Consider the following 144,179-nt stretch of genomic DNA (forward strand, 5'->3'; position numbering starts at 1 on the left):
AAAGATGTGTTGGAGACAGGTCTCTGTAAAGACAAGGTGGAGACAGGTCTCTGTAAAGACATGATGGAGACAGGTCTCTGTAAAGTCGTGGTGGAGACAGGTCTCTGTAAAGACCTGGTGGAGACAGGTCTCTGTAAAGACCTGGTGGAGACAGGTCTCTGTAAAGACCTGGTGGAGACAGGTCTCTGTAAAGATAAGGGGGAAACAGGTCTCTGTAAAGATGAGGTGGAGACAGGTCTCTGTAAAGATGAGGTGGAGACAGGTCTCTGTAAAGATGAGGTGGAGACAGGTCTCTGTAAAGATGAGGTGGAGACAGGTCTCTGTAAAGACAGTGGAGACAGGTCTCTGTAAAGATGAGGTGGAGACAGGTCTCTGTAAAGACGAGGTGGGGACATGTCTCTGTAAAGACGTGGTGGAGACAGGTCTCTGTAAAGACATAGTGGAGACAGGTCTCTGTAAAGATGTGGTGGAGACAGGTGTCTGTAAAGACGAGGTGGGGACAGGTCTCTGTAAAGACGTGGTGGAGACAGGTCTCTGTAAAGACATAGTGGAGACAGGTCTCTGTAAAGATGAGGTGGAGACAGGTCTCTGTAAAGATGAAGTGGAGACAGGTCTCTGTAAAGATGAGGTGGAGACAGGTCTCTGTAAAGATGAGGTATATGATGTGCTGCCAGAACAAAAACAAAAATACGAACTCAAACTCAACACAACGATGGCTGCTGCATCCTGGGCTGAACCCTGCTGTGGTTTCAGCTGTTTTTTCTAATCAGCTGATGTAAACACATTGATGACTAAGTTACTGTCATGGATTTCTTGCATTTATCTGCACAGGGAGCCTAAAATGTTCTGGAAAAACACACTGAGTGAATACAGATGCTCGTCTCTGTCACAGATGGGCCTCTACTCAATTAGTTCTGCTACGAACCAGGAAACTGGAGGAAAAAGCCGGTCGGTTTGTTCCTGCTCTGCCTGTTTCACGAGCAGAGTCAATCAGTAAACAGCCTCAGGTGGTCACATTCTTTCTGCGGCATGAGACAGCATGATTAATGATGTAAGACACGAAGCTGCCATCTCTTCTGTCTGTGCAGGTCAACTCTGGATGATCTGGCCTCCAAAACAAGGATATCTTTTCTGTGTTTGGCCCGAAAAGTTAATTGTTTGCCTTCCCGTTGTCCTGCTGGTTGCTCAATCCAGATTTGGACTTTGTATTTGAGTAAATCGACAACATCTGAGTGAGTGAGCCGCGGCAGATTTGCTCTAATAACACATCAAAATCATGCTTTAAGGTCATGTTATTTTGTCCCGAAATGTCTGTGCGCTCTGTCTTTTAATCCCTGAACACAACGCTGCAGATGGATCAATTCATAAGCAGCATAATGCAGCTTTGAGGTCTCAGGGTGTTTCTCCCTCGGTCGCCAGCTCTGTGTTTAGATTCAGGCAGCGATCACAGGAAGGGGAGAGGTGAAAGGTGGCGGGGGGATTAAGAGGTGATTCTCTGGGCAGCTTTTTGAGAGCGTTAGACTCCTACACAATCTTTACCGACTCAACCCGGCCATGCGTAACACTGACTGACACACTGTGTTGTAATTAAAGCTCACAGCAGACTGAAATACACACAGCCTTTATTTACTGAACCTTTACAGAACCACAGCGGTGGTTTTCTATGTTAAAGAGCTTACTGCAAATAACGTGTGCTTTACATCACGGCTGAACGCTGAGGAAATGTTTGTTTTTGCTCTTTGAGATGTCAGGATGTGTTTTGTTTGTTTCAGGCTGAAAATCATCTGGCAGCACTTTTTCACAACTTCACCGTTCATCTGACATCTGAAGTGCTTCACAGACTAAGATCTCTACGTATAAAACATACGAGGTATAGCTAAAACAATTACATGAACAACCAATTAGTCATTTGATAGAAAATGTATTCATTTTTATCATCTTTCAAGTCATTTTTAATGTAAAAACACAGTGGCGGACTCAGGATGTTTGCAGCAGCTTTATGTGGTGGTGGTGTTTTATCTACCGTAGGAGCCAGCAGCCACCTAAATATGCCTGACTTTTTTCATCAAGATCCACAAATCATTCCCTGAGAAATCAACAAAAATGTAAAAAAATTGAGTACTTCATTAAGTTAAAGAAAGCGAGACAAAATTCCCGGATCAGTCCCTTTATCAGGATCTGACCAAACGTTAATAGGATCCATTCTGGGCCGAGACTCATCGTCCATCCACGTTTTGTGGAAATCTGTTCAGTAGTTTTTATGTAATCCTGCTGACAAACCAACAAACAAACGGTAATAAAATAAAATAAAATGAGCGCCACCTCAACCAACTACTAAGGTTAAAAATCGTGCTTTTACTTCACAAAATGTGATAATCGTTGCCATATTTAGGCTGAACCTGATCCGTGCTGGCTGCCCTCTCACACCTTATGTGCAGCCCTGTTCAGTTGATTAAACCCGAATGAAAAAACAAAATTATGAACTTTATATTCCATCTCTGCCACTAAATCCTACACACCGGACCTTTAAACCTTTACCAGGAATGTAAATCAGGTCATCATCTCCTCCCTCCATGCTGATGGAAAGTCAGGTGAAGCTTCGTCGTCCACAAAACATTTCTGGAGCTTCTTGCAGCTCGTCCGGCACAATCCAAACCCTGAGATGCTCCAGAAATGTTTTGTGGACGACAAAGCTTCACCTGACTTTATATCAGCATGGAGAAAGGAGATAATGACTTATTTTGCATGAACAGTTCCTTTAAAGATAAACACTATCAAGTTGCATCCTGGGAAATGTAGGATCCAGACTAAAAGTCAGCATATCTCCACCTCTGCTACCATCCGTCTCTCATGAAATACTAAATTGCCTCTTTAACTTTTCTTTCTTCAAACCACAACCAGCTCTATAATGGATTTAATCACCACTGCGGTCAAAAGGTGTCGAACTACAGTGAAGTATATTTTCCTTAACAACAAACTCATCAACAGCAGCGTCAGGAATGAATCAGCCAATCAGATCTGAGGTTTGGTGCCTGAAACTGAAGCCAGACGAGGTCACGCCGCGAAGAGCAGCAGCACACAGGCCCCGCTAGTTAATCCTTAACAAACATTTGGCATCGTGCTGTCTAACTATAACGTCTACAGACCGAGGTGGACCGATGTAAAGTTTATAGGGATTCATTTTAGTTTATAGACGTCCTTTAGAGGCCGACCTCGATGTAGAAACGCTGCAAGTCTTTCACACGTGCACGAAATAGCAAGAAATGTCACATGGTGTATTTTAGGACTCGGGTCCCTCGAGAGGACCGATGAGGTTTTGATGCTTCAGCTTCTCGGATCTCACTCTCTCTGACACACACACACACACACACACACACACACACACAGCAGCTATAGGCTTATCATGAGGCAGAAAACGCTGAGAAATTTCCTCAGTGTAAAATTACAGTCGGTGGAAATGCCGCAGCCGGGCCGTGGGGCAGACAGTGGTGCTTTTGTTGTCCCCACCCTGAATGACAGGCAGGACCACAAAGACATGCAGGACGCCAACCAACCATATAGACCGAAGACACAGAGGGACACGTGATGGCAACAAGTACTGCACATGTACTGAAGTACACGTTTGAGGTACTTTATGATAATCATCATAATCAAACGGGACATTCATGTTAATTAGACTTTAGTGAACAGTAGTATTTGTACGGTCAGCAGTGTTGAGGTTACTTGTTACAGAATAATCCGCTAGAGTAGTCAGATTACTACTTTGTTTTGACGAGTAACATCACGTGTTAGTTCTGCAACTCAAGTCATCCGTTATTTAGTTATTTAGTAATCGCTGTCTTTTCCTTTTGTCGCCACATAAATCAAATAAAATCCCTGAAGCGTCGTCTCTGTTTCTGTTCCCGTCGGCTGCTGAAGGTTTACCCACAGTTTAGTCAGTGCGCACGCGTAGCGAGCTAATTCAACGCAGCGAGACGGCAGAGAGGACGGCGTTAACTGTGTGGAAATATTCCCATTATTTTGAATTTTGGGGCAAAAAGGACGAGAACAACATCACAGTGAAAGGCAAGTTGTGTCGTTTGTGCTCGTTTTATTGTTGTCATTAAAACAGCTGTGGCTAACGCTGTCTGCCCAGTTCACTGTCATATTGTTAGAAGAATAAAGATGTAAATGTTATATTGCATCTGTCAAACTTATTATCAGGCTGCACTGTTACCGACTCTGGGCCATAAAGAAGGCTACAAAATGACGGTAGAGTCATCTGGACAATATAACCGACATAACGAGTCGCAAAGAGGTTTTCTAACACATTACTTTTCTCACTAGATAACACAGTAACATACGTTTTTAATGGCAGTAATCTTGTACCGTAATGAGTTACTTTTAAAAGTAACGTTACCCAACACCGCCAGTCAGTTAAAGGTCTGAATACTCAAGTTACAAACGAGTTTTCCAGGTATTTCCAGGATTTCCAGTCTAAAGTAGAGGCAGTCACGATGACAAAGAGTTTGAGATCCAGTTTTTGGGGATTTTCATGTCTTGACATCAACAGAAGAATGAAAGGAAGAGACTGTCACCACCAGAGAGATGACAGCATTGTCCTTTCTTCAAAAACTTAGAAGATGTTTACATTTTTGTGACATGCTCCGTCTTTGTGGCCACGAAAATAATGAGTGTAAGAGCCTCTCAGGTCAGGATCAAACTGGAGACCACAGTTCGAATGTTTATACGTAAACGTCAGTGTTGGTTTCTTGACTAGAACCCTTTCATATCTCACGTAGGCCGACTTCAATCGGACCGCTGTGGAGGCTCCATCAAAGAGAAACTCAGGGTGGTCGCCCAGGTTCAACTTTTGCTGCAGCACAATGCAGCAGACACATTCCTGAGCACTGACGTGAACAGAGCATCTCTGCTGTTCACCTCAGACTCATCCAGACTAAAGATAAAATATTTCATTCAAACGAGCCCGATCGTATTTCACCACCGCACCGTTAATCTAAACTGACAGAACTGAAACTTAATGGTAAATGTATTAAGAGGATTTGTCCCAGCTGTTCCCGAACGCACCACAAAGATAGTTGATGGTTGCGTCTCATTCCCAGGACGTCAAACAGCCACATGTTGGGTTGGTAAAGCGTCCGAGCAGCAACAAAGAGAGAAAATAAGAAACTCTCTGCAGATACTAACACGCCTTTTCTCCCCATTCAGCCTCCCTCTCTGTCTTCTTACGTCTTTGTCTCGTCTCGCTGCGTCTGCCGTGCGTGATGCGCTCTGACAGGTCGACATCGGTCTTGTGATGTTGGGAAATAAAAATAATCCATAATTCAGCTCAAATGCATCAAACTAAAGTAACGAGCCTGTTTTGAAGATGCAGGGAGGAGAAAGTTCAGATGTTTGTGGGAAAGTCAGAAGCTGAATGTTTTCCACGTCACCTGTCAGTGGTTTTAATGTTGAGGCTGATCGGTGTGAAAGCCGCGGCCAGAAAGACGGTTTGACTTGTGTTTCATAGAGTCAGTGTTGTAGTCAAGACCGCCTGAACCGAGGCCGATGACTTGCAGATTACAGAAACATTCGCCTTTTAGCATCATGTGTTTGCATGTCTGCCTGCTCCTATTGTCGTGTGTTTGATACTGATGATCTCCATCGCAGACGTCACTTTGTTTCCCACCCCTCCATCTGCTGCAGACCTGGAATATAATCCAGATTAATACACACGAATCCCCCCGACTCTCTCTCTCTCACACACACACACACACACACACACACACACACACACACAGAGGCACTCATTATATTGCAAAAACACACAAAAGGGACAAACAATCACATTTGAGTGAGCACACAGAGTCCTACTGTATTTCAAATGCACACACACACACACACACACACACACTCGTGCTGCCACACAATGGTGTAATCTGGGTCAGCGTTGGCGATTTTGGGATTGACACTACAGTTGTCTGGGTGACCCAGTGCCCATCATCAAACCGCTGCGTACGCATCATCAGCGTGGGACGAGGTCTGATTTTCTCTTTTGGACGATGTGTGAGTGAGTGGATTAAATCATCAGGGATCAGAGACGAGATGAGGTGTGCGTGTGTGTGTGTGCGTGTGTGTGTGTGCCTTTGTGTTTGTGTGTGTGTGTGTGTGTGTGTGTGTGTGTGTGTGTGCCTTTGTGTGTGTGTGTGTGTGTGTGTGTGTGTGTGTGTGTGCCTTTGTGTGTGTGTGTGTGTGTGTGTGAGGGCTTGTTGCTGTCTTTGTGAGGCCCAATTTCAGTTTTGTGCCTCGTGAGGACATTCAGTACGTCAAAGGACTTTTTAAAAGTCGACATAAGAAATGTACATTCTCACATGAGTATTACATACATTCATACCATTGACATAAATTTTGGACAGAGCCACTGTGATGTCACACATAGGTTTCTGAAGAGCTCATCTGCCGGCCCGGTTCTACTCGGTTTGACTCAGCGCTTGAAGGCGTGTTTTAACACAATGACGCCCTTTTCCTATCTCCGCAGTACAGTACGCTAACAAAGTGGCTCCGCTAATTCAGTTACAAACACGTTTCATTTCCTATGACTTCTTCACAATAAAAGCCCCCCCGTTATTTAGTCATTTAAAAGCTTTTATTATGAAGCAGCACCACAGGAAACGTTGTGTTTTCAGCAGCAGTAACTCAACACGACTCCTGAAACAGCTGAAAGTGAACACGTGAAACAGTAAAACACAGCAGGTGTTTGAAAGAACAAACAGGACGAGAGACCAAAGAGATTCAGTGTGAAGCTACAGAAGTACTGAGAGCTGAACACACTGACATTTAAAAACGTCTTTCTCTCAGGTCATGAGGGGAAACAGCTACCGCAAACTATAACTCATCTGTGCCTTCTTGTAGTACAAAACATTAAGATATTTCCTTGTAAAAAGTGTCAGTTTGTTGTGGCATTGCTGTAAAAACCTGCGACTGATTTGGAGAAAGAAGAAAGCGGAGAAGGTCACCAGACTCCCTTAAGAAAACGCTCAATTTTGACACTTGTTGCGTTAGAAGGAACTGTATAAACTTTGCAAAACACTGTCTACAACAGATCCATAACTATTAGGGCCTTCTTGTTCATTCGGCAAACGTTATACATGAAGATATTTATTTATTTTATCCGTTCGTTCTAATGATGCAGGTGTAGGCCTACAGTATGTTTGAAATTAGAGCAGGGAAGTGACATCGACGGGCTTGAAGCTGTCCACCGATGATCGGATCACTCAGGACGGAGGGTAAAACCAAACCTGAACAACGTCTCTCTCTCACCTGTTGTATTCACGATTATCCTCTTTATGTATTTCCACTCTAACGCTGGTTGGGACTAGTTATTTTAGAGACCTCCACATGGCTCAGATTATAACTCGAACCCTGCTCGAGACTTTCGGGCGACTTTCACTTTTAATGAAGTCATATTTTAACGTGATGCATTTACTTTTACTCAAGTATGACTTGTATGTAACATCAGCTGTGACGCAGGTCAGGGGCTCAGGAATGTGTTTTGGCAACAAGGGTCCTCACAAATATAGAAAGATAGACATGTGTGTGTGTGTGTGTGTGTGTGTGTGTGTGTGTGTGTGTCTGACCTCCAAAGCCTGGTCTCAGAGCGAAGTCGTGCTCCTCGATCCTCAGCAGCTGTTCACTCTTGATTAGCAGTGTTTTGGTGCTGTCCTGCCTCTTCAGTTTGTAGTCGATGCGTCTGCAGACACACACACACACACACACACACACACACACACACAGAAACAGACACACACACACACACAGAAACAGACACACACACAGAAACAGACAGTGTGTTGAGTGATTAGTTGGTTAATCACGGCTGTAATTGCAGGTTTTGATTAGACAAAACACACTTTGTGGTTTCCTCTCTCCCTGCCTCCCTCCCTCCCTGCCTGCCTGCAGCTGCCGCTCGCTCTCATTCTGCCAAAAAACCATAACCTTAATCAAAGACGTGGCACCAACAAACAAACACACGTGCATGCGTACACACGTGTGCACATGTTCTCTATCTAATGCACAAAGCGTTTGATCGTTTTCCAAAACAATCCTCAGTGATAAAACCGTCAAGTAACAACGACGTACACTACATTTCCCATGAGTCCTTTCCTCCTCAACCTTCATGTGAAAGTCAGAGAGGAAAGAAACATGACTTCTGAAATTTGTCAGCTGTCTTTCTGTATCATCAGTGGCAGAACGTAACGAGTTGTACTTAAAGGAACAGTTCGCCAAATAAAATGTAAACTCAGTCATCATCTCCTCACCAACATGCTGATATAAAGTCAGGTGAGGTCTCGTAGTCCACAAAACATTTCTGGAGCTTCACAGCAAAACAGCGTTGCAGCAAACCACTGAAGGAGCTGGAGACTGGACTTAAATACAAGAAAAAGGCTTCAAACATCTCGTCCAGCGAGATCCAAGTCTCCAGAAACCCTGAGATCTGATTTGAAAAGACGTTATGCAGATGCTTTTTCTAGCTGTAAACTTCCCCGTAGCTGCTGAGCTAAATGTGGGTGTTCAAGCTCGGCATGTCAAGGGTGTAAATCAAATTGTTTTTGAAATCAAGTCTCCAGCTGCTTCAGGTGTTTAGCAGAATGCTGCAACTCTGTTTTGCTGTGAAGCTCCAGAAATGTTTTGTGGACGACGACACTTCACCCGCTGCCGCGCATCAAGACGGAGGATAACAGCATTCAGAGAAGAGCTCTTCAGGGAAAACTGAGTCGGAGATACGCCTCCACCCTCCGCATGCCCATGTGTGGTGTGTTGTTGGGGGTTTAATCACTTCAAGTAACTAAAAGCGACGTCACGTTGTCAAAAAATGGAAACTTCGTACTTCATTGTGAGCAGCGTTTGAGGTGTCGTCGAGTGAGTCAACAAAGTAAACACGTTGTGCAGTTAAACAAACTGTAAACTACTATATAGGTCTGACATTCACCCAGGGAAACCCCAACGAGACGACGTTCAGGACGCAGGAGGTGTAATTACAGCCCGAGCACGGCGCCTCTCGGATGCAATACACGCTGCTGCGGTGTGCGTGTGTGTTGTGTGTGTGCGTGTGTGGTTAAAGGAGGTAAACAAACACAAACACACACACCCACACACGTGCGGTGAACAGGTGAGCACACAGAAAAGAGATAAAAGCTGTTTGAGATTTTCTCTGATGTTTGAAAAGCCTCTTTGAAAGTCACACACCTTGACACGAACACACACACACACACACACACACACACACACACACACACACACTATGTGGTCTCCTATTATTGTGAGGTCAAACACTGTGTTTGAGCCAAATCCTATTTCCATAATCCCTTAAATTAACCTTGAAACAAACACTAAAATCCCCTAAATCAAACAAATTTCACACGAATCTCAGCCCCGATCTTAATGCAATTAAATAAACTCGGCACTAAACTCAACCGCACATCCAACTTTAATACTTCACCTGCCTGAGAGTTCAGCCAAAATCAATCTGACTGAAATTACAGGAAAAAAAACAGGTGCTGCACATCAAGGTGCTGACTGAACAGCCTGGTTAGTGCCGACCCAGTCGCCAGAATAAATCTCAGCTGAGCACGTTTCTGCAAAAACCAACGTTTCTTTATGTCGCATCGTTTGTTCAGGTTGAATTTCCTCTCTCTTCATATACTCTGGTTGGGTTTAAACCCGTCACATTACCAGACAATCTGAGCCGAACTTCAGCACCGTCCCACATCCCTGATCGGATTTCTCCTCCGATTGTCGGGGCAGGCAAATCAGGATTAAACTGACCCAAAATGACTGTAGTCTGAGTCCGGCTCGACACAGATTTGAACAAGTTTTGGCTCTGATTGTGAGAGAAATCAGTCCGTGATTGTTTACTTTGTCTTGTGAAATAAAATTATTTTTGGTGACTCGCAGAGTGAAGAGTTCAGTGTTTCCCTCTGAGATGTGGTGAAGTAGAAGTAAACAGTGGTATTAAATGCTCTTAGTACAGTCCACTGACTCATTTCTACATTACTTTACTTTAATCTCAGTGTTGTTTCTGCTCTGTACTTCCCACAGATCACCTGTCAGTCAGAGAATAAGCCGTCGTGCTCAGCGGATGACGGTTATATTGTTTTCTCACTCGCATCAGTCGTCAGCTGTAACACACATGTGGCTTTTATGATTTCTCTGGACTGAAGCCAGAGTTCACGTCCTAATAAACAGGCTGTTCATGCTTTTATGGCAGGAGCCTGCGTGTGTGTGTGTGCGTGTGTGTGTGTGCAGTATGTAATAAAATACAGGTTAGAGCTGTTAATATTAGTACAACACCCTCATCCGAAGTCGACAACTGCAAGTTTCGGTTTAAACTCACGTAATCAAATACAAATATTTTGTTCTTCCCTCCTTCAGCTGTTCTACTTCAACAAAGTAGGAGGTAACGGAGTACAAATACTTTGTTACAGTACTTCAGTAGATGTTTCAGGTGTCTGTACTGTACCTGAGTCTCTCTGAGACTTTCCCTCTCTACATCTGAACACAAACATCTGAACTTTCTCCTCCTCACATTTTCAAAACAGCCTCATTACTTTAGTTTGATGCATTTGAGCTGAATTATGGATTATTTTCATTTCCCAACATCACAAGACTGATTTCAGACGCAGCGAGACGAAACAAAGACGTAAGAAGACGTGAACAGACAGAGAGGGAGGCTGGAATGGGGAGAAAAGGCGTGTTAGTGTCTCGTATCTGCAGAGATTTTCTTATTTTCTCTCTTTGTTGCTGCTCGGGACGCTTTACCAACCCAACATGTGGCTGTTTGACGTCCTGGGAATGAGACTCAACAATCAACTATCTTTGTGGTGCGTTCAGGAACAGCTGGGACAAATCCTACTGACTCTACCTTTAACTTTAATAGTCTTTGAATTATATTAATATGACGTGAGCTTCAGTTAGCTTCAGTTTACTGGAGTAAAGAAGCTGTACTTCTACTGGAGGAGAGACTGTGTGGACTGTTGCCTCCTCTGTTATCGAGGCTTTAGTGATGTTTTTATGAGTGGGTATTAGTACTTTTAACCATTTACATTTTCACTGATATCTATAACTTCAGTAGATCAGTCCAACTTTGGACATTTGCAAATTAAAAAGGAAAGAAGTTAATATTTACATTCAGCGAGAACGTAAACGGTTAAAAAACAACTTCCATTTACTGCAGAGGTCATGAACTAGTTGGAAATGAAGATGCAACAACTCACTTCAGTTTAGTGGCCTGTTGAGGGGAAGTTGGACTGAAACTAGTTGGAAATTAAAATGACATGACTGGCAGATGTGAGGCAGAAACCAGCTGGAAGTTTCCATTAAGTGTTTCCAACAGGAGCTCCAGGAAATCTGGACGTCAGACAAATAAAAAAAACCTGTTCGAGGAACCAAAAGCTGGATTATTACCAACTTGCAGTGGTCAGAAAAAAAAAGCACAGTAAAAAATGAATAAAAATACGTTTAAGGGAGGGATACTGTGATGATGTCACTTTCAAAAATAAAATTACAGCTAGAAGTACTTTCTGTGAAACAAGGAAGTGAAAGAGATTAAACCATGGGAACCTCCTCACTGCTTCCTGACAAGCATCACAGTATATTATCAACTGTAAAGACTGGACGAAGTATTCAAAGCCTCACTAAATGAAAAGTAAGCAAGTGATATCAGCAAAATGTACTTCAAGGGGTTTAAAGGAAAACATCAGGTAAAATGTGTCACTTGTTTTTCTCTTTAATAGCGACGAACCAGCACTTTGACATTAAACTGGAGAGTTTTATCCAGGTAGAGAAAATGTGCGGGACTTAAATTATTATATACATTTTACTTTAACAGCTGAAAGAAATGGTTTAAAGGGGAGTTAATGGTCTGTAAAAGGCCACTGTGGTTCATTTTCATGAAGTAAAACATTTTAAAAACATCCCACTCTCTGTGTATAACAATACATTTATTAGCTTTTGCTCCACGCTGATTTAATGTGGCTAATGCTAGCTAACATTAATGTTGCTAACGCTAGCTAACATTAATGTTGCTAACGCTAGCTTACATTAACAAACTGAGCATCATGCTGTGATGAAGACGACTTGAAACTAGAGGTATGAGACTATAAACTCATTGTGTTAACTGAGGTCGTAAATCAAGTTCTCATAAGCTTACATACAATCAGACTTCTTTTTGAAACCAGTGGAGTCGCCTCCTGCTGGTCATTAGAGAGAATGCTTTTTTTAAAGGCACTTCTGTATTGGCGTCACTTTTCAAACCCAGAAGCTTCGCTCACATTTGATACAGTTAAGTGATAATATGTCTGTAGTGTTTGCAGCCTGTTGTTCTGCCCCCCAGTGGACAAAAAAATGAAGGTTTAAGAAGCAGAAATCTTCTTCTCTGGTTCGACAGAGATGCTTCTCGTCATCCGCACCGCTCGCTCAATGCTTTTCATTCATTCATCTTGTGTGTCTCACCCTCCAAACTTGAACTTGCTGTTCTCCCCGAGGAACACCTCCTTGTGCTTCCTGCGTCCAGAGTTGCGGCCGCCGGTCGCCATTGCGACGAGGCTGGCCACGGCCAGGGCCATGCAAGTCAGCACGTCCACCCTCATGTTTCACAGGTTTCCCCGCCACAACTGACACAGCGCCAGCATCCCAGCAGCCGCAGCGACCCAGCAGCTCCACGTCTCTGCAGCTGAGCGTCCTGACCACCCGGCAGACTAAAGCTGGTGGTTTTGGTCAAACATCCCACGGGCGACTGGAAGTTTCCTCAACCAGAGAGCTCCAGAGCGCAGACAAATACAGAAGGGATGTGTTCCTGCATCAGTCTCTGCAGCTCCTCAGCCTCCAGCTGATCATCCCGGCTGATCTCCAGGGAATCTCCCGCCGCGCCGTCCAGCTTCATCCGCTCCCCGTCGCAGTCCCTCTCCGTCTGTTTTATCTGCGGTTTTGTGGATCTTTCTATCTCTGATTAAAATCGATATGAATCTATTCCTCGTGGCGATAGAGGAATGACACTAATTCCACCCTAATCCTCTTATCTACAGCCACAGCAATCTTTCACTAACCTACAAACAGACACACACACACACACACACACACACAAACCCATCAGTAATCAGGATTTTCTCAGTGGGACAATGAAAAAACAGGCACCTGGTGTGATTATATGAGGTGAGCGCACACCTCCACCTCGTGTGTGTGTGTGTGTGTGTAGAGAGAGAGAGGCTTTTGTGCGAGAAAATAAATCACGGGTTTGGAAGCAGCTTAAACAACAAAAGGTCGTCAATATCGGCCGAGGTTTAATCTGGACTGGAGTGGAGCGAGCTGGGTCCAATCCAGCCCTCCTCAGTTTACACCTCTGGAAGACATCATCCACCCGATGTGCATCTTTTGTTCACGAGGTCACCTGGTTGCCTTTTCACGAGTAGTTGATAGTAATTGTTCTTTTTGAACGTGGTCGCAGAACCACAAAAAAAGAGACGAAACACACAGTGAACAAAGTTAAACATCGATTTTATTTGCTCACATTTTCTCTCGAGATATCGCGATGATAGCGTCATCGTGAATTAGCTTGTGCGCGATAATCGTTCGATGAAAAATCTGATATTGTTACTGGAAAGAATTGCTGTCTTTTCCTTTTGTCGCCAGAAAAATCAAATAAAATCCCTGAAGCATCGTCTCTGTTCCTACAGTTGTGTCAGTGCGCACACGTAGCGAGCTAATTCGACGTAGCGAGACGGCAGAGAGGACGGCGTTAACTTGGTGGAAATATTCCCTTTACTTTGAATTTTTGGGCGAAAAGGGCGAGAACAACATCACGATGAAATGCAAGTTGTGTCTGGAGGATAAGTGCTTGTCAGCTGAGCTCTGCTTCATATTTGACGAAGCGTCTGAAGCACCACAACACAACACGGCCGAGGTGGAGGAAGATACCGGTGGTGCCACAGCTCCGAAACAGGAACGTCTGGCTATTAGTTCTGCTACTCAGAAGGAAATCAGTGTAAATCTGTGTTTTTATGGTTTCTACGTAAGCTTACGGGTCCATTAGTTGCATTTTTAAACATCATACACTCGGATATAAGAGCCTGTGTTGTATCGTTTGTTTTGTGTGTTACTTTTATTGTCAAAAGACCGACACTGATGGTGACAGCTGTAACTGGAGGTCAGCAAGAAGACGACTCAGCTGCTGTGAAGGGGCTCTTCAGAAAGATATTTTGTTTTTTGTTTCACTTTACTAAACTATATGGTTTTTTGGGGGGAATATCCTGAATGTATCCAGATTGATTTCAGGAAGTCTGGACAGCAGATTTCTACAGATGCCTCTCAGTCCGGATGCTCTGGTCGCTCATATCGGACTTTATATCGGAGATTCGATCGTTTCCAAGTCAAAATAAGGTTTTAAAATAACCACTTCTGCTTGGTTTTCTATGTAGGTCAAGATCAAAACTGACTGTGAGTTGGTTATTTGATTGTTAGGAATGCAGCTGCTGATTACTCGATGAACTGTTTCAGTCTTATCTTCATAATGGTGCCGCGATAATAAGAAGCAAAGGTTAAAGACAGAGCAGCTCCTGTCCCGCCCTCGTCACCATCGTGACCTGTTAAGTCACTATCACTCGCTGAATGAGGTAACACAAAGATTACTGAGGCTGTGGTTCAATGAGGAGAGCGCTCGCATCTGCTGTAATACCAAAGACGTACACTGGGTGTCGGTGGCGACTTTCCAGGAAACAACAGTCGTGTTTGTCCGGGTCTCTGCTGACGTCGGGAGGTAACAGTTAACGTTACTGTTGACGGTCATGAAGAGGACAAACAAAGAAAAGGCCGATAACAGCGGACGATGAAATGGAGGTCACACATTTCACTGGATCTCCGGGAAGCGGCGAGGTTCAAAAATACACCTGCAATCGCCGCTTCTGGAAATCTTCGAGATCGCCAGGAAATACTGATGTCACAGTGTAACGACTGTAGAAATAAATGTCACCTTCACTGAGCTGTTCAGTCGGCAACCAGGCTGGATGATCTCCCACAAACAAGACGGACAGATCACGATTTAAAGGAAGTCGTCCGCCGTAGAGAGTCGAAGTCTCGGGACCAATAATGTTTTGATCCCGTTTGAGTTGTGTCATGAGTCACACACATGTTTTCACTCAAATCAAAAGATAAACTTCCAAGTCAATAAAGTCTCAGTTTGTTGTGATTAAAGTAAAACCTCATGTAGTTTTGTGTCGTCTCGCTCAACACACGTCACCAACACCAGCATGGAGCCGACTGGGCTCAGAAAAAGGTCGTAAATAAGATGAACGTCACAATAAATCTGCTCATATCGACAACTGCAGTTCTGTGAGAGGAGAGCTGGTTCTGGTTCAGTTCTGTGAGCTGCTGATACACAGGAGCAGACACGTTTTCACAGTCTGATGACACAGTTCAAACAGGATCAATACATAATCTGTCTCTCTACCATACAAAGGTTTTTATGACTTTTTTGACTTTGACTCTCTGTTGTGCAACCAAAACAGGAAGAGGTGTTGTTCTCCCCGGTCGCTCTCTCCGGTTGACGCTGGAACAACTGGAACAACTTTGAAAAGAAAAAAAGAGCCCGCTGATGGAGGAGGTGAAGAGGAAGAGCGATGGAAACTGAGGTAAAACGGGCGACGTTCGCTCGATGGAGACGCTCATGTGTTGAGTCGTTCCTTCTACAAAACCTGCCGACTTATTAACACAAGCAGCTGTTTTACTCTGACTTTTCTCAGAGGACTCAGATCAGGGTTTCTAGATCTAATTGTAACTCTTATGGTTGCTTTATTTTGCTTTGCAGCCAGTGGCCACACAGTAACACCAGAGGGAAACGCTCGGAGGAGGGAAAGTTGAAAAGTTTCTGTGGGTTCAGCTTCCAGGTACGATTGTAAATGCTTCCCTGGAAGGAAGAACTACGTACTTCCCCCGTTCAGCATCGGCGTTTCACTTTTCTTTTCCACTGCACCGACGAATTAAAGACGACTGAAAAGCCAAACCGTCTCCTGATGCCGAACGATAAGACGTTCGATGTGCTGCCTCGCTCCGTGCGGCCGTTTTTCTTCTGCTACGTGTGAGGACAAGCTGCTTTCTTAACAATGTTTGCTGTCAGCAGGTGCGAAGCCGCCTCACATGTGCCACATAGCTCACGGTACACAGCACGCACTAAAACAGCTCTGCTCTTTGAAAGCAAATCCCACTGACATTTGACGGCATTGACTCCTATGGAGGGTCCTCTGTGTGTGTGTGTGTGTTTGTGACTTTGCCAATCACAACCAAACTCCACCCATCCAGAGGGTGTGTGTGTGTGAGTGTGGAGCGACCTTACCCTCCCTGCAGTACCTTGTAAGTGAGTGTGTGTGAGTGTGTGTGAGTGTGTGTGAGTGTGTGTGTGTGGTGCCTATTCTCTAAATAACCTGTTGATCCAGTCGGGCTGACACTCGGTCTCAGGAGGCAGCAGGCTCGGCTCCTCACTCCTTCCTCCTTCTTCTGGATTTCATCTGAACCGGAGCTGCAGCTGAGTCACTGTGAGTGGTTTTTTTCTCGGCTTTCCCTCTGATTTCCCGGCACGTCTCTGACGGACACATGGCTCCGACTCCAGCGCTGTGACTGTAACAGCTCTGTGTGATATCACAGGGCTATAAAATGTTGACTTATTCAGGATTGTCAAAGGAGGTTTTACTGTTGATGTCCGGGAGCTTCTGTGAGTACAAACTTTTTTTTTGTAGGATTTCTGCAGGATACTGAAACTTTTACCATCAGTTTTGTGAAGTTATTTTAGTTGCGTGAGCAGTTTAATGTCTAGAAGATTATTTTCTTTCCCTCCCTCAGTGTTGTGATGAGGTCGTCTAAAAGTAAACATTTCATTCATTAAAGCAATCAGCTGGTTACACACACACACACACACACACACACTTAAAAACCGCTGCGGTTTGTGATGAAAGCCACTTGACTGCTGCTGTTTGAGATAAGCTCAGAGTGCACCTGAGGTCAGAGAGTAAATGCTACAGTCGTAAAGAAAATGAGCTTTGTCTTGTTCTCTGCTTCCTCACACAATACTTTGTTTAGTACGAAATCAAGAAATGTATTTTTTTTATAAATATGAACGAATGCATAAAGACTGATGTGGCTTCATTTTAGTCCAGGTGAAGAAAAAAAGACCTTTAATCCGGATAAACTGCCACTAAAATAAACTGTAAATATAATGTTGCAACTTAAATGACACAAACATAAATACTAAAACAGATTAAGGATGATTTGAACGTAGAAGTAGAAGTTCAGATACTTAAAAGTAATAAAGTACCGGCTCTGATGTGTACTCAGAGTATTACCTCAGGGAGCAATTAAGGAATGAAACTGGGAAATTAGTAACTTGTTTCTTGATTATGAAGTTGTTGGTAATTAGCAATTTGTGGTGGCTAAATATAAAAAAGTTGAGATGAAAGAAAACTGCTGTGTAGTTGGACTGATCTGCTGAAACGTGTACTTCAGCTTCCTGTCCTGCAGAAGTTGGACAGAAACGAGTTGGAAATTAAATCTCTCGTAAAACATCACTGAAGCCTCGATATCAGAAGAGGCAACAGTCCACACATTGTGTCCTCCAGTCGAAGGTCAGATACTTGTGTAAAAACAGACTCTGGTAAAAGTAGAAGTACAGCTTCTTTACTCCAGTAAAAGTAATCGAGTACAGGCTCTGACATGTACTCAGAGTATCAGAGTAAAAAGTCTCCCTCTGAAGGACATTTGTGGTCAAAGCTAACTGAAGCTCACGTCATATTAATATAATTCAAAGACTATTAAAGTTAAAGGTAGAGTCAGTAGGATTTGTCCCAGCTGTTCCTGAACGCACCACAAAGATAGTTGATAGTTGAGTCTCATTCCCAGGACGTCAAACAGCCACATGTTGGGTTGGTAAAGCGTCCGAGCAGCAACAAAGAGAGAAGATAAGAAAATCTCTGCAGATACGAGACACTAACACGCCTTTTCTCCCCATTCAGCCTCCCTCTCTGTCTGTTCACGTCTTCTTACGTCTTTGTTTCGTCAGTTTAAGGTGACGAGTGGTTGTTAGTGTCTTAAATAAATGTGTTCTCAAAACAGAATAAGGAGTTAAAAAGTGAGCGTAGTGACTTGTTTTATTTAAATGCTCTGAGTTTAAGATAATCTGGAACTGATGGGGTCAAACTGTAAATACTGAGGTCTTAATAACTTGTTTTAATTATACAATATGCCATTGAAATGATAAAGAAATTAGCTTTATTTTGTTTCTGCTTCCTCCTTTTTTCTGAGACTGTGTAATGCTGCACTACACTTTTTTTGTTTCTTAGCATAAAAATGCATAAAGACTGAATTTAAGTTGAAAAAAAGGCCTTTAATCAGGATAAACTGGCACACAAATAAACCGTTTATTACATTTAATATAATGTGATTATATTTGTAATCTGACATGTTTCTTGTAGCTGTGTACAGTTGCTCCTGAGAGTGATTGTTAGTGTCTTCGATAAACGTGTAATCAAGATGTTAAAGAGTTTGTTTCAGACGGTTCAGAAAAGGGTTTTAAAAAGAAAGGGAACGACTGGTGATAACAAAATAACATTTATACAATTAGTGAACATCACATCTGTCACATCTCATGTCTTTAGTAAGTAATTATTTAAAAGTGCTGCAGTGAAACAACTTGACAATGATCAGAGACTCGAGTTGAGATGCAGAGGAGGGACGTTCAAAGACTTTCTCCTCCTCACATTTTCAAAACAGGCTCGTTCCTTTAGTTTCAATGCATTTGAGGAGAATTATTAATTCATTAATCTGTTGATAAAAGTGTTGTTCCCCCAGAAAAACATGTCCACCACCGGCCGTATGCACTGTTTTACCGATTTTTGCGGTGCATTCGATATCGTAGATAACGTGATGAAGAGCTAAGCGACGAAACGCTGTCATCATTAAACTTAATTGTGGACAGTGTGCGGGAGTCTTTTTCCTTCACTTTTTGTTTCAAAGACAACTTCTGACCAAGATATAAAAGTTGTCTGTCGCTCTCTAAGAAAAACTTGTTGCAAGACACAAACAAAGACGCGCTGATTCAACCGTCGCTGCACGTCTGCTGTTACCAAGAGGAACTATTTGGAAGAAATCCAAGCGCTTCACTTCTTCTCCCGCCATCGGCAGTAAAAGTGACATAATGTGCTTCTTCTGCACTGCATAACTCTCAAAGAGGGGATTGTCTCCAGCTTTAATGCAGGAAGGATCGAATGTAAACACTCGAACACTCTGACAATGCGACGCTCATCCATTAAACTCACTTTCTTCCCCCTCTGCATGCTTCAGGCGTGCTCCAGTAAAAGCAGATTTCCTTAACCTCTAACACTGACTGATTTATGAGCAGCAGCATACCTCACTTCCTCATTTCCTCCTGCTCTTTGATGTACGGTACCAAGTCACCTGTGTTTGTTTTGGAGAGTTAGGATAGCGTGGCGATAACGTGAGAGGCTGTTATCGTGCACCAACAACAGACACATCCTCTTCACTTATCACACCACTGAAGAGATAAAGAGGACGATAAGCTGATGAAATGACAGAGAGGAATGACGGAGAAGAAGAAGAAAAAGGCTTCTAGTTATTTAGAGTTTGCGGTGGATGAAAGGGAGCGAGGCTCCAACTGTAAATCTCACTTTTATTTTTGTTTTCTGGCTCATCAGACGGGAGGTTTGAGCCTGAAGACGGCCAAATCCTCAGCGGATCAAACCTGAGTCCTCCCCAGAAGGCAGCACATGTTCTGTCACGTTTCACACTGTACATCCTCCTGTGTCCATTTCATGAGGAATGTGCCTCTAATTATGCTTTTTTCTCTCCCATTTTCCCTGTGTGCCTGATGCCAAACCACCCAGAGAGATCCAAGAGAAAACCTGAAACCAGAAAGAGGAAAAAGTGGCCAAAAAAGTGAAAGAAGCATGGACTGAAGACGTGTCTACGTGTGTTCCCGTGTGTCCGGTCTGAGTCGTACGTGCTCGCAGCTGAAAGGAAATCATGTCAGCGATATACACCTGGGCCTGTTTGCTCCTCTGGATCGGCTTCGCCACGCAGGACAAAACCCCAGGTGAGACACAAACGCCTCTTTGTCCTGCAGCAAAAACCGATCTGCAACATTCACAGGGATTAAAAGACTGACGGGTTTCTTTACAGAACCTGATCCACAGAAAACACATCAATCTTGTGCTTTTTAAAGTTGCAAGATTTTTCTTTTTGCAACAGTGAACTGTCCCAAATTAGTCAGAGGGCTTATTCAAACTTTTCCTGTGAATTCTGACGTCAGGTATGAGCTCAGGATGGAAACATTCTCCGACCACAGCGAGTGAAGAAGCTGTGACACAGCTGAACTCGAAAGCAAACGTCTGTCTGGTTTTAATTTAGCAGCTCTGACCATCATTCCTGAGCGTCAAGGTAACATTTAACTCTCTGGGATCTGGGACAGACAGAACATTTTATACGGCACACTCCACGGCAACCCAGCCAAAATCCAGAACTTTTCCCAGTTCATGTCGTGGGTTCTCTCAAAGAAAATCATATAAATATATACATATATTTATATAAAGTCAAAGATTAGAAGTTGCAACGTGAATTTATTTGAGAGAGTCCGTGACATGAACTGGGAGGCCGTCGGTGAGTTGATACGGACCGACCCGTCTGCTAAACATGTCCATTCAGCCGCCCATCCTCCTCTGAGAGGTTCCTTCAGGACAACTGTTGGAAGACATATCGAGCCAAAACGAGAATCCGATCCTTTGTGCCAAAAAGCTGTCGGATTATCTTTTTTAATTTGAGCTTTTGTTTGCCGTTACTTCTCGAACACATCCACGAGCTTGAGTTACTGGTTTGACTACAGATGAGTGGCTGCAGGGTCGTCTCAGCCCCCCTCTTCAGTCTGAACATGTTATGACGGCCGCTGCCGGCTCACGCTCGCAGCTGTTCCTCTGATTCTCGCTCTTCCTGTGAATCAAAGCTCTACCAGCAGCAGAGTCGTGACTCAGACCTCTGACTCACACCTGCCCTCGACCGGTTTACCTGCCTGGCTGACGGCTGACATCGCCTCCCGTCACACAGCTGTGTGACATTTCGTGCCCTTGATGAAAGTCTCATGTTTTAATCTGCTGAGCAAACACGGTTTCTTCAAGGTGGCCGACGAAGAGTGAAACATTAACCTGATTTAAAAAATAAACAATCTTAAAGGAACAGTTCACCCGATGATAAAAATTTCAGTCATCATCTCCTCCCCCTGTGCTGATAGAAAGCATCAAGGTTGTAAACAACGTCTTTTCAAATCTCTCTCGAGGTTTCCAGTTACCTTTACTACTACTTCAGTTGTTTAGCCGAACGCTGCAACGCTGTTTTACCTTGAAGCTCCAGAAATGTTTTGTGGACTACGAAACTTCACTTGACTTTATATCATCATGGAGCAAGGAGATAATGACTGGATTCATATTTTTGGGTGAACTGTTCCTTTAACATACGGCCATGAATTAATGACAAAACAGGTCATTTCAGTTTATATTTATGTTTTGCATTTATTAGTGCTCCTTCAGGCTCCACTGACAGAAATGTGTATTCACCAGTGAGATTATTTCTGCCTCAAACAGCTCAACAATCAGAGGTGCCTCTGCTCTCCAGTCGGCTGTGAATCAACGCTGAACTGCTGAAATACAAAACTAAATGTAGCCGAGCCGTGGTTCACCTCACTCCTATCTGATTTCAATCACACGGCCTTGGCTGCTTCTCACGATGTCACAGTGAGACGTGTGAAGACTAGAAAGTTTATGTTGATGTTTTTCCAACTTGTATTTCCCAAGAAGAAGCTTTCGCTTCCTCTTTTGCAGAATAGCTGTGAGTAAATGTCACCGCAATCTATTAATCACTGCTGAGATTAATAGCCCACCTCCACCCTGGATGTGTGGCAATAAAGGAAAGTTGAGGGTGAATAATTCTCAGACGTCAGATGAAAAACCACATTCCTGTGTCAGATTAAAGACATAATATGTAACATTAAAAATGTCTAAAAACGACCAGACCTTTGTTCTCTGTGTCGCTGAGTTGTTTACTTACATTATCCTAAATGTTTCCAACAATGTTCAAACCAGACAGTAGTACAAGACTAAACGTGAATTAAACTTGAGCCTGAGTCAGCAAACGTTTCCACCTTTGGTTTGTTCGACCAGGTGAGAACGGTGTCGTTGAAACATTGATAACAGAGGTTTCATCCTTGCAGACTGTAATCTGAACCAGCTGAAAGAAAACAACCAAACAACACAATCAGCAGAACGATGCTGATATCTGATAGTTTCCTGTACTCAGAAATCTGTAAATAACAAAAGAAAGTTTGATGCTCACTGAATAATTTCCGTGTACAGCACAGCGTGAACCTAACCACAGGGCTGGATTACCAACTGCCCCAACAACTCCCTACACGTTGACTTTTTTGGCTGTCGCAGTCCCTCGTGGTTGAACTGCTGCTGCTCTTCTTACACTCGTCCTATCGAGCCGCTCTTCCCTGCCGGGGTGTCTCTGGGCTGGAGAGAGCAGACAGGCTGGGTGTTTGAAGGGTTGGCTGCCGGTGTGTGTGGAGGGGCAGTCCGCCATGCGTACACCCAGCCTGTCCGCTCTGCCCAGCCCAGAGACACAGCTGTGAGCTCGCTCAGCCAGCTGAAAAGGACGGTGTGTTTTTCGGGGCAAAGCACAACTGGCAGTCTGCTGTATCACCACCACCGCTTGCTGTTTGTTGTACAAACCAGCCACCACAAAAACACAGACACGACCAGAAAATATTTGATTAGCACAATAATGTTAATTATGATAATGTTAGGTGTTTCCTTACATGTGCGAGAGACTTGAAGTAATTGGATACAGTTAGCGATGACAACTATGCACTGAGCAAAAAGCACACAGCCCCTGAGACAAAGAACAGAGTCGCAACAGCCTCATTCAGTGGCTAATGTTAGCACAAAGCACACAGCCCCTGAGACAAAGAACAGAGCTGTAACAGCCTCATTCAGTGGCTAATGTTAGCACAAAGCACACAGCCCCCGAGACAAAGAACGGAGCTGTAACAGCCTCATTCAGTGGCTAACGTTAGCACAAAGCACACAGCCCCTGAGACAAAGAACAGAGCTGTAACAGCCTCATTCAGTGGCTAACGTTAGCACAAAGCACACAGCCCCCGAGACAAAGAACAGAGTCGCAACAGCCTCATTCAGAGGCTAATGTTAGCACAAAGCACACAGCTACAGCAGTGAGCAGTATCTGCCGGGCCTGGTAGCCTTTTTGGACTGAGGTATGTTGATTATTCGTGTGTCTATTCAACAAAAAAAGCTAAGAGCGCTTGTTGAACGTAGCAAACTTGCCGCCAAAACATCTCTCAGCTGGCCAGTGGTGTAGTCAGGCAGTGTAGTTCATGTGTTTTGGAGGCTGGACACTTTCAAAATGTATCTTGCTCTTGCTGCTTTCTCCAGTCTTACCAGTTCGAATGTAATGTTTCAGATGTGGCTGTGACATGCTTCGTCACCGAGGAGTGCGTTCTCCCCTGCAGCTTCAAGCCGGACAGCAAGGAGACCGTCGAGTGGTTCAGACAGGATGAGCTGGTGTACAAGTTCAAGCAGGACACCAACGACGACCACGACGACAGCGATGATGATGATGATGATGATGATGATGATGACAGCAGCGAAGAGCACTTTGAGCACGGGAAGCTCGCTGGCCGCGCCTCCATTTTCCCACACCTGATATCCCACGGCAACGCCACGCTGATCCTCCGGAGTTGTGGGTTGAAGGACAGAGGGACGTATCGGTGCCATGTGAAAACCTCGACGGGTGAACACAATGCAAAGGTCATCGTGAAGGTGGAAGGTGAGTTTAGGATGTGGTCGCACCTCGCAGAATCTGATGACTGTTCAGAACCGGTTTGTTGAGGCGGGTGAGAACGCCATCATGAAAAAATGGTGTTAAGCCTGCCTTCAACTGGCGTCATCAACATGTTGGAGCAGAGTTTTATAGATGCATCAGAAAGAGAAAATGTGTTATGCTTGTGTCATAGTTACTGAGAAGGGTTTAACTTAACTTTTACAGAGCGAGACAAGTTGTTTATTAACTGTCTGCAACCGGCACTTTGACGTTGTCTCAGTTTCTCGTCACGGTATTAAAGTTATAATCCTTGAGATTTCAGATGCGGTTTAATTTGGCAACACCCATGTTTACCTGTCTTGTCAACAGGTGCAGTTTAATACGACAGCAAACAGTCAGTGAGCAGCAGCTTTGTTAGAAACACAATGTCGTCACTCAACAATAGTATAACGTACCAGAAAGACCAGGTAGGGAGGGCGTTGGTTTACGAGAATGCTGCAGCGCTGTTCTGCTGTGAAGCTCCAGAAATGTTTTGTGGACTACGAAACTTCACCTGACTTTAAATCAGCATGGAGGGAGGAGATGATGACTGAAATTACATATTTTCCTTAACCTAACCAAGTATTTTTGGTGCCCTTATTTTGAAAGTGTATCCAGACGTTGCATATTTATCATTGATAACTTCACAAGGCCAAACATGGTGGACTGACGGGTCTCTTACAAGGTTTGGTTTAATACAAAACATTTTTTAAATGATCTGAGTGACAAGAACATCATTTATAGCAAACGTACCACGTTTTAGCATTATCACTGTGAGCATGTTAGCATTTAGCTCAGTCTGACAGAGGCACCAGCAGGGCTGCAGTCTTGTTTTATAAGTCCCTGCTTTTATTCTGACTGCCAGGTGCATAATTACTTCAAAATTACTTCAAGCCTTTCTGCACACGGATTTCCAGGCCAATACTTTTTCTCCCCTGGGAGACTCTGTAGTGAGAGCGGCATTAAGGTTATTTTAGATTAGTCAAGAAAAGTGACGTATTTCAGAAAGTTTGTGGCAGTGTTTTGTTGTGTTAACAGTGCTTGAATGTTATCTGCATTAGAATGATATCACCCACTGTCGGGCTATATTGGGCCCTGGCATTTAGAGTCTATCATCGGGGCTGCTGGGAAACATTTAAACATGCTGTGTGTGTCTTTTTGTGTGTGTGTGTGTGTGTGTGTGTAGCACCCATCCGAGGCCTGTCTCTGGAGCTGTCGAGGCTGAGCGGCTACGAGGAGATGAAGTGCATCGTCCGCAATGTCTTCCCGGCTCCTCGTGTAACCTGGGCGACTGAACCGCCCACTTTCGAGGACCTACGACCGGTCACGCGCATGCTGCCCGACAAACAGGGGCTGTACACGGCCGACAGCCGCCTCAAGAGGCTGAACGGACAACCTGACCTCATCTACATCTGCAAAGTCACGACCTCCTACGGTGGTCCGGCCTGGACTGCCTCACTCAGGGAAAGAGGTACACGCAGTTTTTATCCAACAAATATGAGGCCTCTATCAAGAATATTAAGTGTGATTTTAACTAGGGTATCTTTACCTCTGATTTTTGTGCCTCTCAACCCAAACCTTTGCTGTTGCTCTCTGGTAGAAATAAAAGGAATTCAAGGAAGAGATCTGACCATCCCCTGTAATGCTCCTCCTTACCTGAACAACCCCTTCCTCCACTGGAGCTTCTCCAACGGCAAGGACCCCTCCCACATCCTCACCTACGACAGCCAGTCGGGGAAAAGCGTCTGCACGCCACCTTGGGAAAACCACGTGGAGCTGGACGGCTTCAGGGTCCCGTTTGGAGACGGCTCTCTGAGACTGATGGATCCCAAGGACCAGGAGCACACGGGCAGCTACACCTGTGTGTTCTCCATGCCGTACAACACTTACACCGAGCGCACTGGTGTCAGCATCGATCCTCTCGGTGAGGTCACAAACACAACATCATGAACCAAAGAGGCCTGTGTGCAAACTGGTTCACTGCAATAACAGGTCCAAAGCCCCATGTGCAGACTAAAACCAACCTAGTATGCAACAAACCAGCCATTACAAGCTGTAACCTGCACATTTCCGGAGCCCAATGAAAAACAGGCTCAATAGGTATCGCGCAAACATAGAAAACCTTGACATGAACACAGTATAAATATCGACCGATGAAATAAAATGCAGTTAAAAAATTGTCCCAAACGTCCAAGAAACCCAAAGGATGATTTGAAATATGCATTCATTTAGATATTTGTCGCAGAACAAGAATCAAATTAAAACTATTGTTAATAATTTACTGTTTACTGTAAATTATTAACAATATATATATTTTACTGTTGTTTACTTTGTTGCATACTAGATGACGTCACCTTGTTCTCTGCGTCTGGACAAAATATTAATGGATGTTCACGACGGGGGGAAAATAAGCAGCTGGTGAGGTTGAGAATACACAAAGAATCAAAATAATAACGAAATTCAGCAAATAGCAAAAGGCACAAACATCTGGGACGATGAGGTTGAAGCTGTACTTGCATAATTAAACAAACGGTTCACATTTTATTTGCTGTTTCATGTATTAACCGGTGTGATTTTGTATTAATGTGTGTATTTTTTATTTTTTACCTGTGTGCAGGTCAGCGAAGTACAGCAGAGGCGCCGTCTTATTGGTGGATTGTCGGCCTGGTGATTGCGGTGCTGGTTTTGGCTCTGGCGGGAATGCTAGCCTACCTGAAGGTGAAAGGTAAAGATGGACTCGCGATTACCATGAATAATTTTCACTTTTAAAGGAATAGGTCAACATTTTTGTTTGGATTTTGCTAGAAGATCTTCCAAAATCAAGAATTTTTCAAAATGTTTGTTTAATTTAGCACCGTGTAAGGCAGCTGTTCAGTTGGCCACGCACCAATAAATAATCATACACAGCATTCAGTGATAGTCTTTGCAAATTAAATAAAAAATGTTGCACTTTCTAAAGTAGGTAAAAGGCAGAAATAAACTGTGCACTACCAACAAAGTCCTGAAAATGTAGATGAAATTAGGAAGAGCAACTGGTTGTGCTGCACTTTTTCAGATATTTGTCTGAGAGAAGGTTAAAATAAATAAATATATATTGTCAGCAAAATGTACTTGAAGTAGCAAAAGTAAGAAGCATTTTCATATTGTCGCTACAGCAAAGAAAAAAAAAGAACAACAAAAACAGCCCACATAATCCTTTACAAGCACAGAATCTCATGTATCAATTTAAAAACACAACAGACCAAACTTTATATTCAATAGTAAGAAACAAGCAAATTAAATCTCCTGTCCCTACGACCACAGCTGAGGCAGAGAGGCGGTAACGAGAGATTCTCTGCTTGAATAAGGATGTGGCTCCCTCTGCTGGGATGGACCGGTTACCTTGTTTTTCCTTTTTCGATTGTCCATTAAAAATAAAGATTCAGCTCCTAGTATTTCAGTCTAAACATGAGCTGAGTGCATTGTTCCCTACTTTTAATGTTGAAGCTTTACGGGTTGCACAACATGCCACGTTCTCAGAGTCATACTTGAGTAAAGAATAACTATAATAACACAGAAACTGCCAGTCGTGTTTGTTAATGGTCAACGTAGGTCATACAAGCGGCGTCAGCGTTAAAGGACGGTTTGTTTATTCAGTTTATTCAGTCTCTTCACTTTCTTCATTAATCACATCTCTTTCTGGTCTTTTTAAAATGTCTTCCCTAAAAACTCCACAGTGTATCTTTAAATTGAGCCTGGTTCATAATCACTTCACTAAGTTCTTTACGTTTAAGTAAATTCGCCTTTCAACTTGTGAAATAAACTGAAACTAGCGGATAGAAAACCTCCGAGTCTACAGCCGGCATTGATATACAATCTAATATGAAAACAAGTGACATTCGTTTTCAATTAATATCCAAATACTGCATCCGTATGAAGCTCCATCCTCATTATTACACACACAGAAGTGCTATTTATTAAGTTACACATGAAAATAAATACTCCAGAAGAACTGGAATATAAACCAGGTGATGACTGTGACAACAAGCAAAACATGGACAACGGACGTAGGCGTGAAAAAACGTGTGATTGGACCTCAATTTTCTGCTCTATATGCAAATAAACACGCCAGTTTATACACTAAAAAGAAATGAATTGATGTAAAACATATGCCGAATTTACAAGAAGGTCCAAATAATGAAGAATTTGTCATAGCGAGCGTTTCACAAAGTCCTTAAAGTTTCTTCTGACTCAACAACAATCAAAAGTGAGCAGTTTTAAAAGGGAGTCTGGGGAATTTCTTCTCCGTCTTTATCTCCTTGCTTTTGTTGACCGTAGTTGCTGGTGGCTGCTCTGACCTTCAACAATGATAACACATTTATTTGTATAGTACTTACTAGTAATAAACTTATCACAATGGATGATTAAAACCATAAAAACACAGAGATAGTTCATTCAATCAGACTTAAGTGCAACGTCAAGACTTTAATGCTGATTTCTTGGGTCCGTTCTCACACGTTACGTCTCTGTCATCTCTCACTCAGGAGGCGCTTCGAAGCCCAGAAACGACCCTGAAGAGGTGACAGAGCTGCATTTAGTCAAAGGTCAGTCATTAAAATCTTTAGATAATATCACTTCCTGCACCACCGGGTCCAGACACTAGATGGAGCGATAGATTACGTCTTTGCTCTGATTCTGCTGTAACTCAGTTCACCTTAATTGATATAAGCGAGGTGGATGAATACAAAAGAAGCAGCACCAAATGACTGTAAAGTTGATTTAACACCCATCTTAAATAGAAACTGAACATTAAACCTTTACGAAGACAGGATTTACTGCGGGTTCTTGTATTAGTTCTGGTGTCAGAACCTCGTTAACGGACCCTGACATGACTCTGAGGGGTTGTGAGATGATAAACAGAAGATAAAAGCAGAAAAAAAACATGTTTCCGTTGCAGGAAATTTGTACTGTTTTATTTTATGTCCCATTATTGAGCATTTATAAGCAGCACGCAAACATTCAACCAATACTTTATTACTCATGATTATATTCTTGTAAGCAGATATAAGGACATTTTAAGTGTTTAATATACAATTATAACTGTATAACTAAATAAGTACTTGACTATATTGTCATTTAATATCTGTTTATTCAGCAGCCGCCACTTATAAGTGCCCACCGGAGGAGTTATAGTTAAAGGAACATTTCACAGTAATCCAGTAATATATAGTTTATTATTAATTAAAACTTGGAAAATTATGCAGGTTTGTGTAGTTTTGTGTGTTTTGCTCTTTGAATAGGCTGTTAAGCACTCGTTTTTGACTCTTTTATCTGCACAAAGTTAGTGTAAATAAGGAAATAAAGAACTAAAATGAGATTAATGCTCATGCAGAAAATACACACCAAACACTAAAACCCAAATCATGACCATTTTTGCATTAAGGAACTTAGGTGATACAATTTAGCTTCTGACAGCTTGTGGAAAAGAAATCCACTTATAAACTTTCAGAAGAGCCCAAAATCATGTCTGTAGTCCAAACAACAGCTTTGAATTTACTTCATGGTCTTTGTTTCTTCATCTTCTTATCCAGAGTGTCTTTTTCTCATTCTTACAGACTCGACAGCCGACAGTAACCTGAATGAGAGCAGACCTCTGACTGTGGGCAGCACCAACGGACAGTCGGGCCTCCAGACTGGAACCCAGTTGACCTGAGAACAAACCGAAACCACAACCTGGAAACACTTAAAACTAACTAGATACTAACAAATCAAGCACGCACACAGCTACACACTGACACAGAACGAACAGCTGCTTAGAAACACAACGTTTCTTACAAGCTTTTTAAACACATAATTATTTTTTGGGCACATCGGGGTGTTTTTCCAACAAGGGACTCTTCTCGTAGGTCCCTGTGAACTTTGAATGACACCCTGATAAACTGTTTTCACTGTTCATGCTCGAGTGTAGAAAACAAACAACAAAATGCTTCCAGCGTCCTCATGACCCTGACAGTGAAGCTGTAAATCTGCCGTTCGGGAACTGTTTTCTCGTGACGATCCCTGAAGACGGCTCACGCTGATTCAAAAAAAAAAAAAAGGATTTTCCATCACAGGAACTTTTCTTCTGAACTCAGCAACTTTACCTGGAACACAGATGTGAGTTCGGTTCCTCCACCGTAGTTCTTGGCCCCAGAAAGTCCCTGCTCGTCCTGGGGAAACGTTTGCAGACGTCTTAGCAGTTTGAAACCTTTTGTCTGCTTTAAGGCCTCGTCACAGCAAAATGAATCTGTGCGTCTTTATGAAATATTTGGTTCTCGCTCTGTGAAATCGTGACGATGCAAACAGGGCCAGCAGGTGAACTAGCCAGACGGCCACAATAGCTCGTACAAAGTGCCTCGATGTCCTTTCTACTGTTGCGTTTACCCTCCCAGGACATTGTGTCCACTATCATGCACCATTCTGTTCAATAAGGAGTGAATGAAGGGGGAAAGTGAAGCTCTCAGGCCCGTTAGCCACCTAGTTACCTCGTTAGCTTAGCTCAGTCAGTAGTCTAATGAGACAATTTGTTGAGACGAGAGCTGCGCTTCCATTATTGCTGTCATTCTTCGTCTACGATCACATTTGAATATCATTCCTTATTATCTTTATTATTTAAATTATATTTGAATTTTTGATCCTCAAATTTAGGCTGTTATAAATATTTTATTTTGTATTATTTTTACGTTAGCAAGCGATCCTATGTCTAAATATAATAGCCGTCTTTACGTAAACCTGACGTCGAGGCTAAAACGCATTTAAATTGTGGCTGTCTGTTTTAGTAGACGTTTATTTAAAGATGGTTAAACTTTCACTTTTAGACGGATCTCACCAGGATTTGAAGTACTGGGTTTCAACTGAAAATTTGACATTGTCGAGGAAATAAAAGGTGTTATTGTAGCAAAAAAATAAATAAAAGCAATGATGCATTTCAAGAAGGGGAGGCAGCGTTCAAACTGCCAACCTTTTGTCCAGCACAGTTTATCATACTTAACATCGTGTAAAGCATCTTTTAATCGCATCATCTTGTTGCACCCTCTTCTTCTGCATGATGGTTTTTCCCAATTTGAGAATTGTTGTCACCCAGTGCTTATATCAAACATGCAGACTCTTGATAATCACATAATAAATGGAAACAGGCATTAATTCACAGTGTTTTTATATATAACTCTTCTCTCACGATGTTGCATAACGATGTTATGAAACGACACATATTTGTGCGTCAAAGCTCGCAAATTTAATCAACAAAAATGTGTGCACATTTACTATCATGGTCATTTTTTATTGCTGGTTTGACGAGGTGTCTATTTAGACACTAGGCAAGCTTGTGGTGCCACAAGGACAAGGAGCAAACATTGTTTGTGATGTTTGTTTTTTTAAAGTTTTATGTGGTCGAGTCTCGTCTGTTTCACTCTGGTGGAGATGAAACAGGAGTACGTGAAATGGACTTCTAGTTTCTGATTTAGTTCCTGAGGTTCAGCATTTTTTAGCACTATTCAGCGTGAAAAAGGCATTGAACTTCAAGGATCATTTGAAAAGTTACATGAGGCTGAGGAGCAAAACGCTGCATCACAAACTTGTGAACTTCAATATGCAAAAAAGAGCCTTGATTTGAATGATACGATATTTGAGGATGTCTTTTCTCCTGAGGCTTCCGTCTGTCATCCCTGGCTCTAGGAGGGAATCAGCACTTGCACGGGCTGGATTTTTAAATTCAAAGCTTGAGTTCATGTTCTGCTACCTGCACCTGAGTCCTGCTGAAAAGGACAATCCAAGAGGTCAAGCACCTTCTGGAAACTGTTTCCTGGATTATAAAGATGAATGTGACTGTGAATCACTGATGTGACTGAACAATACAGACTTTCGTATTGACGTGGAGAGATTAATGTTTAACTTTCTGTCATAAATACATTATCTGCGGCAGAATCAAAGGGTTTCTGATTCTCTCTGCACTGCCACATTTTGCTGTAAACATGCGTCACGTTTCCTGAATTATACTTGACCTCTTTCACTAATGTGTCATAATTAATGTAATGTTATTAAAAAGACTAATCAATGAAGGTTTGTGTCTGCTTTTTATATGAGATGTGACAAAACAATATAACTCAAGGTCCATTAGCCCACAAAGACAAGGTGGAGACAGGTCTCTGTAAAGATGAGATGGAGACAGGTCTCTGTAAAGATGTGGTGGAGACAGGTCTCTGTAAAGACGTGGTGGAGTCAGGTCTCTGTAAAGATGAGATGGAGACAGGTCTCTGTAAAGATGTGGTGGAGACAGGTCTCTGTAAAGATGTGGTGGAGACAGGTTTCTGTAAAGATGAGATGGAGACAGGTCTCTGTAAAGATGTGGTGGAGACAGGTCTCTGTAAAGATGTCGTGGAGACAGGTCTCTGTAAAGATGTGGTGGAGACAGGTCTCTGTAAAGATGAGATGGAGACAGGTCTCTGTAAAGATGTGGTGGAGACAGGTCTCCGTAAAGACGTGGTGGAGTCAGGTCTCTGTAAAGATGAGATGGAGACAGGTCTCTGTAAAGATGTGATGGAGACAGGTCTCTGTAAATGTGTGGTGGAGACAGGTCTCTGTAAAGATGAGATGGAGACAGGTCTCTGTAAAGATGTGGTGGAGTCAGGTTTCTGTAAAGATGAGATGGAGACAGGTCTCTGTAAAGATGAGGTGGAGACAGGTCTCTGTAAAGATGTGATGGAGACAGGTCTCTGTAAATGTGTGGTGGAGACAGGTCTCTGTAAAGATGAGATGGAGACAGGTCTCTGTAAAGATGTGGTGGAGTCAGGTCTCTGTAAAGATGAGATGGAGACAGGTGAGGTGGAGACAGGTCTCTGTAAAGACGTGGTGGAGTCAGGTCTCTGTAAAGATGAGATGGAGACAGGTCTCTGTAAAGATGTGGTGGAGACAGGTCTCTGTAAAGACGTGGTGGAGTCAGGTCTCTGTAAAGATGAGATGGAGACAGGTCTCTGTAAAGATGTGGTGGAGACAGGTCTCTGTAAAGACGTGGTGGAGTCAGGTCTCTGTAAAGATGAGATGGAGACAGGTCTCTGTAAAGATGTGGTGGAGACAGGTCTCTGTAAAGATGTGGTGGAGACAGGTCTCTGTAAAGATGTGGTGGAGACAGGTCTCTGTAAAGACGTGGTGGAGACAGGTCTCTGTAAAGATGAGATGGAGACAGGTCTCTGTAAAGATGTGGTGGAGACAGGTCTCCGTAAAGACGTGGTGGAGTCAGGTCTCTGTAAAGATGAGATGGAGACAGGTCTCTGTAAAGATGTGATGGAGACAGGTCTCTGTAAATGTGTGGTGGAGACAGGTCTCTGTAAAGATGAGATGGAGACAGGTCTCTGTAAAGATGTGGTGGAGTCAGGTCTCTGTAAAGATGAGATGGAGACAGGTCTCTGTAAAGATGAGGTGGAGACAGGTCTCTGTAAAGATGTGATGGAGACAGGTCTCTGTAAATGTGTGGTGGAGACAGGTCTCTGTAAAGATGAGATGGAGACAGGTCTCTGTAAAGATGTGGTGGAGTCAGGTCTCTGTAAAGATGAGATGGAGACAGGTCTCTGTAAAGACGTGGTGGAGTCAGGTCTCTGTAAAGATGAGATGGAGACAGGTCTCTGTAAAGATGTGGTGGAGACAGGTCTCTGTAAAGACGTGGTGGAGTCAGGTCTCTGTAAAGATGAGATGGAGACAGGTCTCTGTAAAGATGTGGTGGAGACAGGTCTCTGTAAAGATGTGGTGGAGACAGGTTTCTGTAAAGATGAGATGGAGACAGGTCTCTGTAAAGATGTGGTGGAGACAGGTCTCTGTAAAGATGTGGTGGAGACAGGTCTCTGTAAAGATGAGATGGAGACAGGTCTCTGTAAAGATGTTGTGGAGACAGGTCTCCGTAAAGACGTGGTGGAGTCAGGTCTCTGTAAAGATGAAATGGAGACAGGTCTCTGTAAAGATGTGATGGAGACAGGTCTCTGTAAATGTGTGGTGGAGACAGGTCTCTGTAAAGATGAGATGGAGTCAGGTCTCTGTAAAGATGAGATGGAGACAGGTCTCTGTAAAGATGAGGTGGAGACAGGTCTCTGTAAAGATGTGATGGAGACAGGTCTCTGTAAATGTGTGGTGGAGACAGGTCTCTGTAAAGATGAGATGGAGACAGGTCTCTGTAAAGATGTGGTGGAGTCAGGTCTCTGTAAAGATGAGATGGAGACAGGTCTCTGTAAAGATGAGGTGGAGACAGGTCTCTGTAAAGATGTGGTGGAGTCAGGTCTCTGTAAAGATGTGGTGGAGTCAGGTCTCTGTAAATGTGTGGTGGAGACAGGTCTCTGTAAAGATGTGGTGGAGACAGGTCTGTAAAGATGAGATGGAGACAGGTCTCTGTAAAGATATGGTGGAGTCAGGTCTCTGTAAAGATGAGATGGAGACAGGTCTCTGTAAAGATATGGTGGAGTCAGGTCTCTGTAAAGGTGAGATGGAGACAGGTCCCTGTAAAGATGAGGTGGAGACAGGCCTCGGTAAAGATGAGATGGAGACAGGTCTCTGTAAAGATGAGATGGAGACAGGTCCCTGTAAAGATGTGGTGGAGACAGGTCTCTGTAAAGATGTGGTGGAGTCAGGTCTCTGTAAAGATGTGGTGGAGACAGGTCTGTAAAGATGAGATGGAGACAGGTCTCTGTAAAGATATGGTGGAGTCAGGTCTCTGTAAAGGTGAGATGGAGACAGGTCCCTGTAAAGATGAGGTGGAGACAGGCCTCGGTAAAGATGAGATGGAGACAGGTCTCTGTAAAGATGAGATGGAGACAGGTCCCTGTAAAGATGTGGTGGAGACAGGTCTCTGTAAAGATGTGGTGGAGTCAGGTCTCTGTAAAGATGTGGTGGAGACAGGTCTGTAAAGATGAAATGGAGACAGGTCTCTGTAAAGATAAGGTGGAGACAGGTCTCTGTAAATGTGTGGTGGAGACAGGTCTCTGTAAAGATGTGGTGGAGTCAGGTCTCTGTAAAGATGTGGTGGAGACAGGTCTGTAAAGATGAGATGGAGACAGGTCTGTAAAGATGAGATGGAGACAGGTCTCTGTAAAGATAAGGTGGAGACAGGTCTCTGTAAAGATGTGTTGGAGACAGGTCTCTGTAAGATAAACAGCGTTGTCCAATGTTCTCCAAACACGGTGGATTTTAGTTGAGATCCGTGACTTTTCCTCTCCCCTTGACCCCGCCTCAGTGAACCGCACCGTAGAGACTTCATTCTGAAGATGTAACGGATGTTACATATTTATTTTACCTACGTGACTTTTCAAAGGTTTGGCGTGATACTGGGTTGACTCACAATGGTTGAAGGCGTTTTTGTATTTCACTTTTCTTTGTAATCTCTTCTTGAGTCATCTTTTAAAAAGACCACTCCTAACAGGTAAGGTTAACTTTGTCAGTTTTGTTAGATCATTAACTGATAAGATTAGCTGTTAGTTTGGTCAGTTACTTCCTGTTAGCAGGAAGCCTGATAGAGATTAATTAAAAGATCTGAATACTCCAATCAGCAGACTCCACCCTCACTTTATATGTTACAACGCTGCTCATTACAACTTGACCTTTGTCAACACACACACACACACACACACAGAGAGAGAGAGAGAGAGCGCTGACGCCGAGGCTAAAATAGCTCATACTCTTACTGGATGAGTGCTTATGAAACTTTAAACCAGTCGGACCAGCTGGGCGGCCTCGACCTTGAGGTGAAACTCCCGCTGTAAACTGTGAAGTGATTGTGTTTGTGTCCAGTGAACTACAGAAGGACGGAGGACATTTAAGAAGAGGATGTCTGTGGTCAGGTGTCCTGTGTACCTGGTGGTCCTCACCTTTCTGTGGACTTCTAACAGAGGAGGTGAGTGAGGCGTTCACAGCCCATCTGATCTTCTTCCAGTCTAAACTTAGATCACAGATGTGTTTAAACTTAGTACAGGAGTCATTTTCTTTCACCAGGAAATATAATGAATTCAGATATACCTATAATAAAAACTGTTGAATCAATCCACCTAAAAACACAAAGAAACTACACATTCTCTCTCTAGTTTTGGTGTTCGTGTCACAGTTTTAGATGTTTTTTAATGTCTTATTAAACTGAAGCTGCCATCTCATTATAATAGGAGAGAACTCAGTTTCATGTGTTGTAGATAAGCTGTAAAATGACCTTCACCTGAACTATACTGGGTGACGGAGTGAATCTAACATGTCAGCACTTAACACTGAAACTATGTACACAGCCAGAAAAAGTAGAGATAAGTGAGAACATAGGTCAGTGTGAGTTAAACATTTAACTGTTGAGTAAAAGTAAAAACACAACAAGCTAATTCATTGATTTAGGTTTTTTTTAAAATATTGATTATTACCAGAGTCATGCTGTGGACTTTAGTCAAGTGACAAAGTTCAGAGTGATTATGTTTATCTAACAAGAAAAAAAACCCACACCTCCATTTTATCTGCAAGAAAAATGATTTTGACAATCAAAATATAAGGAAGTGAAGCAATAAAATAAACCAATTGCTAAGAAGTGTAGAAAGAAGATCAGGGAAAGATTTACCTGAATCTTGTGCAACCTGTTTGGCTTCATTCCTACACACACAAAGAATGTATCATGAATGTTTCCTGTAACTCACCTCATGATCAACTAAAGATGTTTCACTTTATCATCCAGAGAACATTCCACATTTTCCTGACTTTAAAATATTTTGTTTTCTATATTTTCTACTCTTAAAGCCACACAGATAAATATTTTTATTCCAACTCAACGGCCAGAATAAATGTTAGCCACGTTTCTGCAAAACTACAGATAAGTTAAAACTGGACGTTTTCTTTATGTTGCAACTTCACTTTTGTTCAGGTTGGATTTTCCATTCCTCTCTCGTCACTTGTGTGCTCTGCTTAGGTTTAGGCAAAAAAAACAAAACAAACACTAGTGGGGCACTACAGGGGGAAGCCACACAAAACCACCCGGGGACTTGCAACCAAGAAATATTTAAACCTCAGACTGGACACACAGGCTCGTTCTTGAATAGGCAGAGACGTTAGTTATAAATGAAAGGTTTTATTTTGAACAATAATCAAAATAATCAATGTAAACAGGCAGGGGTTGGAACTGCTGAGAGGGAGAGAAAGGGTTACTGAGCAAATGAAAAAAATCAGTAAGGTGAATATAAATAACTTTATTACAATTATCCTTTAAAAAGGCCTCAATATGAAATATTAAATAGAAAATCAGTGTAATTTTATTAAAAGTCGGTCCAACCATGACTATGAAAAAGGAAAACTGAGCTGAGGCCACATGTGGAGGGCAGACTACACAGCGGCAGTGTCCAGGGGTGGTACCACTCCTCACCTTCAGTGCAGCACAGCGAACCTCACAGCAAAATGGTGCAGTCGATAGTGTGAACCGTGTTTCCTCGCATGCAAAAAGTGAAGGGACCTCACCACGGGCGCCTCCCAACAATAAAGCACTCTGCTTAGGAAAATAACTAAACAAATCAGAAAAACAAGTCATCAAATAAACAAGGTAACAAAATAACAAAGTAAAGTGAGGTAACCAGTTGGTCTTAACAAATTCAACCTTAAATCTAACTCAGGAAAACAAATAATAGTTCAAACAAACTACAACGCTAATGAAACACTAAACTAAAGGCAAAACTGCAGGAAAACATCTGTGTTGTTGTGCAGGTGAACCACCCTGTGCACCAGACATAAACACACAAAGCACTCTGGTGAGGGACAAACAGGGATTCGTCACATGGACACCAAACACTGCCCGCCACAGCAGAGGCAGAACAATGGCACACAGGTGCCTCATCGCTTGGCCCTGATTAGGGAATATGTTGTGGGAGGAGTTGATTCAAGGCTGCATTCACCAACACTACGCCTTGATCTGTACTAGGGGAGTATACCCCACCAGGTATACTAGGAAAAGAGGTCATACTTACCATTACAAGCCAATTATTACTATTATAATCATTATTATGCCCCGACGAGCCCACATTACCCATCAATGTAGTTTCGACCTCTGTTGTTATAGTGACGACACACAGTTGTTCGTATCAGTAGCAAGCAAAGGCTTCTCCGTCTCTACTGACCCTGTCGTGATGTCTGGAGGACATTTAGCTCTCCATGATTATAAGTGATTAATGTGATTTGAATTTGATCAAAAAAGTTAATAACCATCAGCTTTTAAAGAGGCTCACTTCTCCTTGAACTGAACCCTGATGGATGTTTCTTCACCTGGTGTTTTTCAGATGCAGAAATCTGCGTCTTTAACAACAGCTGCATCTTACCGTGCAGCTTTCAGCCGGGTGACGAAGTCGTCATCCACTGGATTCAGGTGAATGGAAAAGAAAACACCGTCCACTCCTACTACCACGGCCAGGACCAGCTCGCCTACCAAGACCAGCGCTTCAAAGCCAGGACGTCACTGTTCCGGGACCAGATCTCCAAAGGGAACGCCTCGCTCCGGCTGACAGGAGTGCAGTTTCAGGACGAGGGCAGATACAAGTGTTATACAAGCACCATCACTGGCAACCACGAGTTATTTATCTACCTAAATGTGGAAGGTAGGAAATTCATAGTACAGAGAACACAAACATTTACGAGCTAAAAATAGGGACGCAACATCCCAAAATGGTGCGAGGCTTCAGTGTAATGCTGTGTTCATGGCTCGGCCCGACGCGGCATGATTAAAGCCGGCTGCCTTCAGTGCAGGTCAGGTTTCTTTTGCTTTGGCATCATTTTTTCATCCTGCCAACTTACTCAGTGTCATTTGAATGCATACTTAAGTGCGTTAGACTGCAAGTGTGCATACTGTGACACCATCGGCACTCCTCAGAGTAGTCAGCAGCTTTTTCCAGACTGTCGGTGTGGGTCAAACTCTCTGTTTGGCTGTTTAGCAAAGCAAATGCATGCATGAGAAGGGAAGCAGAAAGAGAGAAGTCACTGTAGTCACTTTTCACCTCTTTGCCAGTGTCATTTGTAACTTTTTATCAGACGTATTCTTGATTAGAAGAGACTGTATTGGCAAGAGTGTTGCGAACAATGCTGCTTTGTAATAACAGCGCATGTGTGAGCTAGCTGGCTGTCGGCTGCAGCTTTAACGTGTGTTTAAGTGCAGCTTTTTTTTTTTTAGGTGAGGCAGTCGAGCTGCACAAACACATTTTACAGTTTTTAAATTGGCCTTAAAAGAGTGAATGGAGGATTTTTGCTGTCGAATTGCTGCAAATGTGCATTTCCTCCAAGTGCTTTTGTTTTCTCACGTTGCAGTGTGTTGAGCTTTCTCAGCTGCAGTATTCAGACACCTGGGCTGATACCATTTCATTCCCAGGGAGAGGAGACTGAAACACGATTCAGTCAGGGCTGTGTGAAAGAGGTCATCGCGTTGATAAGAGCCCCGGCACAATAAACCTAATCACAGACTTATTGTGCTGATTGCAAGAAGGAGAAGGTCTCTCTGGAGAAGCACTTGTGATTGTGGAGAGTTTGAAGAGAAATGCATGATTTTCTTCATTTGTAGTGACTCTGGACACTTTATACCCGTCTGTCTAACACACTGGTTGTTTAAAAACATGTTTTTCCCCCTGTTGTTTGGATAATGTTGAAACACACATTGAATCTTATGGAAAAAAAAATGCTACAAAGCCATGATAAATGTTACATTTCTGCTTTGTTTGGAAGAACATGCTCGAGCCGGAGCAGTTCTAGCCACCACCTACAGAAACTCTCATTCTGAGCCCAGTGGTTCCTTTAATGACCTCATATAAAGAATGGAAAACTAATAAAAAGTAATAAAAACTGTGATCATTTGATTTGTCATCCTCTGAGACCAAAGTCTGTAGGCTGAAGTGCAAGTGCTGCATTACTGCACCTTCTTTCAGTCACTATAGTTACTCTGAACCCTTCGTCGAGGTATTAGCACATCTTAACATCTGGGATGGCAGCTCATGAAATCTCATCTTCAAGGTTCTGGGGCGCTTCATGTCTTTGGATAAACGACATTAGGTGCAGAGAACATGAAGGAAGGAACAAGTAAAACCCAAGAAAACACAGCATGAATAACACGGGCTGAAGCTGTCATCATCAGGTCACCGCTTTCAAAATGTGTTGAAATGTGTGAATCTTGTCTTTTGCAGCTCCGGTCCGTAAAGTCCACATTCAGCAGGCAGGAAACAGCATCACCTGCAGCTCAGAGGGGATCTACCCTGAGCCTAAGCTCACCTGGTCCACCAACCCTCCAACAAACTTCACCTTCAAGGAACGAACCAAAGTCCAGCAGACTGAACAGCGGCTCTACAGCATCAGTAGTTCTCTGATCCGTTCAGACGGCGTCACTGATCTGACCTACAGCTGCACCGTCAGCACCGGCAGAAACAGCAGGACCACTTTGTTCAAAGAAAGTAAGAGTTTCCTGCAGTCACTGTGGAACTGTCCTCAAAATGAGCTCAGACATCAGATATTCAGTGGATTGTTTCATTTGTTTCTGTGTTTCTGTGTCATTTCAGCTTCTATCAGCGGTTCAGGCGGTAAAACAACAATCCCCTGCGGTGATCCAAAATCTGCCCACACAGGCCTCATCTGGAGGTTCAACCACAGTCAGATCGTCCTGAGCCAGACCAGGGCCGACGTCTCCTACACGGCCTCAGCGCAGTGGAGGGAGCACGTGAAGGATGTATCTGCGTCAGGCAGCCTCACGCTGAAGGACTTATCTTCAGATCAGGAGGGAACGTACACCTGTGAACTCAGTGACGACGACGAGACATACATCACCAACACCTTCCTGAAGATGGTGAAAAGTCAAGGTGAGGTGGCATCAAGTGCAAAGTAATAAGTAGTAACATCAGGTTTAATACTTGTGCATGTTTACACACACATAAAGGTTCACGCTACATCTTGATGCTACAGGTGCTGAGACTGAACTTATGAAATCTGATTGGTATAAAGATTAAAAAACTAAATCTCTTTCTGTTTCAGGCACCTCTCATGTTATAGGTGGAGTAATTGGAGCTTTAGTTGTTTTAATTTTAGGGGTCTTGGTCGTACTCTTCATAAAATATAAAGAAAGGATTTGTCAAAAGTTTAAAAAGGTAAATATAATAATAATAGTATCAATAATTTAGCATGATCTTATATTTTGCCTGTGTTGTGTTGTGAACTAACTGTAATGTCTTTTTGACTCAGACACAAACAACAAATAATGACAAACAAACAACAAGTGGTGAAGAAGAAGAAGTATTACCTTTAAAGTAAGTATTCTGTATATTAAAGTTGAAGAATCCTGCATTTTATATCTTTAAACCTTTTTCCTTCGTTGAAAGTTGAAAAATAAGCCTGATTAATTCTATTCTATTGCTGTGATATTTACATTTATTGTCCTCTGCAACAGTTGAATGAAGAGGAGTTTTGAACGTTACATGTTTCAGGACTAAATTCTGTTAAATTTTGTTTGCAGGAATCTTAATAATGAAGAAAAACACTGAAGGGAAACCAAAGAAAGGCTGTGACGGCACTACATGCACATATCTTCCATGAAGACATTAATGTCAACTGGACAGGAAGTGGAAATAAACTTGAGACGTACTCCGGCGTCTCAGGACATTTTGTTATTACTGTTTCAGTGGAGCCGTGTTGAAACAAGACCTTCAGATCTGTGTTTTGGAGGCAAACATCTTCATCCAGACTGAAAAATGAGGACGAGGACACTGCACAGTTTCTGCTATGGTGCTTTTTATATATATTTTTAATCTTGTATGAGGGAGACTTTGGCCTGTGAAGTACAGTCTGCTGTTCCTCCTCTGCCTCATGTCGTCCACACTTGAACAAAATAGCAAAGAAATTAAAGGTGCAATATGTAGGATTGGCCACCGGTTTCATTCATGTATCACCCATATCTCCACAACACAACACATAGACATCTTAACACCAAACCTGTTATTCCTTTACATTTTGTTGATGATAAATTCATGTTTTCAACCAAAATTCTTGCACATTGCACCTTTAAATCTATGAAAATAAAGACACCGGACATTGAGGATGAGTTCAGGTGTCAGGTGGAAATTTGGTCCCAAGGGGAGGTTTTTTTTTCTAACACTACTGATGAGCTGCTGGTGTGACGATGGTTTAATACACTGTGTTTCTTTTAAGACTCTCTCATGAGGCTTTGTCTGTTGTTGTTATGGCACGTATTTTATATATTTTATGTACAGTCGGCCTCTGAATGTGCAGACAGCTCCACGTAATGACTTTATAAATTGTATAGATGTTTTCTGAACATATCACTGCCATTTGGTTGTAAAGCTTTATTTTTTCATATGTTTTTGTTGTTGTCCTGTTTGAAAATAAACTGAAAAAAGCATTTGAGTTCAGCTGAGTCCCGCTCTGCAAACACTGCACAAGCTTGTGGTGTTAACATGACACAGCACTGGATCAGACAGATGGTTTCACTGACCTCTTCTGGAGGAGTTTCATGGCTGCAGCCTCTTCCAGCAGAGATTTCACCTCCACATGACTGCAGCGAGGTGAAGTTCAGCCACCGGAGGTCAGAACAGACTCACACGTCTGACACACACAGTCAATTCACAAAACACACTGATGCTTCAATTAATGCACACATTCTCTGTATAATTGAGATATAATATAGTAATACAATAATAATAATAAAAACATTTTACAAATCAACAGTAAAGATGGACTCATGCTATTCTTTGTGGATTTTCTGTTAAAGTTCATCATATAAAACATTTACATATTTAAAAGCATATGACATAATTCGGACACAAAAAAGGGAACTGTATTCGAGTAAAGTTACAGAAATACAAGATGTAATTAGATTACAGATGCATTCAGTAACAAAGGGGATCACTAACAAGATTACAATTTCAAAATAAAGAATGATATACTGTCTGTAACTGTGTATTCTGTAAGAATATACACTCGTTATTAACATTAAATAAAAGTCATCTTATTGATATTTCTTTTCTCTCGTCTTTATTAGCATAAGTAAAGGAAAGTAATCAAGTTACATGACTTTAATCTTGTGATACCTGGATGACGTCCCTGAGTACATTTTGAACAGGTAATTAGTGACACTGTTGGAGAACATGTTTAAAGGAACATCTCAGCCCTGCTGACATTTATTATTGGACTCCATGTTTTGTTTTGTGTTTGTTCAAAAGGTCCCTGAGACAGAACCAACGATGTCATCAGTCAGCTGGAGTTAAAACAGGAGCTGCAGTTTTACACATTAACTGTGTCGTATAAAATTACCTCATTGTGAGAGAGCAACTCCTCAACTTTTACATGGTCCATTTCACACAATTACCTGTAAAACATCACGGGAGGATTTGTTGGAAAATAGTAAAAAATTCTGAGAAAAAAGTGAATATTCTGAAAAAATTCATTAATTAATTGATTAATTACATTGATCAACACAAGTGGAACCATCAAAATATTGTTTAATAAATGTTTTGCTCATTACAAAAGAATAAACATTTAACTTTAAATACAATATTCATTTAATTCCATGTATTTTTCAGGGATTATTAGAATAAAAGTAACAGTAATCTCACACAAGCAGAAGAGATGCATTGTAACAGAGTTAGTAGTTTTTTTCCATCTGCAGCCCAAACAAACATTAATTACTAATATTTTGAACGTGTTACATTTGGAGAAATTGATCCCATTTCATAACAATTGTTAGTGTTGTAACATTCAGTTCAACAGCAGTGCCTCTACAAACAATGCAATCTGTCCCAGAATATAGAGATTCATATGCAATAAAAAATCTAAACACACAGAATAAAGAACATGTACAGAAATAATCTTGCACTGATGAATATGACACTGCAGACTTCTGCATTCTGACATCAACCTCCATTTTACAGCATAATATGAAAATGAACAGGCGTTCTCCATCATTCAACAACCAGTCAGTGTATAAACAGACTGACTGAATCAGAAGAAGAAAGACAGAACGTGATGCAGACTCACGTCCAGGTTCCAGGTGGAGGAGGTGTCTGAGTGTGGAGCAGAAGGAGTGGAGGAGCGTCAGTGTGTCTGCAGAGACTGTGTAGAAGGACAGAGCAGCAGCAGAGCAGTCCAGATACACTGATGATACTCTGTCACATCCAGAGGAACACAGGGACGATGCTGGACTGGACATTGTGTGTGACAGTGGAGCTGATCTCAGAGCAGTTCACACTGCAGCACTGACAGTCATCTCCACTTGTTGTGATTGGTCCGTCAGTCACTGCTGGATGAAGCTCTCCTCTCCACTCCACCTCCCAGTAACACGGCCCAGTCAGAGCCTCTCCACCCACCAGCTGATGGTGCTGCTTCAACCTCTCTGGATCATCAGGACACAGCTGATCCTCTCAACACCTCCACCTTCCTCATCACTCTGACAGAGATCACCACCTGATGAGAGAAGCAGAGAGACAGTAAAGTGATAAATAAGTGTTGACAGAGACTCCCTCCATCAGCTGTCAGTCAGTGATATAAAGACCAGCAGGACTTCAGTCCTGTTCAGACCACAAGTGGAGCGGCTGTGTAGCGTAGCCAGCTTCCTTTCAGCTCATGTTAACGTGTTGGAGTGAAGCTCACAGACCTGCAGACACTTTGGACATCAAGTCTGTTTACTCTGCAGCTTTCACTGAAGGACACAGTGGAAATAAACTGCTGACAGTCCCTGAACGCATCATGACTGCAGGAACACAGATATTCACTGCTCTCTTTAATGATGGACGGCTGTTTGGGTTCAAAGCTGTTAGAAACCAGCATCTATATTTATTATGTTCAACATCAGCTGTGGTTTGTGGACTTCAGCAGAGGTTCTGGTCCGTATACAGACCACATGGTTACTAAATGTAATGATGGTTCTCTGAAATAAGAGCCAGTGATGTGCAGGCTTCAGTCAGACTGATCTGAGAGCTGTGACAAAGATGAACTGATCAGTTGTTCAGTGTTGAAATGAGAGAACAAACACTTTGAGATCAGATTTGATGCTCCGACAGTTTGATGAATGAGGACACTGTCTCTATACATCCTGTGATGCTGTCAGCTGTGATCCAGCTTTATTTCCTGTAGACATGAACACAACAACAACAGTCGTCTTCACATCAACTCAAACACACGATCACAACAAGCTTCTGGCTCGTCTGATTGGCTGACTGCTCTCTCTCTGTCTTTCTGTCCAATCATGAAGCCTGTCACCGTTCTCCTCTCACAGCTTCACTGAGGAAAGCAGGAAATACTGGATCTTTACTTTGATACTGTGTTTAGTACAATACTGCTGAAACCAGCATGAACTGACTCCAACCCTCTACTGACCTCAGAGTCTCCAGTCTACAGTGTGGACTCTCCTTCAGATCACACAGCAGCTTCACGTCTGAATCCTGCAGGTTGTTTCCTCTCAGCTCCAGCTCTCTCAGATGGGAGGGGTTGGACTTCAGAGCTGAGGCCAGAGAAGCACAGCTGATCTCTGACAAACTGCACCAATTCAATCTGAATAAAGAATAAATGATGTAAGTTTAGAAGACAATGTTCCTGCTTGAAATCATTCAGTGATTAATAATCTGTTCAAAAAGAAAAAGAGAAAATGGAAACTGCAAACATCTGAACCCAACAGGACGCAGGTTAAAACCTCTAAAATACAAAAGGTGACAAAGAGCTCTCATTAATATTAATGACAACGTGCTGCTACTTCAATAAAGACGTCGTGACTTCACCTCTTAAACTCTGCAGCTCCACCAGTGGCTCCATCTATACAAACTCATGTTGTGAAGCCAAACAAATAAAAACTCACAAAAACTGATTTTAGATTCAATCAAAGTATCTTCAGTTTGAACTAGTGTGAGCATCATATAGTTTCATAAAACTGATGGAAAAAGAAAATACTGAATATTTGTTGTTGTCTGATTGTTGAAACAGAGATAACTTATTTATTAATTGTGTTTATGTATTTTATTATCACTTTCTTAAAAAACATGATGTGGAATATAAGATGACAATCAAGAGTTGAAGAGGATCACAGTGAATTATCCAGTGTAGATTTTTCTCTTTATATGAAGGTTTTAAATGTGCAGCTCAACACTGCTCTGCCACAGTCAATGGATTAAACCACTGTAAAAGAAATAGACTTTATCATTGAGATAGTCAGTGTGGATCAGTGTAATAAAAACTTAACATTCAACTCAACATCACAAAGTTTCCAAAACTGCAAACATGTCAGGATGAATTCTGGGGAAGAGTCAACAAAAGACATCTACTGTGTTTTTTATTATTTGAATTTTTTTTAGGAAAAGTGGAGTCAGAAGATCAAATCATCTCCAGTTTAAACTATTCAGTCAGTATAAGCATCATACAGCTTCATAAATCTTTCATTATCATTGATTTAAAAAACATGACATCCAGAGTAGATTTTTCTTGTTATATGAAGGTTTTAAATGTGCAGCTCAACATTAAGATACTCAGTGAGGATCAGTATAATATCAGCCTCATGTCTGCAGTTTAGTGTCACCACAACTTTCACATCATCTTAATCTGAGCACAGAAGTTAAAAATGTTGTCTGACCTCAGAGTCTCCAGTCGACAGTGTGGACTCTGCAGAAAATCACACAGCAGCTTCACGTCTGAATACTGCAGCTTGTTGTCACTCAGGTTCAGCTCTCTCAGATGGGAGGGGTTGGACTTCAGAGCTGAGGCCACAGAAGCACAGCTGATCTCTGACAAACTGCAGTGACTCAATCTGAATAAAGAATAAATGATGTAAGTTTAGAAGACAATGTTCCTGCTTGAAATCATTCAGTGATTAATAATCTGTTCAAAAAGAAAATGTGAAAATGGAAACTCCAAACATCTGAACCCAACAGGACGCAGGTTAAAACCTCTAAAATACAAAAGGTGACAAAGAGCTCTCATTAATATTAATGACAACGTGCTGCTACTTCAATAAAGACGTCGTGACTTCACCTCTTAAACTCTGCAGCTCCACCAGTGGCTCCATCTATACAAACTCATGTTGTGAAGCCAAACAAAGAAAAACTCACAAAAACTGATTTTAGATTCAATTCAAGATCACAAAGTTTCCAAAGATGCAAACATGTCAGGATGATTTTTTGGGAAACAGAAGTTATTTTTATTCTGGCTGTAGGGGAGTGATATAAGTTCTTTAAAAACAGAATTACTGAGCTGTTAAAGCCAAATCTTTGCAGTGTTAAATATAAATATTCCCAGCCAACAGAGTCAAATGTCTGTTCGGCGTCGAGGCTGAGAACAATAGATTTATCTTTAGTTTTGCTCATATGATCCATTAAGTGTAAAACTCGTCTTACATTATCTTGTGTCTGTCTGTTCCTGAGGAACCCTGTTTGGTCGTCATCTATTATGTCAGGAAGTTTGTTGTCAAGTCTTTTTGCAATTATTGAGGTGTATAGTCTGTAGTCTAAATGTTGTATTGATGTGGGTCTGTACCAACTACACTCTATCTTTACCCATCTTTGGGATTATGGAAATTATTGCTTGTCTCCAGGATGTTGGTGTTTCTCCACCTTTAAGTGTAAAATTGAAGCATTTCAATAATACTGGTGTTAGTATCTCTCTGAATGTGTTGTACCATTCAGCTGGGTATCCATCCGCGCCTGGCATTTTATTTGTTTTGAGTCTCGATATGGCATTATCTAATTCTTGTTTGGTTATCTCACCTGTCATTACTTTATTCTGTTCGGTTTCGGTCCAATGAGCTCAAAAGATGTGTAATGCTTGCAGAATCTACACTATCCGGTTGTGTGTACGAGCCCTTATAGTCATTTTCAAAGCAGTGTTGTATTTCTTTTAGCTTGTTACACATTTTGGCAGATTGTGTATCTTTGATTTTATGAATGGACTTTTCATCCTGTTGCCTTCTTCTCCTCCAAGCTAATAGTGTTTTAGCTCTTGGCCCATTGTCATAATACCTTTGTTTGGTGGACCTAGTTTTCATCTCCTCTTGAATGTCATATATTCTGTTCAAGTTGTGTCTGGTCACTTTTATCTGCTCTAATAATCGGGGGTCGTTACGTTCCATGTGTTTAATTTCTTGGTCTTTGAGTTCTTGTAGTAAGAAAAAAATGCTTAATTAACTAATCGATCACTTAATTCATCAATGATTTAACAGACCCACTGACTCCAGTCTCCCGCGGGGTGTCTCATCTGTGCTAGCCCGGTGTGTCCGACAGGTGTTGAGCCCTCGGTGGTTTGTTCGTCAGGTGTTAAAATCCCCTTCCTCCACATGTCCTCCGACGCCTCTTTTGCGTTGTTGTATGTTGTGAGTCCTTCTTCAGAAAAGACTCAGAGTTTGTCGGCGCCGGTGTCTGGAACCTGAGTCCCTTTTCCTTTAGCACCTTCCTCAGCGGCGCATATTCCTTTCTTTTCTTCATAATTTCTACCGGCTAATCGTGGTTGAAATAAACTCTGTTTCCGTTGAGGTGTTTCTCTTTCTTTCTCCATGCGGTGTTCAGCACCAGTTCCTTGGTTCTGCAGGCGAGGAAGCACAGCATCATGGATCTCGGGGCGGCTTTGGTCCGAGTGATCTGCGACAGCGTTGTATTTTAAAGTCGATGTCAGGGAGCGATAACTCGGACTTGATCAACTTCTCCACAAACTCACATGCGTTGTCCCCCTCCTCCCCCTCGGGGATCCCAAAGATGGAGGTTATTTCTGCGGGAGCTGCTTCTCAGTCTGTCAGTTTGGACCGGACGCGCTCTTGTCAGTGGCGTATCCAGGACATTTTTACTGGGGTGGCCAAGATGGGACACAAAGCTAGTGTGGGGTGGCCGTGGCATAGCCAAGTTTAATACCACGTACGCAGCTGATCGCGGTTCGAATCCTGGCTGGACGTCCTTTGCTGCGTGTCACATCCCCTCTCTCTCCCATGATTTCCTGTCTCGTAACTGTCTCGTAAATAAAGGCGTCTATGCTGGTAAAAAAATATTTTTTTAAAAAAGTCATTTTTTTATTCAATTTCCACCCATCACAGTCCTCAGGAGCCTCTGGTTATTTAACATGTCTGTTTTTAATCAGTAATTATGTTCAGGATAGGGTTCAGATTTTCTAAGAGCCATTTCCTTGGAGTGGATTAAAGTCCTCATCTCTTCACAAGTTAGATTAGGGAGCACAATTCAACTGCTCTTAACTCATCCTGTAGAATAACATGAATCAGTCATCAGCTCATCATCTGTGTCACCTGGACTGTTACCTGTGTTTGCTTTACTAATTGAGGTGCCATCTTGTGGTCACATAAAAACACAGCAATCCAGGCAACAGAACAAACCAAAAACTTCAAATCAAAGCTTAATACTTAAAGACAGGCCTTATTAAAAAGTTTATCTGTGAGCAAAAGATAAACTAAGCTTGTAAGGAAAAAACAGAAATATGTGTTGTTCTTTACATGCTGAGTTTATGTTATTATTTAGCTTAGATATCATTTGTTGGAGATACTGGAATTAGATTTTTTTGGTTTGTTCTTTGCCAGGTGTGTTTTTATTTAACCACAAGATGGCGCCTGAATTAGTAAAGCAAAGAAATGTAATTCAATCACTGTCACTTAATCAATCAATCAATCAATCAGTCAGTCAATCAATCAGTCAGTCAATTCACTTTGAAGTAATAGCTATAACTAGAAAACATCAAGCAGGATCTTTGTCAAATCGGGTGAGAATCAGTGTGTAAAATACAGGATGTTCGTGGGGCTCTGGAGGCCCTTAAATAACAGCTCTGACTCCATTAACATGTCAAAATAAAGGAGGTGTCAACAATGTGCCTCATTATGTCTATTTATAGTATCTACAAAGGTTTATTTTTACATAACTACCAACATCTTCCATCACTTTTAATAACACAATGAACTCATTTTGCATCTCAAGCATTTGTGGCATTTGAATGCAGTTTGCTCTGCCTCTGCCTGTTTAACGTCTCAAACATGTGAACTGTGAAGATGAGCTAACTGACACAAACAAAAAGTCCTTTATCTCTAGGGGTGGTGGAAAAAATCGATAATCGATTAATCGCGATTATGAAATGACCAATTATGAATCGATTATGAATTTTCCAAAAATCGATTATTAATATTTTTCAAAATGTAATACTGTTACAACGGCGAGTCCTCCTGTCACTGGCTGTCATACAGGATTTAACCACAAGGTGGAGCTGTTAACTGTTTGTCATAACAAGATGCTGTGTAACTGAGCCAGCGAGGAAGTGTGTCGGCGCTAACGCTAACCAGGTGCTAACCGAGGTGAGCGAGGTGCGGGTGCGACGGCTGAAAAATGGAGGGAGAAAAAACAACAACCGGCGACCAACTAATCCACCCAGCTCCACCTGGGTTTAAAGCAAGCGTGTGGATACATTTTGGTTTTCATGGGAAGTCTTCAAAAGATATCGACAGAATGTATGTTGTCTGCAAGCTTTGCCACACTAAGCTAAAGTACTGCGGCAATACTAGCAACATGAGGGCTCATGTGTCGCGCTTTCATCCAGGGGAGGCAGCCAGGGCTGAGAACGAGCGCCCGAAGCCCGTCATCCCACCAAACCAGCGCACTCTCCACGAGCTGGCTAAGCTTGCGCCCGGCTCGGAGCGAGCAAAGAAAATCACCAAGTGTATATCTTACTTCATAGCGAAGGATATGAGACCATACAGCGTGGTGGAAAATACGGGCTTCCGCTATTTGGTCCATAGTCTGGAGCCAAGATATGTTATTCCATCCCGGAGCTTTTTCACACTTAAATCGATCCCAAATCTTTACAAGGAGATCAAGTTTTCCGTGCAAGAGTCCATCAATTCTGCTGACAGAGTGGCGATAACGTGTGACGCCTGGACATCCAGAGCTACGGTGTAGATCAGTATTTGATCACTCAAGTTGAAGTTACACAGTGTGTTGTGTTTTTATAACTGTGTACAGTATAGCTACAAGGCTACAGTAAAATGTGCAAGCAGGTTGTTCCAGAGCAATAAATATTGATCAGTGTTATTTGATCACTGAAGGTACACAGTGTTGTGTTCTGTTTTTATAACTGTAATAAATTGAAGATCAATAATCATTAATCGAAAATCATATTAATAATCGATAATCAGTCGGTAATCGAATCGATAATCGCTAATAATCGATAATCGGTCTGTAATCGAATCGAGACTTCAATAATCGAAATCGAATCGAATCGGGAAATTGGGCCAATGAACCACCCCTATTTATCTCCCAGACAAAAGTCTTTAAACAGCCCTTAAATCACAGAGCAAATAAATAAATCACAGCTTGTTCTTGTGTTATAGCTACTTAAATCTAGACTGTCACACTATATTTCACACACTGGTTGGTCAAAAATATAACATCAGCTCTACTGAACACACACATCTGCAAAAACACCCTCAGTCTTCAGTCCAGAAAACAGCGTTTCATATTTCATGGCGGTGTCCACATAACAATAAAAAAAAACAAACGCTGACATTAAATGCTTAACTTGGTTTCTTGTTTTATGAAGGTTTTAAATGTGCAGCTCAACATTAAGATACTCAGTGTGGATCAGTATAATATCAGCCTCATGTCTGCAGTTTAGTGTCACCACAACTTTCACATCATCTTAATCTGAGCACAGAAGTAAAAAATGTTGTCTGACCTCAGAGTCTCCAGTCGACAGTGTGGACTCTGCAGAAAATCACACAGCAGCTTCACGTCTGAATCCTGCAGGTTGTTTTCACTCAGGTTCAGCTCTCTCAGATGGGAGGGGTTGGACTTCAGAGCTGAGGCCACAGAAGCACAGCTGATCTCTGACAACCTGCAGCTGATCAATCTGAATAAAGAATAAATGATGTAAGTTTAGAAGACAATGTTCCTGCTTGAAATCATTCAGTGATTAATAATCTGTTCAAAAAGAAAATGAGAAAATGGAAACTCCAAACATCTGAACCCAACAGGACGCAGGTTAAAACCTCTAAAATACAAAAGGTGACAAAGAGCTCTCATTAATATTAATGACAACGTGCTGCTACTTCAATAAAGACGTCGTGACTTCACCTCTTAAACTCTGCAGCTCCACCAGTGGCTCCATCTATACAAACTCATGTTGTGAAGCCAAACAAAGAAAAACTCACAAAAACTGATTTTAGATTCAATCAAATCATCTTCAGTTTAAACTATTCAGTCAGTAAAAGCATCATGTAGCTTCATAAATCTCTGATCCCTCTCAGATGGGAGGGGTTGGACTGCAGAGCTGAGGCCACAGAAGCTCAGCTGATCTCTGACAAACTGCAGAGACTCAATCTGAATAAAGAATAAATGATGTAATAAAGATCTGTTTATATTCCATCAATGTTCAGTTGTTTAATGTGCAGTTAAACATTACTGTGTCCTCATCAATTAGCTGTATCCTAAAATGATTGAGTGACTTTGTTATTGTGTTATTGTGGATCATCATGTTGTAATGTCAGCCTTCTACAGACGTCATCTAAATGTCACCACATTCATGTCAACACATGTTATCAACATGCTGCTGAACTCTGCACCCTCTTTAACACCGGTCCCAACACTACAGTATCCACAACAACATGAATCCAATTAGAGTCCAGACTGAATTCTGCTGACAGACTAAAAAAAGAGCTGTTGTGAGTTGTGTTCAGACAAACACAGAAAACAAGAAGAGTAAAGGATATTTAAAAGTCCTGTTGTGGATTTAAATTAGGGAGATAAACACTGCACAAGAGAAAATACATGAACTGACCTCAAGATCTCCAGTCTACAGTTTGGACTCTTCAGTCCTTCACACAGCAGCTTCACTCCTGAATCCTTCAGACTGTTCTCACTCAGGTGCAGCTCTCTCAGATGGGAGGGGTTGGACTTCAGAGCTGAGGCCACGACTTCACAGTCAGTCTCTGAGAGGTCACAACTAGAGAGTCTGTGATGACAGAGAAAATAAAACTGAAGGTCAAATAAAATGTGACACTTTATCTAAAAAACAGACATCAACACATTTGGCTGTAGCTCAGCTGGTCAGTTGTTCAGCCTGAGCTGGTCAGTCATTGATCACAAGGTTTGTGGTTTGAAACTTGAGCTCCTCCTGTCCACATGTCAAAGTGTCCTTGAGCAAACTAATGATCCCTCAATGGCAGCTTTAGACCAAAGTGTCTCCCAAACAAGGTGATGTGATCTGTGTCTGTTAAACTTTATTTGAACATGATGTCCACTGAGTGCTACAATCACTGGAGGTTGTAACAGCACTTGTATGTATTGACCTCAGTCATGTGCTTGTATGTAGTCTATGCATCTTTTAATATCACTCTGCTTTTCATCAAAGATTGTTTTATTATAATTTCATAGTGAATAGTTTTACTCTAGTGGAGTTCAGCTGTTTAACGACATCATTTCTTCTTGTAGTCTGGTGATGATAAAACCTCTGCACTGAACTGAACCTGCTGAGTTCTCCTTCACTGGCAGGATGAACCCTGATGTTGTCCCAGGAGCTGAATGTGTGATCGCTCTGGAGTAAACCAGTTTACAGACCAGTCCATTCAAATACTACCAGAGAGAGAGACAGAGAGAGCGTCCTCGGTGTTGATGAATCAAACTCATTTATAATACAGAAACAGGTGAGAAAAGAAATTGATTATAAGGAAGGAAACAATGTAAAGTTGCTGCTTTTATTCAATGAGAATGGAGAGGGAGATTGTTTTGCTTTTCAAGAGGGAACATGTCCTCGATTGACATCCTCTCAAACCAAGCAATAATAATAGACATGTTAGACACTGTGAGAATGGACAGATCAGTCCTTCATCCTTCCGGCTATAACACCCTGGTCTCTTCACCACTCCTGTGGCAGATTGTTGCGTCACGTTGGGTGATTATACCTGTGCTCTTGCTAAACCTCAGAACATTATCTCAGTGTCATCTAGTGTTTTGTTGACTACGTGTTTTGTGCTCCAGTGTTTTTTCTATGACTAGACGCCATCTCATTCCTATGTTTTTCCCTCTCCACGTGTGCAGATCCTCAGCGTCTCTCAGCTCAGCTCGCAGCTTCACCCATCTGCCTGGACTCTCTCCATCGCTCCATCCTGCCTGCCTGTCCTCCTCGCTCCCAGCACCAACTTGTTTACCTCAATAAATCACCTTTGAATTCATCTCTATCTCAAGTCTCTGCAGTTTGGGTCCGACTAAAAACCTCAACCCTCACAGATCCAGCAGATCACAGATATCACATGTCTGTGTGTCTGTATATAATAAGAACAATAAACAGACACATTATAGAAACAAAGTGCAGAAACTCTATCCACTGTAACAATAAGACTGTTGTGATAAAATGACTGTAACAACATGTTTCAATCTTCCATCACTTGAAGAGAGTTAGAAGATGATAGAAGACACTTTTTTCTTTTAGATATTTATAGTGCAAAACACAAACAGTACTAATATTTCAAAAAGCAAGTTTTACTTGTTTGACTTTTGTAGAGCTGAACTTTTAGACTGTGCATGTGTGTAACGTGTGGATCTTTAATACTGATGACGTCAGCTCAACATTGTTTTATAATGTAATAAACACACAATGATAATCTGGACTCACAGAGCCTTCCTGCAGTTCCTCACAGCTGGAATCAGTCTCTGTCGTCCCTCCTTTGATGTTTTGTACTTCTTCAGGTCCAACTCATCCAGAACCTCCTCTGACATCAGCAGCATGAAGGCCAGAGCTGAGCAGTGGATCAGAGAGAGGTTCTTCTCTGATCTGTTCTCTGACTTCAGGAACTCTTGGATCTCCTGATGAACTGAGTGGTCGTTCATCTCCATCAGACAGTGGAAGATGTTGATGCTTCTGTCAGGAGAGACTTCTGTCGACTTCTTTATCTTCTTCAGGTTGTTGATGGCTCTCTGGATGTCTTCTGGACTGTTGCCTCTCTGACCCAGCAGACCTCCTAAGATTCTCTGGTTGGACTCCAGAGAGAGGCCATGAAGGAAGCGGACAAACAGGTCCAGGTGGCCATTTTTACTTTCAAGGGATTTCATCATTACTCTGTTCAGGAAGACATCCAGTGTTGATTTAACAGTTTTTTTCCCCAGAAAAGGCTTCAGTACCTCTCTGTTAATGTTGGTGTGACAGTTGAACATGTAGACTGCAGCCAGAAACTCCTGAACGCTCAGATGAACAAAGCAGTAGACTGTTTTCTGGAAGATCACACTCTCTCTTCTGAAGATCTCTGTACAAACTCCTGAGTACACCGAGGCCTCTGTGACATTAAGACCACACCGCTCCAGGTCTTCTTGGTAGAACATGATGTTTCCTGTCTCCAGATGTTCAAACGCCAGCCTCCCCAGCTTCAGAAGAACTTCCCTGTCAGCCTCCGTCAGCTCCTGTGGACTCGTCTCACGTCCCTCATCGTACTTCTGCTTCTTCCTCTTTGTCTGAACCAGCAGGAAGTGTGAGTACATGTCAGTCAGGGTCTTGGGCAGCTCTCCTCTCTGGCCTGTAGTCAACATGTGCTCCAGAACTGTAGCAGTGATCCAGCAGAAGACTGGGATCAGACACATGATGTGGAGGCTCCTGGAGGTCTTGATGTGTGAGATGATGCTGCTGGACAGATCTTCATCACTGAACCTCCTCCTGAAGTACTCCTCCTTCTGGGCGTCAGTGAAGCCTCGTACTTCTGTTACCCTGTCAACACGTGAAGGAGGGATCTGATTGGCTGCTGCAGGTCGGGAAGTTATCCAGACGAGAGCCGAGGGAAGCAGCTTCCCCTCGATGAGGTTTGTCAGCAGCGCGCTGACTGATGACTCCTGTGTGACATCAGACACGACCTCATCGTTCTTGAAATCCAGTAAAAGTCTGCTTTCATCCAGGCCGTCAAAGATGAACAGAAGTTTACAGACAGCGAGCTTCTCTGCTGTCACCTTCTGTAATGTTGGATGGAAAACATGGAGCAGCCTGAGAAGACTGTACTGCTCATCTCTGATCAGGTTCAGCTCCCTGAACGACAGCAGAACCAGCAGACTGACATCTTGGTTTTCGGAGCCCTCTGCCCAGTCCAGAGTGAACTTCTGCACTGAGAAGGTTTTTCCAACTCCAGCGACGCCGTTGGTCAGAACCACTCTGATGCGTCTCTGTTGGTCAGGTGAGGCTTTAAAGATGTCGCTGCACTTGATTGGAGTGTCATGGAGGGTCTCCATCTTGGAAGCTGTCTCTAGCTGTCTCACCTCATGTTGGGTATTAACCTCTTCACTCTGTCCCTCTGTGATGTAGAGCTCAGTGTAGATCCTGTTGAGGAGGGTTCCACTTCCTGTTTCATCACTTCCTGTCTCAGTTCCTTCAGTCACACGTTCACATCTCCTCCTCAGACTGATCTTATGTTCATCTAACACCTCCTGCAGACCAACAGCCACTAAAAAAAGGGAGAAAAGTGTGAGACAAAACAAAACACAACGACAATCTGCACATTATTTTCACTTTCATTCAAAAGGACCAAAATAAGAATATATAAAGCAGTAAAGGTGCTGCTGTATGTGCACTGGCCTTCTGCAGGAGGCTGTAACGGTAGAGCATCCCATTTCTTATCTTTCAAACAAACTTGAGCCTTTAGAAATGGTACTCAGCCACTGAGGTGGAGGCATTGGCACTAATGGCTCCAGGACTTGTTGAGCTTTCTGTCAGCTTGTCTGCTGCTCCTGTGGTTGTTTTTACACATTACAATCGTCTCGTTTTATTGGTGCAGTAGTCCAGTTTTTGGGGGATTTGTTTCTGTTAGGTTTAGTTCTAATGTTGGTTTGGCTTCGAGGGCAGAACCAAGATCCTACGGCCCGTTGTGGGTTGTTCTGGCTCCTCTTCCCCTTTGTTGATTTTGGTGGGCCCATCGACCCTCTGTTATTTGTTGCTGGTGTTGATTCATGATCACATTTATAATGTTTTTACTGCAACTACTTGACTGTTTTGGTTATTTCAGACCTCTTTTGAAAAGAGCCTCTCTGGTGTTCGTAACGCATGTGTACTGTAAGTTAGCATACCCAAGTTCTCCCAGACTTCAGCACCTTCTACTGGAGACCAGTGGCTGCTGGGATCTGATTCAAGTCACTGGTACTTGCCTATCCTGCTGCAAATGGCTCAGACTCATCCTACATTCAAGTCATGGTCAAACCAGCCTGTCCACTCTGCTTTTCTACTGCCAGTCAGCTGGCTACTCCCTCACTACCAGAGGGTCCAGCTACAGCTCAACAAAATCATGACCGTTAGCTGTCCTGGCTCCTCGATGGTGGAACGAGCTCCAGACTGAGATCAGGAGAGCAGGAACTGTGCACTTCTTCAGCCTGAACACTTACTAGAAGGCATTCAGTTCATTTGATGAAGCTGATGTACCTGCTTGGTTCTTGTGATTTTGGGGTTTGTGTCCACGTGGTTGAATGCACTGACTGTAAGTCAAATAAATATAATGACATGTAGCAGGTGACATGTTTAATGGGCAGAGATGTAGAGTCTTACATTGTACACTGCTGGTCTGAGCGGCTGGTCTTGTTCTGGATCGTTTTCCACACTGGGGACAGGAGGAGTCCCCTGATGAAGCAGACTGGTCCCAGTATGAAGTGATGCACTGTCTGCAGAACCAGTGTCCACAGCTGGTAGAGACTGGATCCTTCAGGACGTCCTGACACAAAGCACAGCTGCAGAGCTGCTCCTCCACAGAAACATGACTCCTCTTCCTGTCAAGACATTTCTTAGTGACTGCAATGATTTGTTGAGTGTTGATACAAGGGCAAAACTAAAAATACTGTCTTAAAGTGTAAATTCTCATTTTGTTTGCTGCAGAAATAACATAAGATCCAATAACATTTCTGCAAACTACAAATCATCCAAATTTGTACATGTAATAGGCGACATACCATACTGACATCTTACAGAACGTGTCATATCACCATATGATGACATACGATACGATATACTTTACTGTATTCAGGTATTTCAAGCCAAAACATGATGTTTACTAATCCTCACCAGGTTATTTTGGTGCCTAAACTTAACCAGAGCATAAGCACAGCGCTGTGAGAAGTGAACACTTGAAGATTGAACCTAAAGAAACTTAAAGTTGCAACATCAACAAACAAAGTTTTAACCTGCCCGTGGTTCTGCAGAAAGATACAAGCCAACATTTATTCTGGCCATTGGGTTGAGGAAGCTTGAAGAGCATTTTAATACATAAACACAAAATCAACAAAAGTAACTGAACATGAGTCACATGAATAAGTTAGTAGCAGGTCTCTTACTGTGTGTGTGAGGGTCCAGGTCCATTACTGAAGCATAAAGGAAGATCTTTGGACTGGTCACTCCTCATAGACAGACAGCTGGGTACTGGAGACTCTGCTCTCTGTCTGTTGAACTGAACTCTGCAACAACATGTTTTTATTAATATCACATGAATCTTTGATAAATTCTCTGAAGACAAAGTCATTTATGAAGCTCTAAATACACAAACTGCTGCTGCTGTTGATAATTAGGAGGTTTAAAAGTTTGTATCACTTCTCTTAGTTTAGATTACAGCTTTTAGGTGACTGACAGCTGTCAGATACTCAGAGGAAGATTGTGACTCATTTCTTTTTGTGTCACAAATTTTACTCAGCAATTATATTTTAGTAGAAATTTTATTAGATAAACACAAAATAAACGTTGGCAGAAGCAGCTGAACATGAGTCGTATATATTAGTAGTGGTTCTCTTACTGTGTGTCTGAGGGTCCAGGTCCATTTCTGAACCATAGAGGTTCCTCTTTGGACCAGTCACTCCTCATAGACACACAGCTGGGTACTGGAGACTCTGCTCTGTCCTCCTCTTCCTCCACACCACGTCTCCAGGAGGCCATCTTCTGGACTTCAGTCAGTCTGAGAGTAAAACAGTTACACTGACGGTGAGCTCAAATCACAAGAATGAGGAAAAGAGTTTGTTCAAGAGTGGGGTTGGGCCGATGAACGATGCCATCGTCCATCACCGATGGCTGACAGCCTGGACTACTAATCCCTGACCATCGTAACATCCTGATTCAAAAGGTTTCCCCACCAGAGAGAACAACTAAGAGGTGTGTCCCCTCAGAGTTGCCGTAGGACAACAGTTGTTGTTGTTTGTGGGGAGAGGATGAGAAAAGAAGTATGTTGCTGCTCAGTGCACTAACATCACGTCTCCATGTCCCGTTTATTGTTTTCTTATTAAACCAGCTCAGTCAGACGAACCCAAGACACGAACACAGCTTTTAAACCTGGCACAGGGATGTATGTCGGTGGTAACGGGAGACAGTTTCCTCGTCTTTTTAAAGGACAAATGCACACTGGATGATTGGCGTAGACATCGGGGGATTTTCTCATGATCTTAGGAGAGTGTGTAAATGTATTGACCACACCTGAAATAGTTTACTGCTGTCAACGTACAGACACAGGTTGGACACAGGAGGTGGCACTGTCCACATTTGATGACTTGTATTATTTCAGGGGTCCGTTTCACAAAGCAGGTTCAACAAACTCTGAGTCTAACCCTGAACTCTGAGTCGATCTACTCTGAGTTAGAAAACTCAGAGTTTTCGGTTCCAGAACAGCTGATTTGAGTTGAGTTGATCAACTCAGAGTTGTTTGACCCGGAGTTAAGCGCGTGCGCCACAACTTTAAAAAGACAGCATCAATGGAGCCCCGTTTCGACGAGTCACCATGGCAACGGAGAAGCGGAGGGGCGTGTTTTACACCCCACTTGAATTAGAAATCTTAATGCGCTCATTCGGCGAGTTTGAGCATGTTTTTAGGAAGAAGTGCAACACCGCTGCAGCTGCAAAAGAGAGGGAGACGGTGTGGGAGAACATTGCTGCTCGGGTCAAAGCGTAAATTTAAATTAATTAGTTTAATTTTTTAAATCATATTTAAACATTTTTAAATTATATTTAAAAATTTAAAAGGCACACTCTTCTGACCGCTCTGCATACAGTTGCCTTACTCAAGTGCTCTGCATCTCCGACGTTATACAAAAAACTCCCATTTGCAAATAAACGCAGTGCAACACACAATATCTGCTGATGTGAGAGCATGACTCCGGTTATGTTGCAAATGTAAGGACGGATTAGGTTGTGTATATAGATGATGGACTGTGACGTGAAACGGTACCGCTCAAAAAGATAATTAATTAATTAATTAATCTATGCGGGGTCTGATAATCATCTCCCGACAAATATTTAATTCTCTGCGCAGTAATGCTGCACCTTCATCCACGGGATCATTATCAAAAGGACACGCCATGCTAGTGAAACAAGTCACCACCTAATATAACTTATAATATCGGCCTACTGACGTTTTTTTTATTATATTTTTTTAAGTAACAGTAACCATGCTACGGCAAAACTCGCCTGCTGACTGAATGAATGAGGAAATCAAATACCGTGTGTGTCTGAAAGAGGGCGGAGACAGAGAGAAACTCTGAGTTTCTTTGATAAAACCTGCCAGCGAGCAGGTTAGGTTCACAGAGTAAGTTACCGCAGTAACAGACCCAGAGTTTAAGTTACCTCCATTTGTGAAACAGGCTAGAGTTACTCCTCTTTCTCTGGTTTGAGTTACCTCCCTTTGTGAAATGGAAAACTCAGAGTTTCCCTCATCTCAGGGTTAACAAACTCAGAGTTTTCACTAAACCTGCTTTGTAAAACGGACCCCAGGACATTAAAAGACACTAAACACCGAGCTGTCAACAGTTTTCACAGTCTGAATTATTGTTTAAAGGCACCTGAGTATTTTAGGCCAACTGGTACTGGACAGGGCTGAAAAACACAACATACATTAGAGGGTGTAGTCATGTTTTACTTTTCAAAATACTCTCTCCATGACTCATAAAACAGAAAAGTCATAGTTGGAAAAAATAAAAACACAACAAAGATGAACAAATAAAGCTTCATAAATGAAAAACATAAATAAAATACATATATGATATGATTCAAATCGTATGTCTTAAGATGTAAGGTGATTAATATTGGGGGTTGTGTAGAGGAGGAATGACGGGTGAGCTGCAGACACAACCAGCAAACAATATAATGTCTAAGAGACAGTAAAGACAGTAAACCTGACGTCTAGACTAGAACACGGCTACGTTTGGGCTGTCACTGCACATTTAGTACAGGTCTATTTGAGGATATTGATTAAATGTTACACATTCTGGGGGCGGCAATAGCTCAGTCCATAGGGACTTGGCTTAGGGACTCAAAGTCCCACTTGAACCAGAAATCGTCACATATACCAACTCGGCAGACATAAACCCGACAACACTGAGAGAACAGGAAGTGAGACACAATCTGTCTCTGAATCTACTTCATCAAACTGTTGACTTTACTCCAGCGTGTCTTTCCTCTACAGTCCTCAGGGAGAGAAAGACTTTGAGACTTTGACAGTAAAATAATACAAATGTTGGATTAACACTCACCCTGACACAGCGTTCAGTTTTCTGCTCCACCTGCTGTCGACACAAAATGGAGTCTGAGCTCAGTTTAGTTTCACTTTGAGTTCCCTCCCTGTTCTCATGTGTCTGGATCACACAGTCACTGTGTCTCCTCCCCTCAGCATTTACAGTGTTGATCTCTGCTGTGTGTGTGTGTGTGTGTGTGTGTGTGTGTGTGTGTGTGTGTGCGTGTGTGTGGTTCAATAAACATGATCACTCTTAACTCCGTCACCCAGTATAGTCCAGGTGAAGGTCATTTTACAGCTTATCTACAACACATGAAACTGAGTTCTCTCCTATTATAATGAGATGGCAGCTTCAGTTTAATAAGACATTAAAAAACACCTAAAACTGTGACACGAACACCAAAACTAGAGAGAGAATGTGTAGTTTCTTTGTGTTTTTAGGTGGATTGATTCAACAGTTTATATTATAGGTATATCTGAATTCATTATATTTCCTGGTGAAAGAAAATGACTCCTGTACTAAGTTTAAACACATCTGTGATCTAAGTTCAGACTGGAAGAAGATCAGATGGGCTGTGAACGCCTCACTCACCTCCTCTGTTAGAAGTCCACAGAAAGGTGAGGACCACCAGGTACAGGACACCTGACCACAGACATCCTCTTCTTAAATGTCCTCCGTCCTTCTGTAGTTCACTGGAAACACAATCACTTCACAGTTTACAGCGGGAGTTTCACGGCAAGGTCGAGGCCGCCCAGCTGGTCCGACTGGTTTAAAGTTTCATAAGCACTCATCCAGTGAGAGTCAAGTGTGAGCATGACAGTCCAGAAGTTGGTTCTGACCCGTCTTTGAGGGGCCTTTTAAAGACAGTGGCGGTCTTCAGCTGCTCCTCTGACACCGTCCAGCGACGCCGCAACATCGACTAATCCCAGAAAAACGCGGGGTTGTCGGAGGATGCTGTCTCATCGTGGCCTCGCAATGCCAGCTCACAAGCTCCACACAATTTCACACAATCAGTGATCTTCGATAAAATGTGTGTTCATGTCCACCTCTTCATTGTGTTTCCTCACCGCAGTCCTGTGTCCTTCATCCAGCTAGCAGCTATGCTAGTCCCGCCTAGCATGGCTAGCTTGACAGCGTTGTTCATGTGAACCTTCGCTTCACCATTCATGTTTTTTAATCCGCTCTGATAAAAGTTTTAGGTCTCTAGCTCCTGTTACAGTCCATGTAGTATCTGTCCCCGGCATTTTAAGAAGTAAACACGGGAAGCAGAATACTGCATTTGCAAAGCTACATCCAGTTAGCCGAGCCTTCCTGTCGCACCGATTCAGAGAGAGGCTCCTCTGGGACACTTTACCTTTCTCGTGTGTCTGCTGTGTTAAACTCAGACCGGGCTTCTCAGGTCCAAGTTCTTTAACACGAAGTTTCCCCCTAAAGTTCTCCTTTCGAAAGGGTTCAGCAAGAGACACTTTACAGAGTCTGTGGGCAGCTGAAGCCCTGTGTCTTCTTGTTGTCTACTTGACGCCGCCATCTCGATTTCCCACACTTGTTTCTGGTTGCTAAGATACTTAACGGCAGCGCCCCGAGCTTATCAAATTTGACGACGCAAATTGGCTAAATGGCCGTTGCTATGTGTTTTTTTGTCCCAGCAACAGTCTGCCATTGGCTGAGCCGCTGCAGCGCTGGGGTGACTTTGCAAATGCAAATGACACATATATAAATATATATATATGTACATATACATATATGTATATGTATATATATATATACTATATATATATACATATACATATATATATACATATACATATATATATATATGTATATGTATATATATGTATATATATATATATATATATATATATATATATATATATATATATATATATATACATATATATATACATATATATATATATATATATATATGTATATGTATATATATATATATATATATGGCTGTTCTTGATCATTAAAAACACATTTATTTGTAGAATGAGCAGTAATTATTTATTTTAAAAAGATTATTTTGAAAAAATAAAAATTAAAAAAAAATTTAAATCACTTTCCATCAGGGAGGGCGAAGCGCCACAGTATTTTATTTCTTTATTTTTTATTTTTTCCCCCTAAAAGATTTCAGTTTGTTTTTCAATTGAGTTGTACAGGTTATAGGTCACATTAAAGGTGGAAAAAGCTCTGAAATGATTCATCGTGGTCTCATATTTTTACACCACAAAAACCTGGCATTTTAACAGGAGTGTGTAGACTTTTTATATCCACTGTGTGTGTATATATAAAGCCTATGAATGATATGGGAAAGCTAAGGTATGGAGTATTAACAGTCATACACTTTAACACTGATGTGAACTTTAACAAACATAAACTGTGACACAATAAACCAAAGGCTTACAACTGCCCTATTACTTATAAAGGGGATGGAAAACTAACAGCATTTTAACTGACATACAAGCAGGAAAACACAGCCAACAGGTTGAAATAGCACCTGAACAGGTGACGTTAACTGTCCAAATGTGTGATTTCTGATGGGGAAATGAAAGAGACAGAATATAGAGACTCTTTGTTCACACTTTCTGCCAGCAGAGGCAGCTGCAGACCGTCAGCAGCTCATCAGTCTGTCTCCAAACTGACCCTGAAACCTGTCACACCTGAGTTCATCAACACTTTCCTCAATCGTCTCATTTCACTTTGAGTCCAACTTAAAGTTTCCAACATCTACAGACAAACAGCCAACACCCTGCTCGCATGTACGTGTCAGAGTCAGCGTTTATTTTAAATGAAAGAAGTCAAATAAAAGGAGAAAAGAGATTATTATGTCACATTTTTACTTTACTTTGCTTCTGACTTCATGCACACAATAACTTAATACCTTCCTATAACTTGCACCAGTAAGTTCTCACCCTGCAAAACCTTTAGAAGAAGATTTCTGCAAATGAAAAAGGGGAAACAATCTTTTCTTTTTATAAAAAATTAAAGTTTAAAGGCTGATAAACCCTTTTTTTTTTTTACTTGAGTGTGGTTTATTGAGAATACAGACATAATTTACACTGAAGAAAGCTCTGAAAAGCAAACTCGAAGGTAGAAAAGTGATTTCCTGAGTTTGTGTGTGACATATTAATCACGTGATAACAAACAGATGTGGCAGTAATCTGTACGAGAGACTCTGAAGCTGATCTGGTTTTCTGGATACCGTCCGGATTTCATGTGTGAAAGGGACGACGCAGAGACGAGACAGTATTCTGCTGTTCTGGTTTTTCTGTCCGTTCAAGATTCATTCATCTTATAATGTTATTACAGGATGGTGAAACGAGATTACGTTTGTAGTGCTCACAAGAACAGAAAATGTTTAGATGGACTCATAAACAATAAGTCATAAAATAAATGTTGTTTTATCTTGGAGTGTTGAGGATGAGTTCAGGTGTCGGGTGGAAATTTGGTCCCAAGAGGAGGTTTTTTTTTCTAACACTACTGATGAGCTGCTGGTGTGACGATGGTTTAATACACTGTGTTTCTTTTAAGACTCTCTCATGTGGCTTTGTCTGTTGTTGTTATGGCACGTATTTTATATATTTTATGTACAGTCGGCCTCTGAATGTGCAGACAGCTCCACGTAATGACTTTATAAATTGTATAGATGTTTTCTGAACATATCACTGCCATTTGGTTGTAAAGCTTTATTTTTTCATATGTTTTTGTTGTTGTCCTGTTTGAAAATAAACTGAAAAAAGCATTTGAGTTGAGCTGAGTCCCGCTCTGCAAACACTGCACAAGCTTGTGGTGTTAACATGACACAGCACTGGATCAGACAGATGGTTTCACTGACCTCTTCTGGAGGAGTTTCATGGCTGCAGCCTCTTCCAGCAGAGATTTCACCTCCACATGACTGCAGCGAGGTGAAGTTCAGCCACCGGAGGTCAGAACAGACTCACACGTCTGACACACACAGTCAATTCACAAAACACACTGATGCTTCAATTAATGCACACATTCTCTTTATAATTGAGATATAATATAATATAATATAATAATAATAATAATAATAATAATAAAAACATTTTACAAATCAACAGTAAAGATGGACTCATGCTATTCTTTGTGGATTTTCTGTTAAAGTTCATCATATAAAACATATTTACATATTTAAAAACATATTACATAATTCGGACACAAAAAAGGTAACTGTATTCGAGTAAAGTTACAGAAATAAAAGATGTAATTAGATTACAGATGCATTCAGTAACAAAGGGGATCACTAACAAGATTACAATTTCAAAATAAAGAATGATATACTCGTCTGTAACTGTGTATTCTGTAAGAATATACACTCGTTATTAACATTAAATAAAAGTCATCTCATTGATATTTCTTTTCTCTCGTCTTTATTAGCATAAGTAAAGGAAAGTAATCAAGTTACATGACTTTAATCTTGTGATACCTGGATGACGTCCCTGAGTACATTTTGAACAGGTAATTAGTGACACTGTTGGAGAACATGTTTAAAGGAACATCTCAGCCCTGCTGACATTTATTATTGGACTCCATGTTTTGTTTTGTGTTTGTTCAACAGGTCCCTCAGACAGAACCGACGATGTCATCAGTCAGCTGGAGTTAAAACAGGAGCTGCAGTTTTACACATTAACTGTGTCGTATAAAATTACCTCATTGTGAGAGAGTAACTCCTCAACTTTTACATGGTCCATTTCACACAATTACCTGTAAAACATCACGGGAGGATTTGTTGGAAAATAGTAAAAAATTCTGAGAAAAAAGTGAATATTCTGAAAAAATTAATTAATTAATTGATTAAATTGATCAACACAAGTGGAACCATCAAAATATTGTTTCATAAATGTTTTGCTCATTACAGAAGAATAAACATTTGACTTTGTTTAATAACAATATAAAGAGATTCATATGCAATAAAAAATCTAAACACACAGAATAAAGAACATGTACAGAAATAATCTTGCACTGATGAATATGACACTGCAGACTTCTGCATTCTGACATCAACCTCCATTTTACAGCATAATATGAAAATGAACAGGCGTTCTCCATCATTCAACAACCAGTCAGTGTATAAACAGACTGACTGAATCAGAAGAAGAAAGACAGAACGTGATGCAGACTCACGTCCAGGCTCCAGGTGGAGGAGGTGTCTGAGTGTGGAGCAGAAGGAGTGGAGGAGCGTCAGTGTGTCTGCAGAGACTGTGTAGAAGGACAGAGCAGCAGCAGAGCAGTCCAGATACACTGATGATACTCTGTCACATCCAGAGGAACACAGGGACGATGCTGGACTGGACATTGTGTGTGACAGTGGAGCTGATCTCAGAGCAGTTCACACTGCAGCACTGACAGTCATCTCCACTTGTTGTGATTGGTCCGTCAGTCGCTGCTGGATGAAGCTCTCCTCTCCACTCCACCTCCCAGTAACACGGCCCAGTCAGAGCCTCTCCACCCACCAGCTGATGGTGCTGCTTCAACCTCTCTGGATCATCAGGACACAGCTGATCCTCTCAGCACCTCCACCTTCCTCATCACTCTGACAGAGATCACCACCACCTGATGAGAGAAGCAGAGAGACAGTAAAGTGATAAATGAGTGTTGACAGAGACTCCCTCCATCAGCTGTCAGTCAGTGATATAAAGACCAGCAGGACTTCAGTCCTGTTCAGACCACAAGTGGAGCGGCTGTGTAGCGTAGCCAGCTTCCTTTCAGCTCATGTTAACGTGTTGGAGTGAAGCTCACAGACCTGCAGACACTTTGGACATCAAGTCTGTTTACTCTGCAGCTTTCACTGAAGGACACAGTGGAAATAAACTGCTGACAGTCCCTGAACGCATCATGACTGCAGGAACACAGATATTCACTGCTCTCTTTAATGATGGACGGCTGTTTGGGTTCAAAGCTGTTAGAAACCAGCATCTATATTTATTATGTTCAACATCAGCTGTGGTTTGTGGACTTCAGCAGAGGTTCTGGTCCGTATACAGACCACATGGTTACTAAATGTAATGATGGTTCTCTGAAATAAGAGCCAGTGATTTGCAGGCTTCAGTCAGACTGATCTGAGAGCTGTGACAAAGATGAACTGATCAGTTGTTCAGTGTTGAAATGAGAGAACAAACACTTTGAGATCAGATTTGATGCTCCGACAGTTTGATGAATGAGGACACTGTCTCTATACATCCTGTGATGCTGTCAGCTGTGATCCAGCTTTACTTCCTGTACACATGAACACAACAACAACAGTCGTCTTCACATCAACTCAAACACACGATCACAACAAGCTTCCAATCTGATTGGCTGACTGCTCTCTCTTTCTGTCCAATCATGAAGCCTGTCACCGTTCTCCTCTCACAGCTTCACTGAGGAAAGCAGGAAATACTGGATCTTTACTTTGATACTGTGTTTAGTACAATACTGCTGAAACCAGCATGAACTGACTCCAACCCTCTACTGACCTCAGAGTCTCCAGTCGACAGTCTGGACTCTTCTTCAGATCACACAGCAGCTTCACTCCTGAATCCTGCAGGTTGTTTCCTCTCAGCTCCAGCTCTCTCAGATGGGAGGGGTTGGACTTCAGAGCTGAGGCCAGAGAAGCACAGCTGATCTCTGACAAACTGCAGCTCCACAATCTGAATAAAGAATAAATGATGTAAGTTTAGAAGACAATGTTCCTGCTTGAAATCATTCAGTGATTAATAATCTGTTCAAAAAGAAAATGAGAAAATGGAAACTCCAAACATCTGAACCCAACAGGACGCAGGTTAAAACCTCTAAAATACAGAAGGTGACAAAGAGCTCTCATTAATATTAATGACAACGTGCTGCTAATTCAATAAAGACGTCGTGACTTCACCTCTTAAACTCTGCAGCTCCACCAGTGGCTCCATCTATACAAACTCATGTTGTGAAGCCAAACAAATAAAAACTCACAAAAACTGATTTTAGATTCAATCAAATCATCTTCAGTTTAAACTATTCAGTCAGTATAAGCATCATGTAGCTTCATAAATCTCTGATCCCTCTCAGATGGGAGGGGTTGGACTTCAGAGCTGAGGCCACAGAAGCACAGCTGATCTCTGACAAACTGCAGAGACTCAATCTGAATAAAGAATAAATGATGTAATAAAGATTTGTTTATATTCCATCAATGTTCAGTTGTTTACTGTGCAGTTCAACATTACTGTGTCCTCATCAATTAGCTGAATCCTAAAATGATTGAGTGACTTTGTTATTGTGTTATTGTGGATCATCATGTTGTAATGTCAGCCTTCTACAGACATCATCTAAATGTCACCACATTCATGTCAACACATGTTATCGACATGCTGCTGAACTCTGCACCCTCTTTAACACCGGTCCCAACACTACAGTATCCATAACAACATGAATCCAATTAGAGTCCAGACTGAATTCTGCTGACAGACTAAAAAAAGAGCTGTTGTGAGTTGTGTTCAGACAAACACAGAAAACAAGACAAGTAAAGGATATTTAAAAGTTCTGTTGTGGATTTAAATTAGGGAGATAAACACTGCACAAGAGAAAATACATGAACTGACCTCAAGATCTCCAGTCTACAGTTTGGACTCTTCAGTCCTTCACACAGCAGCTTCACTCCTGAATCCTTCAGACTGTTCTCACTCAGGTCCAGCTCTCTCAGATGGGAGGGGTTGGACTTCAGAGCTGAGGCCACGACTTCACAGTCAGTCTCTGAGAGTCCACAACCAGAAAGTCTGTGATGACAGAGAAAATAAAACTGAAGGTCAAATAAAATGTGACACTTTATCTAAAAAACAGACATCAACACATTTGGCTGTAGCTCAGCTGGTCAGTTGTTCAGCCTGAGCTGGTCAGTCATTGATCACAAGGTTTGTGGTTTGAAACTTGAGCTCCTCCTGTCCACATGTCAAAGTGTCCTTGAGCAAACTAATGATCCCTCAATGGCAGCTTTAGACCAAAGTGTCTCCCAAACAAGGTGATGTGATCTGTGTCTGTTAAACTTTATTTGAACATGATGTCCACTGAGTGCTACAATCACTGGAGGTTGTAACAGCACTTGTATGTATTGACCTCAGTCATGTGCTTGTATGTAGTCTATGCATCTTTTAATATCACTCTGCTTTTCATCAAAGATTGTTTTATTATAATTTCATAGTGAATAGTTTTACTCAAGTGGAGTTCAGCTGTTTAACGACATCATTTCTTCTTGTAGTCTGGTGATGATAAAATCTCTCCACTGAACTGAACCTGCTGAGTTCTCCTTCACTGGCAGGATGAACCCTGATGTTGTCCCAGGAGCTGAATGTGTGATCGCTCTGGAGTAAACCAGTTTACAGACCAGTCCATTCAAATACTACCAGAGAGAGAGACAGAGAGAGCGTCCTCGGTGTTGATGAATCAAACTCATTTATAATACAGAAACAGGTGAGAAAAGAAACTGATTATAAGGAAGGAAACAATGTAAAGTTGCTGCTTTTATTCAATGAGAATGGAGAGGGAGATTGTTTTGCTTTTCAAGAGGGAACATGTCCTCGATTGACATCCTCTCAAACCAAGCAATAATAATAGACATGTTAGACACTGTGAGAATGGACAGATCAGTCCTTCATCCTTCCGGCTATAACACCCTGGTCTCTTCACCACTCCTGTGGCAGATTGTTGCATCACGTTGGGTGATTATACCTGTGCTCTTGCTAAACCTCAGAACATTATCTCAGTGTCATCTAGTGTTTTGTTGACTACGTGTTTTGTGCTCCAGTGGTTTTTCTATGACTAGACGCCATCTCATTCCTATGTTTTTCCCTCTCCACGTGTGCAGATCCTCAGCGTCTCTCAGCTCAGCTCGCAGCTTCACCCATCTGCCTGGACTCTCTCCATCGCTCCATCCTGCCTGCCTGTCCTCCTCGCTCCCAGCACCAACTTGTTTACCTCAATAAATCACCTTTGAATTCATCTCTATCTCAAGTCTCTGCATTTTGGGTCCGACTAAAAACCTCAACCCTCACAGATCCAGCAGATCACAGATATCACATGTCTGTGTGTCTGTATATAATAAGAACAATAAACAGACACATTATAGAAACAAAGTGCAGAAACTCTATCCACTGTAACAATAAGACTGTTGTGATAAAATGACTGTAACAACATGTTTCAATCTTCCATCACTTGAAGAGAGTTAGAAGATGATAGAAGATACTTTTTTTCCTTTTAGATATTTATAGTGCAAAACACAAACAGTACTAATATTTCAAAAAGCAAGTTTTACTTGTTTGACTTTTATAGAGCTGAACTTTTAGACTGTGCATGTGTGTAACGTGTGGATCTTTAATACTGATGACGTCAGCTCAACATTGTTTTATAATGTAATAAACACACAATGATAATCTTATCTGGACTCACAGAGCCTTCCTGCAGTTCCTCACAGCTGGAATCAGTCTCTGTCGTCCCTGCTCTGATGCGTTGTACTTCTTCAGGTCCAACTCATCCAGAACCTCCTCTGACATCAGCAGCATGTAGGCCAGAGCTGAGCAGTGGATCGCAGAGAGGTATTTTGATCTTTTCTTTGACTTCAGGAACTTTTGGATCTCCTGATGAACTGAGTGGTCGTTCATCTCCATCAGACAGTGGAAGATGTTGATGCTTCTGTCAGGAGAGACTTCTGTCGACTTCTTTATCTTCTTCAGGTTGTTGATGGCTCTCTGGATGATTTCTGGACTGTTGCCTCTCTGACCCAGCAGACCTCCTAAGATTCTCTGGTTGGACTCCAGAGAGAGGCCATGAAGGAAGCGAACAAACAGGTCCAGGTGGCCATTTTTACTTTCTAGGGATTTCATCATTACTCTGTTCAGGAAGACATCCAGTGTTGAATCAACATGTTTTTTTCCCAGAAAAGCCTCCAGTACCTCTGTGTTCCTGCTGGTGTGACAGTGGGACATGTAGACTGCAGCCAGAAACTCCTGAACGCTCAGATGAACAAAGCAGTAGACTGTTTTCTGGAAGATCACACTCTCTCTTCTGAAGATCTCTGTACAAACTCCTGAGTACACCGAGGCCTCTGTGACATTAAGACCACACCGCTCCAGGTCTTCTTGGTAGAACATGATGTTTCCTGTCTTCAGATGTTCAAACGCCAGCCTCCCCAGCTTCAGAAGAACTTCCCTGTCAGCCTCCGTCAGCTCCTGTGGACTCGTCTCACGTCCCTCATCGTACTTCTGCTTCTTCCTCTTTGTCTGAACCAGCAGGAAGTGTGAGTACATGTCAGTCAGGGTCTTAGGCAGCTCTCCTCTCTGGCCTGTAGTCAACATGTGGTCCAGAACTGTAGCAGTGATCCAGCAGAAGACTGGGATCAGACACATGATGTGGAGGCTCCTGGAGGTCTTGATGTGTGAGATGATTCTGCTGGACAGATCTTCATCACTGAACCTCCTCCTGAAGTACTCCTCCTTCTGGACGTCAGTGAAGCCTCGTACTTCTGTTACCCTGTCGACACGTGAAGGAGCGATCTGATTGGCTGCTGCAGGTCGGGAAGTTATCCAGACGAGAGCCGAGGGAAGCAGCTTCCTCTCGATGAGGTTTGTCAGCAGCACGCTGACTGATGACTTCTGTGTGACATCAGACACGACCTCATGGTTCTTGAAATCCAGTGAAAGTCTGCTTTCATCCAGGCCGTCAAAGATGAACAGAAGTTTACAGACAGCGAGCTTCTCTGCTGTCACCTTCTGTAATGTTGGATGGAAAACATGGAGCAGCCTGAGAAGACTGTACTGCTCATCTCTGATCAGGTTCAGCTCCCTGAACGAGAGCAGAACCAGCAGACTGACATCTTGGTTTTCGGAGCCCTCTGCCCAGTCCAGAGTGAACTTCTGCACTGAGAAGGTTTTTCCAACTCCAGCGACGCCGTTGGTCAGAACGACTCTGATGCGTCTCTGTTGGTCAGGTGAGGCTTTAAAGATGTCGCTGCACTTGATTGGAGTGTCATGGAGGGTCTCCTTCTTGGAAACTGTCTCCAGCTGTCTCACCTCATGTTGGGTATTAACCTCTTCACTCTGTCCCTCTGTGATGTAGAGCTCAGTGTAGATCCTGTTGAGGAGGGTTCCACTTCCTGTTTCATCACTTCCTGTTTCAGTTCCTTCAGTCACACGTTCACATCTCCTCCTCAGACTGATCTTATGTTCATCTAACACCTCCTGCAGACCAACATCCACTAAAAAAAGGGAGAAAAGTGTGAGACAAAACAAAACACAACGACAATCTGCACATTATTTTCACTTTCGTTTAAAAGGACCAAAATAAGAATATATAAAGCAGTAAAGGTGCTGCTGTGTGTGCACTGGCCTTCTGCAGGAGGCTGTAACGGTAGAGCATCCCATTTCTTATCTTTCAAACAAACTTGAGCCTTTAGAAATGGTACTCAGCCACTGAGGTGGAGGCATTGGCACTAATGGATCCAGGACTTGTTGAGCTTTCTGTCAGCTTGTCTGCTGCTCCTGTGGTTGTTTTTACACATTACAATCGTCTCGTTTTATTGGTGCAGTAGTCCAGTTTGTTGGGGGATTTGTTTCTGTTAGGTTCAGTTCTAATGTTGGTTTGGCTTCAAGGGCAGAACCAAGATCCTACAGCCCGTTGTGGGTTGTTCTGGCTCCTCTTCCCCTTTGTTGATTTTGGTGGGCCCATCGACCCTCTGTTATTTGTTGCTGGTGTTGATTTATGATCACATTTATAATGTTTTTACTGCAACTACTTGACTGTTTTGGTTATTTCAGACCTCTTTTGAAAAGAGCCTCTCTGGTGTTCGTAACGCACGTGTACTGTAAGTTAGCACACCCAAGTTCTCCCAGACTTCAGCACCTTCTACTGGAGACCAGTGGCTGCTGGGATCTGATTCAAGTCACTGGTACTTGCCTATCCTGCTGCAAATGGCTCAGACTCATCCTACGTTCAAGTCATGGTCAAACCAGCCTGTCCACTCTGCTCTTCTACTGCCAGTCAGCTGGCTACTCCCTCACTACGAGAGGGTCCAGCTACAGCTCAACAAAATCATGACCGTTAGCTGTCCTGGCTCCTCGATGGTGGAACGAGCTCCAGACTGAGGTCAGGAGAGCAGGAACTGTGCACTTCTTCAGCCTGAACACTTACTAGAAGGCATTCAGTTCATTTGATGAAGCTGATGTACCTGCTTGGTTCTTGTGATTTTGGGGTTTGTGTCCACGTGGTTGAACGCACTGACTGTAAGTCTTTAAATAAATATAATGACATGTAGCAGGTGACATGTTTAATGGGTAGAGATGTAGAGTCTTACATTGTACACTGCTGGTCTGACCGGCTGGTCTTGTTCTGGATCGTTTTCCACACTGGGGACAGGAGGAGTCCCCTGATGAAGCAGACTGGTCCCAGTATGAAGTGATGCACTGCCTGCAGAACCAGTGTCCACAGCTGGTAGAGACTGGATCCTTCAGGACGTCCTGACACAAAGCACAGCTGCAGAGCTGCTCCTCCACAGAAACATGACTCCTCTTCCTGTCAAGACATTTCTTAGTGACTGCAATGATTTGTTGAGTGTTGATGAAAATATCAAGATTTGTCACAGATGATCACAGAACAGAAAACGTGTTTTACTTTTCTCTTTGAATTCACTCTGTAATGAACATGATTGTTCCTTTAATTTCATTTTTATCTGTCTTATTAATACAAACTCAACACTTTGTGGAGCTCCTTCACAATAAAAGCCTTCCACTTAAGACAGCTGATCACATCCTTTCCTGTTTTACAGTCACTCTGGGCAGCTTAGCTTGGGTTAGTTTCAAATGAAGTTAGTTGTGGTAAACCAGTATTCTCAGACAAGTAACATGTAACAGTAATGTCTCAGGTCGAGGCCATGTTTTATTTTGTGTATGTTGTTCCTTTTATGCTTTCTGTCACTCTCAAATGTCAACTACTAAATCAAGTTTTAACTGCAATAAAAAAAGAAGTCGTCCAAATCTACATTTGAACCATTTGAATAGTTGTGAATATTGACAGTGACTTTAACATGAGGGAGAAATATAAACATTTTCTTAAGGTTTTAATTGTTAAATGGAAGTTCTCATTTCTTTTGCTACAGAAGTAAAGTAAGATCCACTGTAGTTGGAAACAGTGTCTGCACTAATAGTTGTGCATCATTATTATAAGTCTTGAAGCATTTTGTCTTCAGCCTTAATGCATCATCGTCCAACAGCTCAGTTTAAAGTAAAATCAGTCTCTTACTGTGTGTGTGAGGGTCCAGGTCCATTACTGAAGAAGAAAGGATGATCTTTGGACCAGTCACTCCTCATAGACAGACAGCTGGGTACTGGAGACTCTGCTCTCTGTCTGTTGAACTGAACTCTGCAACAACAACATGTTTTTATTAATATCACATGAATCTTTGATAAATTCTCTGAAGACAAAGTCATTTATGAAGCTCTAAATACACAAACTGCTGCTGCTGTTGATAATTAGGAGGTTTAAAAGTTTGTATCACTTCTCTTCAGAGGAAGACGGCACGGATGACTTCTTTGTGTCACAAGTTTTACTCAGCAACTACATTTTAACAGAAATTTTATTAGATAAACACAAAATAAACGTTGGCAGAAGCAGCTGAACATGAGTCATATATATTAGTAGTGGTTCTCTTACTGTGTGTCTGAGGGTCCAGGTCCATTACTGAAGTATGGAGGAGGTAAACTTTTGGACCAGTCACTCCTCATAGACACACAGCTGGGTACTGGAGACTCTGCTCTGTCCTCCTCTTCCTCCACACCACGTCTCCAGGAGGCCATCTTCTGGACTTCAGTCAGCCTGAGAGGTAAAACAGTTACACTGACGGTGAGCTCAAATCACAAGAATGAGGAAAAGAGTTTGTTCAAGAGTGGGGTTGGGCCGATGAACGATGCCATCGTCCATCACCGATGGCTGACAGCCTGGACTACTAATCCCTGACCATCGTAACATCCTGATTCAAAAGGTTTCCCCACCAGAGAGCACAATTAAGAGGTGTGTCCCCTCAGAGTTGCCGTAGGACAACAGTTGTTGTTGTTTGTGGGGAGAGGATGAGAAAAGAAGTATGTTGCTGCTCAGTGCACTAACATCTCGTCTCCATGTCCCGTTTATTGTTTTCTTATTAAACCAGCTCAGTCAGACGAACCCAAGACACGAACACAGCTTTTAAACCTGGCACAGGGATGTATGTCGGTGGTAACGGGAGACAGTTTCCTCGTCTTTTTAAAGGACAAATGCACACTGGATGATTGGCGTAGACATCGGGGGATTTTCTCATGATCTTAGGAGAGTGTGTAAATGTATTGACCACACCTGAAGTAGTTTACTGCTGTCAACGTACAGACACAGGTTCAGATATCTGCCAGGAGGTGGCACTGTCCACCTTTGATGACTTGTATTATTTCAGGACATTAAAAGACACTAAACACCGAGTTGTCAACAGTTTTCACAGTCTGAATTATTGTTTAAAGGCACCTGAGTATTTTAGGCCAACTGGTACTGGACAGGGCTGAAAAACATAACATACATTAGAGGGTGTAGTCATGTTTTACTTTTCAAAATACTCTCTCCATGACTCATAAAACAGAAAAGTCATAGTTGGAAAAAATAAAAAACACAACAAGGATGAACAAATAAAGCTTCATAAATGAAAAACATAAATAAAATACATATATGATATGATTCAAATCGTATGTCTTAAGATGTAAGGTGATTAATATTGGGGGTTGTGTAGAGGAGGAATGACGGGTGAGCTGCAGACACCAACCAGCAAACAATATAATGTCTAAAAGACAGTAAAGACAGTAAACCTGACGTCTAGACTAGAACACGGCTACGTTTGGGCTGTCACTGCACATTTAGTACAGGTCTATTTGAGGATATTGATTAAATGTTACACATTCTGGGGGCGGCAATAGCTCAGTCCATAGGGACTTGGCTTAGGGACTCAAACGTGGCTGACATAAACCCGACAACACTGAGAGAACAGGAAGTGAGACACAATCTGTCTCTGAATCTACTTCATCAAACTGTTGACTTTATTCCAGCGTGTCTTTCCTCTACAGTCCTCAGGGAGAGAAAGACTTGGAGACTTTGACAGTAAAATAATACAAATGTTGGATTAACACTCACCCTGACACAGCGTTCAGTTTTCTGCTCCATCTGCTGTCGACTCAAAATGGAGTCTGAGCTCAGTTTAGTTTCACTTTGAGTTCCCTCCCTGTTCTCATGTGTCTGGATCACACAGTCACTGTGTCTCCTCCCCTCAGCATTTACAGTGTTGATCTCTGCTGTGTGTGTGTGTGTGTGTGTGTGTGTGTGTGTGTGTGTGTGTGTGTGTGTGTGTGTGTGTTGTTAAATAAACATGATCACTCTTAACTCCCTCACCCAGTATAGTTCAGGTGAAGGTCATTTTACAGCTTATCTACAACACATGAAACTGAGTTCTCTCAGAAAATGACTCCTGTACTAAGTTTAAACACATCTGTGATCTAAGTTTAGACTGGAAGAAGATCAGATGGGCTGTGAACGCCTCACTCACCTCCTCTGTTAGAAGTCCACAGAAAGGTGAGGACCACCAGGTACAGGACACCTGACCACAGACATCCTCTTCTTAAATGTCCTCCGTCCTTCTGTAGTTCACTGGAAACACAATCACTTCACAGTTTACAGCGGGAGTTTCACGGCAAGGTCGAGGCCGCCCAGCTGGTCCGACTGGTTTAAAGTTTCACAAGCACTCATCCAGTGAGAGTCAAGTGTGAGCATGACAGTCCAGAAGCTGGTTCTGACCGTCTTTGAGGGGCCTTTTAAAGACAGTGGCGGTCTTCAGCTGCTCCTCTGACACCGTCCAGCGACGCCGCAACATCGACTAATCCCAGAAAAACGCGGGGTTGTCGGAGGATGCTGTCTCATCGTGGCCTCGCAATGCCAGCTCACAAGCTCCACACAATTTCACACAATCAGTGATCTTCGATAAAATGTGTGTTCATGTCCACCTCTTCATTGTGTTTCCTCACCGCAGTCCTGTGTCCTTCATCCAGCTAGCAGCTATGCTAGTCCTGCCTAGCATGGCTAGCTTGACAGCGTTGTTCATGTGAACCTTCGCTTCACCATTCATGTTTTTTAATCCGCTCTGATAAAAGTTTTAGGTCTCTAGCTCCTGTTACAGTCCATGTAGTATCTGTCCCCGGCATTTTAAGAAGTAAACACGGGAAGCAGAATACTGCATTTGCAAAGCTACATCCAGTTAGCCGAGCCTTCCTGTCGCACCGATTCAGAGAGAGGCTCCTCTGGGACACTTTACCTTTCTCGTGTGTCTGCTGTGTTAAACTCAGACCGGGCTTCTCAGGTCCAAGTTCTTTAACACGAAGTTTCCCCCTAAAGTTCTCCTTTCGAAAGGGTTCAGCAAGAGACACTTTACAGAGTCTGTGGGCAGCTGAAGCCCTGTGTCTTCTTGTTGTCTACTTGACGCCGCCATCTCGATTTCCCACACTTGTTTCTGGTTGCTAGGATACTTAACGGCAGCGCCCCGAGCTTATCAAATTTGACGACGCTAATTGGCTAAATGACCGTTGCTATGTGTTTTTTTGTCCCAGCAACAGTCTGCCATTGGCTGAGCCGCTGCAGCGCTGGGGTGACTTTGCAAATGCAAATGACACCATATATCTATATATATATATATATAGGATTTGTCAAAAGTCTAAAAAGGTAAATATAATAATAATAGTATCAATAATTTAGCATGATCTTATATTTTGCCTGTGTTGTGTTGTAAACTAACTGTAATGTCTTCTTGACTCAGACACAAACAACAAGTGGTGAAGAAGTATTATCTTTAAAGTAAGTATTCTGTATATTAAAGTTGAGGAATCCTGCATTTTATATCTTTAAACCTTTTTCCTTTATTGAAAGTTGAAAAATAAGCCTGATTAATTCTATTCTATTGCTGTGATATTTACATTTATTGTCCTCTGCAACAGTTGAATGAAGAGGAGTTTTGAACGTTACATGTTTCAGGACTAAATTCTGTTAAATTTTGTTTGCAGGAAACTTAATAATGAAGAAAAACACTGAAGGGAAACCAAAGAAAGGCTGTGACGGCACTACATGCACATATCTTCCATGAAGACATTAATGTCAACTGGACAGGAAGTGGAAATAAACTTGAGACGTACTCCGGCGTCTCAGGACATTTTGTTATTACTGTTTCAGTGGAGCCGTGTTGAAACAAGACCTTCAGATCTGTGTTTTGGAGGCAAACATCTTCATCCAGACTGAAAAATGAGGACGAGGACACTGCACAGTTTCTGCTATGGTGCTTTTTATATATATTTTTAATCTTGTATGAGGGAGACTTTGGCCTGTGAAGTACAGTCTGCTGTTCCTCCTCTGCCTCATGTCGTCCACACTTGAACAAAATAGCAAAGAAATTAAAGGTGCAATATGTAGGATTGGCCACCGGTTTCATTCATGTATCACCCATATCTCCACAACACAACACATAGACATCTTAACACCAAACCTGTTATTCCTTTACATTTTGTTGATGATAAATTCATGTTTTCAACCAAAATTCTTGCACATTGCACCTTTAAATCTATGAAAATAAAGACACCGGACATTGAGGATGAGTTCAGGTGTCGGGTGGAAATTTGGTCCCAAGAGGAGGTTTTTTTTTCTAACACTACTGATGAGCTGCTGGTGTGACGATGGTTTAATACACTGTGTTTCTTTTAAGACTCTCTCATGTGGCTTTGTCTGTTGTTGTTATGGCACGTATTTTATATATTTTATGTACAGTCGGCCTCTGAATGTGCAGACAGCTCCACGTAATGACTTTATAAATTGTATAGATGTTTTCTGAACATATCACTGCCATTTGGTTGTAAAGCTTTATTTTTTATATTTTTTTTTGTTGTTGTCCTGTTTGAAAATAAACTGAAAGAAGCATCTGAGTTCAGCTGAGTCCCGCTCTGCAAACACTGCACAAGCTTGTGGTGTTAACATGACACAGCACTGGATCAGACAGATGGTTTCACTGACCTCTTCTGGAGGAGTTTCATGGCTGCAGCCTCTTCCAGCAGAGATTTCACCTCCACATGACTGCAGCGAGGTGAAGTTCAGCCACCGGAGGTCAGAACAGACTCACACGTCTGACACACACAGTCAATTCACAAAACACACTGATGCTTCAATTAATGCACACATTCTCTTTATAATTGAGATATAATATAGTAATATAATAATAATAATAATAATAATAATAAAAACATTTTACAAATCAACAGTAAAGGTGGACTCATGCTATTCTTTGTGGATTTTCTGTTAAAGTTCATCATATGAAACATTTACATATTTAAAAACATATTACATAATTCGGATACAAAAAAGGTAACTGTATTCGAGTAAAGTTACAGAAATACAAGATGTAATTAGATTACAGATGCATTCAGTAACAAAGGGGATCACTAACAAGATCACAATTTCAAAATAAAGAATGATATACTCGTCTGTAACTGTGTATTCTGTAAGAATATACACTCGTTATTAACATTAAATAAAAGTCATCTCATTGATATTTCTTTTCTCTCGTCTTTATTAGCATAAGTAAAGGAAAGTAATCAAGTTACATGACTTTAATCTCGTGATACCTGGATGACGTCCCTGAGTACATTTTGAACAGGTAATTAGTGACACTGTTGGAGAACATGTTTAAAGGAACATCTCAGCCCTGCTGACATTTATTATTGGACTCCATGTTTTGTTTTGTGTTTGTTCAAAAGGTCCCTCAGACAGAACCAACGATGTCATCAGTCAGCTGGAGTTAAAACAGGAGCTGCAGTTTTACACATTAACTGTGTCGTATAAAATTACCTCATTGTGAGAGAGTAACTCCTCAACTTTTACATGGTCCATTTCACACAATTACCTGTAAAACATCACGGGAGGATTTGTTGGAAAATAGTAAAAAATTCTGAGAAAAAAGTGAATATTCTGAAAAAATTAATTAATTAATTGATTAAATTGATCAACACAAGTGGAACCATCAAAATATTGTTTCATAAATGTTTTGCTCATTACAGAAGAATAAACATTTGACTTTGTTTAATAACAATATAAAGAGATTCATATGCAATAAAAAATCTAAACACACAGAATAAAGAACATGTACAGAAATAATCTTGCACTGATGAATATGACACTGCAGACTTCTGCATTCTGACATCAACCTCCATTTTACAGCAGAATATGAAAATGAACAGGCGTTCTCCATCATTCAACAACCAGTCAGTGTATAAACAGACTGACTGAATCAGAAGAAGAAAGACAGAACGTGATGCAGACTCACGTCCAGGCTCCAGGTGGAGGAGGTGTCTGAGTGTGGAGCAGAAGGAGTGGAGGAGCGTCAGTGTGTCTGCAGAGACTGTGTAGAAGGACAGAGCAGCAGCAGAGCAGTCCAGATACACTGATGATACTCTGTCACATCCAGAGGAACACAGGGACGATGCTGGACTGGACATTGTGTGTGACAGTGGAGCTGATCTCAGAGCAGTTCACACTGCAGCACTGACAGTCATCTCCACTTGTTGTGATTGGTCCGTCAGTCGCTGCTGGATGAAGCTCTCCTCTCCACTCCACCTCCCAGTAACACGGCCCAGTCAGAGCCTCTCCACCCACCAGCTGATGGTGCTGCTTCAACCTCTCTGGATCATCAGGACACAGCTGATCCTCTCAGCACCTCCACCTTCCTCATCACTCTGACAGAGATCACCACCACCTGATGAGAGAAGCAGAGAGACAGTAAAGTGATAAATGAGTGTTGACAGAGACTCCCTCCATCAGCTGTCAGTCAGTGATATAAAGACCAGCAGGACTTCAGTCCTGTTCAGACCACAAGTGGAGCGGCTGTGTAGCGTAGCCAGCTTCCTTTCAGCTCATGTTAACGTGTTGGAGTGAAGCTCACAGACCTGCAGACACTTTGGACATCAAGTCTGTTTACTCTGCAGGTTTCACTGAAGGACACAGTGGAAATAAACTGCTGACAGTCCCTGAACGCATCATGACTGCAGGAACACAGATATTCACTGCTCTCTTTAATGATGGACGGCTGTTTGGGTTCAAAGCTGTTAGAAACCAGCATCTATATTTATTATGTTCAACATCAGCTGTGGTTTGTGGACTTCAGCAGAGGTTCTGGTCCGTATACAGACCACATGGTTACTAAATGTAATGATGGTTCTCTGAAATAAGAGCCAGTGATTTGCAGGCTTCAGTCAGACTGATCTGAGAGCTGTGACAAAGATGAACTGATCAGTTGTTCAGTGTTGAAATGAGAGAACAAACACTTTGAGATCAGATTTGATGCTCCGACAGTTTGATGAATGAGGACACTGTCTCTATACATCCTGTGATGCTGTCAGCTGTGATCCAGCTTTACTTCCTGTACACATGAACACAACAACAACAGTCGTCTTCACATCAACTCAAACACACGATCACAACAAGCTTCTAATCTGATTGGCTGACTGCTCTGTCTTTCTGTCCAATCATGAAGCCTGTCACCGTTCTCCTCTCACAGCTTCACTGAGGAAAGCAGGAAATACTGGATCTTTACTTTGATACTGTGTTTAGTACAATACTGCTGAAACCAGCATGAACTGACTCCAACCCTCTACTGACCTCAGAGTCTCCAGTCGACAGTCTGGACTCTCCTTCAGATCACACAGCAGCTTCACTCCTGAATCCTGCAGGTTGTTTCCTCTCAGCTCCAGCTCTCTCAGATGGGAGGGGTTGGACTTCAGAGCTGAGGCCAGAGAAGCACAGCTGATCTCTGACAAACTGCAGTCCCACAATCTGAATAAAGAATAAATGATGTAAGTTTAGAAGACAATGTTCCTGCTTGAAATCATTCAGTGATTAATAATCTGTTCAAAAAGAAAATGAGAAAATGGAAACTCCAAACATCTGAACCCAACAGGACGCAGGTTAAAACCTCTAAAATACAGAAGGTGACAAAGAGCTCTCATTAATATTAATGACAACGTGCTGCTACTTCAATAAAGACGTCGTGACTTCACCTCTTAAACTCTGCAGCTCCACCAGTGGCTCCATCTATACAAACTCATGTTGTGAAGCCAAACAAATAAAAACTCACAAAAACTGATTTTAGATTCAATCAAATCATCTTCAGTTTGAACTATTCAGTCAGTATAAGCATCATGTAGCTTCATAAATCTCTGATCCCTCTCAGATGGGAGGGGTTGGACTTCAGAGCTGAGGCCACAGAAGCACAGCTGATCTCTGACAAACTGCAGAGACTCAATCTGAATAAAGAATAAATGATGTAATAAAGATTTGTTTATATTCCATCAATGTTCAGTTGTTTACTGTGCAGTTCAACATTACTGTGTCCTCATCAATTAGCTGAATCCTAAAATGATTGAGTGACTTTGTTATTGTGTTATTGTGGATCATCATGTTGTAATGTCAGCCTTCTACAGACATCATCTAAATGTCACCACATTCATGTCAACACATGTTATCGACATGCTGCTGAACTCTGCACCCTCTTTAACACCGGTCCCAACACTACAGTATCCACAACAACATGAATCCAATTAGAGTCCAGACTGAATTCTGCTGACAGACTAAAAAAAGAGCTGTTGTGAGTTGTGTTCAGACAAACACAGAAAACAAGAAGAGTAAAGGATATTTAAAAGTTCTGTTGTGGATTTAAATTAGGGAGATAAACACTGAACAAGAGAAAATACATGAACTGACCTCAAGATCTCCAGTCTACAGTTTGGACTCTTCAGTCCTTTACACAGCAGCTTCACTCCTGAATCCTTCAGACTGTTCTCACTCAGGTCCAGCTCTCTCAGATGGGAGGGGTTGGACTTCAGAGCTGAGGCCACGACTTCACAGTCAGTCTCTGAGAGTCCACAACCAGAAAGTCTGTGATGACAGAGAAAATAAAACTGAAGGTCAAATAAAATGTGACACTTTATCTAAAAAACAGACATCAACACATTTGGCTGTAGCTCAGCTGGTCAGTTGTTCAGCCTGAGCTGCTCAGTCATTGATCACAAGGTTTGTGGTTTGAAACTTGAGCTCCTCCTGTCCACATGTCAAAGTGTCCTTGAGCAAACTAATGATCCCTCAATGGCAGCTTTAGACCAAAGTGTCTCCCAAACAAGGTGATGTGATCTGTGTCTGTTAAACTTTATTTGAACATGATGTCCACTGAGTGCTACAATCACTGGAGGTTGTAACAGCACTTGTATGTATTGACCTCAGTCATGTGCTTGTATGTAGTCTATGCATCTTTTAATATCACTCTGCTTTTCATCAAAGATTGTTTTATTATAATTTCATAGTGAATAGTTTTACTCAAGTGGAGTTCAGCTGTTTAACGACATCATTTCTTCTTGTAGTCTGGTGATGATAAAATCTCTCCACTGAACTGAACCTGCTGAGTTCTCCTTCACTGGCAGGATGAACCCTGATGTTGTCCCAGGAGCTGAATGTGTGATCGCTCTGGAGTAAACCAGTTTACAGACCAGTCCATTCAAATACTACCAGAGAGAGAGACAGAGAGAGCGTCCTCGGTGTTGATGAATCAAACTCATTTATAATACAGAAACAGGTGAGAAAAGAAACTGATTATAAGGAAGGAAACAATGTAAAGTTGCTGCTTTTATTCAATGAGAATGGAGAGGGAGATTGTTTTGCTTTTCAAGAGGGAACATGTCCTCGATTGACATCCTCTCAAACCAAGCAATAATAATAGACATGTTAGACACTGTGAGAATGGACAGATCAGTCCTTCATCCTTCCGGCTATAACACCCTCGTCTCTTCACCACTCCTGTGGCAGATTGTTGCGTCACGTTGGGTGATTATACCTGTGCTCTTGCTAAACCTCAGTACATTATCTCAGTGTCATCTAGTGTTTTGTTGACTACGTGTTTTGTGCTCCAGTGGTTTTTCTATGACTAGACGCCATCTCATTCCTATGTTTTTCCCTCTCCACGTGTGCAGATCCTCAGCGTCTCTCAGCTCAGCTCGCAGCTTCACCCATCTGCCTGGACTCTCTCCATCGCTCCATCCTGCCTGCCTGTCCTCCTCGCTCCCAGCACCAACTTGTTTACCTCAATAAATCACCTTTGAATTCATCCCTATCTCAAGTCTCTGCAGTTTGGGTCCGACTAAAAACCTCAACCCTCACAGATCCAGCAGATCACAGATATCACATGTCTGTGTGTCTGTATATAATAAGAACAATAAACAGACACATTATAGAAACAAAGTGCAGAAACTCTATCCACTGTAACAATAAGACTGTTGTGATAAAATGACTGTAACAACATGTTTCAATCTTCCATCACTTGAAGAGAGTTAGAAGATGATAGAAGATACTTTTTTTCCTTTTAGATATTTATAGTGCAAAACACAAACAGTACTAATATTTCAAAAAGCAAGTTTTACTTGTTTGACTTTTATAGAGCTGAACTTTTAGACTGTGCATGTGTGTAACGTGTGGATCTTTAATACTGATGACGTCAGCTCAACATTGTTTTATAATGTAATAAACACACAATGATAATCTTATCTGGACTCACAGAGCCTTCCTGCAGTTCCTCACAGCTGGAATCAGTCTCTGTCGTCCCTGCTCTGATGCGTTGTACTTCTTCAGGTCCAACTCATCCAGAACCTCCTCTGACATCAGCAGCATGTAGGCCAGAGCTGAGCAGTGGATCGCAGAGAGGTATTTTGATCTTTTCTTTGACTTCAGGAACTTTTGGATCTCCTGATGAACTGAGTGGTCGTTCATCTCCATCAGACAGTGGAAGATGTTGATGCTTCTGTCAGGAGAGACTTCTGTCGACTTCTTTATCTTCTTCAGGTTGTTGATGGCTCTCTGGATGATTTCTGGACTGTTGCCTCTCTGACCCAGCAGACCTCCTAAGAGTCTCTGGCTGGACTCCAGAGAGAGGCCATGAAGGAAGCGGACAAACAGGTCCAGGTGGCCATTTTTACTTTCAAGGGATTTCGTCATTACTCTGTTCAGGAAGACATCCAGTGTTGAATCAACATGTTTTTTTCCCAGAGAAGCCTCCAGGACCTCTGTGTTCCTGTTGGTGTAAGAGTTGAACATGTAGACTGCAGCCAGAAACTCCTGAACGCTCAGATGAACAAAGCAGTAGACTGTTTTCTGGAAGATCACACTCTCTCTTCTGAAGATCTCTGTACAAACTCCTGAGTACACCGAGGCCTCTGTGACAATAAGACCACACCGCTCCAGGTCTTCTTGGTAGAACATGATGTTTCCTGTCTCCAGATGTTCAAACGCCAGCCTCCCCAGCTTCAGAAGAACTTCCCCGTCAGCCTCCGTCAGCTCCTGTGGACTCGTCTCACGTCCCTCATCGTACTTCTGCTTCTTCCTCTTTGTCTGAACCAGCAGGAAGTGTGAGTACATGTCAGTCAGGGTCTTGGGCAGCTCTCCTCTCTGGTCTGTAGTCAACATGTGGTCCAGAACTGTAGCAGTGATCCAGCAGAAGACTGGGATCAGACACATGATGTGGAGGCTCCTGGAGGTCTTGATGTGTGAGATGATGCTGCTGGACAGATCTTCATCACTGAACCTCCTCCTGAAGTACTCGTCCTTCTGGGCGTCAGTGAAGCCTCGTACTTCTGTTACCCTGTCGACACGTGAAGGAGGGATCTGATTGGCTGCTGCAGGTCGGGAAGTTATCCAGACGAGAGCCGAGGGAAGCAGCTTCCCCTCGATGAGGTTTGTCAGCAGCACGCTGACTGATGACTTCTGTGTGACATCAGACACGACCTCATCGTTCTTGAAATCCAGTGAAAGTCTGCTTTCATCCAGGCCGTCAAAGATGAACAGAAGTTTACAGACAGCGAGCTTCTCTGCTGTCACCTTCTGTAATGTTGGATGGAAAACATGGAGCAGCCTGAGAAGACTGTACTGCTCATCTCTGATCAGGTTCAGCTCCCTGAACGAAAGCAGAACCAGCAGACTGACATCTTGGTTTTCGGAGCCCTCTGCCCAGTCCAGAGTGAACTTCTGCACTGAGAAGGTTTTTCCAACTCCAGCGACGCCGTTGGTCAGAACCACTCTGATGTGTCTCTGTTGGTCAGGTGAGGCTTTAAAGATGTCGCTGCACTTGATTGGATCGTCATGGAGGGTCTCCTTCTTGGAAGCTGTCTCCAGCTGTCTCACCTCATGTTGGGTATTAACCTCTTCACTCTGTCCCTCTGTGATGTAGAGCTCAGTGTAGATCCTGTTGAGGAGGGTTCCACTTCCTGTTTCATCACTTCCTGTCTCAGTTCCTTCAGTCACACGTTCACATCTCCTCCTCACACGGATCTTATGTTCATCTAACACCTCCTGCAGACCAACATCCACTAAAAAAGGGAGAAAAGTGTGAGACAAAACAAAACACAACGACAATCTGCACATTATTTTCACTTTCATTCAAAAGGACCAAAATAAGAATATATAAAGCAGTAAAGGTGCTGCTGTATGTGCACTGGCCTTCTGCAGGAGGCTGTAACGGTAGAGCATCCCATTTCTTATTTTTCAAACAAACTTGAGCCTTTAGAAATGGTACTCAGCCACTGAGGTGGAGGCATTGGCACTAATGGCTCCAGGACTTTTTGAGCTTTCTGTCAGCTTGTCTGCTGCTCCTGTGGTTGTTTTTACACATTACAATCGTCTCGTTTTATTGGTGCAGTAGTCCAGTTTGTTGGGGGATTTGTTTCTGTTAGGTTCAGTTCTAATGTTGGTTTGGCTTCAAGGGCAGAACCAAGATCCTACAGCCCGTTGTGGGTTGTTCTGGCTCCTCTTCCCCTTTGTTGATTTTGGTGGGCCCATCGACCCTCTGTTATTTGTTGTTGTGTTGATTTATGATCACATTTATAATGTTTTTACTGCAACTACTTGACTGTTTTGGTTATTTTAGACCTCTTTTGAAAAGAGCCTCTCTGGTGTTCGTAACGCACCTGTACTGTAAGTTAGCATACCCAAGTTCTCCCAGACTTCAGCACCTTCTACTGGAGACCAGTGGCTGCTGGGATCTGATTCAAGTCACTGGTACTTGCCTATCCTGCTGCAAATGGCTCAGACTCATCCTACATTCAAGTCATGGTCAAACCAGCCTGTCCACTCTGCTTTTCTACTGCCAGTCAGCTGGCTACTCCCTCACTACGAGAGGGTCCAGCTACAGCTCAACAAAATCATGACCGTTAGCTGTCCTGGCTCCTCGATGGTGGAACGAGCTCCAGACTGAGATCAGGAGAGCAGGAACTGTGCACTTCTTCAGCCTGAACACTTACTAGAAGGCATTCAGTTCATTTGATGAAGCTGATGTACCTGCTTGGTTCTTGTGATTTTGGGGTTTGTGTCCACGTGGTTGAACGCACTGACTGTAAGTCTTTAAATAAATATAATGACATGTAGCAGGTGACATGTTTAATGGGTAGAGATGTAGAGTCTTACATTGTACACTGCTGGTCTGACCGGCTGGTCTTGTTCTGGATCGTTTTCCACACTGGGGACAGGAGGAGTCCCCTGATGAAGCAGACTGGTCCCAGTATGAAGTGATGCACTGCCTGCAGAACCAGTGTCCACAGCTGGTAGAGACTGGATCCTTCAGGACGTCCTGACACAAAGCACAGCTGCAGAGCTGCTCCTCCACAGAAACATGACTCCTCTTCCTGTCAAGACATTTCTTAGTGACTGCAATGATTTGTTGAGTGTTGATGAAAATATCAAGATTTGTCACAGATGATCACAGAACAGAAAACGTGTTTTACTTTTCTCTTTGAATTCACTCTGTAATGAACATGATTGTTCCTTTAATTTCATTTTTTATCTGTCTTATTAATACAAACTCAACACTTTGTGGAGCTCCTTCACAATAAAAGCCTTCCACTTAAGACAGCTGATCACATCCTTTCCTGTTTTACAGTCACTCTGGGCAGCTTAGCTTGGGTTAGTTTCAAATGAAGTTAGTTGTGGTAAACCAGTATTCTCAGACAAGTAACATGTAACAGTAATGTCTCAGGTCGAGGCCATGTTTTATTTTGTGTATGTTGTTCCTTTTATGCTTTCTGTCACTCTCAAATGTCAACTACTAAATCAAGTTTTAACTGCAATAAAAAAAAGAAGTCGTCCAAATCTACATTTGAACCATTTGAATAGTTGTGAATATTGACAGTGACTTTAACATGAGGGAGAAATATAAACATTTTCTTAAGGTTTTAATTGTTAAATGGAAGTTCTCATTTCTTTTGCTACAGAAGTAAAGTAAGATCCACTGTAGTTGGAAACAGTGTCTGCACTAATAGTTGTGCATCATTATTATAAGTCTTGAAGCATTTTGTCTTCAGCCTTAATGCATCATCGTCCAACAGCTCAGTTTAAAGTAAAATCAGTCTCTTACTGTGTGTGTGAGGGTCCAGGTCCATTACTGAAGACGAAAGGAAGCTCTTTGGACCGGTCACTCCTCATAGACAGACAGCTGGGTACTGGAGACTCTGCTCTCTGTCTGTTGAACTGAACTCTGCAACAACATGTTTTTATTTATATCACATGAATCTTTGATAAATTCTCTGAAGACAAAGTCATTTATGAAGCTCTAAATACACAAACTGCTGCTGCTGTTGATAATTAGGAGGTTTAAAAGTTTGTATCACTTCTCTTAGTTTAGATTACAGCTTTTAGGTGACTGGCAGCTGTCAGATACTCAGAGGAAGATTGTGACTCATTTCTGTTTGTGTCACAAAATTTTACTCAGCAATTATATTTTAGTAGAAATTTTAATAGATAAACACAAAATAAACGTTAATAAACTCTCATTGGCTACATGATGCATCAATCATCTGGAGGCTGGTGTTTGATTGGCTCAGGAGAGAGGAGGAAGAAGAGAGAGAGGGTCACTGGTCTACACCATCATTCATTGGCTGTTGTAGGCTCTAGGACGGGCATAGAAGCTCCTATCTGCTCAAAGAGTTTGTTTTACAGATAAAAACATGAAGAAATGTGATCACAGTTTGTTTTTCTGTTTTGTCTCCATTTAATGATGAATTCTGTGTTCTGGACTAAATATGTGACTGAATGGATCCAGAGGACATTTGAGAATCAGATGTTTGATGCTCGACTGAAACACTCAGACACTTTACTGTCAGCCTGTTCGACTTCAAACATGAAGAAACGTGATCACAGACAGCAAACTAGGGTGCCATCAGGACAAAATGTTAGCAGTCAACATTCCTGACTTAAAGATTGAATGGCAGAAGCAGCTGAACATGAGTCATATATATTAGTAGTGGTTCTCTTACTGTGTGTCTGAGGGTCCAGGTCCATTTCTGAAGAAGAAAGGAAGATCTTTGGACTGGTCACTCCTCATAGACAGACAGCTGGGTACTGGAGACTCTGCTCTCTGTCTGTTGAACTGAACTCTGCAACAACATGTTTTTATTAATATCACATGAATCTTTGATAGATTCTCTGAAGACAAAGTCATTTATGAAGCTCTAAATACACAAACTGCTGCTGCTGTTGATAATTAGGAGGTTTAAAAGTTTGTATCACTTCTCTTAGTTTAGATTACAGCTTTTAGGTGACTGGCAGCTGTCAGATACTCAGAGGAAGATTGTGACTCATTTCTTTTTGTGTCACAAATTTTACTTAGCAATTATAATTTAGTAGAAATTTTATTAGATAAACACAAAATAAACGTTGGCAGAAGCAGCTGACAATGAGTCATATATATTAGTAGCAGGTCTCTTACTGTGTGTGTGAGGGTCCAGGTCCATTACTGAAGAATAAAGGAAGATCTTTGGACTGGTCACTCCTCATAGACAGACAGCTGGGTACTGGAGACTCTGCTCTCTGTCCGTAGAACTGAACTCTGCAAACATCAATATGTTTTTATTAGAGCTGTCAACTGATTAAAATAGTTAACTCATGATTAATCTAAATTAATTAATTTTATCTCTTCTAGATGCACCTTAAAGGATTTATAACAGGGGAGTGGATAAAATTGCTTTATGCAAATGTATGTTCATTATTATTGCAACATCCAAATTAATGACAAACACTGTCCAGAATATTCTCCAGAATAACCTCAGAGGTGCTGCATGCTCAAAAAATATGCTGAAAGCATAACATGACAAACTCAAGTCCAACAAGCAACAACTGATGGTCCCACTGACCTGAATGTCACAGTCCTTAGTAATACTAACACAATGTAGTGTCCAACTTCACTCTGGTGAAGGTGAACTAAACAATGTTAATGGACCTGCAGGCTGTAGCACACATGTAGCTATCGCTGTTGACAGTTTGTCTCATGTACAGTTGTCCAGGCGTCTCTGTTGCAAACTAAACAGCGTGGTCTCCCTTTGGCGAAGGGGAGGAGGGCTCTCTGCATCAGCTGTGTGCTTGGCCAGCAAGTGTCCCCTGAGACTGGACGTACTCCAGTGGTGACTCCGTTCACATCGACAGTAAACGTGAATCATTTTGTTCTTGTGGAGAGAACCACCTGGCAGGACTTTAAAGCTGAACTTGCCATTCAAAAGACCCTTTTCTTTATCAATTTCTGCTCAAGGAGCTTTGTTTCTGCTCACCATCCACAACGTTACTGCTGCATCACTTCCTCATTTCCCAAATTACGGGGCGGGCCGAGGGTCATAACGTGCTCGCGTTAATGACGCTTAAAAAAATTAACTGCGTTAAGAGGAATTTACGTTGACTCGTTATTATCACGTTGACTTTGACAGCCCTAGTTTTATTCATATCACATGAATCTTTGATAAATTCTCTGAAGACAAAGTCATTTATGAAGCTCTAAATACACAAACTGCTGCTGCTGTTGATAATTAGGAGGTTTAAAAGTTTGTATCACTTCTCTTAGTTTAGATTACAGCTTTTAGGTGACTGGCAGCTGTCAGATACTCAGAGGAAGATTGTGACTCATTTCTTTTTGTGTCACAAATTTTACTTAGCAATTATAATTTAGTAGAAATTTTATTAGATAAACACAAAATAAACGTTGGCAGAAGCAGCTGACAATGAGTCATATATATTAGTAGCAGGTCTCTTACTGTGTGTGTGAGGGTCCAGGTCCATTACTGAAGAATAAAGGAAGATCTTTGGACTGGTCACTCCTCATAGACAGACAGCTGGGTACTGGAGACTCTGCTCTCTGTCCGTAGAACTGAACTCTGCAAACATCAATATGTTTTTATTAGAGCTGTCAACTGATTAAAATAGTTAACTCATGATTAATCTAAATTAATTAATTTTATCTCTTCTAGATGCACCTTAAAGGATTTATAACAGGGGAGTGGATAAATATGCTTTATGCAAATGAATGTTCATTATTATTGCAACATCCAAATTAATGACAAACACTGTCCAGAATATTCTCCAGAATAACCTCAGAGGTGCTGCATGCTCAAAAAATATGCTGAAAGCATAACATGACAAACTCAAGTCCAACAAGCAACAACTGATGGTCCCACTGACCTGAATGTCACAGTCCTTAGTAAAACTAACACAATGTAGTGTCCAACTTCACTCTGGTGAAGGTGAACTAAACAATGTTAATGGACCTGCAGGCTGTAGCACACATGTAGCTATCGCTGTTGACAGTTTGTCTCATGTACAGTTGTCCAGGCGTCTCTGTTGCAAACTAAACAGCGTGGTCTCCCTTTGGCGAAGGGGAGGAGGGCTCTCTGCATCAGCTGTGTGCTTGGCCAGCAAGTGTCCCCTGAGACTGGACGTACTCCAGTGGTGACTCCGTTCACATCGACAGTAAACGTGAATCATTTTGTTCTTGTGGAGAGAACCACCTGGCAGGACTTTAAAGCTGAACTTGCCATTCAAAAGACCCTTTTCTTTATCAATTTCTGCTCAAGGAGCTTTGTTTCTGCTCACCATCCACAACGTTACTGCTGCATCACTTCCTCATTTCCCAAATTACGGGGCGGGCCGAGGGTCATAACGTGCTCACGTTAATGACGCTTAAAAAAATTAACTGCGTTAAGAGGAATTTACGTTGACTCGTTATTATCACGTTGACTTTGACAGCCCTAGTTTTATTCATATCACATGAATCTTTGATAGATTCTCTGAAGACAAAGTCATTTATGAAGCTCTAAATACACAAACTGCTGCTGCTGTTGATAATTAGGAGGTTTAAAAGTTTGTATCACTTCTCTTCAGAGGAAGACGGCACGGATGACTTCTTTGTGTCACAAGTTTTACTCAGCAACTACATTTTAACAGAAATTTTATTAGATAAACACAAAATAAACGTTGGCAGAAGCAGCTGAACATGAGTCATATATATTAGTAGTGGTTCTCTTACTGTGTGTCTGAGGGTCCAGGTCCATTACTGAAGTTGTAAGGAAGATCTTTGGACCAGTCACTCCTCATAGACAGACAGCTGGGTACTGGAGACTCTGCTCTCTGTCTGTTGAACTGAACTCTGCAACAACATGTTTTTATTTATATCACAAGAATCTTTGATAAATTGTCTGATGACAGCCAACTAGGGTGCCACCACGACAAAATGTTAGCAGTCAACATTCCTGCAAACTACGAATACGTCCCAATTTGTACATGTAATAGGCGACATACCATACTGACATCTTACAGAACGTGTCATATCAAAATATGATGACATACGATACGATAGACTTTACTGTATTCAGGTATTTCAAGCCAAAACATGATGTTTACTAATCCTCACCAGGTTATTTTGGTGCCTAAACTTAACCAGAGCATAAGCACAGCGCTGTGAGAAGTGAACACTTGAAGATTGAACCTAAAGAAACTTAAAGTTGCAACATCAACAAACAAAGTTTTAACCTGCCCGTGGTTCTGCAGAAAGATACAAGCCAACATTTATTCTGGCCATTGGGTTGAGGAAGCTTGAAGATCATTTTAATACATAAACACAAAATCAACAAAAGTAACTGAACATGAGTCACATGAATAAGTTAGTAGCAGGTCTCTTACTGTGTGTGTGAGGGTCCAGGTCCATTACTGAAGAAGAAAGGATGATCTTTGGACCGGTCACTCCTCATAGACAGACAGCTGGGTACTGGAGACTCTGCTCTCTGTCTGTTGAACTGAACTCTGCAACAACATGTTTTTATTTATATCACATGAATCTTTGATAAATTCTCTGATGACAAAGTCATTTATGAAGCTCTAAATACACAAACTGCTGCTGCTGTTGATAATTAGGAGGTTTAAAAGTTTGTATCACTTCTCTTAGTTTAGATTACAGCTTTTAGGTGACTGACAGCTGTCAGATACTCAGAGGAAGATTGTGACTCATTTCTTTTTGTGTCACAAATTTTACTTAACAATTATATTTTAGTAGAAATTTTATTAGATAAACACAAAATAACCGTTGGCAGAAGCAGCTGAACATGAGTCATATATATTAGTAGTGGTTCTCTTACTGTGTGTCTGAGGGTCCAGGTCCATTACTGAAGTTGTAAGGTTCCTCTTTGGACCAGTCACTCCTCATAGACACACAGCTGGGTACTGGAGACTCTGCTCTGTCCTCCTCTTCCTCCACACCACGTCTCCAGGAGGCCATCTTCTGGACTTCAGTCAGTCTGAGAGGTAAAACAGTTACACTGACGGTGAGCTCAAATCACAAGAATGAGGAAAAGAGTTTGTTCAAGAGTGGGGTTGGGCCGATGAACGATGCCATCGTCCATCACCGATGGCTGACAGCCTGGACTACTAATCCCTGACCATTGTAACATCCTGATTCAAAAGGTTTCCCCACCAGAGAGAACAACTAAGAGGCGTGTCCCCTCAGAGTTGCCGTAGGACAACAGTTGTTGTTGTTTGTGGGGAGAGGATGAGAAAAGCAGTATGTTGCTGCTCAGTGCACTAACATCACGTCTCCATGTCCCGTTTATTGTTTTCTTATTAAACCAGCTCAGTCAGACGAACCCAAGACACGAACACAGCTTTTAAACCTGGCACAGGGATGTATGTCGGTGGTAACGGGAGACAGTTTCCTCGTCTTTTTAAAGGACAAATGCACACTGGATGATTGGCGTAGACATCGGGGGATTTTCTCATGATCTTAGGAGAGTGTGTAAATGTATTGACCACACCTGAAGTAGTTTACTGCTGTCAACGTACAGACGCAGGTTCAGATATCTGCCAGGAGGTGGCACTGTCCACCTTTGATGACTTGTATTATTTCAGGACATTAAAAGACACTAAACACCGAGTTGTCAACAGTTTTCACAGTCTGAATTATTGTTTAAAGGCACCTGAGTATTTTAGGCCAACTGGTACTGGACAGGGCTGAAAAACATAACATACATTAGAGGGTGTAGTCATGTTTTACTTTTCAAAATACTCTCTCCATGACTCATAAAACAGAAAAGTCATAGTTGGAAAAAATAAAAAACACAACAAGGATGAACAAATAAAGCTTCATAAATGAAAAACATAAATAAAATACATATATGATATGATTCAAATCGTATGTCTTAAGATGTAAGGTGATTAATATTGGGGGTTGTGTAGAGGAGGAATGACGGGTGAGCTGCAGACACCAACCAGCAAACAATATAATGTCTAAAAGACAGTAAAGACAGTAAACCTGACGTCTAGACTAGAACACGGCTACGTTTGGGCTGTCACTGCACATTTAGTACAGGTCTATTTGAGGATATTGATTAAATGTTACACATTCTGGGGGCGGCAATAGCTCAGTCCATAGGGACTTGGCTTAGGGACTCAAACGTGGCAGACATAAACCCGACAACACTGAGAGAACAGGAAGTGAGACACAATCTGTCTCTGAATCTACTTCATCAAACTGTTGACTTTATTCCAGCGTGTCTTTCCTCTACAGTCCTCAGGGAGAGAAAGACTTCTTTGACAGTAAAATAATACAAATGTTGGATTAACACTCACCCTGACACAGCGTTCAGTTTTCTGCTCCATCTGCTGTCGACTCAAAATGGAGTCTGAGCTCAGTTTAGTTTCACTTTGAGTTCCCTCCCTGTTCTCATGTGTCTGGATCACACAGTCACTGTGTCTCCTCCCCTCAGCATTTACAGTGTTGATCTCTGCTGTGTGTGTGTGTGTGTGTGTGTGTGTGTGTGTGTGTGTGTGTGTGTGTGTGTGTGTGTGTGTGTTGTTAAATAAACATGATCACTCTTAACTCCGTCACCCAGTATAGTTCAGGTGAAGATCATTTTACAGCTTATCTACAACACATGAAACTGAGTTCTCTCCTATTATAATGAGATGGCAGCTTCAGTTTAATAAGACATTAAAAAACATCTAAAACTGTGACACGAACACCAAAACTAGAGAGAGAATGTGTAGTTTCTTTGTGTTTTTAGGTGGATTGATTCAACAGTTTTTATTATAGGTATATCTGAATTCATTATATTTCCTGGTGAAAGAAAATGACTCCTGTACTAAGTTTAAACACATCTGTGATCTAAGTTTAGACTGGAAGAAGATCAGATGGGCTGTGAACGCCTCACTCACCTCCTCTGTTAGAAGTCCACAGAAAGGTGAGGACCACCAGGTACAGGACACCTGACCACAGACATCCTCTTCTTAAATGTCCTCCGTCCTTCTGTAGTTCACTGGAAACACAATCACTTCACAGTTTACAGCGGGAGTTTCACGGCAAGGTCGAGGCCGCCCAGCTGGTCCGACTGGTTTAAAGTTTCACAAGCACTCATCCAGTAAGAGTCAAGTGTGAGCATGTAGTCCAGAAGTTGGTTCTGACCCGTCTTTGAGGGGCCTTTTAAAGACAGTGGCGGTCTTCAGCTGCTCCTCTGACACCGTCCAGCGACGCCGCAACATCGACTAATCCCAGAAAAACGCGGGGTTGTCGGAGGATGCTGTCTCATCGTGGCCTCGCAATGCCAGCTCACAAGCTCCACACAATTTCACACAATCAGTGATCTTCGATAAAATGTGTGTTCATGTCCACCTCTTCATTGTGTTTCCTCACCGCAGTCCTGTGTCCTTCATCCAGCTAGCAGCTATGCTAGTCCCGCCTAGCATGGCTAGCTTGACAGCGTTGTTCATGTGAACCTTCGCTTCACCATTCATGTTTTTTAATCCGCTCTGATAAAAGTTTTAGGTCTCTACCTCCTGTTACAGTCCATGTAGTATCTGTCCCCGGCATTTTAAGAAGTAAACACGGGAAGCAGAATACTGCATTTGCAAAGCTACATCCAGTTAGCCGAGCCTTCCTGTCGCACCGATTCAGAGAGAGGCTCCTCTGGGACACTTTACCTTTCTCGTGTGTCTGCTGTGTTAAACTCAGACCGGGCTTCTCAGGTCCAAGTTCTTTAACACGAAGTTTCCCCCTAAAGTTCTCCTTTCGAAAGGGTTCAGCAAGAGACACTTTACAGAGTCTGTGGGCAGCTGAAGCCCTGTGTCTTCTTGTTGTCTACTTGACGCCGCCATCTCGATTTCAGACGCTTGTTTCTGGTTGCTAGGATACTTAACGGCAACGCCCCGAACTTATCAAATTTGACGACGCTAATTGGCTAAATGACCGTTGCTATGTGTTTTTTTGTCCCAGCAACAGTCTGCCATTGGCTGAGCCGCTGCAGCGCTGGGGCGACTTTGCAAATGCAAATGACACCATATCTATATATATATATATATATATATATATATATATATACATATATACATATATATATATACATATATATATATATAAAAAAAACTAAATCTCTTTCTGTTTCAGGCACCTCTCATGTTATAGGTGGAGTAATTGGAGCTTTAGTTGTTTTAATTTTAGGGGTCTTGGTCGGACTCTTCATAAAATATAAAGAAAGGATTTGTCAAAAGTCTAAAAAGGTAAATATAATAATAATAGTATCAATAATTTAGCATGATCTTATATTTTGCCTGTGTTGTGTTGTGAAATAACTGTAATGTCTTCTTGACTCAGACACAAACAACAAGTGGTGAAGAAGTATTATCTTTAAAGTAAGTATTCTGTATATTAAAGTTGAGGAATCCTGCATTTTATATCTTTAAACCTTTTTCCTTTATTGAAAGTTAAAAAATAAGCCTGATTAATTCTATTCTATTGCTGTGATATTTACATTTATTGTCCTCTGCAACAGTTGAATGAAGAGGAGTTTTGAACGTTACATGTTTCAGGACTAAATTCTGTTAAATTTTGTTTGCAGGAAACGAAATAATGAAGAAAAACACTGAAGTGAAACCAAAGAAAGGCTGTGACGGCACTACATGCACATATCTTCCATGAAGACATTAATGTCAACTGGACAGGAAGTGGAAATAAACTTGAGACGTACTCCGGCGTCTCAGGACATTTTGTTATTACTGTTTCAGTGGAGCCGTGTTGAAACAAGACCTTCAGATCTGTGTTTTGGAGGCAAACATCTTCATCCAGACTGAAAAATGAGGACGAGGACACTGCACAGTTTCTGCTATGGTGCTTTTTATATATATTTTTAATCTTGTATGAGGGAGACTTTGGCCTGTGAAGTACAGTCTGCTGTTCCTCCTCTGCCTCATGTCGTCCACACTTGAACAAAATAGCAAAGAAATTAAAGGTGCAATATGTAGGATTGGCCACCGGTTTCATTCATGTATCACCCATATCTCCACAACACAACACATAGACATCTTAACACCAAACCTGTTATTCCTTTACATTTTGTTGATGATAAATTCATGTTTTCAACCAAAATTCTTGCACATTGCACCTTTAGATCTATGAGAATAAAGACACCGGACATTGAGGATGAGTTCAGGTGTCGGGTGGAAATTTGGTCCCAAGAGGAGGTTTTTTTTTCTAACACTACTGATGAGCTGCTGGTGTGACGATGGTTTAATACACTGTGTTTCTTTTAAGACTCTCTCATGAGGCTTTGTCTGTTGTTGTTATGGCACGTATTTTATATATTTTATGTACAGTCGGCCTCTGAATGTGCAGACAGCTCCACGTAATGACTTTATAAATTGTATAGATGTTTTCTGAACATATCACTGCCATTTGGTTGTAAAGCTTTATTTTTTCATATGTTTTTTTGTTGTTGTCCTGTTTGAAAATAAACTGAAAAAAGCATTTGAGTTGAGCTGAGTCCCGCTCTGCAAACACTGCACAAGCTTGTGGTGTTAACGTGACACAGCACTGGATCAGACAGATGGTTTCACTGACCTCTTCTGGAGGAGTTTCATGGCTGCAGCCTCTTCCAGCAGAGATTTCACCTCCACATGACTGCAGCGAGGTGAAGTTCAGCCACCGGAGGTCAGAACAGACTCACACGTCTGACACACACAGTCAATTCACAAAACACACTGATGCTTCAATTAATGCACACATTCTCTTTATAATTGAGATATAATATAGTAATATAATAATAATAATAATAAAAAACATTTTACAAATCAACAGTAAAGATGGACTCATGCTATTCTTTGTGGATTTTCTGTTAAAGTTCATCATATAAAACATTTACATATTTAAAAGCATATGACATAATTCGGGTACAAAAAAGGTAACTGTATTCGAGTAAAGTTACAGAAATAAAAGATGTAATTAGATTACAGATGCATTCAGTAACAAAGGGGATCACTAACAAGATCACAATTTCAAAATAAAGAATGATATACTCGTCTGTAACTGTGTATTCTGTAAGAATATACACTCGTTATTAACATTAAATAAAAGTCATCTCACTGATATTTCTTTTCTCTCGTCTTTATTAGCATAAGTAAAGGAAAGTAATCAAGTTACATGACTTTAATCTCGTGATACCTGGATGACGTCCCTGAGTACATTTTGAACAGGTAATTAGTGACACTGTTGGAGAACATGTTTAAAGGAACATCTCAGCCCTGCTGACATTTATTATTGGACTCCATGTTTTGTTTTGTGTTTGTTCAAAAGGTCCCTCAGACAGAACCGACGATGTCATCAGTCAGCTGGAGTTAAAACAGGAGCTGCAGTTTTACACATTAACTGTGTCGTATAAAATTACCTCATTGTGAGAGAGTAACTCCTCAACTTTTACATGGTCCATTTCACACAATTACCTGTAAAACACCACGGGAGGATTTGTTGGAAAATAGTAAAAAATTCTGAGAAAAAAGTGAATATTCTGAAAAAATTAATTAATTAATTGATTACATTGATCAACACAAGTGGAACCATCAAAATATTGTTTAATAAATGTTTTGCTCATTACAGAAAAATAAACATTTGACTTTGTTTAATAACAATATAAAGAGATTCATATGCAATAAAAAATCTAAACATACAGAATAAAGAACATGTACAGAAATAATCTTGCACTGATGAATATGACACTGCAGACTTCTGCATTCTGACATCAACCTCCATTTTACAGCATAATATGAAAATGAACAGGCGTTCTCCATCATTCAACAACCAGTCAGTGTATAAACAGACTGACTGAATCAGAAGAAGAAAGACAGAACGTGATGCAGACTCACGTCCAGGTTCCAGGTGGAGGAGGTGTCTGAGTGTGGAGCAGAAGGAGTGGAGGAGCGTCAGTGTGTCTGCAGAGACTGTGTAGAAGGACAGAGCAGCAGCAGAGCAGTCCAGATACACTGATGATACTCTGTCACATCCAGAGGAACACAGGGACGATGCTGGACTGGACATTGTGTGTGACAGTGGAGCTGATCTCAGAGCAGTTCACACTGCAGCACTGACAGTCATCTCCACTTGTTGTGATTGGTCCGTCAGTCACTGCTGGATGAAGCTCTCCTCTCCACTCCACCTCCCAGTAACACGGCCCAGTCAGAGCCTCTCCACCCACCAGCTGATGGTGCTGCTTCACCCTCTCTGGATCATCAGGACACAGCTGATCCTCTCAACACCTCCACCTTCCTCATCACTCTGACAGAGATCACCTCCACCTGATGAGAGAAGCAGAGAGACAGTAAAGTGATAAATGAGTGTTGACAGAGACTCCCTCCATCAGCTGTCAGTCAGTGATATAAAGACCAGCAGGACTTCAGTCCTGTTCAGACCACAAGTGGAGCGGCTGTGTAGCGTAGCCAGCTTCCTTTCAGCTCTCATGTTAACGTGTTGGAGTGAAGCTCACAGACCTGCAGACACTTTGGACATCAAGTCTGTTTACTCTGCAGGTTTCACTGAAGGACACAGTGGAAATAAACTGCTGACAGTCCCTGAACGCATCATGACTGCAGGAACACAGATATTCACTGCTCTCTTTAATGATGGACGGCTGTTTGGGTTCAAAGCTGTTAGAAACCAGCATCTATATTTATTATGTTCAACATCAGCTGTGGTTTGTGGACTTCAGCAGAGGTTCTGGTCCGTATACAGACCACATGGTTACTAAATGTAATGATGGTTCTCTGAAATAAGAGCCAGTGATCTGCAGGCTTCAGTCAGACTGATCTGAGAGCTGTGACAAAGATGAACTGATCAGTTGTTCAGTGTTGAAATGAGAGAACAAACACTTTGAGATCAGATTTGATGCTCCGACAGTTTGATGAATGAGGACACTGTCTCTATACATCCTGTGATGCTGTCAGCTGCGATCCAGCTTTATTTCCTGTAGACATGAACACAACAGCAACAGTCGTCTTCACATCAACTCAAACACACGATCACAACAAGCTTCTAATCTGATTGGCTGACTGCTCTCTCTTTCTGTCCAATCATGAAGCCTGTCACCGTTCTCCTCTCACAGCTTCACTGAGGAAAGCAGGAAATACTGGATCTTTACTTTGATACTGTGTTTAATGCAATACTGCTGAAACCAGCATGAACTGACTCCAACCCTCTACTGACCTCAGAGTCTCCAGTCGACAGTCTGGACTCTCCTTCAGATCACACAGCAGCTTCACGTCTGACTTCTTCAGGTTGTTGAACCTCAGGTCCAGCTCTCTCAGATGGGAGGGGTTGGACTTCAGAGCTGAGGCCAGAGAAGCACAGCTGATCTTTGACAAACTGCACCACCTCAATCTGAATAAAGAATGAATGATGTAAGTTTAGAAGACAATGTTCCTGCTTGAAATCATTCAGTGATTAATAATCTGTTCAAAAAGAAAATGAGAAAATGGAAACTCCAAACATCTGAACCCAACAGGACGCAGGTTAAAACCTCTAAAATACAAAAGGTGACAAAGAGCTCTCATTAATATTAATGACAACGTGCTGCTACTTCAAATAAGACGTCGTGACTTCACCTCTTAAACTCTGCAGCTCCACCAGTGGCTCCATCTATACAAACTCATGTTGTGAAGCCAAACAAATAAAAACTCACAAAAACTGATTTTAGATTCAATTCAAGATCACAAAGTTTCCAAAGATGCAAACATGTCAGGATGAATTTTTTTGGGAAACAAAAGTTATTTTTATTCTGGCTGTAGGGGAGTGATATAAGTTCTTTAAAAACAGAATTACTTAAAGCCAAATCTTTGCAGTGTTAAATATAAATATTCCCAGCCAACAGAGTCAAATGTCTGTTCGGCGTCGAGGCTGAGAACAATAGATGTATCTTTAGTTTTGCTCATATGATCCATTAAGTGTAAAACTCGTCTTACATTATCTTGTGTCTGTCTGTTCCTGAGGAACCCTGTTTGGTCGTCATCTATTATGTCAGGAAGTTTGTTGTCAAGTCTTTTTGCAATTATTGAGGCGTATAGTCTGTAGTCTAAATGTTGTATTGATGTGGGTCTGTACCAACTACACTCAGATTTATCTTTACCCATCTTTGGGATTATGGAAATTATTGCTTGTCTCCAGGATGTTGGTGTTTCTCCACCTTTAAGCGTCAAATTGAAGCATTTCAATAATACTGGTGTTAGTATCTCTCTGAATGTGTTGTACCATTCAGCTGGGTATCCATCCGCGCCTGGCATTTTATTTGTTTTGAGTCCCGGTATGGCATTTTCTAATTCTTGTTTGGTTATCTCACCTGTCATTACTTTATTCTGTTCGGGTCCAGTGGATGGCAGGTCCAATGAGCTCAAAAGATGTGTAATGCTTGCAGAATCTACACTATCCGGTTGTGTGTACGAGCCCTTATAGTCATTTTCAAAGCAGTGTTGTATTTCTTTTAGCTTGTTACGCATTTTGGCAGATTGTGTATCTTTGATTTTATGAATGGACCTTTCATCCTGTTGCCTTCTTCTCCTCCAAGCTAATAGTGTTTTAGCTCTTGGCCCATTGTCATAATACCTTTGTTTGGTGGATCTAGTTTTCATCTCCTCTTGACTGTCATATATTCTGTTCAAGTTGTGTCTGGTCACTTTTATCTGCTCTAATAATCGCGGGTCGTTACGTTCCATATGTTTAATTTCTTGGTCTTTGAGTTCTTGTAGTAAGAAAAAATGCTTAATTAACTAATCGATCACTTAATTCATCAATGAATTAACAGAGCCACTGACTCCAGTCTCCCGCGGGGTGTCTCATCTGTGCTAGCCCGGTGTGTCCGACAGGTGTTGAGCCCTCGGTGGTTTGTTCGTCAGGTGTTAAAATCCCCTTCCTCCACATGTCCTCCGACGCCTCTTTTGCGTTGTTGTATGTTGTGAGTCCTTCTTCAGAAAAGACTCGGAGTTTGTCGGCGCCAGTGTCTGGAACCTGAGTCCCTTTTCCTTTAGCACCTTCCTCAGCGGCGCATATTCCTTTCTTTTCTTCATAATTTCTAACGGGTAATCGTGGTCGAAATAAACTCTGTTTCCGTTGAGGTGTTCCTCTTTCTTTCTCCATGTGGTGTTCAGCACCAGTTCCTTGGTTCTGCAGGCGAGGAAGCACAGCATCATGGATCTCGGGGCGGCTTTGGTCCGAGTGATCTGTGACAGCGTTGTATTTTTAAAGTCGATGTCAGGGAGCGATAACTCGGACTTGATCAACTTCTCCACAAACTCACATGCGTTGTCCCCCTCCTCCCCCTCGGGGATCCCAAAGATGGAGGTTATTTCTGCGGGAGCTGCTTCTCAGTCTGTCAGTTTGGACCGGACGCGCTCTTGTCAGTGGCGTATCCAGGACATTTTTACTGGGGTGGCCAAGATGGGACACAAAGCTAGTGTGGGGTGGCCGTGGCATAGCCAAGTTTAATACCACGTAGGCAGCTGACCGCGGTTCGAATCCCGGCTGGACGTCCTTTGCTGCGTGTCACATCCCCTCTCTCTCCCATGATTTCCTGTCTCGTAACTGTCTCGTAAATAAAGGTGTCTATGCTGGTAAAATAATCTTTTTAATAAAAGTCATTTCTTTTATTCCATTTCCACCTCTCACAGTCCTCAGGAGCCTCTGGTTATTTAACGTGTCTGTTTTTAACCAGTAATTATGTTCAGGATAGGGAACAGATTTTCTAAGAGCCATTTCCTTGGAGTGGATTAAAGTCCTCATCTCTTCACAAGTTAGATTAGGGAGCACAATTCAACTGCTCTTAACTCATCCTGTAGAATAACATGAATCAGTCATCAGCTCATCATCTGTGTCACCTGCACTGTTACCTGTGTTTGCTTTACTAATTGAGGCGCCATCTTGTGGTTACATAAAAACACAGCAATCCAGGCAACAGAACAAACCAAAAACTTCAAATCAAAGCTTAATACTTAAAGACAGGCCTTATTAAAAAGTTTATCTGTGAGCAAAAGATAAACTAAGCTTGTAAGGAAAAAACAGAAATATGTGTTGTTCTTTACATGCTGAGTTTATGTTGTTATTTAGCTTAGATATCATTTGTTGGAGATACTGGAATTTGATTTTTTTGGTTTGTTCTTTGCCAGGTATGTTTTTATTTAACCACAAGATGGCGCCTGAATTAGTAAAGCAAAGAAATGTAATTCAATCAATCAATCAATCAATCAATCAATCAATCAGTCAATTCACTTTGAAGTAATAGCTACAACTACAAACATCAAGCAGGATCTTTGTCAAATCGGGTGAGAATCAGTGTGTAAAATACAGGATGTTCGTGGGGCTCTGGAGGCCCTTAAATAACAGCTCTGACTCCATTAACATGTCAAAATAAAGGAGGTGTCAACAATGTGCCTCATTATGTCTATTTATAGTATCTACAAAGGTTTGTTTTTACATAACTACCTACATCTTCCATCACTTTTAATAACACAATGAACTCATTTTGCATCTCAAGCATTTGTGGCATTTGAATGCAGTTTGCTCTGCCTCTGCCTGTTTAACGTCTCAAACATGTGAACTGTGAAGGTGAGCTAACTGACACAAACAAAAAGTCCTTTATCTCTAGGGGTGGTGGAAAAAATCGATAATCGATTAATCGCGATTATGAAATGGCCGATTATGAATCGATTATGAATTTTCCAAAAATCGATTATTCATATTTTTCAAAATGTAATACTGTTACAACGGCGAGTCCTCCTGTCACTGGCTGTCATACAGGATTTAACCACAAGGTGGAGCTGTTAACTGTTTGTCATAACAAGATGCTGTGTAACTGAGCCAGCGAGGAAGTGTGTCGGCGCTAACGCTAACCAGGTGCTAACCGAGGTGAGCGAGGTGCGGGTGCGACGGCTGAAAAATGGAGGGAGAAAAAACAACAACCGGCGACCAACTAATCCACCCAGCTCCACCTGGGTTTAAAGCAAGCGTGTGGATACATTTTGGTTTTCATGGGAAGTCTTCAAAAGATATCGACAGAATGTATGTTGTCTGCAAGCTTTGCCACACTAAGCTAAAGTACTGCGGCAATACTAGCAACATGAGGGCTCATGTGTCGCGCTTTCATCCAGGGGAGGCAGCCAAGGCTGAGAACGAGCGCCCGAAGCCCGTCATCCCACCAAACCAGCGCACTCTCCACGAGCTGGCTAAGCTTGCGCCCGGCTCGGAGCGAGCAAAGAAAATCACCAAGTGTATATCTTACTTCATAGCGAAGGATATGAGACCATACAGCGTGGTGGAAAATACGGGCTTCCGCTATTTGGTCCATAGTCTGGAGCCAAGATATGTTATTCCATCCCGGAGCTTTTTCACACTTAAATCGATCCCAAATCTTTACAAGGAGATCAAGTTTTCCAGTCCATCAATTCTGCTGATAGAGTGGCGATAACATGTGACGCCTGGACATCCAGAGCTACGGTGTAGATCAGTATTTGATCACTCAAGTTGAAGTTACACAGTGTGTTGTGTTTTTATAACTGTGTACAGTATAGCTACAAGGCTACAGTAAAATGTGCAAGCAGGTTGTTCCAGAGCAATAAATATTGATCAGTGTTATTTGATCACTGAAGGTACACAGTGTTGTGTTCTGTTTTTATAACTGTAATAAATTGAAGATCAATAATCATTAATCGAAAATCATATTAATAATCGATAATCAGTCGGTAATCGAATCGATAATCGATAATCGGTCTGTAATCGAATCGAGACTTCAATAATCGAAATCGAATCGAATCGGGAAATTGGGCCAATTAACCACCCCTATTTATCTCCCAGACAAAAGTCTTTAAACAGCCCTTAAATCACAGAGCAAATAAATAAATCACAGCTTGTTCTTGTGTTAAAGCTACTTAAATCTAGACTGTCACACTATATTTCACACACTGGTTGGTCAAAAATATAACATCAGCTCTACTGAACACACACATCTGCAAAAACACCCTCAGTCTTCAGTCCAGAAAACAGCGTTTCATATTTCATGGCGGTGTCCACATAACAATAAAAAAAAAAAAACGCTGACATTAAATGCTTAACTTGGTTTCTTGTTTTATGAAGGTTTTAAATGTGCAGCTCAACATTAAGATACTCAGTGAGGATCAGTATAATATCAGCCTCATGTCTGCAGTTTAGTGTCACCACAACTTTCACATCATCTTAATCTGAGCACAGAAGTTAAAAATGTTGTCTGACCTCAGAGTCTCCAGTCGACAGTGTGGACTCTGCAGAAAATCACACAGCAGCTTCACGTCTGAATCCTGCAGCTTGTTGTTGTCCAGGTCCAGCTCTCTCAGATGGGAGGGGTTGGACTTCAGAGCTGAGGCCACAGAAGCACAGCTGATCTCTGACAAACTGCAGCCCCTCAATCTGAATAAAGAGTAAATGATGTAAGTTTAGAAGACAATGTTCCTGCTTGAAATCATTCAGTGATTAATAATCTGTTCAAAAAGAAAATGAGAAAATGGAAACTCCAAACATCTGAACCCAACAGGACGCAGGTTAAAACCTCTAAAATACAAAAGGTGACAAAGAGCTCTCATTAATATTAATGACAACGTGCTGCTACTTCAATAAAGACGTCGTGACTTCACCTCTTAAACTCTGCAGCTCCACCAGTGGCTCCATCTGTACAAACTCATGTTGTGAAGCCAAACAAATAAAAACTCACAAAAACTGATTTTAGATTCAATCAAAGTATCTTCAGTTTGAACCAGTGTGAGCATCATATAGTTTCATAAAACTGATGGAAAAAGAAAATACTGAATATTTGTTGTTGTCTGATTGTTGAAACAGAGATAACTTATTTATTAATTGTGTTTATGTATTTTATTATCACTTTCTTAAAAAACATGATGTGGAATATAAGATGACAATCAAGAGTTGAAGAGGATCACAGTGAATTATCCAGTGTAGATTTTTCTCTTTATATGAAGGTTTTAAATGTGCAGCTCAACACTGCTCTGCCACAGTCAATGGATTAAACCACTGTAAAAGAAAATAGACTTTATCATTGAGACTGTCAGTGTGGATCAGTATAATAAAAACTTAACGTTCAACTCAACATCACAAAGTTTCCAAAGATGCAAATATGTCAGGATGAATTCTGGGGAAGAGTAAACAAAAGACATCTACTGTGTTTTTTATTTTATTTTTTAGGAAAAGTGGAGTCAGAAGATCAAATCATCTCCAGTTTAAACTATTCAGTCAGTATAAGCATCATACAGCTTCATAAATCTTTCATTATCATTGATTTAAAAAAACATGACATCCAGTGTAGATTTTTCTTGTTATATGAAGGTTTTAAATGTGCAGCTCAACATTAAGATACTCAGTGAGGATCAGTATAATATCAGCCTCATGTCTGCAGTTTAGTGTCACCACAACTTTCACATCATCTTAATCTGAGCACAGAAGTAAAAAATGTTGTCTGACCCCAGAGTCTCCAGTCGACAGTGTGGACTCTGCAGAAGATCACACAGCAGCTTCACGTCTGAATCCTGCAGGTTGTTTCCACTCAGGTCCAGATGTCTCAGATGGGAGTGGTTGGACTTCAGAGCTGAGGCCACAGAAGCACAGCTGATCTCTGACAAACTGCAGCACCACAATCTGAATAAAGAATAAATGATGTAAGTTCAGAAGACAATGTTCCTGCTTGAAATCATTCAGTGATTAATAATCTGTTCAAAAAGAAAAAGAGAAAATGGAAACTCCAAACATCTGAACCCAACAGGACGCAGGTTCAAACCTCTAAAATACAAAAGGTGACAAAGAGCTCTCATTAATATTAATGACAACGTGCTGCTACTTCAATAAAGACGTCGTGACTTCACCTCTTAAACTCTGCAGCTCCACCAGTGGCTCCATCTATACAAACTCATGTTGTGAAGCCAAACAAAGAAAAACTCACAAAAACTGATTTTAGATTCAATCAAATCATCTTCAGTTTGAACTATTCAGTCAGTATAAGCATCATATAGCTTCATAAATCTCTGATCCCTCTCAGATGGGAGGGGTTGGACTTCAGAGCTGAGGCCACAGAAGCTCAGCTGATCTCTGACAAACTGCAGAGACTCAATCTGAATAAAGAATAAATGATGTAATAAAGATCTGTTTATATTCCATCAATGTTCAGTTGTTTACTGTGCAGTTCAACATTACTGTGTCCTCATCAATTAGCTGAATCCTAAAATGATTGAGTGACTTTGTTATTGTGTTATTGTGGATCATCATGTTGTAATGTCAGCCTTCTACAGACATCATCTAAATGTCACCACATTCATGTCAACACATGTTATCGACATGCTGCTGAACTCTGCACCCTCTTTAACACCGGTCCCAACACTACAGTATCCACAACAACATGAATCCAATTAGAGTCCAGACTGAATTCTGCTGACAGACTAAAAAAAGAGCTGTTGTGAGTTGTGTTCAGACAAACACAGAAAACAAGACAAGTAAAGGACATTTAAAAGTTCTGTAGTGGATTTAAATTAGGGAGATAAACACTGAACAAGAGAAAATACATGAACTGACCTCAAGATCTCCAGTCTACAGTTTGGACTCTTCAGTCCTTCACACAGCAGCTTCACTCCTGAATCATTCAGCCTGTTTCTACTCAGGTCCAGCTCTCTCAGATGGGAGGGGTTGGACTTCAGAGCTGAGGCCACGACTTCACAGTCAGTCTCTGAGAGTCCACAACCAGAAAGTCTGTGATGACAGAGAAAATAAAACTGAAGGTCAAATAAAATCTGACACTTTATCTAAAAAACAGACATCAACACATTTGGCTGTAGCTCAGCTGGTCAGTTGTTCAGCCTGAGCTGCTCAGTCATTGATCACAAGGTTTGTGGTTTGAAACTTGAGCTCCTCCTGTCCACATGTCAAAGTGTCCTTGAGCAAACTAATGATCCCTCAATGGCAGCTTTAGACCAAAGTGTCTCCCAAACAAGGTGATGTGATCTGTGTCTGTTAAACGTTATTTGAACATGATGTCCACTGAGTGCTACAATCACTGGAGGTTGTAACAGCACTTGTATGTATTGACCTCAGTCATGCGCTTGTATGTAGTCTATGCATCTTTTAATATCACTCTGCTTTTCATCAAAGATTGTTTTATTATAATTTCATAGTGAATAGTTTTACTCAAGTGGAGTTCAGCTGTTTAACGACATCATTTCTTCTTGTAGTCTGGAGATGATAAAATCTCTGCACTGAACTGAACCTGCTGAGTCCTTCACTGGCAGGATGAACCCTGATGTTGTCCCAGGAGCTGAATGTGTGATCGCTCTGGAGTAAACCAGTTTACAGACCAGTCCATTCAAATACTACCAGAGAGAGACAGAGAGAGCGTCCTCGGTGTTGATGAATCAAACTCATTTATAATACAGAAACAGGTGAGAAAAGAAACTGATTATAAGGAAGGAAACAATGTAATGTTGCTCCTTTTATTCAATGAGAATGGAGAGGGAGATTTTATTGCTTTTCAAGAGGGAACATGTCCTCGGTTGACATCCTCTCAAACCAAGCAATAATAATAGACATGTTAGACACTGTGAGAATGGACAGATCAGTCCTTCATCCTTCCGGCTATAACACCCTGGTCTCTTCACCACTCCTGTGGCAGATTGTTGCGTCACGTTGGGTGATTATACCTGTGCTCTTGCTAAACCTCAGTACATTATCTCAGTGTCATCTAGTGTTTTGTTGACTACGTGTTTTGTGCTCCAGTGGTTTTTCTATGACTAGACGCCATCTCATTCCTATGTTTTTCCCTCTCCACGTGTGCAGATCCTCAGCGTCTCTCAGCTCAGCTCGCAGCTTCACCCATCTGCCTGGACTCTCTCCATCGCTCCATCCTGCCTGCCTGTCCTCCTCGCTCCCAGCACCAACTTGTTTACCTCAATAAATCACCTTTGAATTCATCTCTATCTCAAGTCTCTGCAGTTTGGATCCGACTAAAAACCTCAACCCTCACAGATCCAGCAGATCACAGATATCACATGTCTGTGTGTCTGTATATAATAAGAACAATAAACAGACACATTATAGAAACAAAGTGCAGAAACTCTATCCACTGTAACAATAAGACTGTTGTGATAAAATGACTGTAACAACATGTTTCAATCTTCCATCACTTGAAGAGAGTTAGAAGATGATAGAAGACACTTTTTTCTTTTAGATATTTATAGTGCAAAACACAAACAGTACTAATATTTCAAAAAGCAAGTTTTACTTGTTTGACTTTTGTAGAGCTGAACTTTTAGACTGTGCATGTGTGTAACGTGTGGATCTTTAATACTGATGACGTCAGCTCAACATTGTTTTATAATGTAATAAACACACAATGATAATCTTATCTGGACTCACACAGCCTTCCTGCAGTTCCTCACAGCTGGAATCAGTCTCAGTCGTCCCTCCTTTGATGTGTTGTACTTATTCAGGTCCAACTCATCCAGAACCTCCTCTGACATCAGCAGCATGTAGGCCAGAGCTGAGCAGTGGATCAGAGAGAGGTTCTTCTCTGATCTGTTCTCTGACTTCAGGAACTCTTGGATCTCCTGATGAACTGAGAGGTCGTTTATCTCCATCAGACAGTGGAAGATGTTGATGCTTCTGTCAGGAGAGACTTCTGTCGACTTCTTTATCTTCTTCAGGTTGTCGATGGCTCTCTGGATGATTTCTGGACTGTTGCCTCTCTGACCCAGCAGACCTCCTAAGATTCTCTGGTTGGACTCCAGAGAGAGGCCATGAAGGAAGCGGACAAACAGGTCCAGGTGGCCATTTTTACTTTCAAGGGATTTCTTCATTACTCTGTTCAGGAAGACATCCAGTGTTGATTTAACAATTTTTTTCCCCAGAAAAGGCTTCAGGACCTCTGTGTTCCTGTTGGTGTGACAGTGGAACATGTAGACTGCAGCCAGAAACTCCTGAACGCTCAGATGAACAAAGCAGTAGACTGTTTTCTGGAAGATCACACTCTCTCTTCTGAAGATCTCTGTACAAACTCCTGAGTACACCGAGGCCTCTGTGACATTAAGACCACACCGCTCCAGGTCTTCTTGGTAGAACATGATGTTTCCTGTCTCCAGATGTTCAAACGCCAGCCTCCCCAGCTTCAGAAGAACTTCCCTGTCAGCCTCCGTCAGCTCCTGTGGACTCGTCTCACGTCCCTCATCGTACTTCTGCTTCTTCCTCTTTGTCTGAACCAGCAGGAAGTGTGAGTACATGTCAGTCAGGGTCTTGGGCAGCTCTCCTCTCTGGCCTGTAGTCAACATGTGGTCCAGAACTGTAGCAGTGATCCAGCAGAAGACTGGGATCAGACACATGATGTGGAGGCTCCTGGAGGTCTTGATGTGTGAGATGATGCTGCTGGACAGATCTTCATCACTGAACCTCCTCCTGAAGTACTCGTCCTTCTGGGCATCAGTGAAGCCTCGTACTTCTGTTACCCTGTCGACACGTGAAGGAGGGATCTGATTGGCTGCTGCAGGTCGGGAAGTTATCCAGACGAGAGCCGAGGGAAGCAGCTTCCCCTCGATGAGGTTTGTCAGCAGCACGCTGACTGATGACTTCTGTGTGACATCAGACACGACCTCATGGTTCTTGAAATCCAGTGAAAGTCTGCTTTCATCCAGGCCGTCAAAGATGAACAGAAGTTTACAGACAGCGAGCTTCTCTGCTGTCACCTTCTGTAATGTTGGATGGAAAACATGGAGCAGCCTGAGAAGACTGTACTGCTCATCTCTGATCAGGTTCAGCTCCCTGAACGAGAGCAGAACCAGCAGACTGACATCTTGGTTTTCGGAGCCCTCTGCCCAGTCCAGAGTGAACTTCTGCACTGAGAAGGTTTTTCCAACTCCAGCGACGCCTTTGGTCAGAACCACTCTGATGCGTCTCTGTTGGTCAGGTGAGGCTTTAAAGATGTCGCTGCACTTGATTGGAGTGTCATGGAGGGCCTCCATCTTGGAAGCTGTCTCCAGCTGTCTCACCTCATGTTGGGTATTAACCTCTTCACTCTGTCCCTCTGTGATGTAGAGCTCAGTGTAGATCCTGTTGAGGAGGGTTCCACTTCCTGTTTCATCACTTCCTGTTTCAGTTCCTTCAGTCACACGTTCACATCTCCTCCTCAGACTGATCTTATGTTCATCTAACACCTCCTGCAGACCAACATCCACTAAAAAAAGGGAGAAAAGTGTGAGACAAAACAAAACACAACGACAATCTGCACATTATTTTCACTTTCGTTTAAAAGGACCAAAATAAGAATATATAAAGCAGTAAAGGTGCTGCTGTATGTGCACTGGCCTTCTGCAGGAGGCTGTAACGGTAGAGCATCCCATTTCTTATCTTTCAAACAAACTTGAGCCTTTAGAAATGGTACTCAGCCACTGAGGTGGAGGCATTGGCACTAATGGCTCCAGGACTTGTTGAGCTTTCTGTCAGCTTGTCTGCTGCTCCTGTGGTTGTTTTTACACATTACAATCGTCTCGTTTTATTGGTGCAGTAGTCCAGTTTGTTGGGGGATTTGTTTCTGTTAGGTTCAGTTCTAATGTTGGTTTGGCTTCAAGGGCAGAACCAAGATCCTACAGCCCGTTGTGGGTTGTTCTGGCTCCTCTTCCCCTTTGTTGATTTTGGTGGGCCCATCGACCCTCTGTTATTTGTTGTTGTGTTGATTTATGATCACATTTATAATGTTTTTACTGCAACTACTTGACTGTTTTGGTTATTTCAGACCTCTTTTGAAAAGAGCCTCTCTGGTGTTCGTAACGCACGTGTACTGTAAGTTAGCACACCCAAGTTCTCCCAGACTTCAGCACCTTCTACTGGAGACCAGTGGCTGCTGGGATCTGATTCAAGTCACTGGTACTTGCCTATCCTACTGCAAATGGCTCAGACTCATCCTACGTTCAAGTCATGGTCAAACCAGCCTGTCCACTCTGCTCTTCTACTGCCAGTCAGCTGGCTACTCCCTCACTACGAGAGGGTCCAGCTACAGCTCAACAAAATCATGACCGTTAGCTGTCCTGGCTCCTCGATGGTGGAACGAGCTCCAGACTGAGGTCAGGAGAGCAGGAACTGTGCACTTCTTCAGCCTGAACACTTACTAGAAGGCATTCAGTTCATTTGATGAAGCTGATGTACCTGCTTGGTTCTTGTGATTTTGGGGTTTGTGTCCACGTGGTTGAACGCACTGACTGTAAGTCTTTAAATAAATATAATGACATGTAGCAGGTGACATGTTTAATGGGTAGAGATGTAGAGTCTTACATTGTACACTGCTGGTCTGACCGGCTGGTCTTGTTCTGGATCGTTTTCCACACTGGGGACAGGAGGAGTCCCCTGATGAAGCAGACTGGTCCCAGTATGAAGTGATGCACTGCCTGCAGAACCAGTGTCCACAGCTGGTAGAGACTGGATCCTTCAGGACGTCCTGACACAAAGCACAGCTGCAGAGCTGCTCCTCCACAGAAACATGACTCCTCTTCCTGTCAAGACATTTCTTAGTGACTGCAATGATTTGTTGAGTGTTGATACAAGGGCAAAACTAAAAATACTGTCTTAAAGTGTAAATTCTCATTTTGTTTGCTGCAGAAATAAAATAAGATCCAATAACATTTCTGCAAACTACGAATACGTCCAAATTTGTACATGTAATAGGCTACATACCATACTGACATCTTACAGAACGTGTCATATCACCATATGATGACATACGATACGATATACTTTACTGTATTCAGGTATTTCAAGTCAAAACATGATGTTTACTAATCCTCACCAGGTTGTTTCTGTGCCTAAACTTAACCAGAGCATAAGCACAGCGCTGTGAGAAGTGAACACTTGAAGACTGAACCTAAAGAAACTTAAAGTTGCAACATCAACAAACAAAGTTTTAACCTGCCCGTGGTTCTGCAGAAAGATACAAGCCAACATTTATTCTGGCCATTGGGTTGAGGAAGCTTGAAGAGCATTTTAATACATAAACACAAAATCAACAAAGGTAACTGAACATGAGTCACATGAATAAGTTAGTAGCAGGTCTCTTACTGTGTGTCTGAGGGTCCAGGTCCATTACTGAAGAATAAAGGAAGCTCTTTGGACCAGTCACTCCTCATAGACAGACAGCTGGGTACTGGAGACTCTGCTCTCTGTCTGTTGAACTGAACTCTGCAACAACATGTTTTTATTTATATCACATGAATCTTTGATAAATTCTCTGAAGACAAAGTCATTTATGAAGCTCTAAATACACAAACTGCTGCTGCTGTTGATAATTAGGAGGTTTAAAAGTTTGTATCACTTCTCTTAGTTTAGATTACAGCTTTTAGGTGACTGACAGCTGTCAGATACTCAGAGGAAGATTGTGACTCATTTCTTTTTGTGTCACAAATTTTACTCAGCAATTATATTTTAGTAGAAATTTTAATAGATAAACACAAAATAAACGTTGGCAGAAGCAGCTGAACATGAGTCATATATATTAGTAGTGGTTCTCTTACTGTGTGTCTGAGGGTCCAGGTCCATTACTGAAGTATGGAGGTTCCTCTTTGGACCAGTCACTCCTCATAGACAGACAGCTGGGTACTGGAGACTCTGCTCTCTGTCTGTTGAACTGAACTCTGCAACAACATGTTTTTATTTATATCACATGAATCTTTGATAAATTATACTATAATATATACTAATAATATATTAGTAGTGGTTCTCTTACTGTGTGTCTGAGGGTCCAGGTCCATTACTGAAGTTGAAAGGAGGATCTTTGGACCAGTCACTCCTCATAGACAGACAGCTGGGTACTGGAGACTCTGCTCTCTGTCTGTTGAACTGAACTCTGCAACAACATGTTTTTATTTATATCACATGAATCTTTGATAAATTATACTATAATATATACTAATAATATATTAGTAGTGGTTCTCTTACTGTGTGTCTGAGGGTCCAGGTCCATTACTGAAGTTGTAAGGATGATCTTTGGACCAGTCGCTCCTCATAGACAGACAGCTGGGTACTGGAGACTCTGCTCTGTCCTCCTCTTCCTCCACACCACGTCTCCAGGAGGCCATCTTCTGGACTTCAGTCAGCCTGAGAGGTAAAACAGTTACACTGACAGTGAGCTCAAATCACAAGAATGAGGAAAAGCGTTTGTTCAAGAGTGGGGTTGGGCCGATGAACGATGCCATCGTCCATCACCGATGGCTGACAGCCTGGACTACTAATCCCTGACCATCGTAACATCCTGATTCAAAAGGTTTCCCCACCAGAGAGCACAATTAAGAGGTGTGTCCCCTCAGAGTTGCCGTAGGACAACAGTTGTTGTTGTTTGTGGGGAGAGGATGAGAAAAGAAGTATGTTGCTGCTCAGTGCACTAACATCACGTCTCCATGTCCCGTTTATTGTTTTCTTGTTCAAATATCTGCCAGGAGGTGGCACTGTCCACATTTGATGACTTGTATTATTTCAGGACATTAAAAGACACTAAACACCGAGCTGTCAACAGTTTTCACAGTCTGAATTATTGTTTAAAAGGCACCTGAGTATTTTAGGCCAACTGGTACTGGACAGGGCTGAAAAACATAACATACATTAGAGGGTGTAGTCATGTTTTACTTTCCAAAATACTCTCTCCATGACTCATAAAACAGAAAAGTCATAGTTGGAAAAAATAAAAAACACAACAAGGATGAACAAATAAAGCTTCATAAATGAAAAACATAAATAAAATACATATGATATGATTCAAATCGTATGTCTTAAGATGTAAGGTGATTAATATTGGGGGTTGTGTAGAGGAGGAATGACGGGTGAGCTGCAGACACCAACCAGCAAACAATATAATGTCTAAAAGACAGTAAAGACAGTAAACCTGACGTCTAGACTAGAACACGGCTACGTTTGGGCTGTCACTGCACATTTAGTACAGGTCTATTTGAGGATATTGATTAAATGTTACACATTCTGGGGGCGGCAATAGCTCAGTCCATAGGGACTTGGCTTAGGGACTCAAACGTGGCTGACATAAACCCGACAACACTGAGAGAACAGGAAGTGAGACACAATCTGTCTCTGAATCTACTTCATCAAACTGTTGACTTTACTCCAGCGTGTCTTTCCTCTACAGTCCTCAGGGAGAGAAAGACTTCGAGACTTTGACAGTAAAATAATACAAATGTTGGATTAACACTCACCCTGACACAGCGTTCAGTTTTCTGCTCCACCTGCTGTCGACTCAAAATGGAGTCTGAGCTCAGTTTAGTTTCACTTTGAGTTCCCTCCCTGTTCTCATGTATCTGGATCACACAGTCACTGTGTCTCCTCCCCTCAGCATTTACAGTGTTGATCTCTGCTGTGTGTGTGTGTGTGTGTGTGTGTGTGTGTGTGTGTGTGTGTGTGTGTGTGTGTGTGTGTGTTGTTAAATAAACATGATCACTCTTAACTCCGTCACCCAGTATAGTTCAGGTGAAGGTCATTTTACAGCTTATCTACAACACATGAAACTGAGTTCTCTCCTATTATAATGAGATGGCAGCTTCAGTTTAATAAGACATTAAAAAACATCTAAAACTGTGACACGAACACCAAAACTAGAGAGAGAATGTGTAGTTTCTTTGTGTTTTTAGGTGGATTGATTCAACACTTTTTATTATAGGTATATCTGAATTCATTATATTTCCTGGTGAAAGAAAATGACTCCTGTACTAAGTTTAAACACATCTGTGATCTAAGTTCAGACTGGAAGAAGATCAGATGGGCTGTGAACGCCTCACTCACCTCCTCTGTTAGAAGTCCACAGAAAGGTGAGGACCACCAGGTACAGGACACCTGACCACAGACATCCTCTTCTTAAATGTCCTCCGTCCTTCTGTAGTTCACTGGAAACACAATCACTTCGCAGTTTACAGCGGGAGTTTCACGGCAAGGTCGAGGCCGCCCAGCTGGTCCGACTGGTTTAAAGTTTCACAAGCACTCATCCAGTAAGAGTCAAGTGTGAGCATGACAGTCCAGAAGTTGGTTCTGACCCGTCTTTGAGGGGCCTTTTAAAGACAGTGGCGGTCTTCAGCTGCTCCTCTGACACCGTCCAGCGACGCCGCAACATCGACTAATCCCAGAAAAACGCGGGGTTGTCGGAGGATGCTGTCTCATCGTGGCCTCGCAATGCCAGCTCACAAGCTCCACACAATTTCACACAATCAGTGATCTTCGATAAAATGTGTGTTCATGTCCACCTCTTCATTGTGTTTCCTCACCGCAGTCCTGTGTCCTTCATCCAGCTAGCAGCTATGCTAGTCCCGCCTAGCACGGCTAGCTTGACAGCGTTGTTCATGTGAACCTTCGCTTCACCATTCATGTTTTTTAATCCGCTCTGATAAAAGTTGTAGGTCTCTACCTCCTGTTACAGTCCATGTAGTATCTGTCCCCGGCATTTTAAGAAGTAAACACGGGAAGCAGAATACTGCATTTGCAAAGCTACATCCAGTTAGCCGAGCCTTCCTGTCGCACCGATTCAGAGAGAGGCTCCTCTGGGACACTTTACCTTTCTCGTGTGTCTGCTGTGTTAAACTCAGACCGGGCTTCTCAGGTCCAAGTTCTTTAACACGAAGTTTCCCCCTAAAGTTGTCCTTTCGAAAGGGTTCAGCAAGAGACACTTTACAGAGTCTGTGGGCAGCTGAAGCCCTGTGTCTTCTTGTTGTCTACTTGACGCCGCCATCTCGATTTCCCACACTTGTTTCTGGTTGCTAGGATACTTAACGGCAGCGCCCCGAGCTTATCAAATTTGACGACGCTAATTGGCTAAATGACCGTTGCTATGTGTTTTTTTGTCCCAGCAACAGTCTGCCATTGGCTGAGCCGCTGCAGCGCTGGGGTGACTTTGCAAATGCAAATGACACATATATAAATATATATATATGTACATATACATATATGTATATGTATATATATATATACTATATATATATACATATACATATACATATATATATACATATACATATATATATATGTATATATATATATATATATATATATATATATATATATATATATATATATATATATATATATATATATATATACATATATATATATATATATATATATATATATATATGTATATGTATATATATATATATATATATGGCTGTTCTTGATCATTAAAAACACATTTATTTGTAGAATGAGCAGTAATTATTTATTTTAAAAAGATTATTTTGAAAAAATAAAAATTAAAAAAAAATTTAAATCACTTTCCATCAGGGAGGGCGAAGCGCCACAGTATTTTATTTCTTTATTTTTTATTTTTTCCCCCTAAAAGATTTCAGTTTGTTTTTCAATTGAGTTGTACAGGTTATAGGTCACATTAAAGGTGGAAAAAGCTCTGAAATGATTTATCGTGGTCTCATATTTTTACACCACAAAAACCTGGCATTTTAACAGAGTGTGTAGACTTTTATATCCACTGTGTGTGTATATATAAAGCCTATGAATGATATGGGAAAGCTAAGGTATGGAGTATTAACAGTAATACACTTTAACACTGATGGGAACTTTAACAAACATAAACTGTGACACAATAAACCAAATGCTTACAACTGCCCTATTAGGCTACTTATAAAGGGGATGGAAAACTAACAGCATTTTAACTGACATACAAGCAGGAAAACACAGCCAACAGGTTAAAATAGCACCTGAACAGGTGACGTTAACTGTCCAAATGTCCCTGATGAATTTATGGTGGAGTAACATTAACTTACGTCGACTCAGCTATTTACTGATTATTAAACAATGCTACTACCGTCAGCGAATAGTCAGCGAGCAAGTTAACACTCTGCTCCAACAACGGTAACTACGATCATTAAACTATTAGTTTCATTCACTGCATCACATTGACGTCACTGTACCTCTTTCTTTCTCACGTGTTTCTTCTCTTCTTTCCTTCTTTTCCTTTCCTGGGCGCCAGATGGTTTCAGTCTTTTGGACCTTGTGGTTCCGCTACAGTATCAATAAATGTCTCTCTTGGTCTTTGGGTCACGATCATTTCATTTCACAGGTTAAAATTTGGTTGCATTTCACTGAAGCAATGTGGAGAAATCTCACCTCAACAATGAATGAACTCTATTGACAGTATTCTGACATTTCACCTCAAAATCAATTAGAGTATGCTGACCTTTGACCTCATGCCAAATCAATTCCTTCATAGGTTTGTTCATCATTGTCTTTGCATCTTCTTCCTGATGTCTCGCTCTATCACAGGTTCAAATTCGGTTGCATTTCACTGAAGCAATGTCGAGAAATGTCACCTCACAATCACCTCAAAAATCAATAAACTCTTTTGACAGTATCCTGACATTTCACCCCAAAATCACCTCATCGCTAAACAGAACAGAACGAAGGGTGCAGTCGAAATGTTGAAGATGAAGTGATGGCTGGAAACATGTGTGAAGCTTCACAACCCAAGACGAATAAAAGGAAAAGCAGTGCTGATAAAGAGCAGAGCAGTGCCAAGAACAAGAAAACACTGGAGGAAGCGTCAGATGATGAGTGTGAGTGGACACGTTCACAAGAGGGTGAGAGGATTTTTTATCCTCTTGAGAAAATTGAAGTCTTTCTCAGTCATAAAACCTCTAACAGTGGCGGGGCGGCTGTGCTTTTCTCAAAGAGCTTCACTCCCTTCTCTCATCAGGTGGAAGAAATAATGCATGGTCATATTTTAAAGGTCAAAGTACAATATGAACACGTGAAAATGATGTTTGTGAACGTTTACGCTCCAGTCTTGAGCACTGAGAGATTGATTTTTTTTTAAATGTTTTGTGTGATGCCATTGAAAAGTGTTCGGATGACCTTTTGTTTCTGGGAGGTGATTTTAACTGCACAGAAAATGCAAAGCTGGACAGAAATCACCTGGAGCCTCATCAGGCCTCATCAGTCAGACTCAGACAGCTGATTGAGACGTGTGAGTTAAAGGATGTGTGGAGATCTACAGTAACAGGAACCCCTGACGTCCGCAGATGTCTTCTATAGGGAGCTTTTCAGGAAGGAGTATGTGGAAGATTTGACGCTGGCTGCATCTTGCTGTTTGGCCCTAAAGACTTGGTATGGAGGCCGCTGGCACACAAGGTCCTACAACAGCTTGGTGGTCTGGGACTGCAGGACTCGTTGTTTCTAATGGATTTACAAACTTTGAAACTTCAGACTTCTACCACCTTTCTACCGTGGAGTCTTCACAGTGTGGAAAACACTGGTGAAGGAGCGATCGGAGCACAGCGACTCCCTCTACTGGCTGTTGAGGGAGCCAGTGGTACACGGAGGACGTTTGGACGCCCCCGGCTGGGCAGGATCAGCAGTGACAGAACTGTTCTGCCCAGCAGGGATTTTAACTCTTGGATCTGTGGTGGACATTGCTGGACCTAATTTGAACAATGCAGCTGCACTGTCATCAAGCAGCTCCTTGGACACTGGAAACAATGTCTGACGGGACACGAGTGCGTCCTGTTAGAGCTGTTTTTCTCTGAGGAGTTATTGTGATTTTTTAAGGAAGACTATTTATTTATTGATTTGTTTTTTGTTTTCTGACCATAATCATATTTATTTGTAAATAGTTGTGTTTGAAGAGTGACAGAATAAAGTTATTCTTAAAAATCAAATCTCTCAGTCTGAATCTGTCTGAACTTTATTCTATATTATGCAGTACAGAAACAAATGAATAATTGATACTGTTTAGTTTTCAGATTAAATCAGTTGCTGCACTTGTAAAGATGCCATGTATTCACGCTGGCAGGCCACTGCTGATCAAACAGACATTAAGCCTTCAGGAATAAGAGGCAACAACCTTTTGTTTTCTTGTGATAATGATAATAATTTATCTCGTTTTCTCAAGATCTCAAGAGAATTATCTGGTGATTCTGACATGAATAACTCCTTATCTTGAGTAAAGAAATAGCATTTAACTCGTTATCACAGGAAACCAGAGGAAATACTATGTTAGACACGTGACAGCTCAGGGCTTCCGTAGGAAAACTAAACAAAAAGATGAATTAATACAAAGGTGAATAAATACAGAGGCAAACTGAACACACACACACACACACACACACACACAGCAGAGATCAACACTGTAAATGCTGAGGGGAGGAGACACAGTGACTGTGTGATCCAGATACATGAGAACAGGGAGGAAACTCAAAGTGAAACTAAACTGAGCTCAGACTCCATTTTGAGTCGACAGCAGGTGGAGCAGAAAACTGAACGCTGTGTCAGGGTGAGTGTTAATCCAACATTTGTATTATTTTACTGTCAAAGTCTCGAAGTCTTTCTCTCCCTGAGGACTGTAGAGGAAAGACACACTGGAATAAAGTCAACAGTTTGATGAATTCGTTGTGTTTTTTATTTTTTCCAACTATGACTTTTCTGTTTTATGAGTCATGGAGAGAGTATTTTGGAAAGTAAAACATGACTACACCCTCAAATGTATGTTATGTTTTTCAGCCCTGTCAAGTACCAGTTGGCCTAAAATACTCAGGTGCCTTTAAACAATAATTCAGACTGTGAAAACTGTTGACAGCTCGGTGTTTAGTGTCATTTAATGCCCTGAAATAATACAAGTCATCAAATGTGGACAGTGCCACCTCCTGGCAGATATCTGAACCTGTGTCTGTACGTTGACAGCAGTAAACTACTTCAGGTGTGGTCAATACATTTACACACTCTCCTAAGATCATGAGAAAATCCCCCGATGTCTACGCCAATCATCCAGTGTGCATTTGTCCTTTAAAAAGACGAGGAAACTGTCTCCCGTTACCACCGACATACATCCCTGTGCCAGGTTTAAAAGCTGTGTTCGTGTCTTGGGTTCGTCTGACTGAGCTGGTTTAATAAGAAAACAATAAACGGGACATGGAGACGTGATGTTAGTGCACTGAGCAGCAACATACTTCTTTTCTCATCCTCTCCCCACAAACAACAACAACTGTTGTCCTACGGCAACTCTGAGGGGACACGCCTCTTAATTGTTCTCTCTGGTGGGGAAACCTTTTGAATCAGGATGTTACGATGGTCAGGGATTAGTAGTCCAGGCTGTCAGCCATCGGTGATGGACGATGGCATCGTTCATCGGCCCAACCCCACTCTTGAACAAACTCTTTTCCTCATTCTTGTGATTTGAGCTCACCGTCAGTGTAACTGTTTTACCTCTCAGACTGACTGAAGTCCAGAAGATGGCCTCCTGGAGACTTGGTGTGGAGGAAGAGGAGGACAGAGCAGAGTCTCCAGACAGCTGTCTGTCTATGAAGAGTGATGAGTCCAAAGAGGAACCTCCAGCATTCAGTAATGGACCTGGACCCTCAGACACACAGTAAGAGAACCACTACTAATGTATATGATTCATTTTCAGCTGCTTCTGCCAACGTTTATTTTGTGTTTATCTAATAAAATTTCTGTTAAAATGTAGTTGCTGAGTAAAACTTGTGACACAAAGAAGTCATCCGTGCCGTCTTCCTCTGAAGAGAACTGATACAAACTTTTAAACCTCCTAATTATCAACAGCAGCAGCAGTTTGTGTATTTAGAGCTTCATAAATGACTTTGTCATCAGAGAATTTATCAAAGATTCATGTGATATAAATAAAAACATGTTGCAGAGTTCAGTTCAACAGACAGAGAGCAGAGTCTCCAGTACCCAGCTGTCTGTCTATGAGGAGTGACTGGTCCAAAGACAAACCTCCAGAGTTCAGTAATGGACCTGGACCCTCACACACACAGTAAGAGACCTGCTACTAACTTATTCATGTGACTCATGTTCAGTTACTTTTGTTGATTTTGTGTTTATGTACTAAAATGCATTTCAAGCTTCCTCAACCCAATGGCCAGAATAAATGTTGGCTTGTATCTTTCTGCAGAACCACGGGCAGGTTAAAACTTTGTTTGTTGATGTTGCAACTTTAAGTTTCTTTAGGTTCAGTCTTCAAGTGTTCACTTCTCACAGCGCTGTGCTTATGCTCTGGTTAAGTTTAGGCACCAAAATAACCTGGTGAGGATTAGTAAACATCATGTTTTGGCTTGAAATACCTGAATACAGTAAAGTATATCGTATCGTATGTCATCATATGGTGATATGACACGTTCTGTAAGATGACAGTAAGAGACTGTAAACTGACTTAATTAAAGATGATACATTGAGGATGAAAACAAAACAAAATGCCAAGGGATTTATAATAATAATGCAGAACTATTAGTGCAGGTAATGTTTCAAACTGAAATGGATCTTATTTTATTTCTGCAGCAAACAAAATGAGAATTTACACTTTAAGAAAGTATTTTTAGTTTTGCCCTTGTATCAACACTCAACAAATCATTGCAGTCACTAAGAAATGTCTTGACAGGAAGAGGAGTCATGTTTCTGTGGAGGAGCAGCTCTGCAGCTGTGCTTTGTGTCAGGACGTCCTGAAGGATCCAGTCTCTACCAGCTGTGGACACTGGTTCTGCAGGCAGTGCATCACTTCATACTGGGACCAGTCTGCTTCATCAGGGGACTCCTCCTGTCCCCAGTGTGGAAAACGATCCAGAACAAGACCAGCCGGTCAGACCAGCAGTGTACAATGTAAGACTCTACATCTCTACCCATTAAACATGTCACCTGCTACATGTCATTATATTTATTTAAAGACTTACAGTCAGTGCATTCAACCACGTGGACACAAACCCCAAAATCACAAGAACCAAGCAGGTACATCAGCTTCATCAAATGAACTGAATGCCTTCTAGTAAGTGTTCAGGCTGAAGAAGTGCACAGTTCCTGCTCTCCTGATCTCAGTCTGGAGCTCGTTCCACCATCGAGGAGCCAGGACAGCTAACGGTCATGATTTTGTTGAGCTGTAGCTGGACCCTCTCGTAGTGAGGGAGTAGCCAGCTGACTGGCAGTAGAAAAGCAGAGTGGACAGGCTGGTTTGACCATGACTTGAATGTAGGATGAGTCTGAGCCATTTGCAGCAGGATAGGCAAGTACCAGTGACTTGAATCAGATCCCAGCAGCCACTGGTCTCCAGTAGAAGGTGCTGAAGTCTGGGAGAACTTGGGTATGCTAACTTACAGTACACGTGCGTTACGAACACCAGAGAGGCTCTTTTCAAAAGAGGTCTGAAATAACCAAAACAGTCAAGTAGTTGCAGTAAAAACATTATAAATGTGATCATGAATCAACACCAGCAACAAATAACAGAGGGTCGATGGGCCCACCAAAATCAACAAAGGGGAAGAGGAGCCAGAACAACCCACAACGGGCCGTAGGATCTTGGTTCTGCCCTCGAAGCCAAACTAACATTAGAACTGAACCTAACAGAAATAAATCCCCAAAAAACTGGACTACTGCACCAATAAAACGAGACGATTGTAATGTGTAAAAACAACCACAGGAGCAGCAGACAAGCTGACAGAAAGCTCAACAAGTCCTGGAGCCATTAGTGCCAATGCCTCCACCTCAGTGGCTGAGTACCATTTCTAAAGGCTCAAGTTTGTTTGAAAAATAAGAAATGGGATGCTCTACCGTTACAGCCTCCTGCAGAAGGCCAGTGCACATACAGCAGCACCTTTACTGCTTTATATATTCTTATTTTGGTCCTTTTAAATGAAAGTGAAAATAATGTGCAGATTGTCGTTGTGTTTTGTTTTGTTTCACACTTTTCTCCCTTTTTTTAGTGGATGTTGGTCTGCAGGAGGTGTTAGATGAACATAAGATCTGTCTGAGGAGGAGATGTGAACGTGTGACTGAAAGAACTGAGACAGGAAGTGATGAAACAGGAAGTGGAACCCTCCTCAACAGGATCTACACTGAGCTCTACATCACAGAGGGACAGAGTGAAGAGGTTAATACCCAACATGAGGTGAGGCAGCTGGAGACAGTTTCCAAGAAGGAGACCTTCAGTGAAACTCCAATCAAGTGCAGCGACATCTTTAAAGCCTCACCTGACCAACAGAGACGCATCAGAGTCGTTCTGACCAACGGCGTCGCTGGAGTTGGAAAAACCTTCTCAGTGCAGAAGTTCACTCTGGACTGGGCAGAGGGCTCCGAAAACCAAGATGTCAGTCTGCTGGTTCTGCTGTCGTTCAGGGAGCTGAACCTGATCAGAGATGAGCAGTACAGTCTTCTCAGGCTGCTCCATGTTTTCCATCCAACATTACAGAAGGTGACAGCAGAGAAGCTCGCTGTCTGTAAACTTCTGTTCATCTTTGACGGCCTGGATGAAAGCAGACTTTCACTGGATTTCAAGAACAATGAGGTCGTGTCTGATGTCACGCAGGAGTCATCAGTCAGCACGCTGCTGACAAACCTCATCGAGGGGAAGCTGCTTCCCTCGGCTCTCGTCTGGATAACTTCCCGACCTGCAGCAGCCAATCGGATCCCTCCTTCACGTGTTGACAGGGTAACAGAAGTACGAGGCTTCACTGACGCCCAGAAGGACGAGTACTTCAGGAGGAGGTTCAGTGATGAAGATCTGTCCAGCAGCATCATCTCACACATCAAGACCTCCAGGAGCCTCCACATCATGTGTCTGATCCCAGTCTTCTGCTGGATCACTGCTACAGTTCTGGAGCACATGTTGACTACAGGCCAGAGAGGAGAGCTGCCCAAGACCCTGACTGACATGTTCTCACACTTCCTGCTGGTTCAGACAAAGAGGAAGAAGCAGAAGTACGATGAGGGACGTGAGACGAGTCCACAGGAGCTGACGGAGGCTGACAGGGAAGTTCTTCTGAAGCTGGGGAGGCTGGCGTTTGAACATCTGAAGACAGGAAACATCATGTTCTACCAAGAAGACCTGGAGCGGTGTGGTCTTAATGTCACAGAGGCCTCGGTGTACTCAGGAGTTTGTACAGAGATCTTCAGAAGAGAGAGTGTGATCTTCCAGAAAACAGTCTACTGCTTTGTTCATCTGAGCGTTCAGGAGTTTCTGGCTGCAGTCTACATGTCCCACTGTCACACCAGCAGGAACACAGAGGTACTGGAGGCTTTTCTGGGGAAAAAACATGTTGATTCAACACTGGATGTCTTCCTGAACAGAGTAATGATGAAATCCGTAGAAAGTAAAAATGGCCACCTGGACCTGTTTGTCCGCTTCCTTCATGGCCTCTCTCTGGAGTCCAACCAGAGACTCTTAGGAGGTCTGCTGGGTCAGACAGACAACAGTCCAGAAGACATCCAGAGAGCCATCGACAACCTGAAGAAGATAAAGAAGTCGACAGAAGTCTCTCCTGACAGGAGCATCAACATCTTCCACTGTCTGATGGAGATGAACGACCACTCAGTTCATCAGGAGATCCAAGAGTTCCTGAAGTCAAAGAACAGATCAAAGAAGAAACTCTCTCTGATCCACTGCTCAGCTCTGGCCTACATGCTGCTGATGTCAGATGAGGTTCTGGATGAGTTGGACCTGAAGAAATACAACACATCAGAGGAGGGACGACGGAGACTGATTCCAGCTGTGAGGAACTGCAGGAAGGCTGTGTGAGTCCAGATAAGATTATCATTGTGTGTTTATTACATTATAAAACAATGTTGAGCTGACGTCATCAGTATTAAAGATCCACACGTTACACACATGCACAGTCTAAAAGTTCAGCTCTATAAAAGTCAAACAAGTAAAACTTGCTTTTTGAAATATTAGTACTGTTTGTGTTTTGCACTATAAATATCTAAAAGAAAAAAAGTATCTTCTATCATCTTCTAACTCTCTTCAAGTGATGGAAGATTGAAACATGTTGTTACAGTCATTTTATCACAACAGTCTTATTGTTACAGTGGATAGAGTTTCTGCACTTTGTTTCTATAATGTGTCTGTTTATTGTTCTTATTATATACAGACACACAGACATGTGATATCTGTGATCTGCTGGATCTGTGAGGGTTGAGGTTTTTAGTCGGACCCAAACTGCAGAGACTTGAGATAGAGATGAATTCAAAGGTGATTTATTGAGGTAAACAAGTTGGTGCTGGGAGCGAGGAGGACAGGCAGGCAGGATGGAGCGATGGAGAGAGTCCAGGCAGATGGGTGAAGCTGCGAGCTGAGCTGAGAGACGCTGAGGATCTGCACACGTGGAGAGGGAAAAACATAGGAATGAGATGGCGTCTAGCCATAGAAAAAACACTGGAGCACAAAACACGTAGTCAACAAAACACTAGATGACACTGAGATAATGTTCTGAGGTTTAGTAAGAGCACAGGTATAATCACCCAACGTGACGCAACAATCTGCCACAGGAGTGGTGAAGAGACCAGGGTGTTATAGCCGGAAGGATGAAGGACTGATCTGTCCATTCTCACAGTGTTTAACATGTCTATTATTATTGCTTGGTTTGAGAGGATGTCAATCGAGGACATGTTCCCTCTTGAAAAGCAAAACAATCTCCCTCTCCATTCTCATTGAATAAAAGGAGCAACTTTACATTGTTTCCTTCCTTATAATCAATTTCTTTTCTCATGTGTTTCTGTATTATAAATGAGTTTGATTCATCAACACTGAGGACGCTCTCTCTGTCTCTCTCTCTGGTAGTATTTGAATGGACTGGTCTGTAAACTGGTTTACTCCAGAGCGATCACACATTCAGCTCCTGGGACAACATCAGGGTTCATCCTGCCAGTGAAGGACTCAGCAGGTTCAGTTCAGTGCAGAGATTTTATCATCACCAGACTACAAGAAGAAATGATGTTGTTAAACAGCTGAACTCCACTTGAGTAAAACTATTCACTATGAAATTAGTGGTCAATACATACAAGTGCTGTTACAACCTCCAGTGATTGTAGCACTCAGTGGACATCATGTTCAAATAAAGTTTAACAGACACAGATCACATCACCTTGTTTGGGAGACACTTTGGTCTAAAGCTGCCATTGAGGGATCATTCGTTTGCTCAAGGACACTTTGACATGTGGACAGGAGGAGCTCAAGTTTCAAACCACAAACCTTGTGATCAATGACTGAGCAGCTCAGGCTGAACAACTGACCAGCTGAGCTACAGCCAAATGTGTTGATGTCTGTTTTTTAGATAAAGTGTCAGATTTTATTTGACCTTCAGTTTTATTTTCTCTGTCATCACAGACTTTCTGGTTGTAAACTCTCAGAGACTGACTGTGAAGTCGTGGCCTCAGCTCTGAAGTCCAACCCCTCCCATCTGAGAGAGCTGCACCTGAGAGGAAACAGTCTGAAGGATTCAGGAGTGAAGCTGCTGTGTGAAGGACTGAAGAGTCCAAACTGTAGACTGGAGATCTTGAGGTCAGTTCATGTATTTTCTCTTGTTCAGTGTTTATCTCCCTAATTTAAATCCACAACAGAACTTTTAAATATCCTTTACTTTTCTTGTTTTCTGTGTTTGTCTGAACACAACTCACAACAGCTCTTTTTTTAGTCTGTCAGCAGAATTCAGTCTGGACTCTAATTGGATTCATGTTGTTTGGATACTGTAGTGTTGGGACCGGTGTTAAAGAGGGTGCAGAGTTCAGCAGCATGTTGATAACATGTGTTGACATGAATGTGGTGACATTTAGATGATGTCTGTAGAAGGCTGACATTACAACATGATGATCCACAATAACACAATAACAAAGTCACTCAATCATTTTAGGATTCAGCTAATTGATGAGGACACAGTAATGTTGAACTGCACATTAAACAACTGAACATTGATGGAATATAAACAGATCTTTATTACATCATTTATTCTTTATTCAGATTGAGTCTCTGCAGTTTGTCAGAGATCAGCTGAGCTTCTGTGGCCTCAGCTCTGAAGTCCAACCCCTCCCATCTGAGAGGGATCAGAGATTTATGAAGCTATAAGATGCTTATACTGACTGAATAGTTCAAACTGAAGATGATTTGATTGAATCTAAAATCAGTTTTTGTGAGTTTTTCTTTGTTTGGCTTCACAACATGAGTTTGTGTAGATGGAGCCACTGGTGGAGCTGCAGAGTTTAAGAGGTGAAGTCACGACGTCTTTATTGAAGTAGCAGCACGTTGTCATTAATATTAATGAGAGCTCTTTGTCACCTTTTGTATTTTAGAGGATTGAACCTGCGTCCTGTTGGGTTCAGATGTTTGGAGTTTCCATTTTCTCATTTTCTTTTTGAACAGATTATTAATCACTGAATGATTTCAAGCAGGAACATTGTCTTCTAAACTTACATCATTTATTCTTTATTCAGATTGTGGTACTGCAGTTTATCAGAGATCAGCTGTGCTTCTGTGGCCTCAGCTCTGAAGTCCAACCCCTCCCATCTGAGAGAGCTGGACCTGTGTGGAAACAAGCTGCAGGATTCAGGAGTGAAGCTGCTGTGTGATTTTCTGCAGAGTCCACACTGTCGACTGGAGACTCTGAGGTCAGACAACATTTTTAACTTCTGTGCTCAGATTAAGATGATGTGAAAGTTGTGGTGACACTAAACTGCAGACACGAGTCTGATATTATACTGATCCTCACTGAGTATCTTAATGTTGAGCTGCACATTTAAAACCTTCATATAACAAGAAAAATCTACACTGGATGTCATGTTTTTATAAATCAATGATAATGATAGATTTATGAAGCTATATGATGCTTATACTGACTGAATAGTTTAAACTGAAGAGGATTTGATCTTCTGACTCCACTTTTCCTAAAAAACTTAAATAAATAAAAAACACAGTAGATGTGAGACTTCTGGTTGTGGCGGCCAGACTGGCGGTATCATAATCTGAGAGCTCCCAGAAGGGTCCGGTTCTTTCCCCATTTTAGAGTATTTTACACACCAATTTTATCATAAATGAAATGGGGAAGTATAAACTAATGAAGGCTGAGACCACAGAAAATCAGGACAGAACGACAAACGAAGAAATGGCAACAGGAGACGCTGATGAAGCTGTCGGCACAAGTGAAGCTAGCAGCACGTGGACATGTGCGCTCTGCGCGCCAGCATCAGCGCTGTCCACGCTGAAATAAAGACAGGACACAAGGACATGAAGAAGGAACTAGACTGTTTCTGCCAGACAATTAAACGAGACACGAAGGAAGAGTTTGGAAACTTTAAAGAAGAAGTTAACCAGAAGCTGAGTGAGATCGGGGCAGAGCTGAAAAACACGGAGGCCAGAATGGATGAAGTGGAGAACCGAGTGGCCGAGGTGGAAGAGAGGAAGACTAATGCTGAAGACGAGCTTCTACAAACTCTGCAGGAACAAGAGCGGTTCTGAGGGGTGGCCTGGGGTGGCCGGGCCGCCCCTGAAAACTCATTGGCCCCAGATCTGATAGGTAGTTGGTCAAGTTCGTCAACACAAGAAACAAGAGAAATGCTGTCAATCAATGATGACAGCTGATCAGCTGATTTAGGGCCAGTTTTACATTTTTAACTAACACAGTAATGGTCGTACTGAGGCTGTGAGAGCTGATTTCTGCTCAGCGGACGTTTGGCCATGCAGGTCTGATAGGTGAGCCATGAGAGATGAGCCCGGCAGCTGCACCTGCTGCTGCTGCTGGTCCGGTCGTTAATGAAACAGGAGGACGTCCCAGTGACAACGTCAACTGCTGGATAACAACGCTGAACTCTGTCGATTGAGAGGTTTGGTAATTTAATGTTTTTATGTCGTAGTTCCCTCTGAATGTGTAGGAAAACTTTATCTAGCACTAAGTAGCAGCTAAAGCTAAGCTAGCTAGTACAGTGTAGTAGCTAAGCTCTGTTTTTTTTTTTTTTTTTATTGTTATGTGGACACCGCCATGAAATATGAAACGCTGTTTTCTGGACTGAAGACTGAGGGTGTTTTTGCAGATGTGTGTGTTCAGTAGAGCTGATGTTATATTTTTGACCAACCAGTGTGTGAAATATAGTGTAACAGTAGATTTAAGTAGCTTTAACACAAGAACAAGCTGTGATTTATTCATTTGCTCTGTGATTTAAGGACTTTTCTCTTGGAGATAAAGGACTTTTTGTTTGTATCAGTTAGCTCATCTTCACAGTTCACATGTTTGAGACGTTAAACAGGCAGAGGCAGAGCAAACTGCATTCAAATGCCACAAATGCTTGAGATGCAAAATGAGTTAATTGTGTTATTAAAAGTGATGGAAGATGTCGGTAGTTATGTAAAAACAAACCTTTGTAGATACTATAAATAGACATAATGAGGCACATTGTTGACACCTCCTTTATTTTGACATGTTAATGGAGTCAGAGCTGTTATTTAAGGGCCTCCAGAGCCCCACGAACATCCTGTATTTTACACACTGATTCTCACCCGATTTGACAAAGATCCTGCTTGACGTTTGTAGTTATCGCTATTACTTCAAAGTGAATTGACTGACTGACTGAGTGATTGGTTGAGTGATTGATTGATTAATTGATTGATTGAATTGCATTTCTTTGCTTTACTAATTGAGGCGCCATCTTGTGGTTAAATAAAAACACACCTGGCAAAGAACAAACCAAAAAAATCAAATTCCAGTATCTCCAACAAATGATATCTAAGCTAAATAATAACATAAACTAAGCATGTAAAGAACAACACATATTTCTGTTTTTTCCTTACAAGCTTAGTTTATCTTTTGCTCACAGATAAACTTTTTAATAAGGCCTGTCTTTAAGTATTAAGCTTTGATTTGAAGTTTTTGGTTTGTTCTGTTGCCTGGATTGCTGTGTTTTTATGTCACCACAAGATGGCGCCTCAATTAGTAAAGCAAACACAGGTAACGGTACAGGTGACACAGATGATGAGCTGATGACTGATTCATGTTATTCTACAGGATGAGTTAAGAGCAGTTGAATTGTGCTCCCTAATCTAACTTGTGAAGAGATGAGGACTTTAATCCACTCCAAGGAAATGGCTCTTAGAAAATCTGTACCCTATCCTGAACATAATTACTGGTTAAAAACAGACATGTTAAATAACCAGAGACTCCTGAGGACTGTGATGGGTGGAAATGGAATAAAAAAAATGACTTTTATTAAAAAGATTTTTTACCAGCATAGACACCTTTATTTACGAGACAGGAAATCATGGGAGAGAGAGGGGATGTGACACGCAGCAAAGGACGTCCAGCCGGGATTCGAACCGCGGTCGGCTGCGTACGTGGTATTAAACTTCGCTATGCCACGGCCACCCCACACTAGCTTTGTGTCCCATCTTGGCCACCCCAGTAAAAATGTCCTGGATACGCCACTGACAAGAGCGCGTCTGACAGACTGAGACTGAGAAGCAGCTCCCGCAGAAATAACCTCCATCTTTGGGATCCCCGAGGGGGAGGAGGGGGACAACGCATGTGAGTTTGTGGAGAAGTTGATCAAGTCCGAGTTATCGCTCCCTGACATGGACTTTAAAATACAACGCTGTCACAGATCACTCGGACCAAAGCCGCCCCGAGATCCATGATGCTGTGCTTCCTCGCCTGCAGAACCAAGGAACTGGTGCTGAACACGGCATGGAGAAAGAAAGAGGAACACCTCAACGGAAACAGAGTTTATTTCGACCACTATTACCCGGTAGAAATTATGAAGAAAAGAAAGGAATATGCTCCGCTGAGGAAGGTGCTAAAGGAAATGGGACTCAGGTTCCAGACACCGGCGCCGACAAACTCCGAGTCTTTTCTGAAGAAGGACCCACAACATACAACAACGCAAAAGAGGCGTCGGAGGACATGTGGAGGAAGGGGATTTTAACACCTGACGAACAAACCACCGAGGGCTCAACACTTGTCGGACACACCGGGCTCGCACAGATGAGACACCCCGCGGGAGACTGGAGTCAGTGGGTCTGTTAAATCATTGATGAATTAAGTGATCGATTAGTTAATTAAGCATTTTTTCTTACTACAAGAACTCAAAGACCAAGAAATTAAACACATGGAACGTAACGACCCCCGATTATTAGAGCAGATAAAAGTGACCAGACACAACTTGAACAGAATATATGACAGTCAAGAGGAGATGAAAACTAGATCCACCAAACAAAGGTATTATGACAATGGGCCAAGAGCTAAAACACTATTAGCTTGGAGGAGAAGAAGGCAACAGGATGAAAAGTCCATTCATAAAATCAAAGATACACAATCTGCCAAAATGTGTAACAAGCTAAAAGAAATACAACACTGCTTTGAAAATGGCTATAAGGGCTCGTACACACAACCGGATAGTGTAGATTCTGCAAGCATTACACATCTTTTGAGCTCATTGGACCTGCCATCCACTGGAACCGAACAGAATAAAGTAATGACAGGTGAGATAACCAAACAAGAATCAGATAATGCCATATCGAGACTCAAAACAAATAAAGTGCCAGGCGCGGATGGATACCCAGCTGAATGGTACAACACATTCAGAGAGATACTAACACCAGTATTATTAAAATGCTTCAATTTGACGCTTAAAGGTGGAGAAACACCAACATCCTGGAGACAAGCAATAATTTCCATAATCCCAAAGATGGGTAAAGATAAATCTGAGTGTAGTTGGTACAGACCCACATCAATACAACATTTAGACTACAGACTATACGCCTCAATAATTGCAAAAAGACTTGACAACAAACTTCCTGACATAATAGATGACGACCAAACAGGGTTCCTCAGGAACAGACACACACAAGATAATGTAAGACGAGTTTTACACTTAATGGATCATATGAGCAAAACTAAAGATAAATCTATTGTTCTCAGCCTCGACGCCGAACAGACATTTGACTCTGTTGGCTGGGAATATTTATATTTAACACTGCAAAGATTTGGCTTTAACAGCTCAGTAATTCTGTTTTTAAAGAACTTATATCACTCCCCTACAGCCAGAATAAAAATAACTTTTGATTCCCAAAAAATTCATCCTGACATGTTTGCATCTTTGGAAACTTTGTGATCTTGAATTGAATCTAAAATCAGTTTTTGTGAGTTTTTCTTTGTTTGGCTTCACAACATGAGTTTGTATAGATGGAGCCACTGGTGGAGCTGCAGAGTTTAAGAGGTGAAGTCACGACGTCTTTATTGAAGTAGCAGCATGTTGTCATTAATATTAATGAGAGCTCTTTGTCACCTTTTGTATTTTAGAAGTTTTAACCTGCGTCCTGTTGGGTTCAGATGTTTGGAGTTTCCATTTCCTCATTTTCTTTTTGAACAGATTATTAATCACTGAATGATTTCAAGCAGGAACATTGTCTTCTAAACTTACATCATTTATTCTTTATTCAGTTTGAAGAGCTGCAGTTTGTCAGAGATCAGCTGTGCTTCTGTGGCCTCAGCTCTGAAGTCCAACCACTCCCATCTGAGAGAGCTGGACCTGGGTAACAACAAGCTGCAGGATTCAGACGTGAAGCTGCTGTGTGATTTTCTGCAGAGTCCACACTGTCGACTGGAGACTCTGAGGTCAGACAACATTTTTTACTTCTGTGCTCAGATTAAGATGATGTGAAAGTTGTGGTGACACTAAACTGCAGACATGAGGCTGATATTATACTGATCCTCACTGAGTATCTTAATGTTGAGCTGCACATTTAAAACCTTCATAAAACAAGAAACCAAGTTAAGCATTTAATGTCAGCGTTTTGTTTTTTTCATTGTTATGTGGACACCGCCATGAAATATGAAACGCTGTTTTCTGGACTGAAGACTGAGGGTGTTTTTGCAGATGTGTGTGTTCAGTAGAGCTGATGTTATATTTTTGACCAACCAGTGTGTGAAATATAGTGTGACAGTCTAGATTTAAGTAGCTATAACACAAGAACAAGCTGTGATTTATTTATTTGCTCTGTGATTTAAAGACTTTTCTCTGGGAGATAAAGGACTTTTTGTTTGTATCAGTTAGCTCATCTTCACAGTTCACATGTTTGAGACGTTAAACAGGCAGAGGCAGAGCAAACTGCATTCAAATGCCACAAATGCTTGAGATGCAAAATGAGTTAATTGTGTTATTAAAAGTGATGGAAGATGTCGGTAGTTATGTAAAAACAAACCTTTGTAGATACTATAAATAGACATAATGAGGCACATTGTTGACACCTCCTTTATTTTGACATGTTAATGGAGTCAGAGCTGTTATTTAAGGGCCTCCAGAGCCCCACGAACATCCTGTATTTTACACACTGATTCTCACCCGATTTGACAAAGATCCTGCTTGACGTTTGTAGTTATCGCTATTACTTCAAAGTGAATTGACTGACTGACTGAGTGATTGATTTACATTTCTTTGCTTTACTAATTGAGGCGCCATCTTGTGGTTAAATAAAAACACACCTGGCAAAGAACAAACCAAAAAAATCTAATTCCAGTATCTCCAACAAATGATATCTAAGCTAAATAATAACATAAACTCAGCATGTAAAGAACAACACATATTTCTGTTTTTTCCTTACAAGCTTAGTTTATCTTTTGCTCACAGATAAACTTTTTAATAAGGCCTGTCTTTAAGTATTAAGCTTTGATTTGCAGTTTTTGGTTTGTTCTGTTGCCTGGATTGCTGTGTTTTTATGTAACCACAAGATGGCGCCTCAATTAGTAAAGCAAACACAGGTAACGGTCCAGGTGACACAGATGATGAGCTGATGACTGATTCATGTTATTCTACAGGATGAGTTAAGAGCAGTTGAATTGTGCTCCCTAATCTAACTTGTGAAGAGATGAGGACTTTAATCCAGTCCAAGGAAATGGCTCTTAGAAAATCTGTACCCTATCCTGAACATAATTACTGATTAAAAACAGACATGTTAAATAACCAGAGGCTCCTGAGGACTGTGATAGGTGGAAATGGAATTTAAAAAATGACTTTTTTTAAAAAGATTATTTTACCAGCATAGACACCTTTATTTACGAGACAGTTACGAGACAGGAAATCATGGGAGAGAGAGGGGATGTGACTCGCAGCAAAGGACGTCCAGCCGGGATTCGAACCGCGGTCGGCTGCGTACGTGGTATCAAACTTCGCTATGCCACGGCCACCCCACACTAGCTTTGTGTCCCATCTTGGCCACCCCAGTAAAAATGTCCTGGATACGCCACTGACAAGAGCGCGTCTGACAGACTGAGACTGAGAAGCAGCTCCCGCAGAAATAACCTCCATCTTTGGGATCCCCGAGGGGGAGGAGGGGGACAACGCATGTGAGTTTGTGGAGAAGTTGATCAAGTCCAAGTTATCGCTCCCTGACATGGACTTTAAAATACAACGCTGTCACAGATCACTCGGACCAAAGCCGCCCCGAGATCCATGATGCTGTGCTTCCTCGCCTGCAGAACCAAGGAACTGGTGCTGAACACCGCATGGAGAAAGAAAGAGGAACACCTCAACGGAAACAGAGTTTATTTCGACCACGATTACCCGGTAGAAATTATGAAGAAAAGAAAGGAATATGCGCCGCTGAGGAAGGTGCTAAAGGAAAAGGGACTCAGGTTCCAGACACCGGCGCCGACAAACTCCGAGTCTTTTCTGAAGAAGGACTCACAACATACAACAACGCAAAAGAGGCGTCGGAGGACATGTGGAGGAAGGGGATTTTAACACCTGACGAACAAACCACCGAGGGCTCAACACCTGTCGGACACACCGGGCTAGCACACATGAGACACCCCACGGGAGACTGGAGTCAGTGGGTCTGTTAAATCATTGATGAATTAAGTGATCGATTAGTTAATTAAGCTTTTTTTTCTTACTACAAGAACTCAAAGACCAAGAAATTAAACATATGGAACGTAACGACCCCCGATTATTAGAGCAGATAAAAGTGACCAGACACAACTTGAACAGAATATATGACAGTCAAGAGGAGATGAAAACTAGATCCACCAAACAAAGGTATTATGACAATGGGCCAAGAGCTAAAACACTATTGGCTTGGAGGAGAAGAAGGCAACAGGATGAAAGGTCCATTCATAAAATCAAAGATACACAATCTGCCAAAATGTGTAACAAGCTAAAAGAAATACAACACTGCTTTGAAAATGGCTATAAGGGCTCGTACACACAACCGGATAGTGTAGATTCTGCAAGCATTACACATCTTTTGAGCTCATTGGACCTGCCATCCACTGGAACCGAACAGAATAAAGTAATGACAGGTGAGATAACCAAACAAGAATTAGTTGCCATATCGGGACTCAAAACAAATAAAATGCCAGGCGCGGATGGATACCCAGCTGAATGGTACAACACATTCAGAGAGATACTAACACCAGTATTATTGAAATGCTTCAATTTTACACTTAAAGGTGGAGAAACACCAACATCCTGGAGACAAGCAATAATTTCCATAATCCCAAAGATGGGTAAAGATAAATCTGAGTGTAGTTGGTACAGACCCACATCAATACAACATTTAGACTACAGACTATACGCCTCAATAATTGCAAAAAGACTTGACGACAAACTTCCTGACATAATAGATGACGACCAAACAGGGTTCCTCAGGAACAGACAGACGTAAGATAATGTAAGACGGGCTTTACACTTAATGGATCATATGAGCAAAACTAAAGATAAATCTATTGTTCTCAGCCTCGACGCCGAACAGACATTTGACTCTATTGGCTGGGAATATTTATATTTAACACTGCAAAGATTTGGCTTTAACAGCTCAGTAATTCTGTTTTTAAAGAACTTATATCACTCCCCTACAGCCAGAATAAAAATAACTTTTGATTCCCAAAAACTTCATCCTGACATGTTTGCATCTTTGGAAACTTTGTGATCTTGAATTGAATCTAAAATCAGTTTTTGTGAGTTTTTCTTTGTTTGGCTTCACAACATGAGTTTGTATAGATGGAGCCACTGGTGGAGCTGCAGAGTTTAAGAGGTGAAGTCACAACGTCTTTATTGAAGTAGCAGCACGTTGTCATAAATATTAATGAGAGCTCTTTGTCACCTTTTGTATTTTAGAGGTTTTAACCTGCGTCCTGTTGGGTTCAGATGTTTGGAGTTTCCATTTTCTCATTTTCATCACTGAATGATTTCAAGCAGGAACATTGTCTTCTAAACTTACATCATTTATTCTTTATTCAGATTGAGTTTCTGCAGTTTGTCAGAGATCAGCTGTGCTTCTCTGGCCTCAGCTCTGAAGTCCAACCCCTCCCATCTGAGAGTGCTGGACCTGTGGGGAAACAATCTGCAGGATTCAGGAGTGAAGCTGCTGTCTGATCTGAAGGAGAGTCCAGACTGTAGACTGGAGACTCTGAGGTCAGTAGAGGGTTGGAGTCGGTTCATGCTGGTTTCAGCAGTATTGTACTAAACACAGTATCAAAGTAAAGATCCAGTATTTCCTGCTTTCCTCAGTGAAGCTGTGAGAGGAGAACGGTGACAGGCTTCATGATTGGACAGAAAGAGAGAGCAGTCAGCCAATCAGATTAGAAGTTTGTTGTGATCATGTGTTTGAGTCGATGTGAAGACGACTGTTGTTGTTGTGTTCATGTCTACAGGAAATAAAGCTGGATCACAGCTGACAGCATCACAGGATGTATAGAGACAGTGTCCTCATTCATCAAACTGTCGGAGCATCAAATCTGATCTCAAAGTGTTTGTTCTCTCATTTCAGCACTGAACAACTGATCAGTTCATCTTTGTCACAGCTCTCAGATCAGTCTGACTGAAGCCTGCAGATCACTGGCTCTTATTTCAGAGAACCATCATTACATTTAGTAACCATGTGGTCTGTATACGGACCAGAACCTCTGCTGAAGTCCACAAACCACAGCTGATGTTGAACATAATAAATATAGATGCTGGTTTCTAACAGCTTTGAACCCAAACAGCCGTCCATCATGAAAGAGAGCAGTGAATATCTGTGTTCCTGCAGTCATGATGCGTTCAGGGACTGTCAGCAGTTTATTTCCACTGTGTCCTTCAGTGAAACCTGCAGAGTAAACAGACCTGATGTCCAAAGTGTCTGCAGGTCTGTGAGCTTCACTCCAACACGTTAACATGAGAGCTGAAAGGAAGCTGGCTACGCTACACAGCCGCTCCACTTGTGGTCTGAACAGGACTGAAGTCCTGCTGGTCTTTATATCACTGACTGACAGCTGATGGAGGGAGTCTCTGCAAACACTCATTTATCACTTTACTGTCTCTCTGCTTCTCTCATCAGGTTGTGGTCTCTGTCAGAGTGATGAGGAAGGTGGAGGTGTTGAGAGGATCAGCTGTGTCCTGATGATCCAGAGAGGTTGAAGCAGCACCATCAGCTGGTGGGTGGAGAGGCTCTGACTGGGCCGTGTTACTGGGAGGTGGAGTGGAGAGGAGAGCTTCATCCAGCAGTGACTGACGGACCAATCACAACAAGTGGAGATGACTGTCAGTGCTGCAGTGTGAACTGCTCTGAGATCAGCTCCACTGTCACACACAATGTCCAGTCCAGCATCGTCCCTGTGTTCCTCTGGATGTGACAGAGTATCATCAGTGTATCTGGACTGCTCTGCTGCTGCTCTGTCCTTCTACACAGTCTCTGCAGACACACTGACGCTCCTCCACTCCTTCTGCTCCACACTCAGACACCTCCTCCACCTGGAACCTGGACGTGAGTCTGCATCACGTTCTGTCTTTCTTCTTCTGATTCAGTCAGTCTGTTTATACACTGACTGGTTGTTGAATGATGGAGAACGCCTGTTCATTTTCATATTATGCTGTAAAATGGAGGTTGATGTCAGAATGCAGAAGTCTGCAGTGTCATATTCATCAGTGCAAGATTATTTCTGTACATGTTCTTTATTCTGTGTGTTTAGATTTTTTATTGCATATGAATCTCTTTATATTGTTATTAAATTCAAAGTCAAATGTTTATTCTTTTGTAATGAGCAACAAATGTATGACACAATATTTTGATGGTTCCACTTGTGTTGATCAATGTAATCAATTAATTAATTAATTTTCTCAGAATATTCACTTTTTTTTTTAATTTAATGTTAATAACGAGTGTATATTCTTACAGAATACACAGTTACAGACGAGTATATCATTCTTTATTTTGAAATTGTGATCTTGTTAGTGATCCCCTTTGTTACTGAATGCATCTGTAATCTAATTACATCTTTTATTTATGTAACTTTACTCGAATACAGTTACCTTTTTTGTATCCGAATTATGTAATTTCTTTAATATGATAAACTTTAACAGAAAATCCACAAAGAATAGCATGAGTCCACCTTTACTGTTGTTTTTTAAAATGTTTTAATTATTATTATTATTATTATTATATTACTATATTATATCTCAATTATAAAGAGAATGTGTGCATTAATTGAAGCATCAGTGTGTTTTGTGAATTGACTGTGTGTGTCAGACGTGTGAGTCTGTTCTGACCTCCGGTGGCTGAACTTCACCTCGCTGCAGTCATGTGGAGGTGAAATCTCTGCTGGAAGAGGCTGCAGCCATGAAACTCCTCCAGAAGAGGTCAGTGAAACCATCTGTCTGATCCAGTGCTGTGTCATGTTAACACCACAAGCTTGTGCAGTGTTTGCAGAGCGGGACTCAGCTCAACTCAAATGCTTTTTTCAGTTTATTTTCAAACAGGACAACAACAAAAAACATATAAAAAAATAAAGCTTTACAACCAAATGGCAGTGATATGTTCAGAAAACATCTATACAATTTATAAAGTCATTACGTGGAGCTGTCTGCACATTCAGAGGCCGACTGTACATAAAATATATAAAATACGTGCCATAACAACAACAGACAAAGCCACATGAGAGAGTCTTAAAAGAAACACAGTGTATTAAACCATCGTCACACCAGCAGCTCATCAGTAGTGTTAGAAAAAAAAACCTCCTCTTGGGACCAAATTTCCACCCGACACCTGAACTCATCCTCAACACTCCAAGATAAAACAACCATTTATTTTATGACTTATTGTTTATGAGTCCATCTAAACATTTTCTGTTCTTGTGAGCACTACAAACGTAATCTCGTTTCACCATCCTGTAATAACACTATAAGATGAATGAATCTTGAACGGACAGAAAAACCAGAACACCAGAATACTGTCTCGTCTCTGCGTCGTCCCTTTCACACATGAAATCCGGACGGTATCCAGAAAACCAGATCAGCTTCAGAGTCTCTCGTACAGATTACTGCCACATCTGTTTGTTATCACGTGATAAATATGTCACACACAAACTCAGGAAATCACTTTTCTACCTTCGAGTTTGCTTTTCAGAGCTTTCTTCAGTGTAAATTATGTCTGTATTCTCAATAAACCACACTCAAGTAAAAATAAAGGGGTTTATCAGCATTTAAACTTTATTTTTTATAAAAAGAAAACATTGTTTCCCCTTTTTCATTTGCAGAAATCTTCTTCTAAAGGTTTTGCAGGGTGAGAACTTACTGGTGCAAGTTATAGGAAGGTATTAAGTTATTGTGTGCATGAAGTCAGAAGCAAAGTAAAGTAAAAATGTGACATAATAATCTCTTTTCTCCTTTTATTTGACTTCTTTCATTTAAAATAAACGCTGACTCTGACACGTACATGCGAGCAGGGTGTTGGCTGTTTGTCTGTAGATGTTGGAAACTTTAAGTTGGACTCAAAGTGAAATGAGACGATTGAGGAAAGTGTTGATGAACTCAGGTGTGACAGGTTTCAGGGTCAGTTTGGAGACAGACTGATGAGCTGCTGACGGTCTGCAGCTGCCTCTGCTGGCAGAAAGTGTGAACAAAGAGTCTCTATATTCTGTCTCTTTCTTTTCCCCATCAGAAATCACACATTTGGAAAGTTAACGTCACCTGTTCAGGTGCTATTTTAACCTGTTGGCTGTGTTTTCCTGCTTGTATGTCAGTTAAAATGCTGTTAGTTTCCCATCCCCTTTATAAGTAATAGGGCAGTTGTAAGCCTTTGGTTTATTGTGTCACAGTTTATGTTTGTTAAAGTTCACATCAGTGTTAAAGTGTATTACTGTTAATACTCCATACCTTAGCTTTCCCATATCATTCATAGGCTTTATATATACACACACAGTGGATATAAAAGTCTACACACTCTGTTAAAATGCCAGGTTTTTGTGATGTAAAAATATGAGACCACGATGAATCATTTCAGAGCTTTTTCCACCTTTAATGTGACCTATAACCTGTACAACTCAATTGAAAAACAAACTGAAATCTTTTAGGGGGAAAAATAAAAAATAAAGAAATAAAATACGGTGACGCTCCGCCCTCCATGATGGAAAGTGATTTAAAAAAATTTTTTTTTTATTTATAAATATAAATTTATATATATATATACAGTATCTCACAGAAGTGAGTACACCCCTCACATTTTTGTAAATATTTTATTATATCTTTTCATGGGACAACACTGAAGAAATGACACGTTGCTACAATGTAAAGTAGTCAGTGTACAGCTTGTTTAACAGTGTAAATTTACTGTCCCCTCAAAATAACTCAACACACAGCCATTAATGTCTGAACTGCTGGGAACAAAAGTGAGTACACCCCTAAGTGAAAATGTCCAAATTGGGCCCAATTAGCCATTTTCCCTCCCCGGTGTCATGTGACTCGTTAGTGTTACAAGGTCTCAGGTCTGAATGGGGAGCAGGTGTGTTAAATTTGGCGTTATCACTCTCACACTGTCTCCTACTGGTCACTGTAAGTTCAACATGGCACCTCATGGCAAAGAACTCTCTGAGGATCTGAAAAAAAAAAAATGTTGCTCTACATAAAGATGGCCTAGGCTATAAGAAGATTGCCAACACCCTGAAACTGAGCTGCAGCACGGTGGCCAAGACCATACAGTGGTTTAACAAGACAGGTTCCACTCAGAACAGGCCTCGCCATGGTCGACCAAAGAAGTTGAGTGTACGTGCTCAGCGTCATATCCAGAGGTTGTCTTTGGAAAATAGATGTAAGAGTGCTGCCAGCATTGCTGCAGAGGTTGAAGGGGTGGGGGGGTCTGCCTGTCAGTGCTCAGACCATACGCCGCACACTGCATCAAATTGGTCTGCATGGTCATCCCAGAAGGAAGCCTCTTCTAAAGATGATGCACAAGAAAGCCCGCAAACAGTTTGCTGAAGACAAGCAGACTAAGGACATGGATTACTCGAACCATGTCCTGTGGTCTGATGAGACCAAGATAAACTTATTTGGTTCAGATGGTGTCAAGCGTGTGGCGGCAACCAGGTGAGAAGTACAAAGACAAGTGTGTCTTGCCTACAGTCAAGCATGGTGGTTCGGAGTGTCATGGTCTGGGGCTGCATGAGTGCGGCCGGCACTGGGGAGCTACAGTTCATTGAGGGAACCATGAATGCCAACATGTACTGTGACATACTGAAGCAGAGCATGATCCCCTCCCTTCGGAAACTGGGCCGCGGGGCAGTATTCCAACATGATAACGACCCCAAACACACCTCCAAGACGACCACTGCCTTGTTAAAGAAGCTGATGGTAAAGGTGATGGACTGGCCAAGCACGTCTCCAGACCTAAACCCTATTGAGCATCTGTGGGGCATCCTCAAACGGAAGGTGAAGGAGCGCAAGGTCTCTAACATCCACCAGCTCCGTGATATCGTCATGGAGGAGTGGAAGAGGATGCCAGTTGCAACCTGTGAAGCTCTGGTGAATTCCATGCCCAAGAGGGTTAAGGCAGTGCTGGAAAATGGTGGCCACACAAAATATTGACACTTTGGGCACAATTTGGACATTTTCACTTAGGGGTGTACTCACTTTTGTTGCCAGCGGTTCAGACATTAATGGCTGTGTGTGGAGTTATTTTGAGGGGACAGTAAATTTACACTGTTGTACAAGCTGTACACTGACTACTTTACATTGTAGCAAAGTGTCATTTCTTCAGTGTTGTCCCGTGAAAAGATATAATAAAATATTTACAAAAATGTGAGGGGTGTACTCACTTTTGTGAGATACTGTATATAAATGTATATTTATAAATAAAATAAAAAAATATATATATACATATATATATATATATATATATATATATATATATATATAAATTTATATTTATAAATAAAATAAATATATATATATATATATATATATATATATATATATATATATATATATATATATATATATATATATATATATATATATTTATATATATATATATATATATATAT

The 144,179-nt window shown here is 41.8% G+C and overlaps 7 protein-coding genes, 1 long non-coding RNA gene and 1 pseudogene across 10 annotated transcripts in view; 5 read left to right on the plus strand and 4 right to left on the minus strand.

Annotated features, from left to right (window-relative positions):
* LOC141014598 (gamma-aminobutyric acid receptor subunit rho-3) overlaps positions 1-7,704 on the minus strand; it is a 16,867-nt gene extending 9,163 nt beyond the window's left edge. The window contains exon 1 of the mRNA XM_073488457.1: positions 7,617-7,704. The gene's annotated coding sequence lies outside the window, so the exon portion shown is untranslated. The remainder of the gene's footprint in view (positions 1-7,616) is intronic.
* Positions 7,705-20,055: 12,351 nt separating this feature from the next.
* On the plus strand, positions 20,056-29,647 carry hhla2b.1 (HERV-H LTR-associating 2b, tandem duplicate 1). The gene is made up of 7 exons (XM_073488456.1): positions 20,056-20,125; positions 23,557-23,922; positions 25,142-25,426; positions 25,556-25,879; positions 26,573-26,680; positions 28,479-28,538; positions 29,550-29,647. The coding sequence occupies exons 1-7, from the start codon at positions 20,056-20,058 to the stop codon at positions 29,645-29,647; spliced, it is 1,311 nt and encodes a 436-aa protein (XP_073344557.1).
* A 5,932-nt stretch (positions 29,648-35,579) lies between these two features.
* Positions 35,580-42,340, plus strand: hhla2b.2 (HERV-H LTR-associating 2b, tandem duplicate 2). Its single transcript, XM_073487876.1, has 7 exons — positions 35,580-35,842; positions 38,238-38,552; positions 40,122-40,385; positions 40,491-40,787; positions 40,960-41,072; positions 41,167-41,231; positions 41,438-42,340. The coding sequence occupies exons 1-7, from the start codon at positions 35,776-35,778 to the stop codon at positions 41,463-41,465; spliced, it is 1,149 nt and encodes a 382-aa protein (XP_073343977.1). The 5' UTR covers positions 35,580-35,775; the 3' UTR covers positions 41,466-42,340.
* A 1,630-nt stretch (positions 42,341-43,970) lies between these two features.
* On the minus strand, positions 43,971-116,397 carry LOC141014347 (uncharacterized). Its single transcript, XM_073488085.1, is given in 28 exon segments — positions 43,971-44,000; positions 45,313-45,422; positions 45,425-45,486; positions 46,556-46,729; positions 51,631-51,804; positions 52,732-52,905; positions 54,565-56,371; positions 57,463-57,680; positions 58,242-58,361; positions 58,694-58,852; positions 61,413-61,465; positions 62,782-62,833; positions 67,874-68,047; positions 68,975-69,148; positions 70,815-72,618; positions 73,714-73,931; positions 74,658-74,777; positions 88,894-89,013; positions 89,792-89,911; positions 90,244-90,363; positions 91,556-91,675; positions 92,824-92,943; positions 93,477-93,596; positions 114,205-114,324; positions 114,657-114,776; positions 114,869-114,988; positions 115,081-115,239; positions 116,343-116,397. Coding segments are annotated over 27 exon segments (6,843 nt in total). The 5' UTR covers positions 115,221-115,239; positions 116,343-116,397.
* LOC141014879 (ribonuclease inhibitor-like) lies at positions 81,943-85,586 on the minus strand (annotated as a pseudogene).
* Positions 97,207-98,590, plus strand: LOC141014190 (uncharacterized). Its single transcript, XR_012180473.1, has 3 exons — positions 97,207-97,337; positions 97,432-97,469; positions 97,676-98,590. It is a non-coding gene; the product is annotated as an uncharacterized lncRNA (long non-coding RNA).
* LOC141014881 (NACHT, LRR and PYD domains-containing protein 12-like) lies at positions 100,153-112,150 on the minus strand. The gene is given in 8 exon segments (XM_073488818.1): positions 100,153-100,400; positions 101,305-101,478; positions 106,351-106,524; positions 107,590-107,672; positions 107,674-107,763; positions 110,724-110,879; positions 110,967-111,039; positions 112,146-112,150. Coding segments are annotated over 8 exon segments (765 nt in total). The 3' UTR covers positions 100,153-100,390.
* A 4,966-nt stretch (positions 116,398-121,363) lies between the features above and the next one.
* Positions 121,364-144,179, plus strand: part of LOC141014227 (NACHT, LRR and PYD domains-containing protein 3-like) — a 48,741-nt gene continuing 25,925 nt past the window's right edge. For all 3 annotated transcript variants that reach the window (XM_073487931.1, XM_073487934.1, XM_073487932.1), the window contains exons 1-3: positions 121,364-121,411; positions 122,348-122,503; positions 122,789-122,908. In XM_073487931.1, the coding sequence (XP_073344032.1) occupies positions 122,367-122,503; positions 122,789-122,908 (257 nt within the window). In that variant the 5' untranslated portion in view covers positions 121,364-121,411; positions 122,348-122,366. The remainder of the gene's footprint in view (positions 121,412-122,347; positions 122,504-122,788; positions 122,909-144,179) is intronic.
* On the plus strand, positions 132,523-140,145 carry LOC141014882 (NACHT, LRR and PYD domains-containing protein 12-like). Its single transcript, XM_073488820.1, has 4 exons — positions 132,523-132,704; positions 134,331-134,504; positions 138,127-138,300; positions 139,205-140,145. The coding sequence occupies exons 1-4, from the start codon at positions 132,523-132,525 to the stop codon at positions 139,224-139,226; spliced, it is 552 nt and encodes a 183-aa protein (XP_073344921.1). The 3' UTR covers positions 139,227-140,145.

Source organism: Pagrus major, chromosome 19 (assembly GCF_040436345.1).
Source record: "Pagrus major chromosome 19, Pma_NU_1.0".
Lineage (NCBI taxonomy): Eukaryota > Metazoa > Chordata > Actinopteri > Spariformes > Sparidae > Pagrus > Pagrus major.

Coding starts and splice junctions, on each gene's coding strand:
- hhla2b.2 (XM_073487876.1), top strand. CDS start 35,776: ATGTCTGTGGTCAGGTGTCCTGTGTACCTGGTGGTCCTCACCTTTCTG. Junction 38,553..40,121: donor TATCTACCTAAATGTGGAAG/GTAGGAAATTCA, acceptor TGTCTTTTGCAG/CTCCGGTCCGTAAAGTCCAC. Junction 41,073..41,166: donor TTTGTCAAAAGTTTAAAAAG/GTAAATATAATA, acceptor TTTTTGACTCAG/ACACAAACAACAAATAATGA.
- LOC141014882 (XM_073488820.1), top strand. CDS start 132,523: ATGATGCTGTGCTTCCTCGCCTGCAGAACCAAGGAACTGGTGCTGAAC. Junction 132,705..134,330: donor CTAAAGGAAATGGGACTCAG/GTTCCAGACACC, acceptor TTCTTTATTCAG/TTTGAAGAGCTGCAGTTTGT. Junction 134,505..138,126: donor TGTCGACTGGAGACTCTGAG/GTCAGACAACAT, acceptor TTCTTTATTCAG/ATTGAGTTTCTGCAGTTTGT.
- hhla2b.1 (XM_073488456.1), top strand. CDS start 20,056: ATGTCAGCGATATACACCTGGGCCTGTTTGCTCCTCTGGATCGGCTTC. Junction 20,126..23,556: donor CACGCAGGACAAAACCCCAG/GTGAGACACAAA, acceptor GTAATGTTTCAG/ATGTGGCTGTGACATGCTTC. Junction 25,427..25,555: donor TGCCTCACTCAGGGAAAGAG/GTACACGCAGTT, acceptor GCTCTCTGGTAG/AAATAAAAGGAATTCAAGGA.